The sequence below is a fragment of the Astatotilapia calliptera genome, chromosome 7 (genome assembly GCF_900246225.1).
Source record: "Astatotilapia calliptera chromosome 7, fAstCal1.2, whole genome shotgun sequence".
NCBI classification, from domain to species: Eukaryota; Metazoa; Chordata; class Actinopteri; order Cichliformes; family Cichlidae; genus Astatotilapia; species Astatotilapia calliptera.
The window spans coordinates 41,813,992-41,958,170 of record NC_039308.1 but is presented as its reverse complement, the minus strand read 5'-3'; the positions used below and the strand labels follow the sequence as shown (position 1 = coordinate 41,958,170).

Genomic DNA, 144,179 nt, shown 5'->3' with positions numbered 1-144,179 from the left:
CACAGTGTTACTGGAAGACAAGGTAATGCCACCCAGAGTAAGCATACGTGTATAATGTAAACAGAAGTGGTTCTAGCATGGAACCATGTGGAACTCCATAATTAACCTTAGTGTGAGAAGAAGACTCCACTTACATGACCAAATGGGAGCATATTAGACAGATGATTCAAACCACCGCAGTATAGTACCTTTAATATCTACATCATGCACTAAATGTTGTAATAAAAAATAAAATATATTATGGTCAACAGTATTAAACGATCCACTGAGGTCTTGCAGGACAAGCAGAAATCATTTAATATGTAACAGGAGACTTTAGCTGTCATCTTTACTGTACAGCAAGTAATTATCAAAAAAAAGCCAGACTTACCAAACAGTCAGTTATTAAAAATAGTAAAATGCGTTATAAGATTGGAGTTATGCCCAGTAATACATTTATTGCACTGTTTTACCTGTACAAGCTAAAAACCTTGAACGTGTGAGTATAAATATTATGACTCGAGTCAGGCATTCAGCAGTCACCCTTGGTTTTTGTAACTGGGATGTGATAAGCACGAGGTGGATGTGACTGAGAACCTGAAGGAACTCGTGCATTTTCTCAGAGTGGGCAGAACCAGATTTCTTGGAACCAGTGGAAAAGGCTCCTGCTAACAATTTAAGAAGAGCATCTTTAAGGCACTTTCATGGCTTGGCTTCATTTTGAAAACTTATAACATCATATACAGTCTATAGCAAGGTGCAGATATGCTAAATGTCAATAATAGTTAAACCTTGTGTGGACTCCAGTCAAAACTATAGATAAACAAAGTAAATTAAGAGAGAGTCATCCTTTGGAAATGGCTTAGACATCTTAGTGGCTTTCTTGACCTTTTCCTGCCTGCTTGAGGAGACCTTTGAATCTTTTTTTTTTTTCTTTTTGTACAGGATTGTGAGTCAGTCTTCAACTTTTTTTTGCTTTATGCAATTAATGTTATATTAGGACCAATTAGATGGACCTGTAGGGTCCACAGCTCATTTACTGGTCTGAGCCCCTAGAGCCCTATATAGTGTACAGAGGTTGAAGAAGCTTCTGACCATATCACACCTCATTCCTGTAAAAAAAAATACATTTCTTCCATCTTAATTACTTGTGACATAGTTACTTATATATACACACAGTAAACATAATGACTTGTGTTTTACTTGTAGAGTTTACTGTAAATGCACCTCTCGGATACCAAAATCAACCAAAAAGCTGTCACAATGTGGAAACTTATACATGCACATTTAGTGCAGAAAATTATTTATATTTAATCATAAAGACTGAAAATGTACAAAGACCTGGAAACAATTTTGAATATATACAAATCAGTTCATTGTTACAAAATAACCCTTAAAAACACACTATCATTCAAAGAGCTAAAAGATTAAAAACTTATCACTTTCTGTTGATTTAGCAATCTGATAATCTTCGCCCTCCTCCATCAAGCCTAAAGACAGAACAATCAAGGTGAACAGAGAAGCTCTGAAGACACAGGCTGCATTTTCAGGGCTATGAACTTAACAATCAGCTTTATAACAGCATCTCCACTGTATCCCTGTGTGAAAGATAAGCTGAGAGGAATAGAGGGAGACATATAGGTGCTTCTAACCAACCTGGAAGTATTATTATTAACACACAGGCAGTCAAAAAAAAATGTCAACCAAAAACACCAGAGAGAACCCAAGGAGCAGCAGGACAAAGAATTAAGGAAAGATAGCCCTGAAGATAAACACCACTTTGGAAAGTAGAAAATAGAAATTAAGGCCTCAAGAGAAAAAGCATTAACCTTGCATATAACCATTATCTCCCCATTTTAACAGTACAACAGCCCATCTGCTGTTCTATCTCTATGCAGTCACTCTGGCAGAGAAATGTGCATGCATGCGCACATGCACGCACGCTCTCTCTCTCACACACACACACACACACACGTGTGCGCACAAACGTACACACGCTCTCACACAGCCCCTGAGAGAGGTTAGTGTCATCCTGCTGCTGAACTGCTCTGCTAACTCGAGAACAGCATATTGCTGCTTTCACATTACGTTTGAAAGCGCAGACTCCTAAACTGAGAATTTCAGCTCGACACCTGACTTTAGAAAAAACTTGGGACAATGCTAAGTAACTTTCATTGGATGTAGTATGGGGAGGCCTGGATGTGAATGTAGCAACATGCTGTCCTACAGTCAATATCATACAAATGATTTAACACCTAGAGCATTCAGTGCTGTATAGCGTACACTCCACTAATTTACACATTGCCTTTCTCTTGATAGTTGAGAAAAAAAATCCACCCATAGAAAATGACATCACAACCCAGACTGGACTGTTCTTGCCAGTATTCACCAGAAAGTCCACATCAAACTTAGCACTGCTAAAGGGTTGCAAGTATCCTGAGGAAGGAGATGAGGAGAACACAAAACGACTGCCCGACACCAAACACCAGCGCCTCCAAAGATATCATCGTCTTCCCTGCTGCCTTGTACACACCTGCTATGGCTGCACCTAAAAAAAGAAAAGAAAGAAAGAAAATTATTAAGCGTGTGTTTTCCAATTTGGCTTCTGACTTACTGATAAGCAGAGCTCTGCCGACAAACCACCTTTTGGCCTGCTGACCTCCTGATATAAGCAACAATTAATCAGAACCTCACACTTGGGGTCTGAATGTAAGGCTTGACTACTGCAAAAATCATAATAACCATTAGTTTGGTCAATGTATTCACTACATATCATTATTATTCATTATCTAAAATTTCAAGAAGTTATTGTACTTACAATCATGTTTTCTTTTGGGGTTTTCTGAGCTTTAAATAGAAAGAGTTGTGGGTTGTTGGGTATTCAGGGTTGCCTGGTACAGCTCATGCCCTAATTAGGGGATGTTTGTAACCATAAACGTTGTCCCGTAAGGGCAGCCTGTGTGTGTCTCAGTGTAAGATTCTTGGATGTCATAAAATAGTCCTAGTTTGTTCCATTTCTGCTGTCAGGTGAGCAGACCAGAGAGGGGAAGGTATGGACGACAACACGTTATGTTACTGTCAGATGTGAGAGAAAGTGGGGCATGGATGATTTAGCCTACCATCATCAGGGGAAACAGGTGGATTAATATCAAATTTGCAACTGAATGTAGACTGTGTCACTTCTTAAAGAAAATCTAATTAGATTTTTACTGAATTAATAATAATAATAATAAAAAGAATATCCCTAGTTCTCTTAATCTTTTCACTGTAATAATAATAATAATAATAATGCACTTTTTTTAAGAATATGCATTTACTTTGTTTAAATTTGTTATCACGACTTGTCCAATCAGGATTTTGTGCGTTTGCTTATTGAGACTCGTGAATCACCTGCCTTCAAAATTAAATGAATAAACATTGCAGTAATATCCATTTTGAACTTCAGAATAACATATGGCTATCAGACACCTCCGAAGTCATTAAAATAAGACACTACAAGTAGCACTGAAAATATTGAAGACTTAACAACTAAACATGAACAAAAACTACAGTGAAACAAGCAAATGCACTCTGGAAACTAACTCAAGCTTAAGTGACTGACTTGGGAAACATTAAATAAAAGTTCAGGAGAAAATACAGAACTTATCTATTATGAATCTTAAAAACTGCAAAATTTCCTGATGCTTTGATCCATCTTAAGATTCAGTATTTCATTAAGAACCATTGTGGTGTGCTCACAACCCAATTCAGCTACAGCGATACTAATTTACACATTGAGTCCTATTTGTAAACACTTGAGATTGAGACTAGTAGACCCACACACTGTGGAAGCTTAAATGAACTGGCTGCATACTGAACAGGTTTCCAGCAGCACTGCTCAGTGATGGTCCAATTCATTCGGTTCTTTTACATTGGGGAAAACACAAAGGCATCTGCCTAGCATGCAATACATCCCTCGTATGAGATCAGGCTCAGACGGACACAAGTTCATGTCCTCCTGTGTGGACTAATCTGCTGTGGTGATACTTAGGAAACAAGGAAGCATCTGAAAATACCTTCTATTTTATAATATGCGGGTATACAAATCTTTTTAATAAATGCTGAAATAAATGTAATCACAAATAGTTATATCATTCATTTTAAAAAATTCAAAAATACATACATTAAAAACAACAACAGCACATGCAGGTAAAAGGCTTACTAGTTAGGACTCCCCCAAACACTGGTCCCACAATGCCCATGAGGAGGATCGCAATGGGCATGAACCGGGCAAATTTGTGCTGGCGCAGTGAGGCTAGGGACAGTAAAGCTGCAGGCAGGTGGAACACAAGAGAGGAGACCGCTGCCCACAGAAACACGCCATACCACATCTCTGGGAAAACACAATTATACAGTTATGCATCTCTTCATGCCAATCAGTGAACATATTACATAACCACGAATGTATTTATTTGATTTATTTCCATAGGGGTGACAGTGGTTCACTGAAAAAACATGACAATGATGTTGAATCCTTAATGAGGGCCAGTTTGTGACTTGACTAAACATTAAGGAGAACTCTAGATCTTCATTGTTTAACAACTAGTAACACACCAACGCAAAATGATTGCTGTGTTCAGTGTCACAGAAAAATAACTCTGGCAGAACACCAGCGCACATTTCATTTGTCAAATCTACATAGAGACTGAAGACACTACTCAATGGTCATACCCTAAGAGCCATGACCAGTGGAATTTAACAGTATCATTTACACAGGTCTTCAACATTAGAGACTCTCAAATTACAAAACAATATGCAGACTTCTGACTACCCAACAATCGCTTAGACAAAGTAGAAGTTAGCTAGCTTCACCAACTACTCCAACAACATTGCGTATAAACTAGCCTCTAGCTAATGACCTATAGTGACAGGTTCTGTTCGCAGTACATTTTAAATGGCTTCTTTTTCAGTCAAATACTTTAGCATAGGTAGACAGCAAAGACATAAAGACTAGCTGAAAAGCTACCAAACATTAGCCCACCTGAGAAGTCGCTGAGAGATGTGTCATTGCCTCGGTTTGTACTATTTTTTCTCGGCACCAAATTCAAACCGAGTATTTGCTGGACAAAGCCTATTTCGTTGTACCTATCCTGCATGTCTCATAACAAAATAGACACTGCATACAGCAAAGATGGCCTACAGACGCGAAAAACCATTAAAGTTGGTTGGTGAACCTGACGCACCACTAACTAGCGTCAGGTTAGCTAGCAAGAGCTAACCAAGCTGCTGTTTTGACGTAGGTGGGAGGGTTTTACCCAGAGTGCAGTCTGTCAGGCAACGCACTCCTACCAGTGCAAAGATCGAGCTATTATACAACTAACAATTAAACTAATAATAACCATTTAATGTTCAATCGATATTCGTCTTTATTGATTGGGGGGGGTGTCGTTATAGCAGCTTTTATTCGGACATAGATTCTGTGATGATAGGAATGATAGGAAGGCACATTAAGACCACAATTTTTTATATTCTTTGGCAGCATAGTACATTTTTGAGTAGTTTGTAATAGATGACGTGTAAATCTTATGCTATTTCAATGTTAACATTTCATCTGTTGATTATAAGTTCTTGTGTGTAAGCAGGTTTAGTGTGGTTTCTTCCACGTGTATGTCGCTTGGGGGCAGTGTTCAAATAATGCAGCAGAGAAACAACCATGGAGGCTCCTCTCATCCTCATCGTTTGTGTATATTACGCACACACCACAACTTCCGGAGCGAAATAACCGTTAGGAGGATGGTTTGAAGCCGCGTAGGAAAACTCAGTTTTCGGTTTTAAAACCGGCACAATGACAAAGGCGTGTTTATCATTTACACTGGAAGCACAAGTGTGTCATGTGGTCTGACATGAGCAATTAAACACTGCAACCCCTGATGCGCCAACTCCAAAAATTCTAATGGAGAAACATCTTAAAACCTCTGTTAACTTTAAACACAATGATTTCTCACATTTACCGTAACGCTGCTAATTAGGTCTCGGTGATACTAGAGGTTTTGTGCAAAATGTGGTGCTGGTCTTCAAAGCAAAGCCCAAGAGGACAGGAAAATGGGTGCGATTACCACCATTTAATATACATCAGTATATTAAACCGACTCGAGTTTCCACTGACAGCTTTAATCTAACAGAAAATGGGTTGTGCCTTTGACAGTCTAGAAATATGCACAACTGAACAGAGCAGTGAATGTGAACCATTACCTGTAAACCTCTCATTTCATCTCCAATCCTGGTACAGAAAACCAAGTCACAAAACCATTTTCCTTAGGAACCACGTTTCAACTAATTTGGTGAGAGCAAAGTAAGGGGTTAAAGCAAAGAAGAGAAGGCAAGTTGAAGTCTGTTTTTTTACCATCATATTATCTGCAGCTTCTTATTCTAAGTCAGGTGGTTACACAGCAGTTTAGGTTGTCCAGGTGTCCAAGAGAAAGAACAGAGCTGGAAACTAGCATGGCAAGTCCACTTTAAAATCCTACAAGTATTGGTGATTGGTGCATTTAGTGCTCAATACAAGAGTCAAACCTGTGTGGACACATTCTGCAGTAATAGTGCCAATCAAGATAAGCCAGTGTTTGGTTTTGCCCAGGGCACCAACGGTTGGTCAAATTAAAAAAAACAAAAACCAAACCAAAAAAAAAGAAAGTTAGACACTTATAATGTTAAGAACCCCCCAAACACAACATACACCTCAGGATCCAGCTGCCACCTCTAAAACTGGAGACCAAAATAAATCAAACCATTTTCCAAATAATGCTTTATGAATGTGGTTTTAAAGTGAAGAACGATTCCCAACAAAACATTGATGAACAAGAATGAAGTCAATGAAAATAGAAATAAAACTGTTTCAAACTTGGGTGCTTTACTCAAGCTGGACCTCCTGCTCTGCAGGAATAACTTACACATGAACACATACCAGACGCTAAAACACTACAGAGCGTCTGATGTGATAACTGTAAAAGTAATCCTTATCATTTTATCTTAAAAACTTGCAGGTAAAAAGTAAAATGTCACCATTCATATTACAAAGTAATCTAGCAGGAATGTTTGCTTTCATTGATTAGACTGGCTGACAGAGTACATCATTTGAAGTCACCATTAAACTTTTTTGCCCAAACTTTCTACAGCAGTACCTCCACCTCACCCACTGTACGGTCTAAACAGTGTCACCTGCTGGCACACAGTCATTGGCTGAAACAATTTCACCTGATTGTCACATGTAAGCCCATGAGGGTGGACACAAGGCAATCTTGCAAAAGGTAACGCAGAAAACACACAGCTTCCACATGATGTATGAGGCATGAAAAGTGCTGTCCCTAGCACACATTAGAAATTATGTATTGCATTCAATGGGAAATCACAAACTCAAACCTTTTTATAGAGTATGTGCGCTTGAGCTGAACAGTACAGATATTGACTTAAAAAAAAAAAAAATCATATTTTGAAAACCAACACTTTCTTACCTATAGAGGAAACCTCCAGAGCCAAGCCTTGCCAGTCAATATCTTTCTAATGCCGAGATGGTGGGACTACACACAGTAGCTCCATCTGCTCGCCCTCCACAGCTGACAGAGTTACAGACTGTAGATTGTGTAGCTGTTTGGGCCTACCCCATGTGGCAGCTGTGTGTTTTGGCAAAATGTATTTATTTATTATTAAATAAATTTATCCTCTACTTCTGTGTATAGTTTGGCAATTAAATGCCTTTCAATTTTACTATAGTAGCAGGCTGAATTGACAGTTCTGCACATTGGAGATGAATATTCAACTTGGAACGACATTTTTAAAAAATATAATGCAATCTAAAGGGAGACCCAGCAAACTGAAAACCAGTTATCTGAAGAGCACTTGCGATAAAAACAAAAAACGAACATATTCTTAATGCATTTATAGCTCCTAGTTTAGGTTGTGGTGACAAACATCTCCTCTTTAGCCTTCCAGCTGCGAGGTAAGAACCTAGTTAGCATGAAAGCAGCCAGTAAGAAAGAGACAGTGTTGGTATATCTCTATGGTCATTTTTTTCCCCTTTTTGTTACTACAATCTCAACTCCATAATAAATTAGAAAGAAACATACCAAAACAGCTCAAATGTTATTCAATGCAGAAGATCACAAGAGAAAAATCATTTGCAATTAGCTGCAACAAAAATAAAACTGTTTCAATTGGTCAGAGCAGCTCTGCTCAGAGACAGATCAACGGTGGGGGAGAAATTTTAAATATAGCTCTAACTTGAAGTGTCAGCCTGTTATGCAGCCAATAACAACAACATGGTGATTGGTTGATCATGAATCAGCTATTCCTCTCTGTGGTAATTCAACTTATGCTTCTGTATACATTTTCCTTTTATAAAATATTTTATTCATACAATCATTTCCTTAACCATCGCAACATTACTATTTAATTTTGGGAGTCAGGATATCAGTCACACATCACCTCCTAAGTACAATAGTATATAAACAAATGCAGAAAAAAAATTATTCCGTATCCATTTGAGTGTCTCTCATTTTACTTCTTAGTCCATCTTGTGTCTGTACACCTGTCTGCCCATTTGTCTTTCAGTGATGAGACGATGGGAGTATTGCTGGTCCTGATGGGGCATGTGGTTGGAACAGCTGTGAGCAGCAGCCTCTGCTGGCTGACCAGGAGAAAGGCCCTGCATGGCAGAACAGGCTGGCCATTGGCAGGCATTAAGTGACTCTCATGCTGGCCCGTTTACAGCTGGCTCAGAGGACACAGAACTTCTGTCGAGCCTAGAAAAGAGGAATGAGATATAGATACGGAACCTTTTGAAGACAGAAGGAAATATCACTCCATAAATGAAGACTATGAAGAGACTGATTATATTCTAATGAAATTCAAACTTGAATCACAAAGGCAGTCAGACTTACTTGGCCTCCTCTGTGGGGGACATTTCTTCCAGAGGACCATTGGGTAGCTCCACAATGGGCCGACATTTCTCACTACTTGCCAGGACATGAATAAGGAGAGAAACACAATATATTCAGTTTACAATACCAGAACATGTGAAACGGTTTAGAAAAGGCTGTAATGGAAATCAGCTCAAGATAATTTGTATCTTGCAGCAAAACAGTTTTGTCTTGTCATTTATCAATTCCTACACCTATAATTTCTTAAAAATAAATAAATTCCAGTCAATAGAGCAACTGACCAAGCTCTGATTGGCCAGGAGTTATACTGAACTTATTTTCTGGGTGCGATGCTCAACTCGACTTAAGAGGTTTAGTTACACGAGGAGATCACTCAGTCAGGATTTCTCCCCCAAACCCCAACTATCTCTAACTGTTGGCATAGAGCCCAAAGGAGCTGTCTGCCATGCAGTTTTAATACCTCATTCACTGAGCTGATGTAAAGCAGACTTTGAAGGTAATCTGGAACTATTCATAGACTTTAAATGACCTGCTTTCTGGAAAAGGTCTAATCCAATTGAAAAGGGAAGGAAAGAAGTTGTTTACTTTGTTGTTAGGCTAACTATTTTTTAATCAAAAGCAATTTACTAATTTTTAAATCACATCTTTTATTTTCCAGGCTCATATTTAACCAAAATGGAAAGGCCTGCAATTATTCACAGCTCAGAGAAACGTGGGGCACTGACATAGCTGCTAGATGCATCTGGATGGCGATATAACAGAAATGATGAATGTGATGATTCATTACTATTAATGCACTTGAAGTTATGAAGAAACATAATCTGACTATCAGATTCTGCAAGCACATCTGATAGTAGCAATGAATACTGCAAAGTCCTGCACATTTCAGGGACAAATGTGTGACGGACGACCGCTGAACACTGCAGAGCACGTGCCGACTCTGGCTTTTTATAAGACAAAAACAAACTTAAGTAGTGACTGTGAGACTGTGTGTGCTATATCTGACCCAGTTTTAGGACAGCAGGCTGTGGCTGAGCTGTTGATGCCTGCTCTCTCTGACTCCACATACTCCACTACTGAGTACTTCTCTGAAGAAGCAATCTTCTCTTCCTCACTGGAACACACAAGTACACAGCATATGCATTAATACATTGGTATGAATCCCTTCTAATTAGTCACTTTTTCCACAGAACCACACCAACCATTACAACAGTGAGATGTCAACAGTGAAGCATGCTGAACTGACTGACAGAAAGAACAGTAAAACAAAGGATGGTCATGTCGAAATGGAACACCTCTGATGTCTATGTAGGAAAAGCATCAAAATGTACAGCAAATGGAGAAAGTCAACAGATTGGATTGTTTAGCTATGATAGTCTTTACTTTGTTGCTAGCAAGCAAACAGTAAACAGGCCTAGAGACTGATTAGACCAAAATTGTTTGTACCAGCCGTCAGTCTTGCTTTGTCTCAGAGAACCACCAATCATCTTGATGAGGCCTCAATCAAACTAAAAACACTCACAAACATCCAAATCTATTCAAACATTTAAAAAGGTGCTATATAACGGGTACCCAGAATGTGTAAAATTAGAAAACAAATGTTTATGGTCTCCTGTTAAAAATCTGCAGTCAGTTACATGTTTTAAAAACAGAATTTTACAATTTCACAAAAACATTCAAACTCATATAGTCATGCTTGTGTAAATGTAATTTTAGTCAAGTACCAAAAAAGAGAAAACGTTACTTTCTGGAATTTATAGTACAGAAAAACAAATACATGTTGTTTTGAAATCTGATTCAATTAGCAACACATTAAAGCACAAATCTTTCTATTTGAATCTACCTCAGTTATTGTTATATTTAGAATGGTTGTATTTAGGGCTGTGCAATATGACCAAAATCTCATATACCGATATAATACATTTATCGTCCTGACAATGGTATAAATCACAAAAATGTAACATTTTATGTAAATTCTGGAATCTCGAGCAACTCAACTTGCGTGAAGTGTTTCCAGCTGGGCGTCCTTTACCTGGAGTCCAGTGTTTTAACCGATGCATGAAACTATACATTTTTAGACATAAGTTGTAACGGCCATCGTTTTCTTTCAAAGTTTGAGTCGAAGGTTTATTTTTTAGCACCTGACGGCTCTTTTTTGCTTCTCATCCGTAAACTTTCTGCATACCCTTTCACGTGATTCAGTTTATTTTGAAAAGTCTCAACAGGATCAAACAAGTGGACAGCGGAGCCACTCGATGGTTTTACCGTCGTTGTTGTTGCTAACAACAACAACAACAACAACACATAAAGACAGGCACTTGTCCGTCCGTAGTGTGGTTATATTAAATATAAGAGAAAGAGAGAACTTTAAGAAATTAAGATAGCCACTACAGTGATCATCAAAATGATGAAAAAATATTGCTGTAAACAGTTTATTTTACGACACCACGAAACAAACGATAGCGTAAAATGAAACGATAGACGTTTTTATATTGTCATCCGATATACATCGTTATATCGAACAGCCCTAGTTGTATTACAGCCAATATCAAATTTTGTTTTATTATGTGAAGAGTGAGCTGTGACGTGTACATGTTTTTATTCTGTATTAAAGTAGTTTTTCAGTCAGAATACAATCACCACATTTTGCTTTTGTATTTTGCAAAAGTAGTATTGTTTTTCTCTCTAATAAGTCACAATCGCAGGATGGACACACTGTCTATTTGCTAAAGCCAAAAAAATAAGGCAGCTATGGGAAAAGCACACCAATGAAACAAGCATATGGAGAAATATATTTAGAAAGCTGTATGTAACCAATAAAAATCCAACTGAGGCCACTTCAGAGAACTGGTTTCTACTTTGGGCCAATTTCATCTGGAACATTTCAGCCAAGAATGAGATTGTGTTGCAGTGTTAGAATAAAAGTAATCTGAATAAGATCAAGGCAAAATTAAAAAGGAAAAAAAAAAAACTGCACTAAAAAAAAAAGAAAAGAAAGAAAAGAAGAAAAACACACCTTTGATAAAAACACATGCAGAATGGAGATAATGAAATAAACAAACAAGGAGTTGAAACCAAAGAAGATCAAAATTCCGAAAGAAAAGTTGGTGGTTGACGTGACAACAAGACTACATCACGGCTGCAGGCTGATCTCTGATTGGCTGTACATACCGATAAGATTTCAACACTCTGAAGAAGACCACACCCACAACGCACAGCAAGAGAGAGAGGGGAAGCTCAGATTGTAAGTGTCGCTCAGTTCATTACACTGCTGTTATCAACTCAGGCAGACAGACAATATGATGCAGCATCAACAAAGGGACGGAAGGACAGAGGACAACCAACTTTAAAACCTGACTGTTCAGGAAACAAGGATTTCACCATGAAAGGGACTTTTTATGAGGCACTTTTTAAGCTTGTAGGACAGAAAAGTGGCATTCAAAACTTGGTATCCCCAGTTTGTGTAAGGCAAGACCTCAGTTACTTTGGATTTTTGAACATCAAATGGCTATCAAGGAGTAAAACACAAACAAACTAGTGTTCAAATATCAACCCCAATCCCCCCAAAATCCTATTTTCTGCTGTCCACATTATCATGTCACATTACACTAACCCATGACAGGGCACACAAATTAAATGTCACAGGATCTATAGTGGTTGTATCTAAAGTCTCAAAACACCAATAGTGTAAAGAACTTATGTTAGCTACAGTCACTACAGTCTAGACAGCGGAAGAAAGAATAGTCAGTGTTAAAAACTGAATCAGTTTATAGGCCCCTTTCTTTATGGCAGTGCAATGGACCAGGTCAAGTAGGAATCATTTATCAGATCAGCCTCTAATCCTCATTGAGGCACAGATAACTAAACTGGGATTGTATTCATAAATAAGTAAATTCTTAAAGTGATAACAATTTTTAAGAATTTACACTGACTACAGCCTAGTTAAGATGAGTTATTCACAAAGTAGGACTACCTCAGTAGCTTAAGAGTTTTTCTTCTGGCATGAAGCTACAATGAGCCAGCCCCGCATCCCATAAGACACACCAGTTAAAACCAGCCAACCCATGCCTATAATCACAGAATTCCAACTGGCACTGGCACCACTCTCATCACCATAAGTCTGAAGCGTAATTCTTTTGTGTGCAAGTGATTCTCGAACCTCTTGAAAACGGCGGTCTCAGTCTTGGCATCAACAGTGAGACTGACTGTTTCTTTCATGGAGCCATTGATGACCGTTTCTGTGATGCTGCGGTGCTCAGAGCTAGATGCTTCCTCCTCTGCCTTAGAGCTCCCACAATCACTAGGTGCAGAGGCAGCTGGAGAAGCCACACTCGTGCCCAACCAGCCATCACAGTCTGAGGGATGTTAAGAAATGTGACATTAGGTGTCAGGTCTAATCAATCAATCAACGTCAATTAGACTGATTTAGCATCAACAGCTACCTCAACATGGGTTACATTCACCCCTAATATAAGAAAGATATAAGAAATATAAGAAACATCATCAAGTTCAGGAAATTCTGGATACTTCCCTTGTCAGATGACAAGAATACTCAAGGACATGCATTTGTGCATATCTCACCTTCAGACTGCATGGGTGCGTTAACCCCTAAAGGGTCAATTGTTTCTATACTGGTTTCCATAGCAACAGGAGAGTTGCATCTCAGGGGGTCTTTGGGGCTGAAAAATAAATATAAATTTATAAAGCACTTTCAAGTTTCACGGCTATCTTAAACACAAATTATTTATTCCAGAAACTGCAACACTGCAGACAGAAAAACAGACCCACGGTAAGTCAGGACATCTTACTTGACAGGAGTGAAGTTGGAGAAATCAGCCCAGCCAGTTTCTGAGTTTGAGTTAGCTGCAGGAGAGGAGCTCCATGCTGTATCAGGGGAGGTGGAGGGAGAGGATGGAGCTGGGTTGCTGGGGTTGGAGTTTGAAGCTGTGGATGTACCCGTGTCCATAGGGATATCATCAAAATTTGCCGTCCACACTGGGCCTAAACAAACAAACAAAAACAACAAAAACAACCCCAAATATATACGTTTTAATTCACGCATAAACTGAAAATAACTCCAATTAATTACCATGATTAATTATTCGTGATTACACAATGCAATGCCTACATAGTGAGGGGTTTTAAAAAATAAAATTTAAAAAAAAAAGTAAAATACTGCCATTTTTTTTTTTTTACTGGCTCAGTGTTTGTTTGTTTTTTTATATAAATAAAAAAAACAACATAATTTATTGCTTATTGCGCAATTTATTGTTGATATTATTTAAATATGCTTTAGTATGTGAAAAAATACATACTAAAAACATGCCAGTTGGAAGCGGCCATTGTGGAGAAAATGAAAGCAACTGTTACTGATTCTTCGGGGTTGATCTAAAGGAGTTGATTTGATTATTCAGTCGAACTGGGAGGGGTTAAAACTCAGCTGACAGCAATCTACTGACCAGCAGTGAGATTTTACACTCTATAACTTTAAATTAATCTTAGTTTAATCTTGATCCTAAAATCAAGTTGAGGCAAAACATAAAATAAATAAAAACGCTTGTGACAATTTGTCATTAGGCTACCACTGTGTACTTTAGTCTTACATGTGGTTGTCTCAAAACCACTAACCTGTGTCAACTTCCATTCTGTCATCGTTGCTGGGGTTGGAAGCTTCAAACTGATCCCTCTTCACGTCCTCCTCCTCCGAGTCTGTGCTCTCCTCGCTGTCTGTGCTGCCTGAACTCCTGTGATGGACAGATCAAGTATTAGAATAAAGATCTGAGCTGTCCTCTTTATACTGTGAGTGAGATTAAAAATAAATAGATAAATAACTAAATAAATAACAGAATATACAATTCAGCAGGAATTGATATCAGGATTTTATTGATACAGCTTAAATAAACAGGCTGCTCTGGTGGCGTTTTGTAAAACAATTTATCTGTATATATGCTCCGATATGGAACTTACAGTTCACATAAACACATTTTTTTGTATTTTTGCATAATAAGTATGTAATGCTGGCCTTGTTGACCACTAAAATATGTATTCAGAGCCATACGACCTTCACCTTTCTCATTTCCCTCATCTTTCCATTGTGAATGAATTTGTGTGTGATTTACAACTAACACTGACAAACCTAGAGATGTTTCTTATCCAAGTACTGATGACATTATTCATATTATGTTGATTTTAAATATTATAACGATTATTATTACCATTGTATTAAAAATACTGAACTAACAAGCTGATAATACAAAGGTTTTTTGATGACTACAGCAATGGTGATACAACTACCACTTTTCTAAAGCAATCACACAAAAAGCAAAAAACTCTAAACACAACAAATTATCCTTAAACAAGACTAAAAAGTTTTACAAATAGCTTCTGACGTTGATGTTAATAAAAATGAATCACTATAAGATCAAATACAGTGTCCATATGAATTCATGAGAAAACCTGCTATATCATTCCTACCACTTGAATGTTTTAGTTGTTCAAAATCTGGTGGCACATGGTTCACATCCGTACCAGCTTGCTCTCACAGCACTACAACTATGCCCATGTTTGACTTGATAGTCCTGTTTAATGCTATCAAATGAAGGCAACCCCGCCCCCTTAATGAAAACATTAAGTAACAAATAATTTAAAAACAAGTGGAAAGATAGTATAATGAGGCCATTAAGGTTAATTCAGTAACTCAATTCAGTTCAGTTGCAAAAAAAAAAAATAAGTTCAGTTTCTTGGTGCATGTGTGTCTGACTCACCTGGGGCGTCTCTGTGCCTCTGGTGCAAAGGTGACATCTTTTTCATCCCAGATATCGTCTTCATCTGAACCAGCATCTTCAAACTGCTGGATTTTCTCCTTACAGCGTGCCTCAAACAAAGCGATATTTGCCTGGAGAAAATTTACACACATGTCAAAATTAGAGTGTCATCGGTTGTGCTTAAAGCACATGCACATACAAAGTAAAGTCTTACAGAACAAAACCCTAGGCTGTGAAGCATTCACTTAGAAAGCAGGCCTCAGGCATCTTTCACAGCATTATGCTGTCATTTCTTTTCCTGAAGAATACCTAGAGGCTTGTTTGAAGTACAAAAAAAAATTACTTCAAGGTTTGTATTCTACAGCAGTTTTATTTTCTCACTTTCTTGTCATCTGCTTCCAAATTAATATCAACATCAGGATATGCACATCATGCCTTTAAAAATATTTTAACTAATTCCAGAAGAGTTTTACTCTCAACATTATGAATTTTAGATTAATAATCAAAGTACTTACACTTTCATTTGTATTCAGTGAAAAATTGATGTCTGATATTCTATCAAAGGGAATACTGCAAGGTTAAAGAGAGAGAGTTTTATTGAGTTAGATTTGTTAGGCATCCACATACAGACAAGCAACAAATTAAAGGAAAAACCCCAGATTCCCTCCTACAATGGGGGAATCTTTTGGCCGTTGCTGTGGGAGACATTTTAGTTGTAGAGTGATCTTTTTTTTAAACCAGTGATGAAGCACTCCCAATGATGCAAGTTGTTGCCGAGATGTTAATGCTCCCATCCATAGGGAAAGAATGGCTTTAATAAGTATGACTGATGTGACTCAAACACCATGACCTTTAGTTGCCAGATTCAAAAGCCAGCTGAACTTTTGGCGTCATCAAAACGAGGGAATATCATTTGTGCTGCTTAACCACTGTGTAGAATTTCATAGACTTGGACAAACAATGCCAAGTCACACTGCTGGCACAACACCTTATCAAGACACTTGTTTTTCCTTTAACTCGTCTCCAAATGACCCCACACAGACAAATTCTAGGACACAGCAAAAGTTTGTTTAATATTTCAAGCAGCCAGTACAAAATAAACAACTTTTAATCACCACCTGATTCTTTATGTCCCCGTTCCATGTTTTAAACTGACCAAGCTAAGAAAAGTCTCTACTTTGATATTCTGATGTAGTCACATAAGATTTTGCTGAAAATTTACCGTCCACTAAGCAATCACTTTTTGCCCAAGCATGTTTTTTTTTTTTGTTGTTTTTTTTTTTATTGTTAGCCTAGTTCTAACAAAGATGAAAATACAATAAATATAAAACTCATCATGCATATTGCAGTTGGATATACACTATTGAAACAACTAATAATGAAGGAATTATCTATGTTTTTCACCTGTGTGACCACTTATAATAACTTGCCAACATCTGCCCTGTATACAATGCACTGTTCTTTTACAGCAAAGAAGCAGAGGTTTTATGCTGTGTACATCTCTACAGGAAAGTCAAGTCCTCTCTTTTTTTAGGCTACATCAGATATGTTCCAGGCATCATGATGGCACAGGAGGCACACCACTTTAGACACTTTAGATTAGCTAGAGCAGAAGCATTATCAGGTACATCAGTTAAAGACCTCAGTGAATAACAGCTTTATTTTCTAAAAGAGATCTCGCCAAATTTTCATTACACTAACATTAAATAATATTATGCTTAACAGAATTTGTAGAGGTCATGTCTGTGGTCAATGTGCATTTTCAGCCTTTCTGGGAAACATTCAATCACTGAGGTAGGTTGGTCAATGCTATGGGTCCATTGTATTTATGCATCCCCCATGTATGAGTCTTATGTTTCTAACAAGCATGCTTTTCGACAGGTGTTCATATAGCTACCTACTCAGAGCAGATCTTTTCTTCCTAAGCGCTTTACTGATGCCATTTTTTTTTTTTAAATTAAAGCGGAAGAAAAGAAAGTAAAAAGAAAAGTTATTCTTGTAACTAAAAGTTACAAGAATAACTTAAGGTCACCAGAAGCCTAAGATTATGTAAGAAAGCTGTACTTCACTGATCCACTCCCAGGCATTTTGAAAAACAAGTGACATAAAAGGCAAAACCACAAGCATGCCCATTCCAGCTCACCCTAAGAAAGACAGAAAAGAGGCGGCCCACGACAGCAGAAAAAGGTGGATATGATTTCTTCTTTGAGCCAATTTTTGCCTTTGACGTGATCATTGTACCAGGCTAATGATAAAGCATAAAATGGTGTCGCTGGTGATGACATTTCTTTCTATATAAAAATGAAAATCTAAATTACTCAGAAAAAAAAGCTTTATGCTTTTTAAATTGAGTTTAGGGCTAGAATGGAAATCCTTCACAAGCCAATGAATGACTCAAAATTAAGAAATTAAATTGAAGACCTTTATTTTAAAAGTCATATGCAAATATTCTATAACTGAATGAATTAACAGTGAAAAAAATGACCCACCAGCTTGTAGTGTAGTGTGCTGTACCTTTTGTGTTACATGGTAATACTTAAATAGCAAATGTAGGAAAAGTACTCACTCCACAACATCGTCCTGATCAGCAAACTCTTCGTCATTGAAGCCAAACTGCTCAATAAAATTGGACGTCATTTGTTGCATCTGATAATCAGAAAAGGCCTGGCAAAACCCAGGACCAACGATAATGATATACTCTTGGCTCTACACCAAAAATGTCATTACTTGCAGTACAAAGAACATGTATACACATACTATATTCACACACACATAACATACATTAGGATAGATGTTTAAAGTACATTCATTTTTGAATTTTCTACTGCTACACTGATGATAGAGTTATTGTGCAGGACCCATGGACACAGAGTACCCACTGAAATCAACAGCTGGCCAAGTCAAGGGGGAAGAAGAAAAAAAAACCCAAAACAAACAAAGTAACCTGATGCACTTTGGAGGACTTCAATTTCTCTTGTGAAGCATGAAGTGGACAAAATTTAAAAAGAAGTTGACATGTATGTACTGCACATTTAAATTTCCTAGGGTCTCCCCCCAATCATCAAAAACACTTTTGACAATAACTTTTAATATATAGAAGGTTTTGATTTGGCCCCCTAGGCAGAAAGGCTACCTCTACATGAGCTGGGTTTATGTGCCCATGGGTCTGCTTTGTGTGCCTTCATCCATTTGCATCTGTGTTTAAATCTTACTTGTTGAAGAGACGAGTCTTGGTGAAAACCACTCTCTTTAAAGTCCACCTCATCATCACTGGAAGAATGGATGTGGTGTGTATTTACCTGAGAAAACATGACATTTAATACAAAATGATCTCCTGCTTATGGAGTGCAAAGAGTGCCAAAATTAAATAACATAATCATTAAACTATAATTTCTGCTTACATTAAAATTAGAAGTACACTTTTATTAAAAATATAATTATTTCACCATTTTATCATCTCATGGTTCCTGTGCTACAGTGCGTCATGAAATACTGAAACTGTCACAGCAGGTTGTCAACAGACCCCAACATCTGACCTCACCTTTGACTGGAGGATAAACATTGGATAGAATTTACTTAAGTGCTATATACAGGTGATGCTTAGTTCATGCTTTGTTCCCAGGGAAATCAGTCTGGCTGACATTAAAGTTCAACTTCATAATAACTTACTGACTCTCAATGTCTTGCTGGACAGTATATTTTAAACTGAATCATTGGCTCATCTTTTCCTCATTTGTCCTAGCAGTTTATTTTCAATTAAAATTTACATTAAAAACATTTTAATGCTATGCCAAAACACTTTAGCTGTTAAATGGTTCAGCATGAAAACAAATCTGAAAGCTTTACTATTTTTCATGTTCGTGTTGTTACTCACCAAGTCAACAGTGTTTCTTTTGTTTGTGTCAGCCAGCTGTCCAGAAATAAAAGATTCCCATTTTTCTCGATCCTCTGCAGGGAGCTCTGTCACAGACATGAAATTTATATAGACACAGACACACACACACACACTACATCAACATAAAGAGCACAGCTATCAAAACTACTGGCAGAAGACAGTGCTACCCCCTGAGCCCCTTTACAACAAAGTAGAATAACAATGTTATTCTCAAATTATGGGTAAGCACATCTCTCACTTTATTTTCAGTTATGATTTTAGTGTCCAATAATTATAAAACCCAGATAATAAACAAAACATTCATGCTCCAAATTCTATTCCACAGTTTCTTGTGTTTTAAAGCCAGCTCTTCTCTTTCCCCTCACATGGAAGTGCTTTTTGTCCTTCCTAAAATACGAGTGTAACGAAGGGGAATATGAGCTAGGGTTTAGAAACGTTAGTGTGCTGATGATGATGTGTTCCTGGTCAGTATGAGACCTATCGATGATAAACCTACACTTTACAGGAAAGTAACAACACATGATGGTGCTAGATGAGCACTCAAAGAAATGTAATTCCTCACCAGAGATGAGCTGTTGTATTTGCGGCCCATTAGGGCCTTTGTCGCAGTTATGAACTATAGAGTTGGCTATTCTGGTCAGGTGACCCATGTAGCCTCGTCGCCGCCCACCTTCTGCCCTAAAACAAGGTTCAATAGTAGTATTAGCATATTTAATAGGGTGCTAGCGCCATGACCAATAAAACACAAGTATTATGCTTTTAGTGCAAACAAGAATACTTACTGTTCTTTCTCATTGGAGCTCCAGGCATCAATGATTCTCTGTATAAATTGGCACTTTTGAAACAGCTGGTGGAGAAAAACACAAGATACTAAATACACCAAAGAAATATCTGACAGACAGCTCACGTGACGTATAGTTAACTTCCAAGTCTGTTGCTCGTATAGGCCTGTATAAACAGGTTATGGACACATATACATATGTGTATTTATACACACACACACACACACACACACACACACACACACACACACACACACACTAAAAAAGTGTGGTTTTCCCCTTCTAGTATTTCAATCTTACATGTTTGATGAGGATGCTTTCCTTCACGTGTTCTGCCTCTGTGTCTGGTTGGATGTCTATGGGGGCAGGAGGCATAGCCAGTATCATGGCTGTACAGATTTCCACCTGAATGTGGAGGAAGTTGTTCCAGATGTATTTGAAATACATATCCTGTTGAGTAAAACAAAAACAAGTACAAAAGGAGACGCATTAATAATGGATTGGATTTATATAGCGCTTTTCAAGGCACCCCAAGTGCTTTACAATGCCACTATTCATTCACTCTCGCATTCACACACACTGGTGGAGGCAAGCTACGGTTGTAGCTACAGCTGCAGACTGGGGCAGACTGACAGCAGCGAGGCTGCCATATCGCGCCATTGGCCCCTCTGACCAACACCAGTAGGCAGTAGGGTAAAGTGTCTTGCCCAGGGACACAATGACCAGGACAGAGAGCCCGGGGATCGAACCGGCGACCTTCCGGTTACAGATGCGCTTCCCAACCCCCTGAGCCACGGGTCGCATTAGTAAACCGACGGACAGAATAAAACTAGGGGGAACCACAACCAAAGGTTTTTCAGGTTTTTTTTGCTGACATAGCTGACACAAACTATGAAGGAAAAAATCTGTCATGTCTCCTCACAGGCAGAGATCTTATATCCGGATCATGGTGGACATGTAGGCTCCCTGTGCATTGCCACTATACATGACAAGTGATAACTGGATGGCCAGATTTAAGCTAAGTATTTTTTTTTATTAAAAAAAAAAAAAAAAAAACAAAAAAACCACGAAATACTGAAAAGCGATGTGTTGTGTGTCGTGCATTATGAATGATGCAGGCCGTTTGAAAATTCAGGCCAGCCACATTGCTAAAAAATAAAATCCAAAACAACAAAAAGTTAAATCATCCATTTTCTTCTGCTTATCTGGGGTTGGGCAGCGGGGAAGTCCAGACCACTCTCTTATCAGCCACCTCTTCCAGTTTGCCAACAATGCTCCATCTGGTGGCAGATGGCTGCATAACATCGGGATGCAACAATTTACTGGGATTGGACATTGACTTGAATGGTGTGGAAGTTTGAAGTGTAGGGATAAAACTTTCTGTTAATTGTGCAAGTTAGGATTTTCAGATTTAGACCAAAAACTCTGAACTGGACTTCTATGGAAAATTTATGCCCCAAAAAATTTTCAGAAAACTTTTGAACTTGTCTAAGATCGAAATTCATTGCATTTATTGTAGTCTCCGCCCCCACACCACACACCCTAAAAAGAAGATAGTACTTACTAGTATAACTCCAAGTGTGTTGAGGTTAATTAGTTCTGTATTGATGCTGTGTGTGTTGCTCTGCAACAGACTGGCGACCAGTCTGACCACATTGAGCCTGGTGTTGCCCACTGGAGGGTCCAGAACCCCCCATGTTGTCTTCATCATATTCTTCTGATGGTGGGAAGCAAAGTGTTTATCTTAACTACAAATGTCATTTTCCTTGGGATAAATAAAGTATTATCAATCAATCAATATTTGCAGACTTGGCCTGAAAAATATAACATAGTCCACCTATCTTCAACCTACAATCTGCAAATCTGCAAACAGAGCAATAGTCACAGCTGTAAATAGTCTTTACCTTTGGAGGTTCGAGTAGCAGCTGGTGAAAATCTTTGAGTCTGGGTCTCACAGCCTCGAGGATGCTGTGGTTCACTGAGAATGATGGATGAGACATCCCTGGGGGGCACTCCATATGACCCTCAAACCTACAACACATGTCCAGTCACATGAACTAGTGCAAAAAAGAAAACAAAACAATGTTGCCTTGCCAGTACAGTTTGGACCATGATTCAGACTGGGACTATATGATTTAAGGATCCAAATAGGAGAAGTAAACTTTGTATACTGCAATAAAGACAGAAAGAATGTTTGCGGTATTTAGCTCCCCATTTCAAGCGGTATTGTGTTGCTTAAAAATTGTTTAAAAATTGATTTATTTTAAAATCTCCACCCATGTCAAATTAAAAATATCAACTGGCAGATGAAAGGACAAGACATACGCTGGTCTCCTCGTCTCAAACAATGTGAGCAGGATCTGGATAACGCTGACAATTGCAGACTCGTTCTTTTCCTTGTCGAAGATATTAGAGAGCAGCTGCTCTACTGTCTCCTGCCTGAAGAGGAAGATAACAGACACTTAAATGAGGGAAAGCAGGTTTTTTGCATGGCAGAAAATGACAATGAAATCGAACAAAAACAAAGATAGACACAAGAGAATGATTTAAAGTTTGATCTGGTTGATCGTTATCAAAATTCACACCAATTATCTTATATCTGAGTTCAAAGGTTACGTCACAGTAAAACAAGAGCACTCAGAGCGTAACTCCCCAAAAGGACAAGGGCTATACTAAATGACACTTTTATTACAATACATTCCCTCTTATTGGGTCACTGCAATGCCATAGGGTGTTGTACTGAAAAAAATAAAGTGTGTTGTACAGCTCTCTGCATGCCCTTTCATATGATATGGGGTTTTTTTGTTTTGTTTTTTTACAGCATCAACTTTGACCTTGGGCACTAACAATGAAGATCAAGGTCTAATACTTAGCCAACCCAGGTACTCATGTCCCCCAAGGACTAGGATATTGTTGTGAAGTATCCATAAAAATTACTGGCTCATATAAAGTTTTCACTGATATTTTCACATTTGGTGTGACCCTGACCCAATTTCACCAAAATTAAATCAGCTCGAGCTGTTTTTGGTATCATCGTAACACAACTGAAAATGAGATTTCGGAAACCAGACTGCTAACAAACAGGAAGACAAACAAACAAACTGAACCAACGACGTACTCATAGATAGTTTTATTCTGTACAATACTGACAAGTTCTCGTAAAGAAGCAAATACATACTTTTCAAGTGTGGACAGAAGTGGATCAGGTTCTGAAGAGCCCTGCACCTGGAACATCTGGTCTCTGCTCAGTCTAATGATCTCACAGAGTGACTGTGATGCATTGGAGTGTCTCTGTTTTCAAGAAGAAAAAAAATAAATAAAACACTGCTAACCAGCTTAAAAAAAAAAAAAAAAAAAAAAAAAAAGCCCTCCAGTCTTGTATTTCCCTCCTGCTAGCTGACCAGGAGGCTATTTGTTGCAGCCCTCGATCAGTGAGCCAACTCTCCAATGAGGCTCTCATCCCACAGTCAAATAGAATGACTGAAAGTGCAGGGAAGAAATTCCCATCGGGAGAAACCCCCACCCCAACACCGCCTCTCACCGAGGGCACATAGGTACAGAGCCCAGCACCCCTCCAGGTGACTTTCTGCACTTTATATAGTATTGTTTAATATTGGTAAATATTACATCTGAATGTCTTCAATGATTAAATAAGTACCAGTATACTTCCTGACGAATACCCTGGTGAATACCGGAAGTACAGGGCAAAATATGTAAGAAACTCACATCTTCATCTTGAGAAGGTTGTATCATCTCCACCAGTCTCTGAATCACTTTCTCCTCATTCAGCCACTAATAGAAACAAAGAACTTTGTCAGGAAATCATAAAATTTCATTATTAAATAAAAAGGCTTCACAACGTTTCACCCTTTGCTGTCCACTTCATTCCTTAACATCAACTGAGAACGGTTAATAAACTATACCAGATGGCAATATAATTTAATGTGGACTGTAATATTCTAGTGTAAACTGCCTGAGAGGATATCATTTTTAGCAAAGGAGGGAACCATTTTGTTGTTACCCACATTGAGAACATCTTGTCGTAGCTGCTGTGGTTCGATGCAGGTGAGCATCCTGAGCAGCAAGTCCATGATCGCAGAGGTCCCGATGTGTTTTATCATCAAGTCTACAAAGTCTTCCTGCTTCCTCAAAAAATCAACTATCTTTAAATAAAAACAAGACAAGGTTTTGTCATACCGATTTAAACAGACTTTGTTACACCTATAAGTAGCAAAGCATTTTATCCTCTCAGTATTTTTACATGTTGGCATCATTGGTGAAAAGAAATAAATTAATAAATAAAAATCCTACCTGTTCAGGCTTGCGTCCTATAAGAATAGAAAGAACTTTGGAGAAGAAGCTGGCCAGGAGGGGGTTGAGGGGCGGCTCATTTTGGAGGAAACTGTACAATTTCATCAGCAGTTTTTCATCTTCTCCTAGTCTGTCATTGATCTGGCTCACATCTGATGTAAGCAGCTCACATGATATGTTGGGATACCTGAGGGGTTTAAAAAAAAAAGAAAGAAAAAAAAAAAGGCCCTTTTAGAGTTTTTCCAATAGTTACAGCACTGCTCATTACAAAGCAGATAAATATTTAAATGCAGGAAATTCTAGAGGTATGAGTTCTTCTCAAAGTTATATCCAACCAGAGATCAAGAGTTTAAGTTTAGTTGCTTCATTTCACCAGTTTATTTTGAGAAAACACTAAATTACAGCAGCACTGCCACCATCGGTTCTGTAAGTAGTGTAACAGGAATTTTCTACAAACCTCAGTTATACTGGTACACCAGACAGAATCAAACTTTTTTCTTCAGATTTCCATATTTCAAAAAACAATTTGAACAACAGATCAAAACAAGTGTAGATAATTCTCCTGTGAATTCATATAGCTCAAGTGGGAGCCATATGTCCAAGTAATACCATAGTATTTAAAGCAATGAGTGATTTTAAAGCAGACTACTGGATGTGAAGCTTTCCCAACTGGATTTTCCCACATAATCAGAAGTTTGGGGAAAAGCTCCCAAATCTCAGTTTGACCAATTTCTTCCGGCCTTGTGAACAAACTTGCTAACATTTCAACTTTTGTGGACATGTCAGCAGTTTGCTAGACACTGGAGTTACGCAACTTTGATTTAGCACCACAGATAAGTTTACAGAAAAACTACATCCTGTAGGTTAAATGTTCCTGATGTCAACATACATCTTCGTCAAACTGTGAAATTAATAACCATTTCCTTACTTGTATTTAACCTTTTCCTCAACATCAGTACTGGGTTCCTGTGTGATAAAGGTAACCAGGTCCTCCATACACTGTGGTCTCAGCAGGAAGTCCACAAGTTTGTGATTCTGGGCCTTGCACTCCTGCAGGACATCATCCTCATCCATTACCTCTGTAAGCGTCACATCCTCCTTCTCCAGCAGTGTGTCAATGTGGGATGTGGTGTGGAGGTCAAATTTCCAAAACATGTTGGTTCTTTAATACATACATACATACATATATATGAAAAAAGGACACAAATATGTTAAAACAGATTGTGGGCAAAAGTGAGTCATTAAAATGAGCACAAAAATGAAACATTATCAATCGAGATTCATCTAAGGGGCAATGATTTACTAAGGGATCACTCAATAATCGAGTAACAGTTCTTATTTCAGCTCACCTGTGAGTATGTTGGAGTCCTCACAGCAAAGCTCAGGTTAAAAAGAGGTTTGTTCTAGTCTTTGGGAGTTGTGGCCCATTCCAGGCTGACCAGACGGATGGGCAAGCAGGCAGATAGTGGTAATGGACACACTCACAAAAAGCGCACATACAGCAGTTCAACACGAACACACCTGTGGGAGAAAGACAAAAGCAGATGGGCATATATTAGGGCTGTGCGATATGACCAAAGTCTCATATCCCGATATAAGACACTTATCGTCCCGACACAGATATATATCACAAAAATTTTACATTTTCTGTAAATTCTGTGAATCTCGGGCAACTCGACTTGAGTGAAGTGTTTTCAGCTGGCGTCGTGTACCTGGAGTCCAGTGTTACATAAGTTGAAACAGCCACAGTTTTCTTTGTGAGTATTTATTACACGGCGTGCTGCGGGGGAAAGCCATCAAATCCGACTTTTTTTGACCCCATGCGACGCATATCCGATCATGGTATAACAGTTTGAACAGCACAAATCCAATTTTTTCAAATCCGACCTGGGTCACGTCGTATTTAGGGCTGCCACAAACGATTATTCTGATAGTCGACTAGTCACCAATTAATTTTGCGATTAGTCGACTAATCAGATCATCATCCATTGAACGTAAAACGTACAGCTTATTGCACCAGCAGCATCTGCTCTTATATAACTATCATTTGCTTACAGCTTTAAGTGTGTAAGGTCTGTGCTAACTAACAATAAAGACAAGATGATAGTTTATTAAATTTGCAGATTGTTTCGGTGAAGTTTAATAAACTCCTTGCTATCTAAAATATAACAGGACACCGGAGTATATTCTCGAGCATCTCACACTTCTGATAATCAGCTGTCTGCTTGACGTTTATTCAGCTGTGTAAAAACTTTAATCTCAGCCAAACCGATTTACTCAGGAACAAATAAAACACTGAAAGAAAGCCAAACAATAACATTTTTAAGTTATCTAAGTGACTTATATATCATGTTTAACCTGAGTAGCGAAAGACGGCGGTGGGTTTGAAAACGATTTGCCGGGAGTCCGGTGTTCTCACGGCTCTAGCGAGCCTAGCCCCCGGCTAGCTATAGAGCTAGTGGGTAACAGACGTCTCAGAAAACGTCGGAGCGCTTTTGAAAATATTTGGCGTCTTGATAAACTGAGCAGATATTTGAGGTTTACACAGCTACATTCTCGCCTGAAAATATGTTAAACGTTTATTTTGTGACCCAGAAAGAATAATAAGAGTAATATTAAAACTAACTAGCTGCCGCCATTGTTGGAAACTGAGCTGGGCCGCGCTATGAATTCTGGGACACAGCTTCTTCTTCTTCGGGGTTTAACGGCAGCTGGCATCCTTGTACATGCAGTGCTGCCATCTTCTGTTTCAGTCCGTTATTACACTCTTAAATCCTGCTACTTATTCCTGCGTCTTTTGGGATCTTACAAAGCTTCAAACGACGCGTCGACTATTAAACCAGTCGACGACGATTTTGATAGTCGATGTAATCGTGACTAGTCGACTAATCGTGGCAGCCCTAGTCGCATTAAATCAGTCTTTTATGTCACTGACACAAGACAGACGCCAATTATCAGCGCCGGAGAAGACAATCAAAAAGACATTGTGAACGCTTCCTGGCCATCCAGTGAACAACCGGACCAAAAAAAAAAAAAAAAAATCAGAATTGAGCATTAAGACCTCCAGTGTGAACTTAGCCTTATAGTCAGCAGCATTTAGAAGTGCTTACATAACTTAAAGGCTTTAAGAATGCCCCCACCCAACATTTGGATCAGATATCCATCTCATCCTGACTTAAAAACCTGGACAGGATAGTGGTGACAACCTCCTGATCCATTTTACATTGTTCTGTGTTTACTACACACTGGTTGCTACAGAGAGCTATCATAACGTGGAGAATGCCAACAGGAAAGAACCAGCATTTTGGAGACATTTTACTGCTGCTACACAGATTTTCTTTACATGTTTGGAATAGGTTTTTTTTTTTTTTTTAAATTAAACAGTGGTCAAGTGAGTCAAAGAGACAATGTCAATGATGTATCAGTAGCCCACCTAAGGCCCAAGATGACTACCAGCTGAGGCTAACCAGCTGGCATTAAACACCAATAATAAGAAATCTACAATAACTTACATGCATTTAGAAATCTCACACATACAAAGAGCGACCTTTCTCTAGTTAAAGAACAAAAAGGCACAAATTCTCAATTATTACTATTTTAACCGTTCATTTTATATAAAAATAAATAAACTCCCCAGTCTCTTTCTCATCACCAACTGGGTATGAAGACTTGCATCTAGGCTAACATGATTCTACTACTTCATCTGTGCCTCATAATTAGAACTAGGCAATAAAACCAATTAATTATCGTGCAAAAAACTTTTTAATAGCAATATAAAACATGGTCATTATTAGGGCTGGGCCATATTATACCGTTCACGGTAATACCGGTATAATGTTAGGCAACGATAGGAAAATGAAATACCGCAATAGAATATGAGTAAAACGTGCATGTGCAGAGCCTTTGTTTTCATACGCACATGGCCGATTGTTGAGTGAAACAGATGAACCAGAATTGGTTTGTAAAAATGGTGCAACTTCAGTGATGTGGAACTGGTTTGGTGTTTGTCCGTCAGATGCAAAAGATGCAAGCGGCCGTCGTTATTGTCGTATTTGTCGGACTAAGATGCTCTTAAATCTGGGAGTAATCTGGGTCCTAAACTCCGTATCGTTCAGGTCAAACGAACACTGCAGCATCACTGAGAGTTAAAAACTGTCTAAATTCTTTCATCTTTAATAAAACGATCAGCATTGCTGCTTTACCAGGTGTAACTATGAAGTTTAACTTCCAGGCATCCATGAAAACAAAATTTATTACATTTAACAGAGTTAGAAGTTAGCAGGAAGCTAGCGGAAGTTAGCTCGCTAGTTACCTAAGCATGATATAGCATGTTCTGACTGAGAGATTTCTGAAAAAAATCAAACGTACAGCTCTGCTATCACTTCAAACATAAATGAAGACAGGAAACTAAACAGCAGTGACATTTGTAGGGTTACTGAAGTTGGGCTAGCTGGTATATAATGATGTGCTACGTGATCGCTAGCGACACAGCTATGTTAGCATAACATAAACAGTGAAGCTGGAGGACGAACACTAACACTTTTCCACTTATAAAAGTTAACGTGAAGGTTCCTCATGGTTAGAGACAAATGCAATCGCATGGCAGGATGCTGTAAACGGACCAAACTTCAGTCAGGAGAACAACTGAGATAATCCATCCACAATACGAGGTTAGTCATTAATATACTGCAACAACATGGGAATAGAGCAGCTGCCAGAGAATTCAACATTAATGAATCAATGGTACAGAAGTAGAGGAAGCAAAAGAATGAGTTTAATAAAGTTTGATTTATCTGACTGCTTTGTTTCGCTTAATGTGCCTTATAATCCCGTGCACCTTATGGTCCGAAAAATAAGTACTGCACACTGCAGTTTAATGTTGCAAAGCACCTCTTTTTAACTTCAGTGGATATTATACATGGTTATGCTCAGGATATGTCAGCCCATTTCTACTGGAAATGCCTTTTGGTTAAACTTTCAGCAAGGAATTTGCATTTGCACTGTTACATTTTTATAAAGCTTTAATGTACATAAAAACCAGCTTCTTGTTTAAGTGAAAATAAATGGAAGGTTGTCTTTTTGCGCTAGTAATGTTGTGGAGTTGTATTTTGACTCGCATCAATTATATCGTCAGTTATATCGTTATCGCAAATTTTCAAATATATATCATGATAAATATTTTTGGCCATATCGCCCTGCTCTAGTCATTATAAAAGTGACAGCTCATTCAATCCATGTTTTGACAGACAATATGAAAAGCCAATGACAATGCCTGAAGTGCTGCTATTGGCTGGAATTAAACTAAGCTGCAATGTCCTGGTTTTTCCCATGTTAAGAATGTGTATAATACGAATACTCTGAAGGAAATGCTCTTATTTGTATACGTTTTTCAGTTTTTGTTGTCAAACAACTTCATGAACATGCAATAAAGATATGAAAAAGTGACAAACAATACCCATCAAGACCAATGTAAATACCCTCTATTTTCAAGCCATCTTTCAGTCCACTTTTCTTCAATGATAGAGCCCTGACTTAATGATATGATTATGATGTCTGATTAAATCCCTGTGAAAATTTGTCAAAATCTTAGCTTTTCTCTGATTTCATCTATATTCACGTAAGTTTGAAGTTACATTAAACTAAAGCTTCTTGTTAGCAACTATTCTGAAAATTTGTTGTTGACACTCTTGAGATGTGTGCCAGTTCGGTACATTACTGTAGAGAGGTATTAATCCATTCCCATTTCTTTTTATTTTGCTTTCAAGGAGGTAAACCTTCTTTTAATTTTTAAACTAACTTTGAGCAGTACTTCTCCAGATAAATCGCTTAGCAAAGACCTAATTTAAATTGTATGCATCTTTAAACACTTTGTGACTAGCAGTCTCTCATCATTTGACCTATTCATTGATTCCCCACCTAAAAGGTCTAATTACCCGTTCTGTACCACAGACAACCTATAATCACAAGCTCACCCACTGTACAAAGCACCTTCCTACTTATATTCAGAACAGTGACTTGTTACCAAGAGACTGTAGCAACTGCGTGTAATAAACATAGAGGATACCGGCTGCTGTGACTCCCCAAACTACTTTGACAAATCAAGTGCGGCTAGACATCTGGATGCCGATTATATTTCTGCTATTATGAATTTTGTGTTAACTCAGCAATGCAACTGACACAAAAACTGCACTACACTCACACTATAAAACGCCTATATTTTGATAAAACTATCACTCCCCAAAACAGCTGAACATACGCCATAGAGCGAAAATAATAAAAATACCGTAGGCACATAAACATTACGAGCCCGTAATAAAATCAATCTAAATATCCACTCTACCTACATTTCAGGCCTATGTAGTACAACTATACACATGCAATAAGATATCACATTTTAGCTGGGTGGCAATACTTAGTATTCACCCAGAATCACCTGGTTCATCTGGGCTTGACTATCTGTTCCGAACCAACAGACTGAGCAGTTTAAAAAAAATAATAAGAATTTCCTTAAGTATGTGTAAAGGCAGTCATTTAACGCAATCGTTATTGGCTGTATTTAATTTCAGCTAACCAACCTTCGAAGGCAAAGTTAACGGTTAGCTTTAATTTCGGCTAAACACGAATCAAAACAGCAGCCTTTTTAATTCACGTCATTACCAGTTCGTTTACATCCTAAGGCCCAAACCTATCTACCACTAACGGTGCAGGCGTTAAAGACAACACACCGGTACAAGGAACGTCACTAGCTATTGTTAGCTAACCCCGTGCTATCGAACTCAACCAGTTACCCTAATATATGTCACATATGAGGGTAATATTAACTGGCTGACAGGTTTGACAATAAAATCAAAATATGATCCCGAGGTACCTTAAAACACTAATGTGTCATGTTAACGTTAGCCTCCTCTTAGCTTAAAAAAACCACAGCCTGACAGCGCAGTGATAAGATGGCCAAGTATGCTCTTTGCTAGCCAGCTAACGTTAGCCGGCTATCTAAAGACTGCTGGCTAATCGTCTCTTCAGCACCAAGTGTATGAGCTTGCAGTTGTACCTACCAATAGACAAGGGTAAACACCGACTCTCCAGCATGTAGCTTATCTTAACATTAGCCTCGGACCTTAGCGATACTAAGACAGAGCTAAGATGAAATTTTGGCAAGGAAAATAAAGCGTTTAAAACTGTTTCTAACAGGCGCGAAAATGTAGACCTTCGGAGAGCACTTTTCAAGATGGCGGTTCCGTCAACTTCATCGACCCCTTCCCCCACTCCAGCTGCAATGTTTGTCAATCAAACGATTTCCGCAAAACTATTGGTTGCGAATTCTGTCGCTCAAACAAGGTCGTGAGCTTTTATTGGACAAGGTGCGTGCCTCGTCAAGACGTCATTTACACAGAGTATATGTATACTGTGCCGGAAGAACGGGGTTTATACCGTTTATCAAATTTTAAGCAAAACAGTTAGACTCATGTGGTAACACAACAAATTGAAGGTTTAATGTAGTGTAATTCATCTACTTGATAACTGTATTTTGGTTAACTACGGGTAACATAAAACCTTCACCCCGCACGCGCGTTTGCTTTGAATTTTAAATCGAGCACACTAAGTAGCCTACACGCACGCCCACGTCTCGTTCGAGAAACGCCCAGTTGATGGCGGTAGTGTAAAGAGCGCAGACCCTCGTTACCTAAAGCGAACGTGTTTATCTTTTAGGTATGTGTTAGTGTAATTTTATTTACATGGCGACAGTTAACAACAACAGTAACCTCAAAACGCTTTATGATGTCAGTTTAAATAGTATATCAGAGAATGGCATATGAGCAGCACTTGATAATGTGCTATTATTGTGTATTATTAAATTGAATTATCAGTAAAAAGAAGATTCTGCTCAACTTTCAATTCACTGGACTGGCTACTGCCACATTAGTGAGGACTGTGGAACAGCTCAGAGTCGGTTTGATATGAATTTTTTTTTCTCACATGTTTGCACTGACTTGCTCACTATCGCTCAGGTTACCGATTGGAAAATCTTGCACACAAAGGCCGTTTGTCTTTTTAAAGGATAATCGAAACTTTTGGGCTTTCTAAAATGGCATCAGTGATACATCAATTCAAAATACAATGTATGTGGAATTCATTCTCAGTTGTTTTGTGGCTTCAAAAAGGTCTACATTATTAAAGCACTGCAAATTCTTCAATTTCACTGCTCATGTATAGAATAATAATAAATATCACTATTTTATTTTCACTTCTTTCTTTCTATTCTTTTTATTGAAACGCCACTATGGGGACACCCAACAGTGTCATTGATGGCTTACTTTATGTTGCAATTAATTGCAACAATTTTGAGCCAGCACATTGAGCTTCGATATGATGAAAGGATAGTTACTGAACGATGTTTCAGTCTCACCGACCCGCATTTGTCTAACGTGTGCCGCACTTCACAGTTTCACTTCAAGCTGAATTCTCTGCCTCCAATACTGCTTTTAGAAACTCTGATGAACACCACAAGCAGCCCGCAGTCTGAGAGAGGAGCGTTCTTTTACAGTCGTTTGACTTTGCATATATAGTGATGTCTAATGTTGCTCGTTTCTTGTGGTCCACATCCTCACTTGTCTTTTCCATTTACAAAAAAATAATCACAAATTTTATTTCTCCCGTCTTTTCTTGGGACTCTAAACGCAGCACTTGGCTGGCACAAATCCCCGTTCGCTAATCGCTTCTCATCAGATCGTCGGGATTCAGACGTCATGCTTTCATCCGTCAGAGGTAACGGAGCATAACGTGAATCCGCAGTCCGGGGAACAAACATACAGACATCCTCATCATCATCATCATCAGCAGCAGCAGCAGCTAGCTTAGTGATGATGAACATGGATTTAAGTGCCGTTATAGAGGAGATGGAGACGGGCGACCAAGACTCGGCTCTGACGGCTTTACAGAGCTACAACAAGCAGGTAAACACCAGCCCTCCAACATCGGGAGGAATCAGTGCGTTGTAGAACAGCTGTTTGAGTTTATGAAACGCTTTCCATTCAGAAGATGATCCTGAAATAATTGCCAAATCAGAACTGCCTTCAAAAGTAGAACCTTTACTATATTAAATGGGGTTTAAAGCTGCATTGTACACCTTAATAGCCTATACGATATTGTGTATTGAGCCACCCCTTCTTCTTCTTCATGTTTTGCTTTCACGGAGCCAGATTTCCTCGTAATTTTAAAGGGATATTAAGCAACAGTTCTCAAGGCTTTCTCTGGGTCTTTCAAAGTTCTTCTTTGGAATTCGCTGCTTTTCACTCATTTTCAGCCCAGTCCTTGTACCTGACAGATTTTTGACATGACAGCAATGTGTTTTTGACGGTTAAGCAACTGAGCACTGACCCATGAGTCATTCAAGCTTAAAAAAACATCTAACTTACGGGATGAACCAGTACTGTGTCTGGAATAAACGAGAACTTAAAGATCCAAATATAAATTGTATCACTGGGAACTTTGTTACAAATAGCCTGTTGTAAAAACACATTCCCGTTTCTTTAGCTGATTCTATAAACATGACACATACCTGAGAGATGCATCTGACCCTTGATCCATCTACTGTTTACCAAAGAAATGGTCTCAGTGGAAGGGTGGCTGTCAACAACGCATTCTTACACCAAACTACACAAAAACTGGACTGAAAATAAGTAGCAACAGGTCTTATTGAGTGATGAATCCAAAGTAGATATCTTTGGTTTAAAACATTGCCAGTGTGTATAGAGGATGTCAGGAGAGAGCTGCAACAAAGGTACAGTGAGTGTCTATGGTAAAATATGGAGGAGGCATGTTATGGTTTCGGGCTGATTTTAGCCAGTGGTGCTGGGGATCTTGTCAAAATTCATTTATGAATTCATTTATGAATGCAATAAAATGAGTGCCATCAGATTTGGATCTACAGTGCAACAGCATCTGGAAAGTGTGTGATAGTGGCTTAATTTTTCACTTTTTTAATGATAAAGTGAATATGCTGACAATGCAGTAAAGGCATACCTGGATATAAGACACACTGAAATGCCGTCACAAATTCCACTGGATGTGAATTGGCCTCCCCAGAGCCTGGACCTCAACATTATCCAAGTATTGTGGGATCTGCTGTTGGTGCTGGGAAATTGGTAGAACCACCCATATCATAAATCACCTAAATTACTTAATAAATAATAAATGAATATTAGATAGGATAAAACATGGTTTATTTATCCCAAAGTTGAGACATTCATTGCACCAAAATAATAATTTCAATAATAATAATGATGTGGCATAAGTTGACAGTAAGTGTAATCTATTTAGCTGCCTATTAATTCCCTCTTAACCCTTTGAACTTCTGTGGTAGTTTAGTCCCAAGTTTTATTATGTGATCACCAACGTACAAAGAGTTGAGCCTGACACAGTTTGAATTGCAGGCAAGTCAGTTTCATAATGTGGTAGAAAATCAGAAAGAAATGTAAAAAGAAAAGAGAGAAATATTTGTTGAAAATAATTATTTTTAATTCATGTGAGCCACTGATCGTAAAAATAGAAATGGGAAATGCAAGTTAGTTTTGTCACAAATATCTACATCCATTGCATCCATTTTCTGCCACTAATCCAGGTTTGTGTCACTAGGCCAGCAGTCTAAGAAAAAAAGCCCAGACGTCCCTCTCCTCAGCCAGCCACAGTTTTCCAGGGGGACACCAAAGCCTTCCTTAGCCAGTCAAGGCATATAATCTCTCCAGAATTTCCAGGGTGTTTGTTCTGAGATTAAATCCTAATTTCTTGCAGAATCTGACATGTACGTATGTCGTAACTCAAGCCATCTAGAGAGGTTTCTCTGTGCTCTTTCAGTTTTTCTAACATGTGTGATTTCCTTGTAACTCTGATACACCTTGGAAAGGAGTCAGTGTCAGGACACTGAAGAGTAATGGGAAAGAGCACTGTGGGAGTTTTGAAATTAATGTAATTAATGGATTCATCGCTTAGATACAGAGAAAAAAAGAGGACAGAGAAGCAGAAGCAGTTACTCGAAGATAATGAGATCATGTTTAAGATCAGTGCTGAGGTACATCCAGTAAAATGTCAAAGATTTCAGCTGCAATGTTTAGTGATATTACAGATATTTTATTTCCATTTTAAATTCAAGCTTATCATAACACATTATACTACTTCCCTTAAACCATAAGCTTACTCTAAGACTGATGATATTAATTCATATTTTATCTATAACTCTCAGGATTATCATTACTTTTTAGATTAGTTATTTTAGGTAACTACTTTGTACTCTACGTACATTATTAAGTTAGAGCTCTGGTGTTGGACCAAGGACACTTGGACTCTGGCTCTTGAGGCCTGGAGTTCCCTACCACTGTTCTAAGATATAGTGTTTTGTTAGCCTCTAATTGTATGGAAGCACAAAAAGAGTACAAGCTAAAGGACCTAAAGTACATACAGTCATAGCTCAGTGTGTACTGTTCAGTGTAATTAATTTATAACATAGCTTTTCCAAACATCCTAGTTTTTATTTGACATGCTTACATTATTTTACTTTGCACACTGATCAATCCCAGCCCATTCTTCTTTGGCAAATCTGTCAGGCTCTCCAGATTTGTTTGTTGGCATGGTCTTTGGTCTTCAGGTCACCCCACTGATTTTTCAATGGGATTGGACTGAACAGGTGGACTGATTCATGTGCTTTTCTATTCTCCCAGAGCACTCAATGCTTTACACAACATGCCTTATTCACCCATTCACACCTATCAGTAGATGACCCACTCTACCTCCTGAGCTACAGCCACTCTGATTTACCACTGAGGGCTTGAATTCCTGAGTCAATGTTCACTTTGGTCTTCTGGAGATTGTTCTTCACCAAGAGTGATGCATGTTTGGGGTTGTTGTCATGCTGGAAGATAAAACAATGACCCAGAACCAATTTTGCTGCTGAATACTTCTTTCAAAATCTTCAAATATCCTTCTTTCTTCATGATTCCTCCTGCCTTCGTAACATTCCTAGGTCCAGACGAACTGATGCATCCCCAAAGAATGATACTTCCACCACTGCGTGTTCTTTGGGTTCTGAATTGTGTACAACCTCACCCTTATTTCTCCAAACATAAGCAGCATCTTTATGGCAAAGAGCTCTACTTTAGTCTCATCTGACCAAAAGGCACACCTTCAGATGCATAATCTTTCTCCAGGTTGTCCTTAGCATACATCAGTCTGGCTTGAAGTTGACACTTCTGCAGAAGTGGAGTTTTTCTTAGTTTGCAGTCTCACAGTCCGTGAGATGGTCTCCTTTGATACTACAATTCATGATTTTGGTCAATCACTCACCAGTGCTTTGAAAGTTGTTCTGTGGTTTTTAAAAAACATTTCTCACTAGCTTTGTTTCCAGAGTCTTTGAAATCTTTTGCTTCCTACCTCTGCAAAACTTGCTCTGTACTGTGCAGCTCTCTTTAAATTTCTTTATGATACTTGTCAGTCCAGTTCTTTATCCTTGGAAATACTGTAATAACTTTGTATATCTATCTCCTGCTGTTTCAGTGTCAACAAGTATACACTAATTTCTTTTGTTTTTGGCACAATGGTTGTGAACGTTCAAACCCTAGCTGAAGTTTTTAGATAACCCTCAGTTTTAACTTGATTCTATTAATTTTGAGCATTACAGAGTCAAAGCACATCATGTATATGTTCGTGTGTGTGTGTGTGTGTGTGTGTGTATATATATATATATATGTATATATATATATATAAAAAAAAACACCCAGCACGCCCCTGCGGGCGGTTTATCCTTCAAGCTCGGGTCCTCTACCAGAGGCCTGGGAGCTTGAGGGTCCTGCGCAGTATCTTAGCTGTTCCCAGGACTGCGCTCTTCTGGACAGAGATCTCCGATGTTGTTCCCGGGATCTGCTGGAGCCACCCCCTATGCTAAGCAAGCCTACCGCAGACATGAGCGAGACAGATAAATATGAAGGCATGCCGGCTCGGACGTCGCCCGGATCAACAAGGTCCGCGTCAGGTGTTGAGGAACCAGGGCACCCTGACGAAAAGTGGGCTACTGGAACAAGAAGGCATCGGTGGGCATATATATATATATATATATATATATATATATATATATATATATATATATATATATATATATATATATATACATATATATATGCAGACTACAGTGGCTTCCAGCTTGATGTCAGCTCTCCTGAGCCAGCTGAAGCTAACCACACTGTCACAAACACAAGAGTATCAGTGTTACCATGTAACTGAGCTTGGTGTCTATCCAGGTCAGTTAATGTTAGAAATGATAGTTGGAACTACATGTTATATGTATATGAAGTCACATGAGTTTTGTTACATTCTGCAAACCCCAGGTGCACCATGCTTCATGGCTTCCTCAGCACGGAGACTGTGTAGGAGTTAATCTCAAAGGCAATAGGATTAGATTTTCTTATACACAAATAGATTTAGCTACAGGCCAGTTAAATCCTACTTCACCAAAGAGCTCGTACAGATCAGAAGCTTAGTGGTTGTTACAGGACACTGCCATATTTTGAGTTGTAGACTGGAGTTAGTCTGCTCTAGTTTTCCAGCCTTCTGGGAGTTGTGGGAATTTGCATTAACATAAATATTAGTAGGGGCACATTAATGAAATAATGGGTATAACTTATGTTTATTTTCCTTAATTCAGAACTCGGTATTTGAATTAAGTGAATGATGTGGATTAATTTTTAGTAAATGGTCAGACTACTTCAGCATGTGTGATGGACATGTTTCTTTTGATGTCAGCATCAAAAGACAGCTACAGTGAGGCTCAGCTTATCTGGTACTGAGGCTATTTGTATATAAACGAACAACATCTGAAAGGAAGTTGCTCACGTTCTCATTTGTAATCTGTGATAATTGTGTAAATCCAGACAACAAGTCAATAGAAAGGACCTTTGTAACTTTGTAACTGAAGATGCTTCTTTGATGAGAGGTGTCTTTACCAACTGAAGTCGATCTGCCTATTTTTTTCAAGCATTTAAGACTACCATGACCTGAATGACTGAGGAGCTACACAGAGATATGACACACTGGAGAGATGTCTTTTGGAAGGCTTACGCATGCATTAATGTTCTGCATGCATTGATGGATGGATGATTGCATGCTCTTTTTGTAATTTGAAGCCTATCTTCAATTAAAATATCTAAGAAAAAATATGATTACTAACATTAGAAAACTCTCATACAGAAAACGGTGTTCATTAAGATTCAGATAATGAAACGACCCAGAGGTTCAGTCAGAGTTCCTTTATAATACACCGGGGACTGGCTTTCTCAGGTGTGCTGAAATTGGGTCAGCTCCACCTACTAGATACCTGAAAGCAACAAGAAAACAAGGCCAGCACACTGGCTGTCACATATTTCAAATGATGTGATGTGGATCATTTTTACATTTTTGCTTCTTTATTTTTTCTCTCTACTTTGTATTATGATTATTCGGTTCATTTCTGTTGATATATTGCCAGTTCAAAACAAAAGTTAACTCAAGTCACTTTACATTGCAAGATCAAGATTAAACAATATTAGAAGACCCTAAGACATATCTTCTTAGTTGTAGCTGAGCGATGTACATAGGAGAATGGATGGCTCGATTACTGCAAACACAACGACTTATTGGTACAAATAACATAACACAAACTTGTCTGCTTCTTCTATCCACTGACTCCCTTTTTTGTGCTTTGTACTTCTCTTTTCTTCAGATGAACCAGTGCTTTACATTCAACAGGGATGAGCAGAAGGACAGAGAGGTATTTATAACATTTCCTATTTATACACATAGGGCAAATAATTAATTGATCCCCTGCTGAACTTATCAGTTCAGCAGGGGATCATCTGGATCGAAATACTTCAGCTTGTCCTTTCCAGTCTGTTTACATTTTTTAAATGTTCTGTGTAATTCAGTTTCATCTGAAAAAAAAATTGGCTAAGGATTAATCATTTCTTTGGATGTACCAACATGCTTTATGCTTTCCTTTGTATACTCGCCTGTTTTAGGAAGGAAAGTTACAAAAGGTATGAATAACCAATGAACACCATGTTGTGCTCTTCCATTAGAAACCTAGAACCCACAATTTATCTTCAACTTGTGACTCTTTCTGGATGGGGTCCTGTTAAGAATTCATTATAGGATATAAATAATTCATGAGATGAAAATGACAGTGGGAGTGATTTACTTCTCGGGGATTATCAAATGCTTGTAAGGATCTGTGTGTTTAACCAGAGGAAAAGTAATGATCTGCTCTTAAATGGCAGTGATTGGCCAGCTGTGAATAGATTAAATCCCATAATTGTGAAGTTGATAGGGTCGCTCTTGTTACGTCAGTTGAAGGTTCATAAACACTGGCCTAACAAAATGCTGTCAGATTTGGACAGTATTCACTGCTCTTTGATTTCTCAAGGTAACTGTGACTGAAGTCATTGTGTTTCATCTATGATCTGTACACACTGTTTGCTGGTGTCGGGGAGGCTGAGGGAGTTGCAGCTTGTTTCAGTGTTCAAAAGACAGGGAGAGCTGGAGATTCAGTCAAAGTGGCTTTATAATGCAAGGGGACTGGCCTTCTCAGGTGTGCTGCATCTATAATTGGGTCAGCTCCACCTACCAGATACCGGAAAGAGACAGGCAACAAGAAACCAAAAAAACAAGGCGAGCTCACTGGCTGTCACAGGTACATTACTGAAGGGGCACACACTTTGTGTCCAAACCAGTATGTACATTGTAATAAATATTTCCAGAATTATTTGCCAGACAAGATAAGCTAAAATGCTAAATGTGATTTTCTATAGATTGTTTGCCAAAGTTACAAAGAAACATATTCTTGTTTGTTTGCTGCTGTTCACAATCAAAACATCAGTGCTTCCACCATACTGTTTCAGGAGAGCCAGACCTCATAATATGTACATGTATATACACAGGTATATACACAATTTTAATAAAACTTTTAATTTGAAATGTGGTTTAGTTTATTACAAGTTCTTCAGCTGTTCCTCAGCTGGATCCATGATACCATATACCAATATATAAGGTAAGCAACTTGTTGTAAAACACTTAAAAATGAGTAACATGTCAAAGAAAACCCAACAAACCACCCAAACCCTGATGGTATTACTCCATCATTTAAGCCAGTTTACCTTCCTGTCAAATGAGAGCTGCAGACTAGTCACAGACTGTTAGTGTTTTTTTCCATCTCTGACTCGACTACTTAACACAATAACACCTACAGCACATACAGAAATAAATACAAACAGAATCCAAGTGGAAGGCTCACAGTCTGTTATTTTAGCATAGCAGTCATTTTTAATTTAAGGTACAAACATGCCGGATTCATTTTTCAACCCTGAAGGCTGCTGTTTCCTCAGCTCACACACGTCTGGTGAAAATTTGTTGGAAATTTCTTACACGTACTGAACTATTTATAACAGAATTCTTGGGAATGGGGATTTTTATCTGTCTGCCAAATAAATCTGTCTGGCAATTAATATTAAGATTATTGGCACTAGTGCTCGACAGGGGATGAATCACACGGCCTTTTCCCTGCAGTAAGCTCAGGATAAACAGAATAGGAAATGGAAAACCAGCTCTTATAGGTTGATTCTGTTGTAAAATGAATAGTTAAATGTTTACCTGTTCTAACATTTCCTTAGCGTTATATTAGAATACTCGAGTAAGTGATATATTATATAATGTTGGAGTAAATCCAGGATAAATTGTGGGTTTTTGTCAGTAGATGTAAACACACTTAATCAGTTCAAAGGTTTAAAGAAAACTACAAATAGGTGTGAGATCACAATGGCAATAGTTTAATGGAATCCAATGGGAATTATGAAATGAAGACCTTTGATTTATTCATTTGCTTGAACACTAATCATGCTGGCATATTAGTTTTGATTGTAAGAAGATATTCTGATGATACATAACACAAGAACAAAAACTAATGAGAAAGAAGCAGTTCTGAAGATTAGAAAAAAGAAATCTGGTTTATCATTAAGTATATTGCTGCAAATTCATTCATGGCCTAAACCTCATACAGTTTATTCAGTATTGATGAAAGTCAATCTTTGAACTGATTAAGGTGAATAGCTGAGAAGATAGAACATTAGAACATTAGAACATTTATTGATTAGTTTTATTGTGATTTTGTATCTAATACACCTGCAATTCATTCAGAAAGCAGTAAATATCTAAAAATGTACTTAAACAAACCAATATTTCTGCATTTAGCAGCTTTATCCTTTAAAAAAGCATCTGAAAATGTTTTTAAACAGTATGATTTAGATTCTGTTTGAGAAAATGTATCTGGTTTTGGAAACCACACTGTTTTCCAAAGTGTTTTCCTCTCTGATAAATAGAAGAACAGTTTTATTCCTATAAAAGGAAGCATTTCATCCAGTAGGAAACAGACCCAAACAGAAACTGTAGTTGATTGTTAAGGTGGAAAAGAAAGGTGAGTTTGTTCAGTGCTAAAGGTTTAGGTTTATTTAAGGTGAAGCTAAAGTTCTATTGCATGGCTTCTTTATCCAATAATCATGTGCCCACGCTAAGCATACACCTACTTGAAGGTCTGCTAAGCTGTCCTGCTTGTAGATGTGCATGACAGCTTAGGAAACTTTTTAGCAACCTTTGTAGCTCCTTGCATTCGGTCACTACAATGTGGGGCTTTTTATCAAGGAAACCCCTTGACATTGGACCGTTATCATTAGCACTACAAATACTTTGTCACTATCGGTAAGACTGCTGTTTAGTATGTAGTGTTTTTCATGTTTCAGTTTTCAATGTACAGTTTCATCTGTTGTGTTACCCATCCTCAGTAAGAAACAGCAATCATTTGTTCACCACTGGCTGTAGGTCGAACTCACTGATCTGTTATTTTCTGTAACACATTTCACTTTGTTGGCAGTCTTAAGACGGTCATGATTTCATTACAATTAGTCAGAAAATGATCTTAAAAACAGAAGCGTTATACTGCAAATGGATCAAAAATCAGTTCTAACATTGCCTGACTTAAAATGTGTGATGGACATTCATTCAGACTGAGGTCAGAAGCTGCAGATATAGCTGTCAGATTTGGTGTTTCATTTTTCAACAGTTTAAAATGTAAATCTGCCTATTTAAATAAATGTATGTGTCTATTTGCACAAAAAAGGAAGGTGTACTCTGTTGATGAACATCAATAGCCTACAGTCTAACACAATTTCTGTTCTGTTTCTACTGTTCCTCCATGAATACACACACACACACACACACACACACACACACACACACACACACACACACACACACACACACACATATATATATATATATATATATATATATATATACATATATACATACATACATACATGTATATGTGCAACGCAGCATCTGGGGGAGTTAGTGCTCGGTTTCCTGGACCGGGAGTTGCAGCCTTCCTGTCTGCTGGCCTGTCTGGAAACGGTTCGAATCCTGTCCAGAGATAAAAATTGCCTGGACCCATTCACCAACCAATTCGCCATGTCCACTCTTGCCCGCTATGCTAGCATTGCTGTGGACAGTGCTACCACACCTGCCCACAGCCAGTCAGTGGATGGCCAAGGTAATTAATATTGCTAGGTATCAATCCTTTTTTTTTTTTTGCATCATCTTTCCAGAGCAAGAAAGGATTGTATTTTAGGTTTTGAGAATTCAAAGATGTAATTCCAAATATATTGTTATGAAGACTTGTTTTGATTTTGAAGATCTAACAGTTAAATTCCATTTTCACTCTCAGTTTCATCAGTTCAGAAACATAGACTTTACTTAGGAAACCTACGTAGGTATAACAAATACTGTTCCTGAATTAGCTTTTTGTGACAGTTCTGTCAAGGCTCTCATCCTTGTTGCTTGCATATTCTACCACCTTTTTTGCCATCAACTTTCCATGAATATGCTTCAATACAGACAGTATATGAACAGACAGACCCTCTGTAGCTTAGGGGCCTCAGTCACACAAGAGGACAAATAGATTGGCACCTCTGTGCAACCACAAAAAACTGATGGTTAGTGAGTGAATTTTTTTGCGATTGCACAGGTTACCTGGTGGGAGGCAATGTGTCTCAGTTTGACTCAGACTGACTGCAGTCATTCTCAGACAGATTGGTCCATCATTATTTTCTCCAAGTGAGGAGACAATGTAGAAGCCCCACATTGAGCAGAGCAGGTTCAGCTCTCAGGCACTCACAATCAAATGCAACAGTACAGTTTAACATGGCAGAATTAGATCCCCCAGCCATGTAGCCTTATTTGGTGAGCTGTACCACTTCCAGATTGTGATGTGAAAGAATCTAAAAACTCAGGAGGGTTAAAGACAGAAATAATAGTTAATTAATAGTTAGTTAACTAGTTGTTTAGTACATTCGTAAGAAAACGACATGCAGGATGTGCAGAGTGTTGATGAGGAGACACTAAAATGCAGATACTAAGAGGCAGGATAACAAAAGGTTAGGTGTTTATTAGGCCAGTTATACTGTTTAACTAGTAATTTACTCAACTATTATTCTAAACTGAATGTTTCATGAGCTATCCCAGCTCATGAAAATCAGAGGTCATGGGACCCATCCCAGCTGGCACAGTGCGAGCTTTTTGAATTAAATAATAAAAAAACTTTTTTGAGATGTATTTTATTGAGATGTATTATGCACAAAAGAAATCCAGTTCTTTGTCCCCTAAACGTTGTATACTGTCACGGTTAGCAGGGCAAACCGTGTGGAATTATTAAAGGACCCAAGAGGCAGGCATTACTGAAGTGAGGGAGCTTTATTAATGGAGAGTGAACATACAAAAAGGCGAGGGGGCTGAAAACAGAACTGAGAAAACATAAACTCGGAAAACTAAGCAAAAACAAACCTTGAAACAGAGATGCAGGAAGACACAGAAAATGATGCAGGATGATGCAGGGAAAGAACACAGAATGACGGATGGAAATAATGCAGATGAACCAGCAATGCACACGAGAAACAGGAGGGAGACACGGCTGGGAGTAATTGGACATAACGAGACAAGAGGAAGTGAAACTAGAAACACTGACGAGAGACACAGACCTACAAAATAAAAAAAGAACTCACACATGCAAAGACACAGACTAAGAAACACGGACTTGACACAGGGGCATACACAGGCAGAAATGACTAGACATTAACTGAGGAAGAACAGAACCAAAAACCAAAGAGCTAGAAAACCAGAACCAAAATACATCACAATAATAGAAAACACAAAACGCTGGGTCAAAAGACCCAGGATCATGACATATACTTTATAATCTTTCTCCTCCATCAATAAACATCATGGATTAGCTGAAGGGAGTTCATGTTGTTGGCAGACCAAGCTAAACAAAATTGCAAATCTTTCTTTTCTTAGAAGAGGATGCGGGAGGAGACGAGGAAGAGACGGGACTATGTAGTAAAGTGCTGAAAGAATCTTCCCCTCCTTCAGAAAATCCTGACCAGGAAATGATTGTTGAGGCACTCAAGTCCATCTGCAACATCCTGCTGCACAATGAGACAGGACAGGTCAGTCTGCTGTGCCTTGCATTCCTCAGATTAACACATTTTAATTGGTTGGTGATAATCTATAAAATCTGACTGGATTTCTGTCACTGGGTTGATGTCAGATGGTAGCAGCAGATCTGCAGCTGATTAAAGGTGTGGCAGAGAGATTGAAACAGTGTCATGATCCTACTTGGAACTATGAGGTATGACCATTACTCAGACAGATAGCTCTTTAATGTAGAATTATTTGTTGTGTTCACTGTAGAGTCAAACAAAAATGGCAGCACTGGGAATCAAAGAAAAAACACAGCACCATGAAGACACTATCAGAATAAACAGGAAGTAGCTGACAAGGGCCATGTTACACCAACACAGACTTAATGGGAAATACAGGGAAAGCACAAAAGCACAATAAGTAAAATGAAGCTTGAAGGCAAACTGAGGAAAGACACAGAGAAGCTCTAAAGCAGAGACTTAAAACATCAAGACCAAACCAGAGTAATCATGATGAGTCAAAATTTAGTCTCCAAACACAATCTCTGGGTCAGAGACCAAGCACTATGACAACTGTAATGAAAATGTTTCTTTAATGCATTTTTAAAGGAGTACTATAGCTGGCAGATGTAGTTTTTGAAGCGTATTTGTTACTGAATATTTGCTAGAATGCAACATATGCATTCAAAATAAGGTTTCTCTTCACAGGTACGTTTCTTTGACTTGCGCCTAACCTTCCTGCTGACTGCCCTAAGAGTGGATGTCAGGGCACAGCTGGCTCAGGAGCTTCATGGTGTCAGCCTTCTAGGTGATTTGTTACCTTTTCCAAGGATGTTGTGTGATTGGTTTAGCTTTCTTTGTTTCTTTGTTGGATGAATATGGAAAAACAAATATGAGAGGTGGACCTTAGCCCAAAAGATGGAGTCAGATCTGAAGCTGACTAAAGTTCAAAAACCCATTCATTTTATTTTCATTTCATTAAAAAAAAAAAAAGGTTAAAAAACCCCCAAAACAAACAAACATTATCAGGAAAGCATCCAGATGAAGTAAATTTGGTAAAGACATGGTACAATTAAGCAAACCTAAAGAACCTGTTGATAACTTGTGTCTTGTCTGTAATTCAAGGAAACCACTTGGAAGCCACACTGGGTCTATGCTGCTCAGGGACCCTGGAGACAGCAAGAGCAGGTTTTGAAGGCATCCCGACCGAAGAGCTGCCCCCACTGAGCCGGCAGCAGACAGAACTAGCTATGGAGATACTGAAAATACTATTCAACATCACGTTTGACATAAACAGACGCAAAGTTGATGAGGTAACGAAGCAAATTAGATTAATTAGGAGAGAGTCACAAGATTTAAACATTTTGTTGTAAATTCAAAGAAAGATGAGAGTTCTCTTCATGACTGGTGAACAACTTGTGTCTGATGTATATGTGAAGGAAGAGGCAGCTGTGTACAGACATTTGGGAGCCATACTGAGGCACTGTCTAATGAGCCACGCTGATGGAGAGGAGCGGACTGAAGAGTTTCACAGGTGATTCTCTGTTCTCTGGTTACTTGATTTATATAGTCATTGCTCCCCTGTGACGCCACGCCCTTCATTCCTTTGTCCTTTCTTTTTTCAGCCATACTGTGAATTTACTAGGTAACCTCCCTCTGCCTTGTTTGGATGTATTATTGATGCCCAAGGTGCAGCAAGGTTCCATTGAATATATGGGTGTCAACATGGATGCTGTGAACACGCTGCTAAAATTCATGGAGAAAAGACTTGACCGGGTAAGACGAGCCACAAGTGCATGCTGTTGGTGGTTCATTACCTCTACAGTTAATATGAAATAAAAGCTGAGGTGCACTAAAGTATATCTAACATAAATTCATAACAAATTGCTATGTTGTTGACAAAGGCATGTTTACTACAAACCAGGCTGAGCGTGTCTCATTTGCTGCCCTCAGATCCACATTGTAGATCATTACATTTGAAAAGTCTTAAACCGGTTGTTTAAAATGTGCTCTAATAATCCACATTTTAGCTGCTTTCCTACAACTGACAAGTTTGCATGTCTGTCTGTCTCAAAGGGTCATAAGCTGAAGGAGACCCTTCTTCCATCACTGAACTTGTTGACCGAGAGTGCCCGTATCCACAGAGAGACCAGGAAGTTCCTCAGGTCAAAAGTCAGTTATTCATCTTACAGAGATTATCTCTGAACATTTTAGCTATTTTGATTGTTCTTGTATGTTTATATGTTTATGTGTGGGTTGTGTTTTAGGTGCTGCCACCACTACGTGATGTGAAAAACAGGCCAGAGGTGGGCAACACGCTGAGGAATAAAATAGTCCGCCTTATGACCCTCATTGACACTGACGTCAAGGACTGTGCGGCTGAATTCCTCTTTGTTCTCTGCAAAGAAAGTGGTGAGAGAGAGTGATGCAAAATCACTTTTTTGATGAGAGAGAAGCAATCACTAAGGTACAAAGGTGATGTTAAAGTCACTCCACCTTCTCTCCAGAAAAAAATAAGTTCACACTGAACCTTTAAAACCACAAATTCCTGAGTAGCTCCTCCTGAATACTGGAGTGAGTGTACTGGGTCATTTCATCTAAAATTAGTCAAATATGAGAAAAAAATTCAGTTAACTTTTTGTTGTGCACTAACTTTAGCAAATCTTTGATGATCAACATGTTCTGTCATGATAACCAAGAATGCATCAAAGCAAGTTTTCCCGTGAGCATGTTAAGCTTGTATATTTAATATAAATTAAGATAATTGGAAGAGTCATAGCCCGTCTGTGAGGATATGTGCAACAAGACAACTTTCTGCAGAGATCTGCCATGGCAAAGTATATACATGTAACTGTAATGATTAAACACCTTGCAGCAAGAACTAGCTTGCAACAAACATAATGTGATCACATCCTGACTACACAGAAACTCTTTGAAAGGTCCAGCTGAGCCGGCAACATTACTGACAACAGAGAAGGTTTATGGAACTTTTTAAACTAGCAAGACCGTCCCTGGAAACAGCTGTTTCAGTTCATCAAATCAAGCTGAAACCCACCAGGTTGTCTGCAAAGAAAATAAAACTACCTTTAAGATCGTGAATACGTTAAGAACTACGAGTTAATGCTAGTCAGTACCCAACACTGTTGGCATCTTATAATATTTCTAGATGTTAAGAACAAAGTCTTTGTTAAACAGTATTTTTTTTGCTACATTTTCAACAATAGAAGGGACAGTTGCATGCCATCTGATGGAAACAGTGGAAACAGACAGAACGAGTACCCGACACTAACTAAATTTAAAAGATTCTCAAACAAAGGACTGAAGGCTCCAAATAGCTGTACATAAAAATGTTATATTGGAAGATTCTTTTAATACAGAGTAATCACAATTCAAGGATTCAAGAAGCTTTATTGTCATTCGCATCACATGTTTACATGAGGTGGAACGACATGATGTACACACGGTCCCAGAGCGAATAGAAACAGAATAACGAAGAAACTGAATTTTTAAAAAAGTAATAAATAAATAGTTGTTGTTTTTTAAACAAAACAGAATAACAAGTAATAGAATAACACGATAAATAATATGATAAATAGAGTGCAACAACCTGACTACCAGTATGGAGTATGGATATAGAATGTAGGTATAAATACTTTAGCAGCAAAAGGGCATGATGACCCGCATTGATAAAATGACAGTGTCAGTAAGTGTCAGTAGTGATTAAGGTGCTACAATATCAGTTCTTGTCCATTTATGCACTGAGAAGTCTCACAGCATCTGGAATGAAGCTGTTTCTCAGTCTGGTGGTTTTGCATTTAATGCTCCTCAGCCTCCTGCCTGAGGGGAGCTTGACGAAGAGTGTGTGTGCTGGGTGAGTGGGGTCCTTCATGATACAGGTGGCCCTCTTCCTGCATCTGGAGGTGTATACGTCTGTGATGGTTGGGAGGCTGCCTCCGACAACTCTCTGTGCAGCCTTCACCACCCTCTGTAGCACCCTACGTTTCTCAAGTAAAAGAAATGTAGGTAAAGGAAGACCTTCCATATTGCATAGTGTGTTTCACCCAATAAGATTATAAATCGTCTGAGGTATGAGACTGAGGCAGAACCCAAGTGCACTTCAGCTTGAGGTGGTGAACAGCTAGCCAGACATCCTCTTTCAGGATTCACTTTTTCACTCAGGGCCAAGTGGGTCTGGATTTTTTTTCACCCTTAATTATGAACACCTTCATTTAGAAACTGCATTTTGTGTTTCCTTGTCTTGTCTTTGTCTGCTATTTAAATTTGTTTGCTGATCTGAAACATTTAAATGTAACAAACATACGGGAAAACAGGAAGGGGGCGAACATTTTTCGCACTGTTGTAAATATATAAAAAGTTTTGTTTCTAAAGACATTTTTAGGTGTAAAATTGATTTGGTTGCGTTTTTTAGTAGAAACTAAAGTTCATCCATAAAAATGTCACGTAGCTATTTCCTGTACTTATGAAGTTACGAGAATTCATAAATGCTGGAAAAATTAAGGTGACTTAAAAAGAGCCAACTTTGAACCTGCTCTGATAGACTTTGAAGGCCAGTTTTTATAGTATGAAGCATCTCTTCACTGGACATGCTTAGACAAAAAATATCAGCTTATTTTGAGGTCGTCAGGTGCATAAATGATCCTAATTTCATTGCTCTTTTTATTGTGCTAGAATGCTGCCATTTTAACAGTAATATGCTCTCTTTCAAGTTTCAAGGTTCATTAAGTATACTGGATATGGCAATGCTGCAGGCCTGCTGGCTGCCAGAGGACTGCTTAGAGGAGGTAAAGACCCTGGAATCTACTCCGAGGATGAGGACTCTGAGACAGAAGAGTACAGAGAGGCCAAAGCCCAGTCAGTACCAACAGAACACTATGTCAGCTCCTTATCAAAATTTCTACTTTGCATTTTTAACAACTTAAGGAGGATCATAAGTTGTAGCTGGAAATCGAAGGGGTGGGGGGGTGTATTGAATGTTGTCAGTGTGTGTGCATCACGGGGTGTATGCACACAGGGAATTCTGGAGGAAGTTGGATGAAGTGGTAGAGAGTGTCCCACGGGAGGGAGAGAGCGGTGATTAGAGCAGAATTCATTAGACATGCAGGTGAAGGGAACAGAATGTAGCTAGGCAACACCAGATTGTGGTCTGTAGTCTGTAGGATGACTATGAAATCAAGAAGAGGAAGTATGTGAAGAGAGAGGCGAGGATTAAATGATGGAAGCTGAATAAGGAAGAATATTACATAGAGTTCAGTGAAGAGTTGAAGCAGGCTCTGGGTGGTAGGGAAGAGTTATCAAATGACTGGGAAAGGACTGCTGAAGTGATGAGAGAAAGTGCCAACGATGTATTTGGTGTATCCTATGGACACAGAAAAGAGGACAATGAGACTTTGTGTTGTAATGAGGAAGTACAGGAAAGTATTCAAAGGAAGAGGTTGGCAAAGAAAAAGCAGGATAGTCAGGGAAGTGAAGAAAGTAAACAGGACATAAGATGAAATATATTTACAACTAAGTGATGACTATGAGTGGTGACTAGTGTTTGATGTGGCTGAGGATGTATAGGGATGTATGTATGTATCATTTATAATATGTTATAATATGGTGTTTGGTAAAGGTATAATACAAAACAAATGAAGAATAGAATAGGACAGAATAGCTTTTTAGTGATATTGTACATCCATCCATCCATCTATCTTCTTCCGCTTTATCCGGGGCTGGGTCGCGGGGGCAGCAGCCTAAGCAGAGAAGCCCAGACCTCCCTCTCCCCAGCCACCTCCTCTATCTTGTCCGGGGGAGCACCAAGGCTGGATCGTCTTTGGCTGCTGGTTAAGTCAATATTGTTTGGAGAGAGATAAAACCTGCAGCTTCAGAATCGAGCGCAAAAAGGACGTAAACACAAAGCGCCCACCGACGCTTCAAAATCAGTGAGCTGTCGGCTTTCAGCCCCGACGGCGTGTCCGTGTCCGCGTACGTGCCGTCGTGTGAGAAAGGCGACATCTCACTGATTCGGATGCGTTGTGTCCGCGTTTTTGTGTTTACGTCTTTGTGCAGAATCCGTGTACCTGCTCTGGTTGTAGAAATCTTGTGAGGTTTAACCTGAGATTCTGGCGTTCTGGGCAAAATAAATTGATGTTTTAATGAATCGATATCATGTTATCCAAGCCAAAATCGATTTTAATCAATAAATCAATAATCAAAACCCACCCCTACCTCAGCTGAATTCTTTTTACATCTTTGTTTGTTTGTTATGCACATTTAGCTTTTTTAAAGAAAATATATTTCTGTTTCCCTGCAGAATCAACCCAATAACAGGAGTTGTAGAAGAGGAGCAGCCCAATCCCATGGAAGGAATGACAGAAGAGCAAAAGGAATATGAAGCCATGAAGTTGGTCCACATGTTTGACAAACTGTCAAGGTCACTAAAAGCACACACAGTCACACAAGTAACCTGCACTGGTCAAGTTGTTGTCTTCAACAGAAGCCTTTAATGCTATGGTGTAATATGTAAAAGTTCAGCCCTGAAATGCCTAAAAAGTACCAGGTTAATGTAATATATTTGGTTGAGATGAACACTTATATCTAAAATATGATTGTTGAGAATATTTTGCAGTAATCATTAATACCATCACAGTGAAATAAGTGTGAACATGTCACCGATTTTCTAAGTAAATATTTTACTAAAGGTGCTATTGACGTGAAATTTGCACCAGATGTTGGTAAAAACTCATCCAGTTCACACATGCAGAGAAACCAAACCATAGATGTCCATCAATTAAATTATGTGTGATAATGAGAAATGACACACGGAAAAAGTATTAAACACGTGAAGAAAAAGACGTGCAAAAAGGCATAGGAAGTCATGACACCAGCTGAAATTATCAGTAACTTGAAAGCAGTCCTGCCACTTAGTTCAAATTAGTCTCAACTGATGACTTATAAAAATGCCTCACTGGTTTATCATGATGGATAAACCAGTGAGCTCTCTCAAGACCTTTGCAACCTTATTGTTGTGAAACATACTGATGTCACTGGATACAGAAGAATTTTGAAACTACTGAAGGTTCCAGTGAGCGCTGCTGGTGCCAACATCGGGAAGTGGAAAGAACATAATTTTACCATAATCAGCCAGGTGTTCCCCACAGGATTTCAGACAGAGGCATGAAAACAATTATCAGAAGAGTTGTTCAAGAGCCATGGAGCATTTGTGGAGAGCTACAGAAAGACTTGGAATCAGCAGGTACAATTGTTTCAGAGAAAACAATAAGTAATGCAATCAGCTGCCATGGCCTGTATGCATGCTCACCATGTAAGACTCCGCAGCTGAAGAGAAAGCATGTTGAAGTGCAGAAGAACATTTAGACAAGGCTGTTTAATACTGGGAGAAATTTGAGCTCTTTGGATGCCATAATACACACCATATCTGGAGGGCATAAAGCACTGCAGATATACTAACAGTGAAGTTTGAAGGTGGGAACAACATTGTGTAGCACTGGCACGCTTCACATAATTGAATCAAGGATAAATGGGAAAATGTACCAAGACATTCTTGATTTAAAAAAAACATCTTCCAGGATGATGAAGATGATGAAGGGCAGATGTTTCAGCAAGACAAAGATCCCAAACACTCAGCCAAGGAAACTTTCAATTTGCTTCAGAGAAAGGGAGAAAAAAGCTGCTAGAAATGCCCGAATCCAATTGAAGATCTATGGAAAGAACTAAGGCTCAGAGTTTATAGAAGGGGCCCACAGACTGTTTGTGTGGAAGAATGGGCCAAAATCACACCTGAGCAATACAGATGACTAGTTGCTCCACACTTGAAGATGTTATCATCATCAAAGGCTTTTGAACAGATTAAATAAATGTTAGGAAACGCGTTGAATACTTTTTCCATGTCCATAGCACCTTTAGAAATATATTTACTTAGAAAATAGAATTTTTTTTCTTAGTGCTTAGTTTACCCACTGTATATATTTATTTCTGTTGTAATACTTATCCTGCAGAAACCATTTAATACAGCCCATGCAGCTCGGTATGGATGGGACAATGACAGAGATGACTACAGAGGATCTCCATAAACTGACCAACAAGCCATTGCTCCAGTCAGAAGACCCTCCTAATTTAGACAGTGAGGATGAAAACTGAAGAAGGAAACGAATTCCATCCATGACAATCCTAAAAAAATCTGTGTCACTATTTAAGCGATTCATATATCATAAGTATAATTTTGTCGCATTTTGCCCAATTTAATTGGCGAGGAAAGAAAATGTTAATTTGTTTAGTAAATATCAGAAACCGGTACACAAGAAGCCACTTAAATGATCATAAACTCGAATACAGAATTCAGGTAATTTTACAAGGATGATTATTTTAATAGGAATAGTTTTTTCATCCGAGATATTTATGTTCAATAAAATATAAAAATGTAATTACTAGGTTGTGTTATGAAGCACTTAACTGACAACAAGTGGAAGAGAAAATTCCTTAAACACTTTATATAAGGGAAAGATGTCAGGGGACAATGTAGCTAGCAAGCATCAGATGGTCGTTTGTATGGCTGTGGGCATGATCAAGAGGAAGTGAGTGAAGTCAGGGGAGAGGTTTAGGTGGTGGAAGCTGAAGAAGGAAGAATGATGTGCAGTGTTCAAGGCTGAGTTGATACAGGTGGTAGGAAGTGTTGCTACTTGACTGAGAAAGTACAGCTGTAGTGGTGAGGGAAACTGGCAGAAGGGTATTTGGAGAGATTGAGTTAGAAAAGATATGAAGCAGGTTTGGGTGAGTAAAGATAGTGATGGAAATGTAATGAAGAGAATGTGTTCAGGAAGGAGAAGCTCATCAATGAAGAAAACGAGAAAGGACAGAAGTCAGTTGGTGAATCAGGAAGTGTAAAGGATTAGAAAGGAGGAAGGAAAGGGCAGCTATGAAGAGGATGAAGCAACGTGCCTGTGGAGGTTTGGAGATGTCAGGGAGAGAGGGCAGTAGACTGTTTAACACGATCCTGGATAGTGGTAGGATGCCTGAGGGATGGACAAGTAGCATACAAGTCCTGATTTCAATAACAAGAGTAATGTGCAGAGCTGTCCTAAGTACAGATTGGTAAAGTTGATGCCACCATACCATGAAAATATGGAAAAGAGTTGTTGAAGCTAGGCTGAGAGGAGATGTGGCAGCAAGGACCAGTACAGCTTCATACAGAGAGCACTACAGATGCAATATTTTTTTCTTTAGAGTTTTGATGGAGAAGTATGGAGCAGGTAAGATGGAGCTGCACTGTGTGTTTGTGGCTCTGAAGAAAGCATAAGACGCAGTGTGAAGAGGCACACAGGAGTGGTAGGGAAGGTGTGCAGTATTAGTGTAAGATGGGTTCAAGGTGGGGATTGCATTAGGGATCTACAGTCCACAGAGGCCAGGCAGCAGTCTCTGTGGACTATGACATTATGAGAGAACGGAGAGCAGATGGAAGGTAACCTGAGATGTGGAGGTATGCTCTGGAGAGAGAGAGAGAGAGAGAGATTGCGAGGGAGACAAGTGATCCTGCAAGGAGCAGAGGTACTGTAGGTAAATGAGTTTAAATAATTGGGATAAACACCCCACAGAGTATGAGAGGTGAAGAAGAGAGTCAAGGCAGGGTGGAGTGAGTGGAAATGAGTGTCAGGGGTGATTTGTGAGAGACACATGGCAGCAAGAGAGCAAGGTTTAGATGGTAAGGAGACCTCTTATGATATATGACTTGTAGAGGGTGGCACCTACTAAAAAAAGCAGGAGGTGCAGCTGTTTTCATTATCAGTGACCAGAACGGACAAGGTCAGAAAAGAATACATCAGAGGGACAGCTTAGGTTGAGCTTTTGGAAACAAAGTAGGCTGAGATGGTGTGAGAGATGTTAAGGAGGAGAGTAGATATATTGGACAAAGGATGTATAATATGCTGCTGCCAGGCAGGAGGAAAAGACAGAGAGGAGAATCATGGATGTAGTGAAGGAGGACATGCAGAGGGTTGGTGTGCCAGAGGAGGATACTAAGTGAGAAGGAGGCAGATGGCGACTGTGATGATGTCAAAGTAGAGGAGCAGAGAAAAAGAAGGAATATGTGGGAAGCATATGAAATGAGGAATGATTGGATTCAAGTTATATGTAGGTTTTGCTGTTTTTTTAGGGATCAATTTTTTAGGATACTGTATTTATCTTAGTCGGCTCCTAAATATCAAAGAATTATCTTCCTTCCTCTCAGAGATCTTCCTTCTTATTTGCACCAGGACCCATCTGAACCCATCACAATCAGTAGACTTTTGTATATGAAAAAAAGTGATGAAAAAAAATGTTCAAATTATAAGTCTTCAAAATACATATAGATGGTTGGATGTTTTACTTCATTATTTTCCAGCTTTTTTGAGCCCTCATAAATACAAGATGCAGCCATAAATATATTTCTGAACGCTCATAAGTACAATAACTAGCCACATGAAACCTTCAGGGTTGAAAAACACAGATATCAGCTATACAGTCATTACAAGTTTGTTTCAACCAAACTGAAAACCTGCAGATTTCAGGCAAAGAAAATGTAACCATTGTCCAAATCAGAAATATTACTGTCATGACAACGCATGGTTCCCTGTAATAGTTCTGAATGTTTAGAATGAAGATGTCTATTTAGATTTCATAAAGCTGAAATTGTTTTGTTTTTTTCCTGACAAATACTGGGTTCCACATTGTGACTGTTGTTTACAGGGCACAGGGTAATTTTTTTCGAGTAGAGACATACTATCTGCAGTCTCGTCAAAGGCGCTTGCATGCGAATTCGCATGATAAGGTGGGGCCTGGTTTCACAATGAACACACCCGAAACTCTGGCTGATTGAGACCCACGCCCAGTTTCCCACCTTGGCTCAGGCGACTAGAGGATCATCAGGGGGCCCTTTTGTCCCTCTGTGGGGGGATACTCCCACTAGGTTTATATCTGGGACTCTCCACCATTTGACCTTAGAACTGAAGAAGCTTCTCGGATGAGAGGTGAAACGTCTTCAAGCAACTTAAAGAAGTCCAGACGCTTTTCTTTGCAAGCTCCTTTGACTACGATGACCTGGATGACTGAGAACCTTCACAGACATATCTGCAGTCTCATTCCCATCCACTGCTGACTTTCCCTGAGCCTGGCTCTGCTAGAACCTCTACATGTACAAAGGGTCCGTGATTTGTTGTAATTGATTTGTTGACGTTGTGAGGTCTCTTACAAGTGCAAAGAATTTGATATAAACTCAAAAGTATCACATATTTTCCAGAACCTCCATCCCAGTTAGTGCTACTCATGACAATCAAGAGACCTGTTGCAGAAAAACTGTCTTCATAATTAAAACTAGTCTCTCTTATTTGAAGTTGAACATTGTAGGAGATTTTTACAGAACGCTCTTGCTCTTTGTGAGGACACGATGTATCGTTTTTTTCTTTAGAGCAGTAGAATAGCAAAGTATGAAAGTAAAAGAGCAGCTGTTCAATTTTTGATGGTGGACTCAGCTATATTTTTGAAAAAATCTGAATGACTTTTAGATGCCCATTCTTTTTAATAATGTCCTCCAGATATTTTATTTTTAGACTTGAAATGAACTGCAGACATCATCCTATCAATTAAAGGTGAAATATTCTAATGCAGAGTGTAGTCTGAAACACTATATGTGTACTCCTTTCTATTGTTCTTGTATAGCTGATAATTTTATCGTGGACTGCAAACTACATTAAATGTGTTTAAATGCCCAAAAGTTCTCACATCTTCATTCTCTTGTGGTTATTGTAATAATTTCAAGTAAAAAGAGAGAGGAGATAATTGAATTGACCGCTCAAGAAGATGGTGGAAGGGCTGCAAAGAGAGGGTGCAGATGATGCTGGGTGCCAACCTGGATGCATGTCTTCATGTGTCAGGCTCAAGCAGGGAGAGGCTCTGTGTGCTATACACAGTATAAAACTATGATTTCATCCAGGGTTCATCGTAACAAACAACACAACCAGTCTTTGTTCACTGTCAAGCAAACACTGATGTGCTGCTGATGTTTTTCTTTTATTTCTTCAGATGTTTTTGTTTCCTCGTTTGTCTTCTGCTTTTGTTCCAACAACTACAGATGAGGACAAAATTATTAGTTGCACTATGAAAATTTCAAAAGTATTTCCCAAGAGCTGTTAAACAGAGCATGGTATTTGTAACACAGCTTTTTCAAAAGTCTTATTATGGATGCTTACATTAGTCTAGAAACAAAACTGCCAGGGTCAAAATTATTAGCCCTCCTGATGCTAATAGTCAGTTTTGTATTGTTTTTGCTGGATAACAGTCTGCAGTCATTTGTTGTAGTTCTCAGCAAGTCTCACATGTCACCTGATCATTCTTCTTTGACAAATCGCCTCCAGGTTTGATGGTCTCCTGGCATGAACCTTGGTCTTCACTTCCCCCGACAGATTTTTCAATAGGGTTCAAATCAGGGCTTTGAGCAAGCCAGTCAATAATTCCCTTTGGTCTTCTGGAGATCGTTCTTCATCAGGAGGGATGCATGTTTTCATCATGCTGGCCAGAACCAGTTTTGTTGCTGACTGCTTGAGGTGTTTTTTCAAATCTTCACATATCCTTCTTTCTTCATTAGCCCTTCTGCCTTCATAAGATTCCCAGTTCCAGATGAACTGATGCAGCCAAACGAATAATACCTCCACCACTGTGCTTCGCTGTGGGGACAATGTTCTTTGGGTTGTACCCCTCACCCTTCTTTCTCTGAACATAAGCAGCATCTTTATGGCCAATGAACTCTAGTTTAATCTCAAAAGAAAAAGAAACGCCTCCAGTCTGCATAATCTTTCTCCAGGTTGTCCTTAGCTTATCATCTTCTTTGAGACTACAATCAATCACCAGCTAAGTCATTCACTAGCATTACTGCATTTATTCTGTGGTCTTTAGACACATCTCTCTTTGAATCTTGGTACTGCTTTCTCAATTGAGAACTGAAACCTTTGGTGAAGTTTTTATACGATGCATAAATTAGAAGATAGCCCTCAGTTTTAAGTTAAAACTGATAACTTGATGTTACAAGTTTTGTTATGGTTGATGGGCAGTGGACACAGTGTTAAGAATTTTGTAGGTTCATGATTTATTTTTAGGTTTTGGATGTGATTTGTAGGTTCTAGTTCTCTGTTATTTATGTGTCTGGTTATTAGTTCCTTGGTTTGATGCTGTTAGTTCCCTTTCGTGTCCAGTCAGTCTTAGGCTTGTCTCTGTGTTTTGTCCCTAGCTTCCCTTGTATTGTCAAGACAGCAGATAATCAGATCCATGGGTGTTAGAATATAATTTGACGAGTTTATTATCCAAAGAAAACATAGGAAAACTTGGAACAATGAGCATGGGGAAACAGGCAGGCTGGCAACTGAGCAAAAGACACAAGATTAAATTAGAAGGTGGTGCAATGGGGTCCAGTGACCAGGCAGGCAGATCAGAGAAGATGGAGAGTTTAATTCATGGAGTGAGACAATCTTTACGAGGAACAACAGAAGATTTAGTCGCAGGAATATTCACCATGGCCGAATAGTGGCCTGACAATACATTAGTAGCTAACCTCTTGTGTTATTATCTAAACAGTTAACAGTCATCTTGTGCAGCTCTGAGCAGCTTCTGTACTCCTGCTATTTTTCTTTTGCTCAGTTGCTCTTTGTTCTAGATCTCTACTTATCTTTCATCTAAAAGTAAGATAATATCCATATATCTGGCAAATTATTTTATTCAAGCAGCTGAAATTTAATAAAAGTAACTAACTGTAAAGATTGACCCGACACACTGGTATGTTGTTCACGTTTGAGAGTGTTAATTGCAATATCACACGTGTGACGTCTTTATGGTTCGGCATCCGGTCCGCCAACTTTCGATATAAGAGAAGAACAATGCTCCTGAACTGCCTTTAGGTTTGGACATGAGACTCACTGATGTTGGCTGGTCTGCTCTGGTCTGCACTGAACAAGTGCAAGTGTTTAGAACACAAGAAGACTACACTGAAGGGAGATTGTCCAGTTTTAAATCAGGTAAGATTATTGCTGGTGAGATAACAATTACTGTAAACTGTGAACCATGCAAACCTTCTCTAGCAGAATCCAAGAAAGAAAGTCGGGGAGATGAATATGAACACATTTGGCATCTTTTTAAATTATTATTTAACAATTCTTGCAGGAGTGTGATTGCTCCTTTATTTGAAGACATTTTTCTCCCATGGGAAACCTTAACTTTTATTCTATAGTGTAGTTGAATCTTTAAAGACATTGGGACACCATTAAATGTCCCAAAACTTTACTTCCTGAGATTGTGATGCAGTTTTTTGTTCTCTTTGCCTGTTAAACCTTTTAATGGGCAACTCAGCCTTTTCTAAGCTTTTTCCTAATTCACTGTTAATCAGTTTTTTTTATATAGTGCCAGTTTGCTTCAACAGCTGTTTTAAGGCATTTTATATTGTAAGGCAAAGACCTTAGAATATTAAGAGGGAGAACCTCAACAATCCGATGAGGCTGTATGAGCAACAGTGTAGAGGAAAAACTCCCTTTTAACAGGAAGAGAAAGGTTTGAAAGAGAAAAGACAAAAAATGAGCACAAAGTCTTCACAGGGACCGATGACAACAAACAACTGAGTCAAAGTTTTACAAAGTACAAAATTATCACACAACTCAGTTAACTTTTTAATAATCTTAACAAGTATAGGTTCACACTCTGTTTATAACTTTGTGTTATGTAGTTTTGTACATATTCTGTGCGTGCAAGGCAAAAATAACAATGAAGGTAGAAAATAAACTCTCCTCCAGGATAAGAGGAAGGCTCGGGTCAGACATCACAGGGAGGTGAACTGAGGTCTGCTCTTATAAAACACACACACCATTCACAACAACCACCCTGAGAGAAACACAACATTTTCCTCTGATTATATAGTTTTGTTTTTAATCTAGTGACTCTGGAGAAAATTATTTAGCTGACTAAAGGAGTGATTGGATGGATATACGAATATAATATATTCATGTGATCCCACAAAAATGAGTGAGCGGAGCTTTAGTGTCCCATGTATTCAGCTGGAGATTATAAAAAGGCTTAATGTGAAAACAAGGCAAAAAGAAAAATTTAAAATACGAGACTAAAATAAATACTTGTAATAATTTTCAGTGCATATAAATGTGAATGCTTTTTTCCACCTGTTTGGAGATACTTGTACAACCAAAATTTCTTTTAAAAAAATCAATGCAATTCAACGTATGATGCCAAACTCTGAACAGCTCAGGTCAGCTCACCAGTAAACCTCATAGGGTCAGCGTTAGGTGGTATTTTAGCCAAATGCAACACAAACATAGTTTCAGAAACGAGAAGATACTAACGTTCAAATCTTTTGCAAACGTATAAACTTACTGTTGTTCTATTCCATTTGGGTACAAACAGTGAACTTAATCCTAAGTTCTAAATATAGTAGCACCAACCACCTGATGGATCTCAAGAGGTTAATTTTTAATTTTACTTGTACTTGACTAAAAGGTCTTGTGCTGTACTCCTGATTGAATGTTGTTAAAGAAGAATTTCAGCTATCCTTACGTGTCCAAACTAAAGATAAGGCTGAACCGACATATGACAAATGAAAAGAAACTGGGCATGACAGTTGTATGTGAACACTGCAAAAGTAAAGTATTTCTGTTTTATGCATTTGATTTTGAACAACCCTGAACACTTTTAGTTTATGAGGAAATCCAACTCGTATCGTTCTTGACTTTTGGAGGACGAAATCAAAGAATTAAAGTTTGGAGTTCATAGCAACATTGCACAATGCCAAGCAGTTTTCACTGGGCACTACTGTGGTCCTGCAGAGATGTTACATGCTGTGTTGTGCACTGCATGGAAAGGGGAAAAGCAATAGGAATAGACGAGGCCATTTTCACCTCCAGACCATCTATTTCAGTAGTAAAGGATTCACTTCTTGTGCTTACTTAGAAATTAAATCTAATAAAATACACAAACATACAAAACAATTTAGACATACCCAAAGTACCTTTTCCTTGTAGTTGGTCTTAAGCCTGAGTCAGACTAGAATAAAAACAGGATGGCCTATTTGCGAGCAGAAAAACACAGTTGCTGAGAGACAGCACTGTTTTTTGTTTTTGCTGTCAGCAACCATGTGAAAGTAGTTGCTGTGAAGTTGAACATACAGCACCCTTCTCTTAGTCACAAGGCACAGGTCGCCTGTTGGGAGTCAACCTGTCTCCAGACTTGCAATGACTGCCGTCACACTCAAATAGGAAAAAGGTTTCCAAATAACCCTGATCTAGTTTCTAAATACAGACAAACTGACTACAGGTTACAGTCAGTCGGATGATGATGAACACAACTTATCTGCTTCACCAAGTGGAAATATAATCCAACGAATCACACAAACCTGATTTAGTCAGGTTCATGGCTCGCATTTTACTGCAACTTGTGTTGAATTTAATGCCAGATCAACATGCCTGATTTTTGTGTGATAGCTGCTGCTATGAGTGCTCATTTGTTTGGGGAGATGTTAGCAGAACAAGTACACAATCAGCACAGGACCAGCTTAAAGCTGCGAGCCAAGAGCCAGAACGTTGGCTCTGTCCTGTAGATCCTTACTGAGTTGTCATTCTGAGCGTCGAGAGCCAAGCCCCACATGTTCCTGCATTCCAGTGCTTTAGTCACATTTTTACACAGAGACCAGTATACAATGAAAACATTTTGTTTCTCTGCAGCGTGCACACTTTGCTTGACAGGTGCTATTACATAGATTCATGTTTAAATGTTACAATACATAATACTGACTTTAATAAGAACCTAGAATTTAACAGAGTCTGCAGAAAAACCCAGAGAGTGACACAGAAACAGTATCTTCATTAACACAGATGGATCGGGATCTGACAGTAAAATATGTCTTGTGCTCTTTACATCACACATTTGCGCTGCTATGCATAGATTTCAGGTTTAAATAGTTTGTAATAAACCAGCTTTTCTAGCTAAACCCTGCACGCCCCTGAGTGTTGGTCCTCAGGGCCCACACACACAGTTGTATCAGAAGAGCTCACTTTTAAAACAATCCTATTGGTTCTTCTATAGTCCCCCTTTATTTCTGTTTCTTTCTCTGTTTTCAGAGAGAAACACAAGAGCCAAACCTGCTTTTACACTGTGTTATATTTGTTAATACATTACTTGCTGCCTCACTTTTGAGCAGCAAATTTGCACCGCTCTTACTAAAATTCTGATCATTGCTGAAATGAAATAGCTGCATCTTTGTTTGTTCCTAAATGTATAAATTGTAAATTTGCCACATTTATTTACTCTGATTGAGTCAGACCTGCTGTGTAGGGATTCTGCACAATCCATGAACTGCTTATCAAGCTGACTGTTTAAGGTGGGCCGCACCTCACGTCATCATGTATTATGCCTGTGCTGCAAGTGGCTAGTCCATCCTTGCATTTGGTATTCCACTGCTTCACTGAAATTTGCAACACTTAGCAAACAGATTTGCAATTTTTCCCAGTTTATAACAGGTAATTGACATATTATTACAAACGAACTGCATGTAAATGCTAACTTGACCCCAGCTGATTATAGTCTGACTTTTATCTTATTGCCCTTTTATCACTGTCTTAATGGACCAAAGCCACTTTGAAGATGTAACTCACTACACGTGGTTACAGGCCTGGTGCCCATCTTCAAAGACACCATTTGAAAGGCTTGACCACAAGCTGATTGCACACAGATCCAATCACTTTGGTGGCTCCGAGGCCTCCAACCCTAGCGTGACTGTAACTGAAACTAAGCTTAACAATAATGATCACATTAAGTATTGTCATATAGATCAACTCAGCAAATGAACCCTATTCACGTGTTTATAGCAAAAGTGGTGTTTGCACTGATGACCAAAAATCAACAACCGTATATAGAGTTGCATACGTATGTCAAGCAAACTACAACCAGAAAAAAAAAAGAGGATTTTGAAAATATAATGCAAACTAAAAAACTGCTTCTGAAGGGAAACTGACTTAATATGCTGCCTTCGTCATGAGTATCACTGCCTCTTCATTAAGGCACGTGTAGATCTGCCTATACAATTGCTTTTTATGTAAACATGCTGCTAAAATTTATTCTTATGCTGCATGAGACAGTTGTAGCCTTACTCTTTCTGTGGTCGTCAGGAAAATAAGCAAAGAACAAATATGAAAACAATGTTTTATAGTCTTGATATCTTTTCTTGAACATAATGAACTCAGAGCATGTTAGGCTTGCAGAAGTTAACATGCTGATGTACCCCAGTGAGGAAGGGACCACTATGGCACAATGCAAACCCACAGATTAAACCTACCTCACTAACCCCAAATCCTGCTTCATGGTGGAGGCCTCTAATGAGGCATCTCCCTCAACTTCCAAAAAAAGGATATGCAATATGAGATCTTAATCAGCAGGAGTTCAGTGGTATTAGTGACTAATTACTTATCCCCTTGGCATAATCCAAAAGAGGTTGCCTGGACTCAGAATTCACAGTGTGACCAAGTAATATGATGTAAATAATGTCTCTAAATAACCTTAGTCACAATTAGATTTGAAGTACAAATGTAGTTTCCAGAAACCGAGTCATTTTGTAGAAGGTGACAAAAAGGCAAAGTAAAAAGACATCTGCTATCAGCATGGAGTTTGTAATTCACTTTGAAATCATAACAATTTTAAGTAGTTGTTATTAATGTGCCTGACATGGTGTAATCAAACCAAGTGTGATGTTGTGGTACGCTCAGAAATGTCTTGTTAACAAATTGAATGTTTTTGTGGAAAGTGCATGAAAAAGATTTCAGTCCCGTAGCTGATGAAGCTCATTTCAGACTCTTAACGATGTGTGCAGGTTGATGGAAATGAATTTTATAGGTGACACATATTGTTCAATGCAAAGATGGATGTGATTCAAAAATAATGAGTCTGCAGCAAAATAACAGGATGAAATGCATGATCATTTCTGACATCAGATGAGAGGATGAGCTGTCAACACACTGATACACTCAGCAGACACATGGTTGGTGAACATGTGCCCAGCTAGCTACAGCTAACGATCAGTACATTTAATCTTTGGGGTAAATTTGCACAGACTGCAATAACAAGCCAGCAATGTAATTCATGTGCTTCCACTGTATATATAACTAATATAAATCAAAAATTCACCCCACAGAATAAATGCACCAACTATACAGAAGCTAGCACGCAGGAAGTCGGTACCATCTGGGTGTATCATACCTGTGGTTCTCACACGTTTAACGAGAACACTCCGGACATGAGAGCGATTCTACAGGAGAGTACAATAGTGCAAGTAAAATCATTCATAATTGGATACAAATACCAAAATGTGCAGATATACTCATTTATGATTACTCTTGAGGAATCCCATTAGCCATTTGAAATGTCAAAATGCTGACTCTGGTGGGAAACGTAACATTTAGAGACGAGGACAACTCATTATCAAACCACGCATGTTTGACCATGTAAAAGTTCATCTTTGAAGTTTGAAGTCGTTCTCTTTGTAACTTATGTAAAGATACTTTTAGCTGTTTCCTTTTTTTGAGCTGCTTTATTAAGTGGTTGGCACAACAGATGGATTCATATGTTTGATATGGCACCAGGTTCATGCCAGATGCCCCTGCTGATGCAACCAGCACTGGGAGTACTCCCAGAAGCTGGGTTTGGGGATCTTTCACGTGTAAACCACTTGCTGGCTTATAGTGACTTTTACAGAAAGGCAAGCGAACTGTAGCCCTACCACCCCTCCAAAAAAAAATCAAAATGAAAAAGTAATAATAAATAAATAAATAAATAAAGCCTACTTTTAAGAAAACAAACAGAATTAGATTAAAACAGCTTCTTGCTGTTGCTTGACTTCTTCACCTCTGCTCTCCTTCCTGGCAGTAAATTTGTAGCATTTTTTTTATCTAATGATTTTTCAGAAAAATGTTCCCCATCAGTGTGACATGGAGCAGTATTACCGCCGCACATGTTTAGGGTTGAGCAGGTTTTTTTTAAAGACTATATTGCTTAATCTACAGTGATGCATCATATTCTACAAAATCACAGGTTTACAGTCTGGCCTGTGAGGTCCACATAAGCTTTTAGTTCATTCAGAGATACAGGCTGACATCTTGATTTATTTACAAAAAATACTTTATTTATAAAAACAATTAGAGCTGGATTAAAAGGCCTGATCGCTGTGTGACATGGTTAACTGCCAATATCTAGAGCAAGATTATATATTATTCTAAGAAGAAAGTGCTGCATTAACAAAACGGCTGGTTATACTTGATCTGATATGATAAAAGATGGCAGGTTATTGCCAATAAACAAGCTTAAACAGCTTATGTTAATGTGTCCGCCGGCCGGGGTGACATTTATTATCAATATTATCTGTTTAATACTTCGATTGTGTAGAAATTGCAGCTTTACTGCCCTCTTGAAATTTCCCACAAAGTGCTGTTCAGTGTTTTAAATGTCAAAATAAAAATTCTGAAATTTACCAGTGGGCAGCCACGTTGGGACCAATTTTAAAATTCAAGTGGTTAATGGGATTTTTCAAATCAATGGCTCCACAAGAACAAACAAACAAAGGTCTAGTGACTGTGATTTTCTACTTATCTGCTGCACTAAAACACTCACACTACTCTCAGATACGCCCTCAGTTCCAGATCGCAGTGATGTCTCAGACCTCTCCCTCCTAAATGTGTTTTCTGCTTAGGTAAGTCAGTCTGTGGATGCTATTCAGACAGAGGGGGCTCAGTTCTTTGGTCTGCTGCCTCTGCCTTCACTGTGTGATGTTTAGAGATGGTCTCTTTCTCTGGTGTGCTGTTTCTCAGATCCACCGGGCTGGGGACCTTCTTCTTGTGGGATGTAGGACTTACTTGGGGGACGTCTGAATATCCAGACGTGACTGGGATTGTGCTGAGGGTCTTTCCTCGAGGTGCTGGGGAGACTAGTAATTTATCTAGAGTTTGGGGCAATGCTGGGGCTGTGCTAGTGGTATTTTTGGGTGGGGGCATCACTGGAGACTTTTCCAGTGTTCGGGTTTGTGGTGGAAGCCTCTCTTGGGTGGGTAAAGCTTTGTCAAATGCATGGCTGGAAAACTGGGTTGCATCTGCTTCATGTAGAGCTTGAGCTGTAAAGGAGGGACACCCTGAGCCTGGGCTTTCACCCTTTCCTTGATGGGGGTGCTTGGTTTCGGCTGCTGTGCTTCCACATCCCATTCTTCCTCGTCTTTCCTGCAGCTCGTCCTTCTGGGGAATGCCCTTCTTATCTTTATCAGTCTCCCTTCCCATGTCACTGGCTGTGAAGATGAATGATATAGATTAATAAGTAATAATAATAAATAATAAAACAAAGAAGGAAAAGGATCGACCAAAAAGGCTAAATTATGAGCATGACTTATGAAGACCTCTCTGTCCTTCTCCACTGGATGGATCTTCAGTGCAGGATGGCAGATCACTTCTGTTGCCTCGGAAACGGATGGGTGACCTCTGTAACACTGCCTTCAGCTCTGAAAAAGAAGGGTATGAGGTTTAATAAAGAGTCAATCATCAATTATCCCTTTCTGGGAGAATACCACACTTAACCTCACGGTGACGAATGGATGAAACATTTTACTCAAAGCCTCACGCAAACCATCACACATTGATACACGGACTCTTTTCTAAGCCTGTCTGACAATCACACACACACTCTGGATACATCGGGGCAACTCACGGTTCAGTATCTCTGACATGCGGACTGGAGGAGCCGGACACTGAAACTCTAAATGTCAGGCCCACATCAAACAAGACGCACAAAGTAACATCAGCCTGAGAGGTTACGATGAATTGTGTCTCTGGCCATGAACACTCACTGGGGGTGATAAACTGAAAGTTGTTGACTTTCTCTAATAATCTTTATTTTAATCACACTTTTCTGAATATTTTTCATTTAACCAGTTGTGGGATTTGCTGTTGCTAGCATTATTTTTCACAGTTTCATCAAACACTGGTGCAAAGCCTCACCTTGTGTCATGGCAAAGGCATCCTCATGGACAGACACAGCTCTACGCTGCGGAGGAGGCTTCATGTGTTGACGTGGCTTAGGAAGACTCTCTGAAAATACACACAATCATTTATTTACACTGACTTGGATTCCAGAGCTGATTTCTCTTTAAAACGCATTGAAAGTTGTATCAGAACCACCACAATTTTGGTTAAATTTCTTTTAATAAGACAGGTAAGACAAACCCTCTGTCACTGATTGTGCTTTTTCAGCGCGATCCTGTGTACCGGGACTTCTCCAGAGAGGTGGGACTGAAGGAAGCTCCTTTCTAGACGACACGTTCGATGTTCCACCCTGGAAACCGTCCTCGCTTCCATTCTAGGAACGTAATCACCAGATGTTCATTGACACAATTTTGTCTCTGTACGCCACCATTGATTTGAAATCAGCGAATCAGTCAAGAAGGTTTAATTCAAGGGTTTAACAAAAGCACTGCATCAACAGCTATTTTTAAATGCAGTCCTTCATTTTCAGAATGTCAAATATGATCAGACAAAAAGGTGTTTTTCCTCTTAACAGAACAACATGAATGTGAATCATCACCTAGACGCGGCTATCAAAGTGAAAACTCCTGTACTGGTTCTAAACGGGCTAGTTCCTTACAAAATGAAAGAAAGCATAGTTCAGTTAGTTCTGAAAGCACAAAATATTGTTTAAACGTTCTTTTTCAAATTTCAGTTTTCCTTTCTTTTTCTATTGACTAAAGTGTTTTTAGTTATAGGGGTGAGCGACATTTTGAATATACTCGATGTATTGTGAGTTTTCCACACACTATGATTAAAATGGCTACCAGAAAATATGGCAACTGTGGGAGTTTCAGATAAGTGAGAGAATGACACTTGCTGTAGTTTGGATTTCACAAGGAGGATGTCGAACAAAACGCAGTAATTTGCAAAACCTGCCATAAAACTTTGGTAAAAGCAGTACCACGACTTTATTTCACCAGCTGAAAAGTCATCCACTGCATAAAGAAGAGTGTTTTAAACTCTGCATGTCAGCCTCTCCCCACACACCAAAGAAAACCTTAAATGAACCAGCTGTGACACCTGCGACTGTTCTTGGTCACTCGTTTTTAGAGTCACTGTCTAGGCTTATGTTTCTGTAATTTGAGGTCATCACATTAATGACCCCCTGACTGAATTGTCAGTTTGAATGAGTATACCAGTTCAACCATATACCACTATATGGTTGACAATAACATTTGTTTTGGGGGGTTATTTAAACATCGTGATGTCTATAGTGATATTTTCTCATATCGCCCAGCCCTACTTAGTTACCTAATATATAATCAAACAATAATAGCTTTGTATACAGTCTCACCTTCTGAATGATCTTATTGCCAACAATAAAATGAAATATACTACCTGTCTTGTAGTCTCCTCTGGCCTGCCATCATGTTTTCCTCCTTCCAGCCGCTCCACTGGGCTGCTGGAAGGAGGAGCAGAAGAGGGACGAGCTCCTCCTGCAGCAGCCAGGGTGGAGAGAGGAGGTCTGGCTGAGATGGCAGGTTTGGGTGGCAGGGGGCCAATAGGACGCTCTGGGAGGGCGGGCTTTGGAGGAAGGAGAGGATCTGGTTGAACGGGGTGCAGAGATCTGATCGGATGCCTGGGATCAGCTGGGAAGCAGGGTGAAAGGGACATTGCAAGTGTTCCCAGTTAGTGCCCATAGTTTGGACAGATGTTTAAAAGGATGTAGATTATACACAGAAAGCATGGCATACTAGTACAGAACTTCCTGTGTTCTCATATCACAGGCCTAGATACATCAGACTGGTTACACTACAGAAACAAGTTTATGATGTCACTCACTGTCCAGTGTCCCATGTCCACCAAAACTAAAACCTCCAAAGACTAAACTTTGCTGTTTACATATAGTACATTACAACGTGATATCCAGACTATGTTCAACTTTATTATAAAGCATTATAAAGTTGTTCTTTTAATACATATGATGCTGAGGCTGGGTGTGGTCTGTGGCTCCGCAGACAGAGCTGACAATGATTGTTTAATCCTGCCTCTATTATTTCAGTAGCACGCCGGCACCTTGGAGGGGAGGTACGAGCTGACGCTGGGATGGGTAGCGGGACAGCTGGAACCACATGACAGTCTGAAAAAACAAACTGTGTAAACAAGTTCACTCTGTAAATAAGGACACTTGAGCCACATCGTTTGTGCACATCCCTAACCCTAACCCTAGCACGTGCTGGGTCCCTGTAACAGCTGAAGAGTGTTACAGTGGCACCCAACATCCCAACACATGATGTTAGACCCATAGCCCGTGCAGCAGATGCACGTCCTGGCTCAAATGCACCAGGAGCAGGCAGCCGCACAGCGTGAGCAGCTGACTCATGTACAGAGTTCTGGTAAGATGCCAAGGGGGTACACGGCAGGCTATGGTGGACTCGGGCTACACGCAGACCTCAGTCCACCAAAACCTGGCTCGGCCGGGAGTGTTGTTGGAGGCAATATTCATAGAGGTCAGATGTGTGCATGGGGACATAGACCGCTAGAAATGAGAAACAGTGGCAAATGCATAAAGTTACGGCTGCAGTTATCTTCCACCCAACACATCCCTTAATTCTGGGACAGAATTCCCTGTGCAAGCGGATATTGCTTCCAGTGGATTATGCAGCTCAACATCCTGAAGCAGTGCTGCTGCACACCTTTTCTGCAAAGGGTGTGGCACAGGCACAAATTCACCTCATTGGTTGTGCATGTCTGACTGTGCTGGGGTCCTGTAACAGCTGACAAGTGTTACAGATCCATATTTCAATTTTTTACAAAATACGTGAAAACTGGTCGATCATCACTGACTTCTTCATGCTGGTGCATTGTCCCACACAGCAATACCGTGGGGTTTTTGTTTTTTTTTGCTGAACTGGCTCTTCCAAGCTATAGATTGAGATTATAATTTATATGTAGACATGAGCAAGGAAATATTGATACCTGATGAAGTGGACATAGTCCTGGGCTTCATGTATGTGGGAGGTGGTTCAGGTTTGTCAAGAATAGCACCTGAGGGACAGTGACAGGACAGTAGAAGACAGTGAATATTACGAATAATATGTGAATCCTACAGCTTATCACACAGCTCTAGATGGCAGATCTTAAAACAAGGATTAGTAGTGATGACTCAAACAAAATAAGAAGAGTGATGGAAAAAAAACAATATTTATAAAACTATATGAAACACATAGACTCAAATGTTCTGTTAAAGAATTAAACTAAATTTGATTTATAACCATGGTTGGAAGACAGTGTGTTACTTAATCAGAATAGTTCAATTTGAGTTCAATTCAATTTTATTTATATAGCGCCAAATCACACCAACAGTTGTTTCAAGGCGCTTTGTATTGTAAGGTAGACCTTACAATAATACATACAGAGAAAAACCCAACAATTATATGACCCCCTGTGAGCAAGCACTTTGGCGACAGTGGGAGGGAAAGTGGATGGTAAGTTATAAATGACAAATGGATTGGCCTTTACGTAGTGAACTTAAAGGGCATTACACTGCACACAACACTGAGTTGCACACTGACAACCACACACACAAACACACTTATACACAACATATATTTTTTATGATAGAGATATTTATGCAAAAACACTTACCATCAGAGTTGGCCTTTCTCAGCTCTTCATCTTTATTCTGTAAAAGAGGAATTAGTCTTATTTTTGTCTTATGTATTTTCGTGTAGCCAGATCTTGCTTAAAAAGGAGATTTGAATTTCAAGGCCCTCCTGGTTAAATGAAGGTTAAATAAATAAATAAAAAAGATAAATATGAGGTAGTTGGGATTTTACTATTCACCTTTGTTTTCTCTTCCAACCATTTTTGTCTATTTTGCTGGTTTGGGTCATTCCAATAAAAGCAGTGAAAACTTGAAAAAGTTGAAACCTGTTTTTCATTGTAGTAACTTTCTTGTACTCTTTAAAACAAAGTTATAATTTAACGTCATACTATGAAAACTGACCAAGTTACTGGTTTTCAAAGTGCACAGGTATGGGCTGCAATTTGGTGCTTTTTGCTCTATATTTTCCAGCATTTTTGAACCAGATTATCCACATAAACATATTAGGGCAGAAGAACACAGGTCACCTACTAATCAGAAGGTCCCCATCTGCTCCAGTCTACATGCCAAATATCCTTGGGCAAGATACTAACCCCGGTTGCTCTCTGATGCATCCATCAGAGTGTAAGTGTGTGCGAATGTTAGAAAGTGCACAGGAAAAAGTGCTTGTGGTGTAAATGAGACAAACTGTGTAAAGCACTTTGGGTGTTCAGATAGAGTAGGAAAGCATTTTCTCAGTGTCAGTGTGAAAACTGCCATTACTGCTGCTTTCTATTCCCATTAATAGCACTAGCCTACTACAGAGGAGTGGAAATGTCTGTTAAGTTAAAGGTAATTTTAGATCTACATATTTCTTTGAATCATAAAACTATGATGATATACTATTTAATTACAAAACTACTGGGACACTGCCTGGCTGCCTGGTAGGATGATGACAATACTCAGTCAGCCTGTTATGGCTCAGGGGTAAAAACTGTGAAGTTTCCACACTCATCTGTAATGTACGTTTAATGAGAGTAGACTCAATGAATATGGAAAAATTGAGATATGTGGTTTTTCTTAAGACATTCCAACCTATCATCCATTTTCTTAATCAATCACTCATTAAATGGGAAAAATAATTGAATGAGACTGAATCACTTTTGTTTTCTGGCAAACTTTCAAAATGGGATGTGGGAGAATGTGTGAGGAGTGTTTCTCACAATTTAAAAAGATAAAAAATAAAAGAGGTGCGATAGTCCTGCATATAAAATATTTAAGGCAAACAATGTTCAGATTAATATGTTTACACACACATGCGCACTCCCCCATTTACCTGGCTCATCTTGGTTTCAGCAGGTGGAGTTTTGGCCACGCCCATTCTGTGCAACATCACCTGAAGCTTCTGCTCAAAACTAGATGTGCTCTCCGAAGCATGTTTCTGAAAGACAGTACAGAAACACTTAGAACAATAACTGTTCCCTCACACACACACAGGCACTGGCTTGGCTTGGTTCCGTTGGTATTATTTGAAAACTGTCAATATAAAGATTGAGAGTAGAGTAGATGTTTTATGAGAATGGGCATGAAGCCCTACTAGAATTTTACTAATAGTATCACTGTGTTAACACACGAGCACAGCAAAGACGCGACTGTGTTGTTGTACTGGTCATATCCAGGCGACGAAAGTGATAACGTGGTAAATTTATCATAGCAACAGGTAGACCTTTGAGGAAGCATTTACTCTGTATCAACAACAAATAGCATCATTTACAATATAAAATGGGAGCAGGTCAAAGAACAGGGAAAGGTTCTACCTTAATATGCTAAGATTAGACTTAAAACAAGAGAAATTCAAAATAAAGGCTTGTCTCTGACATTAGCTTTTTTAGAAACCTTGGTTCCCATCGAGATTCATCTCATAATTTACTGTTATTATGATGTTACAGGTATCACAAGACTGACCTTAGTGGGTGTATCCTTGTCATCAGTCTCTAATCCCGTCAACAGTATGAGACTTTGGCTCTTTCCCTCTCTCAGTGCCCTCTTGGTCACTTTTAGTCTCCTCTCTCCATATGGAGTCCCTACCAGCTGCTTGTCCTGCTCAGTCAGAGTGCGAGTGACCACAGGACTGGGCATGCGAGCTGGCAAGACAGGAGCTGCCTCTTCCTCCAGATTGGAAAGTACAGTAGTCGTGAGATCAGGGCTTGTTGTGATGGTGGGATACAAGGGAGTGGTCTCACTGGGTGGCATCATCATGGTTAACGTCTGGGCAGGCGATCTCTTTTCCCGCACATCGCCTGCAAGATGTTGGCTGGTGGCGGAGATTCCTTCTGTGGTGGTGGCATCATTAGAAATGTTAGCATCCTCCACTGACCTTGCCCCTCTCTCCTTCTCTCTCTCCTTGTCCCTCTCCCTCTCCCTCTCCCTTTCTTTGGCCTCACGGAGGGGTCGAATGAGGTCTGCAATGGAGGTCCTTTTGACCTTCACCCCTTCTCCTCCTCCTCCCTCTCCCCCACTTGCCTTGGTGGCTCGGGCAACTCGAGCCCTCTTGAAGGCGAAGAAGTCACCAAACTTTTTCTTGATATTTTTGGTGGGAAGTGTGGTGGTGGTGGTGGTGGTGACGGAAGAAAAGGTGGATGGAATGGAGGTAGAGAGGGGTGGAACATCAGTGGATGTGAAGGACATGTCAGTGGATGCATAGGGTGAAGTGAGAGTGGTGGTAGAGGAGGTGATAATGTCAGACGTAGAGGACAAGGGGGTTGAGACTGAGGGGGTGGAGCTTGACTCTGGGGGAGTGGCTTGGGCAGGGTTTGACTCCTCCCACTGGCCTTTTCTGCAGCAGGAAAACAGCAGAAAGAGCAACAGACAAGAAGAGACATTCAGTACTACAACTACTGGTACAGGACCAAAGACATGCTGAGCTCAGGCACACAGCTAACATGCATGCAAACATCACACAGGGCAAAAACAGCTCCAACAGATTGACAAAAAACCTGGAAGCTACGTCTGGACTTCCATGTAATATGCTTAAAATTTGCTTCACCCGTTGGTTAAATAAATACATATATTAGTCCAATCATGGCTCTGGTCCTGAGTGGATATGAGCCCGGTCAGGTCTATGTAGTTTTGTCTTTACTTCGGGAGAGTTAGCTTAGTATAGAGAAAATGAAGGACGCTAACACCAAAGGGAAAGACATTTGTTTGAAGTTCACACCTGCTACACCAACATAACATGTTGTTGTCAACACAGCAACAGAGCTGTTCTGACCTGGTGCTGCTAATGCTCAACGAAAGGGTTGCAGAAGCCTGGGTTTGAGTCCATCCCAGATCATGCCCTCCACATTATTCCACGTTGCTCTCTTCCTACTTTCCTGTCTGCTGTGTAAAAGCTAAAAATGCTACAAACTGCTGTTCTGACATGGCAATTCTGGTGTAATGGCTCTTATATGGTCTTAATTCAACCAGCTGATTCTTACATTTACTGGAAGAGTCGATTTTTTTCAATCACGGATGTTTACATTAAGCCTGAGTAATAATTAACATGTAAATCGCACACACGGAGTGGTCAGGAATCAGGCTGGGTCAATCTGATTTACTGGTGTTCAAAATGCTCTAGTGAGAGTACTGACAGAGATTTGCATAGGTGTGAATGTGAGTGCGAATGGTTGTCTGTCTCTATGTGTTAGGCCTGCGACAGACTGGCGACCTGTCCAGCGTGTGCCCTGCCTTTCGCCCTATGGTAGCGGGGATAGGCTCCAGCCCCCCTGTTACCCTGATAAGGATAAGCAAAAGAATGTGGATGGATATAATATATTGTATTATTACATTTAATTGAGTCTGTTTCTGTAACCACATAATTTCCTTAGGGATTAATAAAGTATTCTGATCCTAATGTGACACAAAATAAAATCTTGCATGTGTACAAGTTGATTCAGCTGCCAGAGCTTTAACAGCATGTCACAGTCTCCTTCAGTGAATAGAGCTGCCTCAGGTGTTACCATGTTTAAGAGGCAAGTTTGGATTTGAGGATATTTAGAGAATTGCATCCTGACTTAAGACCAGAATGGGCTCTAGTTACTACAGGAACATATCGGTAGACCCCATATACATTGAGGTCCAAAACACTTGTAGGCAGTCTGTGATGGTATACCCTAAAGACATATCTCCATTTGAAGGGAAGACTGGAGTGGGGGGTGAGATCATCATTGTCCCCGCTTTCATAAGGATTCCCACGGTACAAAATTAGTAAGATAAGGCTGACTTGCACAGCAGAGTACAGTACAGAAATGATTATGTTTTGTTTTAATTGGCTTTGTTTAGCCAGTTTTATTTCACTCAATTAAGTGTGGATGAGTTGCTGTCCAACATTTAGTCCATATTCTCATCTCCACACTTTCTCGCTGCCTCCTCTCCTCTTCGTTATAGCCAACATTAGCAAAGTTTCCACTGACACCCTGTTGGCCAACAGCATTAGAGGCAGTCGGTGTTAACCTGGGGCCCAACTGATCCACACTGGTGCAGTGGTAAGCACCATTGTTTCAGCAAGAAGGTCCCTTGTCTGAATCTCCTGATCTCTGGAGCTTTTCTGTGTGGCACTAACCAGTAAATCTAAATTGTCTGTGGGTAGATAAAGTGTAGCACCATATGGCTATGATTAAATATACCTGGGCACCTTGAATAGTCCGTATATTACCAAAGCACAAACCTGTAGTCATGACATCACATTTAACAGCTGTGAAGAACACAGCCTCATTACAACCACTTCAGCAAATGGACGCTGAAAGAAATGTCAGCTGTCTGTGAACAGTAATTAAAAACACTAACACTAAAAAAAGAATCTGGTATGAAGAATTTAAAGGTTATTGACCAGCAGTCTGTGGATGGCTGAAGAAAGAGCGCCACCATCCCTGTATACGGATGGGGGACTCGCCCTTTACATAACCTGTCATGCCATTGCCCCACACCAGTTATATTAAAAAAGAAAAACAGTGAAATACAGTTGAAAGCCCCGGATGTCATGATCTGAGTTGATTGTGTTGTTTTCTTTCCAAAACTCCATCTCCTTAGAGACTGTGTCTGCTCCCAGACCACCAAAAACAAACCAAAAATTAGCAAAAAACATTAAAATATCACAAAGGAAGAACAATATTATCAACAACTGCACCAAAAAGTAAAACAGTGAAATGTGGATTATTAAACATTATGTCTCTGTTTTGAATAAATAATGGATCAACACACCGATTTACTCTGCCTTACAGAAACCTGGTTAAAGCAGGATGATTATGTTAATTTAAATGAATCCACACCCCCGGGTCATTCTAACCATCAGAAACCTCGAAGCACAGGCCGAGGGGGCGGTGAGAAACTCTCTGAATATAACAGAGTTTCCTTCACTCCATCTTATTAACCAACCAAAGACCCAGAAAGTTTTATTTCATTTAAAAGACCGACGCTTAGCCTTATCAACCCTAGCTGGATAACCTAAAACTGGAAAACTTATTTGCTGTTAACTATCGTCCACCTGGTCCTTACTCAGAGTCAGTGGGTCTATCTGATCTCTTAGACTTTTTATTTCATTTAGTGCTCATCTATAAAATAATTATTGTGGGGGATTTTAATACCATGTAGATGTAAAAATGACAGCCTCAACACAACATTTAATCTATTATTAGACTTAATTTGATTCTCTCAAAATGTAAAATAAACCCACCCACCACTTTAATCACAGTCTAGATCTTGTTCTGACATATGGTATTGAAACAGAACATTTAACAATATTCCCTGAAAACCATCTTTTGAGCTTTTGAGCCAAGCATACCCTTAAACCTAACCTTATCTGGTAATGCCGGATGGTTGCCCTCCCTGAGCCTGGGTCTGCTGGAGGTTCCTTCCTGTTGAGAGAGAGTTTTTCCTTCCCGCAAGTACTTGCTCTTAGGGGGTCGTCCGATTGCTGGGGTTTCTCTTTATTATTCTAGGGTCTTTACTTTACAATACAAAGCGCCTTGAGGCCACTGTTATTAGGATTTGGTGCTTTAGGAATCAAAGTGAACTGAACTGATTTGTTTTCCTTGCCTTCTTAGTGTTCCTTTGTGTCAAGTTTCTGAGAATATGTTTAGAAAGTTACTTCCTGTTTTACTTTGTTAGGTCACATATTTCTCTTTGCACCTGCCAGTTACACGAGTTTCATTTCACAAAAATATATCTGAATAAGATCTGATACAATCCTCATGACTGGGTTAAGACAATGTCATCAAAAGTATGGATGTTGGATGAAATGTGCTCGACTAGGGATCAAAATGGTCCAAGGGAGAGATGCCTGTCATTGTATTCTAATCACGTGTGCTTACACTATGACTTCGTCATTACTGCCCATAGTGTTCGTATGGGAGTCAGATGAATATTTTCTGTGTTACAACATTGTAATTATATGTCATCTCTGTAGTAGAACAAAATCTCTACTGAGTCAGGTTTGAGATTATCAACGGATGAAAAATAAACAGCCATAGTTCCCTGTCTTGGGATTCAAAGGGAGTTTTTTCCTCTTTTCTCTTTTCTGACAGGTTGTCCTCACACTTAGTGTTTCTAGAATTTAAATACCAATGATCTAATCAAAACAATTGCAAAAGACATCGTTTGATGATATTGTGAAGTGGAGGGGATCATGGAAGGTATAGTCCTGAAAACAGCTTTAAAAACATTTAACTTTGTGATGTTATGACAATACTGTGTGCAGTGGGTGCCTAGTGTGAGTAATAGGGAAAAAAAACAACGTTGGCAGCATTAGTCCAAGCTCAAGGAGCACCACTTCATGCAGACTAAAGAGCTGTTAGGGTGCAGCTTATAACATTTATAGGGTCACTGATCATCTGTACCTGTAAGCCAGCTATATGACTTAGGAATATATTACCTAGAATGTCAATATAGAGAATTTAAAGATTTGGAGAATTTACATTTTTGAAATTCAGTTTACAGTCTGTTTAATACTAATTTTCTTGTTGAAATTTGCTGACTGAAAAAACAACACAATAAGGAAAACTGTCATAAATCTAATAACCTCAGGTTGTCATAATAACCTTTATTTAATCTCCTCCTTATCCTTTCATTCAGCTCGAGAAAACTGTGTGTACACCTCAGTCATCACATGTGGTGTCTGGTATTCATGTACAAATATTGTGTGTGTGAAATGTTGTGTGTGTATATGCATGGTTGTATGTTTGTATCTGACTCAGGTCAATGTATTTATTTGTGTATTTAATTATATATAAGGAAGCCCATAGGCTTCCACAGTAGTGGTTGCTAGTCTTCCTGGGGTCCAAGTCATCAAGTATAATCTAATAAAACATTACACAATAAAGCAGATGTAAAGATGTCCACATGATTTGGCTCTTACATCCACAGTAAGGTTTTACAATTGTAAAAATATCAGCATGCAAATATCAATAACATTGAGGCACAATACAGACGAATCAAAAACAGGTCACAGCATTGCCCTCTTACAATATTTACAATAATTCAAAACTGTGTAAATGGACTTTTAATTTTTTTTATTATGAATAGTAGCTAGTTCTCTAATTGCATAAAGCAGTTTGTTACACTTAAAAGATGATCTAAATTTGAAACAGAGAGTTTCAAAAAATTAGTTTTGGCTCGAGGAATAACTACATTTTTTCTTAAAAATCTTGTAGCATAATTGTGTATTTCATCTGGTTGACTTTCTTTGATCTCTACTCATTTATCCTGATCATCATCATCATAACTCCAGTTAAGCACTGCATTTTGGTAATAGCCAAATTAACTATATTAATTTTTCAGCAATAGTAAATTTCAACTACTTGACAGTATACGATATACTGCGATATACTGCTGAAAATTAAGTAGTTCAATTTTAAATTCAAGTTAATAATTGGTGAAGAGTAATGCATTCCTTGTGCATGTGTGTGTGTGTGTGTGTGTGTGTGTGTGTGTGTGTGTGTGTGTGTGTGTGTGTGTGTGTGTGTGTTAGGTCAACTCACAGTGCATAGTCAGGGATGATTTTTTTGGTGAAGAACTCCTCCACTCCTTCATCCACTCTGCCCATCTCCTCACTAGCTTCATTCTCCACCTTTGACACCGCCTCCTGTAAGCAATACAATATAATGTACAGTATGCAAACCATGCATTGTGTGTAGCTGTGCTTGCATTTTCATTCTCCTCACTGTCAGACAGACACCAGGGATTTGAAGCCTTGTAAAAAAAAGGATCATTTTTGTTGCCACCTAGGGGCACACCGATAATGTGTTGGCTAAAAAACAAACAAACACATTTTCTGTTAGAAATGAAGTAAGCTAACAAATACTAGGAATGTCAAGCCGTATCTTTCATGTGGACTTTCCACAGACTGGTTGTTGCACATAATCTGTACACTGCCTCCATCTGACCACTAAATGCAGACACACAGAGCCTGGGGTGGAGCGGACAGCGAGCGGGCTTAGCATAGTTGCCTCTTCGTTCAAACCTTCACGTTCTAAGTTTCTCTTACAGTCCAGTGACATGCAGGACAGGCCTGCGTATCACTGGACTGTGGGTCACTGGGTCGTGATTCTAAATTGAACATTAGTATTGATGTGAGTGTGTGTGGGAGAGCTTCACAAGTAGTGGACTAAGGCTGCTGTCAGAGCATCAAGAGCATCTATGCACAGATGTCTTTAGGAAAGTTGTTACAACTGTTACAATCCAAGTATCAGGCCACTCCTGAACCACAGGCAACATGAGAAGCATCTTTACCTGGGGTTGACTTAGAAATCATGCTGCTAGAGTGTGGAATAAGAGTGGAGAGGCACCGAATCCAAGAGGTTTTAAGTTCAGTGTAATGTTGTCTGCTGGTGTTGGTGGTGGTTGGTCAATACTGTTTTTATATCCAAAATCAACACAACTATCTACCAGGATATTTAGACCACTTCATGCTCCCATCTGCTGACAAGCTTTATGGACATACTGACTTCCAGCAGGGCTTGCCATCTGTCAACGGTGCTGACTTTCTGTGGAATTACTATAGACTATATAAAAGCTTACATTTTGAATTAAATGACAAAAAGAACCCCAAAAAAACAAACACTGGAAACAATGAACATCGAATGTATCTCTTTTTGTATACTTTTGCAGCTTTTATCAGTTGTCAGCCTTTTGGCTAAGATCAAGTGTTCTTATCACTGTAATATCTGATAGGCGCCAGTTCGAGGGCAGCGTATTAAACACTTCTTCCGTTCGCTCCACGCATCAAGCCCGGTATTGTCGCGCTTCTGGAAACACTGCCCAATTTCCACAATTTCACTGTACATGCAGTTTGACAATCAAGGGTTATTCTGCTCTTTAAATTATTTTTTAAAATCTTCAGTTTTCCCATAAACCAATCAGATCATCACCTGTTTGTTTCAAAGTCTAGCTAAAGGGTGAAGTGAATTTATCTGGAGTATGATGAAGCCAGACTGAGAAATGCTGTTCATTGTGAGCCACATGTAAGAGATTTGTTCATTGTGCATTGTCATGTAGGTGACCATGTACTGTATTTACCACACTGTCATATTCAATCAAAGGTTTTCTTCTCTCTGATAGAAGTCGTATCAAAACATCGCCTCAAAATTGAGTTAAATTAAACTCCATATCAACCGAACTCCTTTGTCATTGCTATTAGTCACTAAATTTCATTGCCATTCCATGTCAATTATAGGTCCCATATTGCTACTTTTCTTTTCCTGTGTGTAGGTCCCTGAATTCGTATCATGTCCTAGTCCCTTCTTTCTCTTTTTATTCACCTTTTAACTCTGCATTAATTTCTTACCTGGTCATTCAAAGTAAAAGAGTATAATTTTGCAAAGAGCTTCTGTTCCTCCTACTTTGATATTGTTACTGTAATTATAAGGATTATAAAGGGAAATCCTACCATGTTGTATGAAATGAAAGTACTGTGTCTTAAAGAAACATTCAGTTAATTAGCACACTGCTGTAAGTTCCTCATCCTATTCAACAGTCTTGAAATGCATTCTTTTAATTTCCCATATATTCTAACTTTATTACAGTTCATGTAGTCTTGATTAAAATACAACTATGGAATCACTGTGCATTCCTATTGTAATCTAACATGACTATTCACTCCACACATTTCAGCTATTCTGTTGAGTTTTGAAATAGACTGTTCATACATTTGCTGTGAACTGTGCAATAACAAGCTGCACTTCAGGACAGCTCAAATTCTAACTAGGTCAAGCCCACTCTGCACAAAAAAATACTTACAATAGTAGGATTGCAGCAGTGTTAAAACAAAGTATTTTTCTAATCCCTTCCATGTTGAAAATTTAATTTAACATTGTTCTTTCTGTACATTGTACATGTGGCAGCACATAACAAAGGATTACCTTATAAAAAATACACTCCCGTTAGTTGTGCTGCACGAGTACAACAGAAAAGCAGCTGGATTTCAATGAAAATTTTTTAGACCTATAAGCTACACTGTTACAATCGAAGCATAATTCACTGCCTAACAACAAAGCTGAAAAGTAGCATTTTGGCTAATAGTAGCTTAATGTAGTGCTGGGGTGTGTCCAGAGGGAGGACGTGGGGTGGCACACCCTCACCCAAAAAGAACATGGACATGTAATGGTAAACCAGTTTCTGCTCATTTGTCTTTGCCCCCTCCCCTCCAGCTTTGCATGCCTCCACCCCCTCCCACAAAACAGCTTGAGAAATCTATCCCAACAGCTAAAATCCAGTGAGTTGGATAAATACTAGGGCTGCACGATTAATCGTTAGAAAATCGCGATCTCGATTCATACTTATGTGCGATCTCATTTCCAAATGACAACGATTAAAAAAAAAAAAAAAAAAAAAAAAAAAAGACGACGACGATTGTACCGCATTTTGATCCGGGACGTAATCTGCATGAAAACAAGCGCTCACTCTTCCTGCTCAACAAATGACAAGGGCGGAGCCTTATACCACGTGATACAGAAGCTGTGCCGTGTGATGCTAAAATTAGCAGGGAAAAAACAACGGAGAGCACGTCAGGGATGACGAGAAAGTGACAGGAGAAAATCCGTCCCTGTCAACCACCCAAACATCAATAACGGGAACCTTATACAGCGCTTCATTTAGGAAAATGATCAACACCCTAGACACACGCTACACAGTGCCGTCCCACAACTATTTTTCTATTGTTGCACTACCTGCTCTATGCACGCAGTGTCGAGCAACGGTGGAGACGGAATTTCAAGCAGTACAACATTTTGCGGCAACAACAAAACTGAGACATTTGTTGTTTTTATGTTTATTTATTGTTTTTATGTTCAGTCTCAACTGTTACGAAGTTGATGTGCAGTTAATAAGTGCAATAAATATTTATACTGGAAAAGAAAATCGTGAGAGAATCGTGATCTCAATTCTAAGCCAAAAAATCGTGATTCTCATTTTATGCAAAATCGTGCAGCCCTAATAAATACTATCAAATTCCCTGCCAGAAGTGGCTTCCTGGAAGTGACTGAATGAGACACAATAACCTGGTGGCTGAGGTGACAGCTGATCAATCTCCCCCTAGACTGTGGATTCCTGTATGCCTAATCCTCTCCAGCAATCACATGGAGTATGTATGTTTGGATATTTTTGATGCTTTTGAGACTCTGTTGGTTCTTGGCTAAAACACAATCTCCTAATTCACTGGGCATCTCAAAAAGTAATCAAGTCTCCACTCCCATGACATGTGTCTACAATCTCCTTCTCCCACAGGTGAAGTGTCTCCTAGGGTCAAGTTTCAGACTCTTGACCTATTCACTGTTCCATCCATTTACCTTGGGTAGGTCTTCTAAAATGACCTAGCACTTAACTTTACCTACTAGTCGCGTCTACAGCCTCTCAAAGGCCGAATGAAAGGAAATGGAGAATTACATTTATGACTCCTTGGCAGCAGGAATAATCCATCTATTGTCTTTCCCTTGAAGCTGGACTCTTCTTTGTGGAGAACAAGGCCGAGACCCTCCGTCACTATACAGATTTCAGAGATTTGAATCAGATAACCATAAAGCAGCTACCCTTTGACATTTTTTTCTTCTGCTTTTGAGCTGCAACAAGAGCCACCATCTTTACAGGCTGGATCTCCATAGCACATAGTGGTCCACTTCAAAGAGAGAGATGAATGGAAGACATTCTCATCCCCCAAAAAAATGGTTGCAAAGATTCCTGGAAATTGCAAATTTTAATCGTTGTTTCATCAGGGACTTTGGTAAGGGTCTCCAACAGTCCTGTTCCAATGAAATCTGGAAGCAGAGGGCGCTTTAAGCCTCTTTTCCATTAGTACCTACTAGGGCTGCCACGATTAGTCGACTAGTCACGATTACGTCGACTATCAAAATCGTCGAAAACTAATTTAATAGTCGACGTGTTGTTTGAAGCTTTGTAAGATCCCAAAAGATGCAGGATTAGTAGGATTTAAGAGTGTAATAACGGACTGAAACAGAAGATGGCAGCACTGCATGTACAAGGATGCCAGCTGCCGTTAAACCCCGAAGAAGAAGAAGCTGTGTCCGGTATCGTAGCTGTGTCCAAATTCAGGAACCGCATCGTCCTGTGATCGCATTTGTAGGCCAATTACGTTACAGCGACACGACGAAGACTGTCCAAATTCGAAGATTCCGACAAATGCGTCCTTCATTTCCCCAGATTTGAAGGATGGGTCGGGTGTATACTTCGTGGCCCAACCTATCCCAGAATTCATAGCACGGCCCAGCTCCGTTTCCAACAATGGCAGCAGCTAGTTAGCTTTAATATTACTCTTATTATTCTTTATGGGTCACAAAATAAACGTTTAACATATTTTCAGGCAAGAATGTAGCTGTGTAAACTTCAAATATCTGCTCAGCTTATCAAGACACCACATATTTTTAAAAGCGCTCCGACATTTTCGGAGACGTCTGTTACCCACCAGCTCGATAGCTAGCTAGGGTTCAAGGCACACTAGAGCCCGTGAGAACACCGGACTCCCGGCAAATCATTTTCAAACCCACCACCGTCTTTCGCTATTCAGGTTAAACATAAACATTCTTTGTTTTGAAAATAAGGGATTTTCATTAGTTTTCTGTATTAGTTAATCTTGAGCTCTGTTTTTCCCAGCACCGCTGAGTTTTCATTATTTCTATTTCTAATTTAGATTTCTTGATGTTATTATGTGAGTGCCCTCATGTTGTATTATCCTTTCTGTCTCCAGTCATATCCCCATATCTGTCATGTCTCTCTGTGTTCTGTCTCTGTCTATGTTCCCTGTCTGGTCTAATTAATACCTCTGTAGTCCTGTCCCTGTGTTCATCCCTCTGTTCTGCCCAGTCTGTCACGTCTCCATGTCTCAGTCTCAAGTTCATGTCTTAAACTGAGTCTCAGTGTGTGTTACTTCTTGTTTTCTTTTGATAGTCTCTTGTCTCATGTGTGTGATGTTCAGTTTTTCTAATTATAATTCTGTTCAGCTGTGTTCCCCCGGTGTGTCCATTATCCTTAAATAAACTTCTGTGTATATACAGTCTGGATCTCGCTTTGTTCGTTGCCGTGTACTCCCTAATTGTAGGTGAAGTTGAATGTGTGATTTTTGTCAGACTTTATGGCATTATTGTGATGTCATAGGGAGTCGCATTGAAAAAATAAAAAGTGTGTAATACAGCTCTCGCCATGCCCTTTCATATGATATATTACTCAATATGGTTTTTCAAGGACAACTTTGACTTTGGGCATTAACAATGAAGATGAAAGTCAAATGATTAACCAACCTGGGTCCTCGTGTCCCCCAAAGTGCATTGTTGTGAAGTTTGAAGACCATCTATAAAAATGTGTGGTTTTTTACTGATTTTGGCATTTGGTGTGACCTTGACCCTATTTACAGGGAGAATAAAGAAAGAGTGGAAATAAAAACTGTTGTTGTTTTTAAAGCTGAGTTTGCTAACTTCCCTTCCTCTACACAGCTGTTAGGCTCAAACAGATAATGTCCACTTTCCTATTGCAATGAGGAACAGTTAACTAGGAACAGCTAGGATCATCTGACCTAAGAAGTGATTGGTTTTTTTTCACTTTTGCAACACCTTGGGCTAGTTTTTAGCTGTAATCCTATCACCGGAGGTCAGCTTTCCACGTGAAGATGCAAGTAGTAGGAGTGATGAAGGTAGTGAAGGTGAATGAGTTTAAACAAGTGGACAAGCAATGGACAGGGGACAGGAGAAGTGAAGAAGAGAGTGCAGGCAGGGTAGCATGAGTGGAGACAAGTGTCAGGGGCGATTTGTGAGAGAAAGATAGCAGCAAGAGTGAAAGGTAATGTTCACATGCTATGATATATTGCTTGAAGACAGTGGCACTAACAAAAACACAGCACGCATATCTGGAGGTGGCAGAGGTGAAGACGCTTAAGTATTCATTGGGAGTGACCAGGAGACAGGATTACAAATGAGTACATCAGAAAGACAGCTCAGGCTGAGCATTTTGGAGACAAAGGCACAGCTGAGATGGTTTGGACTTGTGTAGAAGAGGGATCGTGGCTATACTGGACTAAGGATACTGAATATGGAGCTATTGTCAGGAGCAAAAAAAAGAGCACCTGTGTGTTAACTAAGAGCAATATCAGACAAGAACTATGTCCTTGATAACACAGCATTCAAGGTCGTTTATAAGGGCCCTTACTTTAAAAGTGCCCTTTAAAGTAAGGGCACTTTTAAAGTGAGTGCCCTTACAGCCCCTATGCTTCCCAACACTGCACCTACATAATAACAACATTCATCGTAAACAACAGCAAAGCTATTTTCGTGCCATACTCTCTAGAGCAAAACTGTTCCTTGGAATCTCTTAGTGATAATTATGTGTGGAAATGTAGATTATGGAGAAGTCTGTGCATAAATAAACAAACTTGTACTTATATTTCATGCTTCTAATCTTACTGAACACTCAAAGTGCGTTTCCAACTACATCCCATTAACCTATTCTCACATACATTCACACAGCAACTCTCACCCGCACTCAACAATGGACACATTATTAAAAGGAAAATCTTTTATGGACTGAATTTCAAAAATGCTTAAGATCAAGTAGAAAAAAGACTGAGCTGTCAACGTGGTAGCTGTATTCACCAAACGATGCCCAAACTGCAAACTAAATCGAAATTGCGAGCCTACAATTATGCCTGGAATAATATATAAGCGTTCCAAAGCCATTACAAAGGAAGGTTTTCCTGGGCAAAAGTATCATTTATCTCTATCCATTTTTTCTTATCAGCCAGAGAAAAATAATGATCCTTTCTTTCATTTGTTGCCACTTCTTTTAAGCCACCTGTCTCATTGTACTCCCTGCTAGCGCGGTACTATAATGGTACACTGCCACAAAAGCTCTCTCTCTCTCTTTTTTATACACAGTTTATTCCAAACCTCTTGAGTGGGCTCGTTTTTACCTCCAAATTCCCTCCTTGCTTTATTTGATAGGTGCATTTCAGTGGATAATATGCACCTGACAATAATAATATGATAATACAGATTTTCCAAAGGTACCACTCTTGTCCTAAATCACTTTGCCACCTTCCTTGTCATGATCTGGGGGAATGGCTGGAAAATTCCATGAGGCTTCTGAGTTTCCTTGGTCTCCACCCCTGGACGGAGCCATCATCTCTCCTGTAGTCCCACACACCTGGAGCTGGTACTCAGGTTGAGGATTTAGATTTAGACACAGACTCTCCTTCACTGCCACTTCGTCAACTTTGGTAATCTGCTCCAAGTTCCATGCTCTTGTCTCTTGTTTTTTGTTTACCTTGTTTTCCTGTGCCACAGTTCACCTGGACCTTCCATGCCAGTTTCCTTCAGCTCCAGTTCTTCTTGGAAAACCTCTCCATTCTGGAACGTTCTCTGAACCTCACATGCCTGCCCTCCAGCCATCTCTCACCATCTCAAATGCAGTGGAACTCAGGTCAGCCTTTACCATTACTCACCTGGATTCTCGCCGCCTTTTCCTCAAAGCCAAACTCCACCCTGGCTACAAGTAAGCTATACCACTAATACTCACCTTCTCCAAGCATCCTTCACTCCACCATCATCCTAACCCCCTTCCCCTCTTTTCTCAGATGTGCCTGCTTTGCTTCAGTTGATCCTGTAAATTCCCAGTTTTCCCTTATTGACCCACGGCCACGCTACTACGCCACCCACGCCACGCTCCTGTCTAATCCATGTCTCACTTTGCCACGTACTAGTCTCTGCTTTTTCAATAAACACTGTAAACTATTCTTGCCATCTCTGCTGTGGTTCTCTGCATTTGAGTCCAGTTTTGCTATCGGCCTACAGCCGTGTTGTGACATTTCTGGATCAACTGACATGCTTCTACCTCTCTGCTACCAATATACAGTACAGTGGGAGGTCTTCCATGTGCCAGATCCTTCTATGCCTTGTGTCCTAGCCATCTGTTATCATACTTACTTAACAATTATCTTCATAAAAATAACTTAATAACTCCCATTGTTATGGAGACAGTACTTGCATTGATGCAATTTGTCTCCAAGACAAACAAACTAGTAGGACATTGGTAGTAAAAACTGGTAGGACCTGGTTTTAACCCCCAGATATTTGCCTTCAAGGACTGACCTTAGGACCATCATGGATGATGGGGATCTAGGGTGTAAGCAGCAATAATGCTGTCAATAATGGTTATAGTACACAGGACCTCATTTTGGCTCCTGAATAGACTTTGGAACTGTGTCACTTCTTCATGGTTTAATAAGTGTTTTATGCTGAATCACTTGAGCATGATGATATTGAGAACCTGTGTAAGACAGATGCTTCTAGCTGCACAAAGAGATTTTGTTATGCAACAAAAATACCTTTTCTTTTACTAACAGCATCAGTCCATTATTCTGAGGCAGATGGTGTATCAAAATCATAATCCTAAAATAAAAATACTTTACTATACGTGCTGCCACAAATATAAAATTTGTCAAAGGCAAGAAAGACAATATAATATCAAATGCATGTCCTGTATCTGTAAATAGCTAAGCCTATCCCCACAGGCTCAAGATGAGCTAGAAAAGCTGTCTGACAGAATACAGAAAACAAATTCCTGTAAGAAAACAGTCAAACCGAATAGCAGCACATCGTTTCCCATTAAAATTATACTGATATTACAGTAAACAGTGTGTACTGGGCAATATTTACTCTTTTCTATAAAATACCATAATATACTGATGTTGATAATGATGTTAGCAGCAGAGAGGCGCCTCAAATACAAAACCTTAGGCCTCAGTTCCACAGGCCTAGAGACTGGTTGGTGACTCCCTGGCAACCTATGGTCACTAGGGAAAAATGCTTGTTCCCTAATTGATTAACAAATGGCTTCTCAAGCTTGCTGACAGTCACTGGGTAAAATCAATTCCAAAGAGATAGAGATTGTAAAGAGCCCATTTTGAAAGACAAAATATTTTGACTGACTTAGAATAGAATAACTTACAAAATGCACTTAACTGCTAGTTTTGGGTCATAATGAATGGAGCATCAAGCTTATCAAGAAAGTGTTCACTGTGGTTACAACATAAGGGAGTCAATTACCATTTTCCCACAGGTTTTGGGCACTTCCACTTTTTGTCTTTGCTTTTCAAACGTTAGGTCCACCTGTTATAGTTGTTATGGTCCACAAACATATTGCAGGTATGTGAGGAGAAGGAAGTTAAAAGTCTTCTCCTAACACTTCACTCTGAGAATACAGGCTTGTGGTTCCTACACTTTCCAGAACAAGAATGGGAGGCAGAGCTATCAGAACCTATTCTGTTGAACCAGCTCCTGGTTGGGAATCAAGACACAGACACGCTCTCTACTTTAAAGATTAGGCTTAAAACGTTTGGTAAAGGTTATAGTTATAGGATATAACTATAACCTTTAGGCTTGGCTGGACCAGGATGTTTCAGGTAATCTTAAACATCGTCAGGTATGCAGCTTCACACACACACACATACACGCATATATATAGATAGAAAGATAGATTTTTATGTTTTTTATTTTTGCTAACTTTTCAGATGTTATTTATACTAGCCTACATTTTTGCCACCTCTTAGCAAACTGGCATATGGTACACTACATAGCAGGAGAGCTTTTCACTTCATATAGCTGGAAGAAGACTCTTTTTGTTATCCAAAAAGTCTTTTTCTATTTAATCTCAGACTGTAAATTTCAGGCAATTCACTGGAATCAGTTGAAATTCATCTGAATGAATTAATTAAATAGCATGTGCTACATTTTCAAAATAAATACTAGCTAACTGATTTATTTTTTATTATTGTGTTAATGTGTGCAAATTTAAAAAATAGAAATAAATTACTAAACATACAGACAACAGGATTCATTATCCAGGTGTAAAATATCTGGGAAAAACCAGATCTTCTACTAACACAAAACAAACAACTGACAAAACAGTTTAAGTACAATGTCAGTAAAAGTTACTTTGGAGAGTGAAGGCAAATTAGTGATTAATTATGTTACTATTAAAAAATTACTTTAAAAACCTGACTAATAAACAAAAGAAATGGGGAGAGTTATATGGACAGTGAACAACAACAAAACAAAAAACTCTCAGATCTGGACATAATGTTTTTGACACACTTGCTGCCCTAACTGTTCTCATTGTGACTGGATTGAAATGAAAAATCAAGGCTTACTTTGTAGCATTACTGTAGTTTTGTTTTCACAGTGCCAGATTAAATCGGTTCAGCCTGGTTGGAGGGAAAAGTTTAAAAACTTTCAGCTTTAACATCATTTTGAGCTATCTGATCACAACATTTTGGTGACCTTTAATTTTTGATGTGTGAATTAAGACAAAAACAAAAAAAAAATGGCTCAAATGGGGCCACAATAAGAATATATTTTATTTTATATGGCATCACCTGGGCATCCAGCACTGCTCTGGGGAAGTATACAGTTTCTGGGGGGTTTTCACTTACTCGGACAGAAAGGACGGCCTCCAGGACTACCATCTGTCAACAGCAATATTGTCAAAATAAGAAGTATTCTGTCACAGAATGATGCTAAAAATACTTGTGTTTTTAGGCTAAATTATTTCATTTTTATAACTAGGATGCGCTATATGTCTCTGAACAGAGACCATCCAAAATGCTGCAGTGAGAGTACTAACAGAACACGTCACAGTCTACATTAGCTTCCTGTAAAAATAAGAATTCAAAATCCTTCTCCTCACATACTAAGCTCTTAATGACTAAGCTCCATCATACATTAAAGAGCTCATAGTACCACATTATCCCAATAGAGCACTTTGCTCTCAGAGTGCAGCCTTCCTTGTTGTTTCTAGCTTTGCAAAAGTAGAAAAGGAGATAGGGCCTTCAGATTTCCTCCTTCCTTTCCTTTCCTTTCCTTTCCTTTCCTTCCTTTCCACTGTTTGTTTCCCAAAGCCTCCGTTTGGTTTGGGAGACAGACAACCTCGGTTTGGAAATTTTTGATATAAAAACAGGGATACCTCCAGTAACCCCTCAGTTAGACCTAAAGCTCTCCCAAGATGCACTGCGCATCTCTCCCCTACTCTTTTATCATCCACTCCTCATGCATGTGTACACTGTAGTTTGTGCTTCATCCTCTCTGTAGCTGCCCTCTCTCGAGTTGCCACCTGCTTCCTCACAGAGCATCATTGGATTTCTCTGTTTAATGCTGTTGTCTTGACCGTACTATGTTAAATTTTCTGTGATGTGAATTGGTTCTAAATAAATAACAGATTAATTATTGAAAATGCATAAAATGCAGTTCTGTTGTTTATTCTTAAGATAATACAAGAGCAATCCCATTTTGAAAAACTAGAAGACATTCGAGTGATTAAAAACAGATCCAGTGAATTTGTGATGTTTGCTATATCATTTTCCTGCAAATGACTAACTACTATAAATTACTGACTCATCAAGTGTTAGGGAAAATATTCTAAAACACTTCTTCAGTAAAGACTCAGAGAAGAGAAACACACAGAACTTCTTGCTAGCAAGGGCAGCCTCCAGACTGAGACTCGCACTAAGAAACTGCCCCAATCTTTATTTATACTTCAGTAGGTGTGTGTGTGTGTGTGTGTGTGTGTGTGTGTGTGTGTGTGTGTGTGTGTGTGTGTGTGTGTGTGTGTCCTGCTGATCAAAGGGTCATGAGAGCACAAAAGGTACATCCTTGGTCAGGAAAGGGGGTAGTCTCCCCCACCCTACATAACATGGTGAGGAAGTCCAGCAGTTCATCTATATGTAAAGAAGCACTTAAACTAAAACAGACATAGCTACGTTAATCCTGCCGTAAAACAATAAAACAAGGTATGAGCTCTCATGCTCCCAGACGTGGGGGTGCATTCCTGGGATGCACCCCAAGCCTGCAGCCTGTTAGAGATCACACACAATTAATTATATGCCTCTAAGTATACATGGTTGAATATTTCCTAATACAAATAACTACATGCAGTATTCTACCATATGCAAACTTATATCACTAAAAGATTATACTGACTACTAAATACAATTTTCCATTGACATCAAGAGTCCAAGCTACCAAAATAACTGGCAAACATGGCATCCACATGATTGAAAACAGTGCCCAGTAACCACATAATGGACGATAACTACAGAAATTCTTTATTCTTGCTTTTCAGTTAGAAAATATCGCATCGTGTTCAAGCCACTTAAGTAGTTTTAGAATTACTAAAGCTGGTAAGCTGATACCAGTAATGACTAGTAGTTCTGCCAGCATCTGCTGAAATAAGCTGTCAATTAATCAGCCTTTTAACTAGCTATCACACTGACTTGTACTCTGGGACCTGGCACACTAAATTGCTGGAGATTTCCAATCCACACGTGTTGGACCAGTTGCATTTTTTTCTCCTTGGAATAATCTCTAACATTGTTCAGAGCTGCAATGCATGAGTGAAAATAGCTTTACAAAACCAATAATATTGTAAAAAAAACAAAACAAAAAAACCCACCATTTTCCAATGATATCTACAAAACAGCCCATGTGCAGCTTCGTATAAAGTTAAAAAAAAAAAAGGAACAAAAGAAGACACAATTCATACAAATAAGGTCACATCAGATGAAGAGAATCCCCCTTTTCTTTGCACTTAGTAACAGAGAAAGACCCCCACTAATGTGAAAACATGAATAATTGACTTAGTGAAAGCATTCCCAAGACACACACACACACACACACACACACACACACACACACACCGAGTGACAGAGAGAGAGAGAGAGAGAGAGAGAGAGAGAGAGAGAGAGCAAGCATTGGGAACAACCCAGGGAACACCACTCCCAAAACCTATGGGCCTGTTCTCCCACACACACTGTGCACAACTACGTGGGGGGAGAGAATGCAAAGATAAAGATGGCTACCATTATTACTACAAGAAACAGAAATTACAAGCATAAGCGCTAGACAGACAGACAGACAGACAGACAGACAGATAGCTAGCTACACAGATAGACAGATTCCCCCTCCTTCTCCCTATCCTCCTTCTTTCCTGCTAATTCTCACCTTTCTGCTCCTGCATCCTGTTACGGTTATTTTCTACTGTGGCTGTAATTTATGACCATACATTCCAGGCCCTCATAAAGCCCATGCACTGTACGCAGCCTATGTGTAAATAAAAAAGGGTCCGTTCTGCATTGAAATTCTTCTATATGTATGGCTCTGTATGCATCCTCACAGTATGTGTGTGCGTGCGTGCTTGTCTGCGCTGTCTTTGGCATGTGTGTTCTTACCTGAGGCCTGGAGGAAGGGGGTTGCGTATGTGTGCGTCGTGGCCTTGGTCGGGAGGCAGTGTAGTGCCTTAGAGTCTGTCCCTGGGTGGGTAGAGGCTCCATGGGAGAAACAGTGTATCCAGATCTGGGGAAGGGGCCCGGGCTGGGGCAGCAGCCAGGGAAGGGAGCCTCTCGCCTGTGTAAGCCTCCGCAGCCAGCTGCCTCCTCCGTTGGAGCTTGAGCGGAGGAGTAAAAGAGGGGGAGACTGGGAAGAGGAATGAACGATGCTCCTCTCGCTCCTGATACTGCTTCTGCAGCATCCGCTGCTACCACCTCCCCCTCCCTCCGCCTACTCCCCCTCTGTCCTGGGGGGGAGGGGGACGGGGAAGTAGAAGGGGAAAGGGTGGGGCTTGAGGCTGTGAGTGACAGGGATGTTGCTGTTGGTAACCAAGGCAGGCCACACCTTCCTCCTCCGTCTTTCTCTCCAGCAGCTCCTCCCCACTCTCTCTCTGCTCCTCTGTCCCTGATCTGCTGCTCCCAGTCCGCATCCAGGAGACCTGAGAATGAAATAAAGCAAGTGATGAAAAACGACATTCAAAATGAGATGATGAAAGAGAAAAGGCTAAAAAGACTGAGTCTCCAGACCACGGGATAAACAAGCATTTGCTGGAATGTACTGTGTGTGCATGGGAATATCTAGGCAGCATTGAGAAAAACAAACAAAAAAACACTCAAAAGTTTTATTCAGTCGAAAAAGTGATTTGAAACTGAAATTCTAACTTTTGCTACTTAAAAAAATGAAAAAAAAAAGTTTAAAAAAATGAATTAATTGAATTGAATGGGTTGCTTTCATGCATTTTTTTTTTTTTTTTTTTGCAGTTTTAATTTTTCACCTGCTTCAAATTAATTTTTTCAGTTTCAGTTTCAACCCTTTTTTCATTTGCAGTTCATTTTTTTTTCACTTTTAGACTTTTTACCCTGATTTTGTGTTGTGTGCGTGTATCAAGGGGGAGGGGCGGGCGGAGACTAATGATTGACAGGACGTGTTTCTTAAAAATTAAAAACAAGCATTTTGGTTGAAGATGGTCACCGCTCCTCCACGGGATGATTCTGACACCAGCCAACAGGTAGGAAATACGGTTGATGATTATCCTATGATGGACTATATTGACAGGCGAATGCTTCTAACATACTGACATACAGTAAGGTGGGGGAAAAAATTAATACAGCAACAAGGAATACTGTTATCTGATTGGCTGGTAGGTCACTAACCCGCAAGAGTTATGAACTCCAGAGAAAAATCTAAGAATTCCGCGTTCATTTCTGTATATTACAGTAAAATCAGAATCCCACACCTTAATACAGCTTTAACCCTATTATATATATGGAGTTCATAGCTTTTGCTAAGAACAAAAACAAATAATTTATTCACAAAATCACACAGACAGTGGACGTCTGGATGTTCTCTTATCTTTGTGTGTGTCAGATTTTATTACTTTCAAAACTATCAAGCTACAGGACAATGGATTGTGTCATTGTGAGCTGAAATATCCTAACTCACCCCACTGTTTTCTACTTTCTTCCCTCATCATTTAGTTTCCAACAAGAGTAACTGATAATGGTAATTATAAAACACCTAAATGTAAAGAAAATATTTGGTTGGGCCTCTTTTACAGATAAAGGTCCACAGATTTGAAGCATTCTACCACCAGAAATGAAAACATTGACTGATTTTATAGTTTTTAATCCAAAGGCAAAATTATGACTTAAACAAAGGGAAATCTGTGACCACTGAAATGAGTCTACTGTCCTTCTTAACTGTTGTTCTTTGAAGTTTGCATCTGTATTGGTTGATGTTGTTCTATAATTTTTGTGTTAGTTACTCTACTGGTTTCTGTATTTGTATTGTTAGGTTGTGTCTTAAAAATCTAACCAGGGACAAGGTCTGCAAATTAGTGGTTATTAATATTCTATGGTATCAGTCGTGTTTTATTTAAACGCAGCAATGTTAATATATGTTGTCCCTGCTGCATAGATAAATAAATTCAAGAATGCAAATCGTCCTCTCCTCCATCTTCTCTCCATCTGATCTCTCCTGTGGTAAGAGTCACTGGTGTGAAAGTAAACAGGCTATGCTCCAATTAACCAAACAGTGCTGCATGTCTGCCACAGAATAGTTCAGCATGGCACAGCATATATGAAGAATACAGGATGATACATGTACATGAGCTCAGATGTAATACTGGGCAGTTTGTCACCAGATTACCTTTATACAGAATATGGCTGTGATACCATTAGAATAGCATAGAATAGAATAGAATAGAATAGAATAGAATAGAATAGCCCTTTATTGTCATTGTACATGTACAATGAAAGTGTGGATGCTCCAGACCAGTTGTGCAGGAATTAGATATAAATAGTAAAACAGCAGGAATAAATAAGAAACAAGTGAAAAGGCACACAATAGAGAACAGGTTGCAAAGTGCTTGGAAGGAGTCATCACATAAATTAGATGCACCTCCATGGAGGGGGTGCTGGAGGTGTCGGTGGCCGGGACACTGAGAGTGCCCACTGATGGTGGTGCAAAAAGTGTTCCACATTACCAGGCCCTTCCTTAGTCCAGGAGAGACTTACAGTGTGTCAGTGCACGCCCAGCTATGGTGTACTCTGGCCCACCAAACCCTGGTTCACCCGGGGGCATTGCAGTAATCGGAGTGTGTGGAGATTAGGTGTTTAATTGGGGACACTCATAAATATCCTATAGTCCCTGTGGAAATTAATTAATACAGGGGCAAAACATATAGACTGCAGGCTGTGGATGCACCTCTTAATTTTGGGAACAGATTAATGGGGAAGCGTGCAGGGGTGCATTCATAACCAGTAAAGAATTGCGATGTCTGTGCTGGGCTTAGTGGTGATGCAAGGTGGTCTGACACTGACTCTGGGCAAACCACGGGGCATCCTGAACCAGCCAGTCATTCCGAAAGTGCCCGTTACCATTAATGGTCAGTCTGAAGTACTGCCCATTAAATCTGTTCGGAACAGCGTCTACCACCCTCAGACTGGCAGGTTGGTGGAGCGCTGAATAAAGTCTCTGATTTGTAAGTCCATTCACAAGAACGGATGCAACTGGGATCGCTGTTTAGACCCTCTGTTGTTTGCAGTTCAGGAAGTGCCCTAGGCCTTAAGGATTTTCTCCCTTTGAGTAGTTTTTCAGCAGGAAGCTGCAGGGGGTTTGAATAGAAATAAAGAAAACTGGGAGGACCCGAAAGCAAAGCCACACACATTGGGGAGCTTATCCACAGGCACTGTATATATAGTACTCTGCTAATGGTTTTATATTTTGCTTGTGGTTTGAACACAGGTCGTCCAGGCTTTCTGAAAGTTTGGACATTGGCTGTGTGTTTTTTTCCACTCAATTTCAGTCCAGTCTTTGTACCTAACCATTTTCAGAGGAAGGAAGAACTGCAATGAAAATCAGTGGCAACAGGTCTTATGGAGTGATGAATCCAAATGGAAAGTTTTATCTCAAATGGTCATCAGCATGTTTGGAGGAGGTCAGGGTTTAGGGCTACGTTTGAGCCTCAAACTCTGGTGTTGGGAATCTTGAAAAGTAGATAATACTATCTGTAAAGCATCAGATTGGGATGCGACTTCTGCAAAACAATGATTCCAAACAGACTGTCACTGCAATAAACCCATACTTAGATAGAAAAAGGCCACAGTGGAACAGCATCAGTCATAGATGGGCCTCCCCAGAGCCCCGCCCTCAGCGTTATTGAAGCAATGTGCGTTCATCTTGATAGAGAATGGAACAAAAGGAAGCCTCCATCCAGTGAAGAGCTTTGTAATGTCCTTCAAGGTGCTTAGAGAACTATTCCTGAAGACTACTTAAGAAATTACAAGAAAGCTGCTGCAGAGTTCAGGCTGGGTTGAAGAATATAGGTGATACCAGTAATTCATACTGGTAACTATCATACCAGTAACTGACTTTCAAGCTTGTTGTCTCTCCCCCCCCATAAATTGTATTTCCATGTAGGCTTCAATAAATCACTGCACCTATATCCCTTTTTTCTAATGAAATGTTATAAAATGAGTGGGTAGTCAAGACTTTTGCACAGTGCTCTCTATATATGATAATAATTGATAGTAGACATTCTGATTATACTGAAACAGAATATAAGAAGACTGCATGAGATTACAGAAAGTAGACTATGATTTGAGCAAAACCAGATCATGTAAAGACACTAATTATTTTTTTATCTATATTTAATATGATTTTTTACACTGTAAAAAATGTATTTTATTTTGATTGTGGTTAGAATAACTGTTTTTGCTCTACCTGTTTGGAAACAGCAGTGAGTGACTGGACAAATATAGAAGTTAAGTACAAATGACTCTAAATTAGATTTGGATTCTTTTGATGGTTCTTGCAGTTACCTCCACATGTACACTGAATGAGTTGAAGTGAGCAGAATCCAGATTCAGAGACTGGATTACACAATAATTTTCACTTACTTTTAATTGAACAGGCGGGTCTCAGGCTCTTAGAGTAAAAACTATTTCTCCAAATTGCTGGACTGTACTGTGATGGAGAGAATAGAATAAAATATTAGGAAAAATCAGAAAATTAAACAATTAGATTAAAAAAAAAGAGTGGATGGATAGATAGGTGTGTGTTACTAACGTCATCAGTTGGGAAGTCACTCTCAACCACTTTGAGTTCTGGGATGTTGAGTCTCTGGGTATTGCATGTATTTTCTTTTATAAGACAATCCTGAATAATACAAGAAAACAATTATCCCCATGATTGCGTATACCAAAGATATTTGCATACAGTGCAGTACAATGCTTAAGAAGGTTTTCTCATTCTATTGAAGGCAAGGCATGGCAAGGCAAGGCAAGGCAAGTTTATTTGTATAGCACAATTCAACAACAAGGTGATTCAAAGTGCTTTACAGAGACATTAGAAACAAAAACAAATAAAAAGCATGATTTAAAATTGATTAAAACAAGCAAACAAACAAACTAATTAACAAACAAACAAAACAGTATATAAAATCAAAACAGATAAAATCAGAACAGTAGATAAAATCAGTAGTTAAATGTAAGTTTTGAAATTTAAGCTTAAAAGTGTGGATTTGGTGCTTTATTCAAATGCAGCTGAGAACAGGTGAGTCTTCAACCTGGATTTAAATAAACCGAGTGTTTCAGCTGATCTGAGGCTTTCTGGGAGTTTGTTCCAGATATAAGGAGTATAAAAGCTGAATGCAGCTTCTCCGTGTCTGGTTCTGACTCTGGGAACTGATAAAAGACCAGATCCAGATGACCTGAGGGATCTGGAAGGTTCATACTGGGTCAGGGGGTCACTGATGTATTTTGGTCCTAAACCATTCAGAGCTTTATAGGCCAGCATCAGAACTTTAAAGTCTATCCTCTGACGGACAGGCAGCCAGTGTAAAGACCTCAGAGCTGGACTGATGTGGTCCACTTTTTTGGTCTTAGTGAGGACTCGAGCAGCAGAGTTCTGAATGAGCTGTAGTTGTCTGACTGATTTTTTAGGTAGACCTGTAAAGATGCTGTTACAGTAATCAAGCCTACTAAAGATGAATGCATGGACTAGTTTTTCCAGGGCCTGTTGAGACATCAGATCTTTTATCCTTGAAATATTCTTGAGGTGATAGTAAGCTGACTTTGTTATTGTCTTAATGTGTTTTTCTAAGTTTAGGTCTGCATCCATCACTACACCCAAATTTCTCGCCTGGTTTGTGGTTTTTAGGTGTATAGATTGAAGTTCTCTGGTGACCTGTAATCGTTTTTCTTTGGCGCCAAAGACTATTACCTCAGTTTTGTTTTTGTTTAGCTGAAGAAAATTGTGGCACAACCAGTCATTAATTTCCTCAATGCATTTACCAAGAGCCTGTACAGGGCCTCGGTCTCCTGGTGACATTGTGATATATATTTGTGTGTCATCTGCATAGCTGTGGTAGTTTATTTTGTTGTTCTTTATAATCTGTGCCAGTGGGAGCATGTAAATGTTAAACAGAAAGGGTCCCAAGATGGAACCTTGGGGAACTCCACATGTGATACTTGTCTGCTCAGATGTGAAGTTACCTATTGATACAAAGTATTTCCTGTTTTCTAAGTATGTTTTGAACCAGTTTAGATAAAGGTAACCTGAAGATAAAATTAATTATATTGCTATTTCTTATGTGATATAGACTGCTATTAGGATTAAGCACTGAATTAGATGCATTGTGTGAAATGTCACCATACTTCCAGAACAGACTTCTAAACTCTCAGAGCAAATGAAGTAGTAGGACAAGTAAAATCACAGAGTGGGGTCCGTGGATGTCGAGGCTTATAGAGCTCAGAGGGGGCGCAGTATGGATATAAAAAAAAGAATGCTTGGACGCTGCTAGCATGATGGACAGGTTTTTGATGGGGCTCCAACACAAACGCATAGCAGGAGATGAAGCATCGCCAAATATGCTTCCAAACCAACTTCCTTCCAAGCCAAAGACTAGAAAATATGATGACGCATATCTTGCCTTTGACTTCACCTGCACGACGGTGGTGCCAAGGTAGGTATCCCCGGCAGAATTTGGACAGCCCTGCATCAGGAGCTCGTGCTGTACTGTCCACAAAGATTTTCTTGTAAAACAAAGGGGGGCCTAGCAAAAAAAGTTTGGGAACCACTGTGTTAAAGCAACATCTTTATGAGTAAAGGTACTCTAGGTTTCCCAGCAGAACATGTACTGTAACAAGATGACCTTCATTATTATACCTGGTTTCAATGGTTTGGCTGATTGTGAGTGTGTAGTATTCACACACACACACACACACACACACACACACACACACACACACACACACACACACACACACACACACACACACACACATGCACTTACTATTTTGTCCTGTGCCACTTTTAGATCCTGTAGCACCTGCTGCACAATGCTTTCAGCCAGAGTGACAGTCAGTGTTTTCTTCAGTTCACTTTAATAACACAACAGAGGAAATAAGGAACAACTTCATTTATGAGGACATGGTATAAAAGAGGCAATGACTGTGCCAGAGATTTACAGTCACAAATGTCTGCAACTCTACCTAACCAGACTGTGTCTTTTACAGTTTATGTTATTTGTTCTGTCTAAACAGAGATACTAAAACAAAGATGCTTTCACAGTGTATTGTAGATTAGTTTCCTATTGTTAATACAAGTTCTAAAACTAAGGGTTCATACCTATCAGGCATTTATTTATTTAACTTTGAAAAAAGACAAAGACGTGTACATTTCAGTCTATAATGTTTAGAATGTATACACTGAGCATGGAACCATCACACTAAATAATCTTTATTTAACTCATCAAATAGGGCCCTCCTACAATATCTCTGATCCTGATATGATGTGCATTGACTTTACTGATATGTCATAGGTACTGATAGGTACTAACTCATAAGGGATCTCATTAAAAACATTTACTAAATGTTAACCACTGCTCTGTGGAAATGTCCTTACTGCAGTCTGTTGTTGATGATGTGCCCTGTGCTCTCCACCAGAGTGCTTCTTATGAATATGTGTGTCTGTGTGCTTCTTTTGGAGACACACTCTGAAAGACACTCACACACACTAGACCGCTGGACCACCCGTGGGTACAAAGCATCAGCGTGTCTCATCAGGCCTTGAGACAGCTCCTGGAACACAGAGACTAGGACTTCAGTAAGGACAAGACTGGGCATCTGAAGATGAAACAGCATTAAACAATCTTCCCTCAAGACCAAGCTTGACCTGGCAAGCACCCATGACATCATTTCCAAAATGGCAGCACACCTAGGCAGCTAACTAATTTTAAAACCCCAGCTCTCTCTTACCAAAGGTAAATTTAAACTCATTCAACAATTCTAATCGTTAAATAACATGTCACATATAACCTAGTCTGGCAACGTTTCTAAAACAGTTTGATATAGATGACATTTGTCAAATATCGTTGTCACATACATGTCACATCCGGAATTAAACTCAAAACTGTAACGCTTGGTGTTGTCAATGCATTTAACACCCTGACTGTAAACTACTTGGTGTCCAAAAGCCACTGAAACAAAAGAGCTTCCAGACAGACGTTAGCCTGATCCTTTGAATTCACAAAGGGGGGCGCCCATCACTGCGCATCACATCTTCACCACCGTCACCCAAGAGTGCTCCTGTTGTTGATGACGTTCACACTAACAAGGTTGCATGTTGTGACAAGTGGGGTCATTGCAAATCTTGCAAAGTCAATTAACCACCATCATCTGAGAGAAATGTGAGGTGTGATGAGAAATTGCTTCAAATGCTACCGTTTGGCTTCAGACTAAACTCCCAAATAGCCTTAAGAACTTACAGTAATAGTTCGAACATGGTATTATGTTACATAATTTTCATTTCTGATCACTTTTTGCACACTTTTTTGTCTATTTTTTTTTATTTTCTTTTTAAAATATATATGCACATAAATACATGTATGAGTTTTTTTTTTAATTAAAGACAGAATTTTCAAACGTCATTAACACCCTTAACTTAATTGGAAATAATATAGACAACTTTAAGAAAAGGGTTAAAACAGCTATTATTTTTGCTTTTTTTTTTAAACTTTAGCAGACAAATTATGTAGCTAGCTGAAAAAACAGCGTCCATTCCAAAATAAATTCATTTTTTGATTGCTCAGACTATGGCTCTACTCTATTTTGCCTCAGTCTATATTAACTAAGCTTTCTGGGGATTCTCAGATACTTTGAACTACACTGTGTTCTGTAGATGAAGACACTCCCAAGTTATTTGCAAGCCAAGCCTTTTTTCAAGAATTTATTCATGTTTGATTTGGGCTACCTGTGTGTGCTCGTTGTTGTTGCTGAAGTTGAAGTTGGACATGGATTCTCATATTTCTTGAACGTGTGTGTGTACGCGTGTGCACACAGTGAGTGCTTTCTAAACGTTTACCTGTATGCTCCTAGTGAACTCATTGGTCAGTGCAGTAGCCGTGTCAGTAAGAATGCTGTTCACAAAGTCTCCATCGGAGGCGCACTTCCTGCCTACCTCATATAGCGACGGCAGCAGCTACACAAATAATACCAAAAGAAATATTAGGTGGCATACAGCATCATTTACAATCCCTGGTCACTTCAGTGAGGATATTGTTATAGGCTAATGCTTGACTTCATTCAAAAAGCATTCACTTCATTTAAAAGAGGTTTTTTGTATCTTCTGTCCCCCTGTATTTGCAAAGGTAAGGGGAAAACAATCAAAACATACATAAATATGCTTAAATATCCAAAATTAAATTTGAAGCATGTACCTTTAAAGAGTCCCTGGCATGTTGCAGCACCTCGTGCGCTTTGAGGACATCAGCTTGGTCCTCTTGAATGCTACAGTGGCTTAAACGTTGAAGGCTGCTCTCTAACTGGCGACACATTCCATGGACGAGCTAAAACGGTGGACAACATACACATAAGATTTATATGACCTGGTACAAAGAGTAAGGTAATTTTCATTTGGTCAATTATTTCTTTGTTGTAACAATGTTTCTTGGTAATTAAGCTGTGAAGCCTGTTTAATTCCCCTTAAAATGAGCCACATTTGTAAGGAAAATCATTTGTGGTTGAGCAGCAACTATTACTAGTTATATAAATTTACTAGTTGAATAAATGATGTTGCATTTTTACTGGCTTACCTTTTCAGACTGTTGAGTTCTAAAGACTTGTCGAAGTTCTATGCTGTCAGACTGTCTCTGGTTGTTTCTGTCTAAATGCTGCTGAATCTGAACACACACACACAAACAAAGACACGCAGCTGACGTCCGGAAAAAGAAGAAGCCTTTCCAAACAACAATTAATATATATTACTATATACACGGGCAGTCTGAGGTACACCTGTGCACTACTCATGATGTCAGATCAGCATCCTGATGTGGCACACCTGTGAGGTGGGATGGATTATCTCAATATAGCAGATGTGCCCACTACCACACATTTGGACTGATTTGTGACCACTGTTTGGGAGGGATGGTTATATTGCGTATCTGGAATGAATTTTAGGTCTCTACGTCCATCCCATGGGGAATGGGAGCAAAAACAAAAGTGTTGCGTTTATATTTTTGTTCAGTGTATAATATAAATTTGGACTGTATCGCTACATAGACTACAATGAATCTGTTAGATGTGTATGCTGGCTGCATTTGCTGTCTCAGTTCTCTGATGTCCAAAAAAACACAGCAATAGAAAACAAGAGAAAACATGAACTTCAACTGTGATGTAAAAATTAATTGACCCTTGCCCTAAACGCATAAAACGCATACAATCTTAAATAACAACCTGCTAAACACACTGACCTTGTGCAGGGCCTCTTTTGTTCTGTCAGGGTTGCTACGGTAACTCGGTGTGATATCGGCAAGGGGAAGAGACATGTGCTGCAGAGTGAAGTTCCTGCATAACAAAGAAACCTAACATCAAATTATGGATCTGTTTAACGGTGCACAGGGAGAACATGCAAACTCCACACAGAGCATCAGACTGGATTCAAACCCAGGTCCTTCTTGCTATGCAGTACCAGAGCTGACTACTGCACCGTCACCCATATTGAGTCTGTCTTTCTTTTAAAAATATTTAATAGGAAAATGGGAACTAGGTGCAGCAATTTATTGGGACTTGCCTTTCTATGATATGACCACCTTTATTCTTCAACACAGCCTACATTCTCTCATATAATTTTTCTAAATAGTCCTCAGGAATAGTTCTCAAAGCATCTTGAAAGACATTACAAAGCTCTTTTGCGGATATCGGCTGCTTTTTGTTCTGTTGCATAAATATATGATTTAAATGGTTCTTTGATAAGTTGTCTATTATATGTAGACATGTTACTGGTTCATTCCTTGGGTTAGGTGCCATTTTTATGTTTGAAAGATCCATAGATCAGTCTTAAGCAGCTTAGGAATCAAATAAACAAGTGAACACACAAAACATTCCTTTGAAATTTGTCAGCTATAAGGACTGGACTAAACACGAGTGAAAAAGCAGCCGGTGTTTCAAAGGAATTGTATATTTTAAAAAACATTTTTTCTGGTAAAAGCCAGCAAAGCGTTTTTTGACATTTACCTGGACGCTGTCATTTAACAAGTGTGTGTGTGTGTGTGTGTGTGTGTGTGTGTGTGTGTGTGTGTGTGTGTGTGTGTGTGTGTGTGTGTGTGTGTGTGTCCATGACCTCTCCAAGGCATCTGCTACATCCTGGAAACCTCTAGCAGTCACACTGTTTCTGTCCCATGTTAAAGTCCTTAAAAAAAGAGAGATCAGTCAGTTTGAGGAAATACAGCTCTGCCTTCCACTGATATTTCATACTTTCTCTGCCTCTGAAAGGATGATCTTTAATTCACTAATTAGCTCTTTGGATTAGAACATTTATTAATTACAAACATTCTTAAAAGAGAGAGAGAGAGAGAGAGAGAGAGAGAGAGAGAGAGTGTGTGTGTTTACATGTGCACCTCAGGCTGGTATTACTCATCAGGGCTTTGGACAGCATTTTAGCTCCTGTATCTCCGATAAAGTTTCCACTAATGTCAAGTTCAACCAGAGCTGCATGACCACCCAAAGCACTCAGCAGAATGTGCATCCCAGTCTTCAGCTTGGAGTCAGACACTGATAAAGACTGCAAGGGCTGCAAACACAGATTTCAATTTCAGGGTCACAGGCAGGGTAACACATCTGACAGGCTGGACATCCAGTGCAGGGATACTGAATTACATTAAAGTACACTGAAGGTTTCACTCACACACTCTTCATCCTGGATTAGCTGAGCTATACGTTGAAGAACGTCAGTGAGCGCTCTGGTCGATAGCAAAGTAGGCAGACATGAAATGAAGGGAGAAAGAAGAGAAAAAACTTAAGAACGAGGAGAAAATACATTTACTGATTTACATTCTTTAAACTACAGGCTGACTAGTTTACAAATAGCACCGACTTTGAAATAAATATTGTGATCTGAAAGATTTAATTAGCAGTGGCACGTTGTTGAGCCAAACGGGTGGCAGAAAGTGATAGTTCTTTGTGTACCTTGTAACAACACCTGGTGTCTATGGAAAAGAGAAACTCAGCTTATGAATCTAGGACCAATATAGCTAGAGACAGGAACATAAATGCCGATAAATGCTTGGATTATGATAAATAGGTCAAATGTGTGTTTGACCTGGAAATATTCTGACCTATGTCTATGTTCTACCACAGAAATGATGTTACCATATTGTCCAAATCATGCATCAGTTTGCTGCATTAATACTGAGCGATGATGTTACAGATTCTGAAAGTGCAGCTTTACAGTTACTGATGTTGCAGTTTCTGTTTTTTTTTACATTACTATTACTATACTTTGTGTGCAATACAAATTTTATATCATGCAAAGGTTGTTTAATTGAATTCAGTTACTCAGTTTAAAAACATATAACCAGAGGTGCACATAAATGGTCCGCAGGTGCGCATTCGCTGTCAAAATAAAAGACGCGCACCAGATAAGAAGTTGCAACGCGTGTTTGCGTACATAAGATTTTCTGGAGGAGGACAGACATTTGTTTAGAACTCTTAAAGATGTCGAAGAAGCTCCTTTAAGCAATTACTGTGATGTTCCTCCACCTCCAAAGAAATGTCAGAAGGAGTCCGAACCACAAAAGAAGCGCGTATTCTCGGAAAAGTAGTTGCAGGAGGTGAGCTGGCTTCAAACAGATGATGAACGCACAGAGATGTGGTGCAGAATGTGCCGTGAAAATCCCACTCTAGTGGACAAAAACAGTGCCTTTTATATGGATGCAAACGCGCGTTGCAACGTCCTATCTTGTGCGCATCTTTTATTTTGACAGTGAATGTGGACCACTGATGTGCACAACTACATATAACTGTGAACATCTGCATTTCAGTTGGCGTCTTTGACAATCTTATTCTATAAAAGTGATGGCCACCATTTTTATGTTTCTATTCTGATGACCCGCTGCACACAGCGGACTCTACTATTATGTATAACCACTTACTTTTAATGAACATTCAAATGAGATAATCAGTTGTATTTGCTATATGGAAGCATTTTAAACATTGTGAAGGGTCAGTGTGATAAACTGATGTCAGTAGACAATGTGGTGGTAGAGTAAGGCGACCTCTTAATCTTTTTCATCATACCTGGATTTCATGGCAAAGTTTCTCCCCAGAGCAAGATGTCGAAGAGACTGACATCGACCGACTGACAGAACCAGGGTCACCATGTCATTCTCAAAACCTACAGTCAGAGAGCAAGGGAAAAGTGGTGGAAGCATTCATTCTTCCTGGTGTAAATGGGTTTACTGTATTTTAATAATTCTCTTATTATTCATCTAGTGAAAAAAAGCTAACTGTCAAATTGTTGTTGATCATATTAGGGTTATAGTTATGAGGGTGCTATCAATCTTCTCACTCTGGAGAGGAAAAATAATTTGACTTTGAAAATAAGCACTTGACAAAATAAGGCAAAGAACTCAGAGATACACTGTCACACACAGAAGTCACCAACTTTGGGTTGAGTCAGTCACAACAGACTTTATGTGGCATTCAGATTAGCTGCATCCAAGCCTGTCAAAGTGCTGCTAGTGGACTCAGCAGTGGACGTGTTCTCTGGAGTCAAAGGAATTCTTAATGCTTCAGCATACCAAGACATTTTGGATTTCATCCTCCCAACTTTGTGGGAACAGTTTGGGGATGGCCCCTTCCTGTTGCACTACGACTGCACAGCAGTGCACAAAGCAAAGTTCATAAAGACATGGATGAGACAGTTTGGTGCGGAAGAACTTGACTGAGTTAGAACTCCTTTGGGATGAGTTAGAGCGGGGACTGTGAGCCTGAACTTCAATGTACTGAAATGAGTTTTGCAGGTTTTATATGGCATAATTGGATTTGTGTGTAAGAAAGTTGTTTTGCATACTGTTGTCAGAGATATCCAGACTTCTGATGGCTGTGGCTTCAGAGATGTGTTCCTGTATCACCTGGGCTCCTGCTGAACGTAGCTACACATAAACAAACACATATTTATTGGTCTAAAACATGTTCCTACTGTGGATGCTACCATTCATCATAAATGAAAAAAGCTATTCTTTCTGCATGAGGGTATGTGAGTGTGTACCTCGCAGCTGCTTAGGTCTAACTCCAGCCCAAACAGTCGTTTGTTGGTTGCCAGACCCTGCAGTAATAACCTGGTTGCAAAACATATCAATAGATTCATTAACCACAGACTACTAGTTCGTCAGTATTTGTAATTGTGTTTTAGAAAGTACAATATGTGCTGGCAGTGTGGACAGTAGTACTCTGAAGGTAAGCAATGGTTGCTTTTTTAACCTAGTATTTCCTAACAAGATATAGTTTGACAAAAACTTTCACACATATGAACCTAAAGCGCTTCAAAACATCTCTTACTGATACATGGGATGCTTCACGGTTAGTACGTACAATAGTAATTGTGATAAGAGAGGTGGAAAAACTATATTTTTATTCATCTTTATTCTAACCAAGTCAAAAATGCTGTCATATTAAATACAACTAAGGTTGCCAGCGCTGACTAACATCAACCGTCACGTTTTTTCCCCTGCTGTCTGACGTCATTAAGCACAGCTAACAAACAGGTTTTTATTGAGTTACGTAATGATTCACAAAAATGAAAGGTCAATGGCAAAGCACTGATAAAATACACCGATGAAAATAAAACCCACAAAGAAATTTTGTGGTCATTAGCATTACTCTGAGATGCAGTGTGAAAAGTGCCTACGGTGTAGCGGTGGCGAAATATGGCTGTGCAAAAAAATGTCTCAACTAACTGCGTGTGACTGATTTAGAATATAAAAGTACAAAAACATGCATTTTAATTCCCATTTCAGGGCTTCATTCATTAATTAACTACATTTTTAGCCAGACTTTTTCAGCCACTTCACAGTTCCCACGGCCAACAGTGAGCTTTCGTGTCATATGTGACAGTGTGTGGACACACCTGAGAGCTTGTGGAGGTAGTTTGGTTGCAGACAGCCCAACATATTTCAGCTCACAGCTCTGACTAAAGAACTCTTGAATGCTCCTCGTGACCTCCTGCACCTTTCTATACACGTGCACACACGTGCACACACACACACACAGAGGGAGAGAGAGAGAAAGAAAAGAGATTTCTTGTCGTAGTCACATAAACATTCATGAAGACAGCAGGGTGTCTGGATCAGGTTCACATATTCAACCTTTCAATTAATAGATAACTTAGTAGATACCTCTCGATCTCTGAATCTATCAGTGAATTAATCTATGAATTTATCAGCTGATGACAGTTTAACATGACATCTTTTTAATGGCTTAATATATTGTGTATATGGAAAATATTAAATATCATTTTTCAAGTTCCTAAGAATTTGTAACAAGATTGTGTCAAACACAGCACCGAGCATATTGTTATAAAAACACACGTTGGATGAAAGAAATTATGGGACATCTTTTTTTTACTGATTTATTTATTTATGTTGACACCTAAATTATCTACTAATTCTGGAACTGCTCTTTTTTTCTATGGTGAAAGGCGTTTCACATTTAACAACTTTAACAACTCTCAACAACATCAGGTGATATGTTGTAAAAGCCACTTGTTTATGGTAAAAGCCAGTTTGTGCACATGCTGTCAAAGCTCCTTCTGAACACTTCATGCTACTATGTTCTCAGACTGTAACCTGAGGTACTGCAGTACTGTGGTGAATATTCATATTTAATTTGTTCATTAATGTTGTTTAGTAAACTTGTGGACTGGTTGCTCCTATAAATTGTCGCAGTATGACTCCATAGGCTTGGAATGCCCTCTTCTGGTTTTCAAAAGCTGCTGCATTTCAAACCAACTAAGAAACTGAAGTCCAATGAGTTTACAGATATGGACAGTGGAGCTGACCTGTGGCTGAAAGGATTCCTGGCCAGGTTAAGGTGCACCAGTTTGTAACAACATCCAGCAGACAGCGACACAAATAACTGCATGAAAAGAAAGGTTAAAGTGAGCGAAAGTTATCTACAGAAAGTAAGTAAAATACAAGCAATTGTTTCAAACCACTGTTTTGATACTGTGCATACAAGAACAATGACAATAATAATAATAATAATAATAATAATAATAATAATAATAATAATAATAATAATAATAATAATAATAATAATAATAATAATAATAATAATAATAATAATAATAATAATAATAATAATAATAATAATAATAATAATAATAATAATAATTGTCTCTATGTGTTGGCCCTGCATCAGACTGGCGACCTGGGGAAGCTATCAAACTGGATATATGAGTGGATAAAACATAAATATTAACATAGATGTAATGTAGTACAGATTGGTCTTGGGCACAAGCTATGAGGTCCCTGATTTTGGTTTGTTTTATTGTTTTATCCATTTTGTTGAGATCCAACCATGGCCTCTGATTCTTCCAAATATCAATCAATGAGAAATCAATGAGATGATGGAAAGAAGTCCACAGTTATAAAAACAGTATGTCACTGACTGTGTCCAGAGGGCAGCTGGTATCACTGAGGTCCAGATAAGACAGAGAGTTTGTACTGGATAAGAACTTGAAGAGAAACTGCAAGAGACACACAGATGCATCATAAAGTCTGAGTTATGTAGACATGGTTTCTTTCAGAGACTAGGCAGCTGAAATGATGACAAGGAGAGACACAATCACCATCCTAACAGGCCAGCATTAACTTAGGAAGAAGAAGATAATAATAAGATAATAAAGAAAATAATTTCCAGAATATTTCTAGGATATTTTGATAAACATAAGACTTGCTTGACTGAAATCAGAATCCATTATTTGGACTCTACTGGAGAAAACGTTTAGGCTCTGTACATGTCTACATTCTTATCCAGGATGGAAAACCATCAGCGTATGTCTTGAAACAGAGTTGCTGTTTCTGGCAAACCTTCACTTACTTTCACGGTGCTTGGACAACACGTTACAAGTCCAGCAACCTTTGTTGTACATAGAAATACTTTGTTGCATGAGCAACGTATTGGACCTTGTGGCCTTCGGTGATGATTACCCTTGTGAAGACCACAAGCTGAAATGTTTCAACAAACCAGTGAAGCTGGTTGCAAGCAAGGTCAGGATAATAGTCGGCACCACTTCTGGATGTTAAAGGTACGTGTACTGCAAGTACTGTAAGAGTATTCGTTGCATCATTTGTCTTCAATCCATATCATGTGAAAACACATAAAGCAGAGTGTTACCGTGGCTTCCTCAGTAACCAGGCTACTGGTGTTACCAGACAGATCGAGGTGGGTCAGAGATGTTGAGAACCTTTGACTGGAGGACAACACCTGACTCAGACAGCCGAGACCTGGAAAAAAAACAATCAAACCACAAATAATGATTATTTTGAATGGGGTAAGGATGTGACAGCAAAGATGGTGTGAAACACATTTATGGCGGCAGGCAAAATATCCGAAGGAATCCTCCTTTTATTCATTTCATATTCATTCAAAGACGAGCAAAAGAGGAATCTGCAAAACTGATATACCTGGATGTATTGTACAAAAATATGATCATACTATACTCAGCATTTGTTCGAATTTGTATCTAAGAGGTGTGTTTTAACACACTAATTATAATTATTTAGTGGTACAATGCAAAGTGTTGACAGGAAGTGCTTTTATTTTGAAGTGCAAGGTCATCAGGAACAACATTACCTTTTGGTCGAGTGACTTTTAAGCAGCACATTCAGCAACTAAAATGTTCTACTGAATGGTTTCTTTCTGGCATTCAATATATGCTTTCAGACTGTAAAAGTCCTGAGTGTTCACCTCCTCTTCATATTTACTCGATTCTGTCTTCATTCTGCTCCTTATCTTATTAAACTAATGAAAACAGCACATTATTTCTACAGTTTATAGTGTTTGTACCTCTGGCAGTCATCGACACCCTGGACAGGGAGAGGCGCTTGAGTCCTTTCTCCAGATTCTCCAAATTCTGACTTAGCGCTATTACACCTTGCAGTGAAAACACAAAACATTAACACAACTGTGAGTCAAAATAGTGTCTTTCAAAGGGACATATTTTGCAGAAAAGCACAGGTAGAGGCAATGACATTAATAATAATTCAACTCTGCTGCGATTTGTATATTCTCATTCACTGACTTGACACTTTTTAGAACAAAAATATTCTTATTTTTAGTCATTTTATTCGGTATCTATGATTACTACCTGCATTTTATGATGTGTCTGTGCTGGTGACGCTTGCCTTTTCTCAGGAAGGCTTTTATGTTCTACTAGAATCAAATTTGTTTGCCAATCACTTCATACCTTTAATAAAAGTTTTCACTATATACATATTACTGTCTGAGTCTGCACAGATATGAATCTAAACTGCAGCTGTTTGGTGAAGGCATACAACTACAAACCAGTTATTATGATTTGCAGCAGTAGACGCTTTCCCCCTATTCACATCTTAGTCACAACCACATACATGAATCAGGTGTCAAATCTAAAAAGCTCACCTTTGTCTTCAATTGGATTGCCAGAGAGGTTGATAGATTGCAGGTTAGACGAGGCATGCTCTTTGAGGGCAGCAGCCATTTTGACTGCAAAGTCCCTGTAAAGAAGATTATTGTCAGTCTCAATACCTGTAAGCTACACTGTAAATCAAAGTAATTTAAAGTCTGCCTAGTTTAACAAGTGAAAATATTTCTTCCTGAGTACATATATTTTCCTGAAATACATGATATTGTGCAAATGTTTTATACAATTAAGATGTTTGGATCTTGAGTCACCGCAGTAACATAAAGGAGGCATCTGCTTGGCCTGTGACGAGTGCAAACACTCAGCCAGAGTAACAAAGGTCTATGTTGTCACAAGAAGGAGGGGTCCTGAGACAAGAGTCCCAGATTTTGTTAAAGTCATGGTTAAAAGCTCAAACGTGCAGTGAGGAGCTCTGTTGAGCTGTGGGGAGCATTCTGCTGGTTTGAAACTAATGGTCCTCTCAGTGTTCTCTCCTGCTGTTAGTGGTTTCTTCTGCATGATAATAATGCATTCATCAATAGAGCACCTGGGCTCCATAATGACCCCACATCTTTCTGAGACACTTTCTGTTTTTTCATTGATTTTTGACCCGTCTGTATGTGGACACAGAAACTCACAGCTTCAGTCCACTGGCCTCCAGCGAGAGCTCCTCCAGACTGGGAGACCTCGACAGCAGGTATGTCAGCTGCTGCTGGATATCCACTGACTGAAAGAACAAAACAAGAAACGTGCAGAGTGGTGTTTCCAACTTTCTTTTTTGCATTAGCAGTGGCCCATAAACACATGCACAATAAGCCTGCCGTGAATCCAGGAGCTGGGAGAGGTTTTTATAAAGTCCTGGTGGGGATTTTTTTTTTAACCCAAGTTATTTTGTCATTGTGTATTTGGTCTTAGAAATAATTTGGTCTGGAGTGATATCAAGAATGGAAAAGAGCAAAATTTCAGTTCGATTCAATTTCATTCATGTTGCACCAAATCACGACAAGTTTCCTCAAGTTACAGACCCCAGCTCTGTACTCTTTACCAGCCTCAATAAATCAGCTCGCTTCTTGTTTAAACCCACTCGTGTCTTCGAGTGTCTCCATTTAGATCCACGCCACACACCCGAACATAACAACTTATGAATGATTGTGATCCAAAACCCTCAAGAGAAATCAATCTTTTATGTTTTTTTATATGCTTTTCTAATAGTTTTTAAATATTATTCATAATAAATGAATTTACACTTAAGAATGTCACCTGAAATGAGAGCTAAGGAGAAGAAGATTATCATCTGATCAGCTTATTAACTGTTGGGGTCACAAGCAAATAACAGTCAAAACAATAAAGCAAATAATTATTTCCATATAGATTCCACAGTCTGATAACATCTCCAGCACCGCAGTCTTGCTCTGTGACAGTTGTGTTGGATCTAACATATATTTTGTTCCTATTATTAAATGACCACTTAGTTTATTCATGAGAATAATAGTTGTCATTTTGAGAAAAAGCTGGATTCAAGTGTGCAAACCTTTAGGTAACTCTTTCAAACACTCAAACATAAATAAATAAAAATCATAGTGTACCAGTTTGAGATCTTTGCAGTAAATCTTTGTAAACCACTGGTTAAAGGACAAAGCCGCTACTGCCAATGCCAGGTCCCTGTGAGGAAAGGAGACAAAGAAGGTATGTAACAGCGGTAAAGTATGACTGGATTAGCCATCATAATGCTGTATCTCACCTGCTGTCTAAGTGGCTGAAGTCCTGCAGGTTGAATTGTCTCCAGTTGTGGATGTAGTAGATGTTGTCAACATCCTGCATAAACAGTTTGACATTAATTATAATATTTGTATAAAAAGTGCTAAAATTGATTTAAAATTTTAGAATTTATTTCAAATGTGAGTCATCTAAAGTTTGGTGCAGATGGCATTACTAGATTTTATGTTGATGCCACATTAACATACCCACTGAATCTCTTCTCTAAACGGCATCTCATTGAAATCACACAAAGCAGCATAGGTATCAGAGAATCCTCCTGGGAACGATACTCAGATACATTAGTTCTAGTTTTAAATTCATTTGTTTTTCTGAAATGCAAAACTGTCGGTGATCATGTAGTTAGTGTTGCTAATGTTTGAATCATACGGTGTTTATGATCAACTGAAATGGTCTTTAGCTTTATCACAGTATGTACAACACATTTATAAATGTTTACATGTTAGTACAGTAAGTGATATCCCAACTACATTATCTGAAACTGGGAAATGAAACACACCACAGTAGCCAGGCTGACTGTTCATCTGCTCCTCTATCGCACCAATCAGTGTGAGGAGTCGGTCCTTGAGATCGGGTGGAATTGTCTTCAACAGCTTTCTGAGGATTAAAGGAAAATATGAAATGTACCCCATGAAACTGCAATACTCTGCAGACAGACCAAGAGTCTATTGACTGGGAGCTCGGAAATTCAGGTCTTGACTCACTTGATCTATTCCCTCATTAAACACCTCAAAGTATTTTGGCCTTAAGGTCTTACTAAATATATATAATTGTGTTGCTTTTAGAATTTCTAGTCATGTTTATTGTCCTGAAAGCCTAGTAAAGTTGGACAGATCTACCATGTGTGAGATCTGATTTCAAAAAGCTAAGGTCCCAAAGGTGAACAAGCTCACTTTGACTGTGCAACAACAGGCCTTTGGAAACCAGCTGATGACATTGTAGTGGCTACGTCTTTTATATATAGTCTATGATTGTTTCCTATATTCATCAAACTGTATGTAAACTTGGGGAGTATCTTTAAAAACACACACTGTATATAATAAACATATAATGTTTTCTGTGATTTGAGAAGCCATTGGCTTTGAGACTGGTACGAGCCCACTGCAAGACGGACCCACCCTGGTGAAGAATCAGGAAAGATCCTCTTCAATGAGGCGGTCATGTGACTGATCATGGCTTCAAGATCTTCAGTGTGTAACACACTGAAATACAGAGTCTGTCTGTCTGTCTCCAACACAATCTGCAACACATCCATACGTGTGTTACTCTCCGCATATAAAAACTAGTCTTTTTTATAGAATCAAATATTGTCTTAATGTGTGTTTTATATATGCATAAGTGCATATAAAAATTTAATGTAAAAACAGGTTATATATTGACACTGATAAATGGTGTACCTTCATGTGACTATGAATATTAATGGCGCAAATCTCCAGGTAGCTAAAGGTGCTCTCCACCTGTGCATGAGAGAAAGGCATGAGTGTGAATACACACACACACACACACACACACACACACACACACACACACACACACACACACACAAAGACAAAGTGATAACAAATTCCATTTAAAAATGTGATTGTTTTTTGGTAACTGTGGTGCGGCCGAATCCATCCTTTCACTGCAGTGTTAAATGGCCTGATACTGATGCAGTGCTTTTACACTGCAAGCCATATCCGCCCAGTCCTACACTGCTTTATTCTATGCACAGTGAGAATGAATCTGTGCACACCGATGCATCGGGGCATTTATGCACATACATATAAAAAGAAAATGTTTGGCACGTTCAGCTCTATCTCTCTCCAGAAACAGTGTCCTAGTCAGAAAGGATAATCCATAAGGCTCATAACTCACAATGGTCATTTATCAAGTAAGAACCAGTAAGGAAAAAAATAACCCCTCTTATTTCAAACCTCATCACACAATGTTTAAGTTAAGCTGGTTTGGTTTAAAAGAGACGTTGTAATTTACCCTGATAGGTTGCTTGTTTATAACCACGTAGCCTCTCCATAGACTCAGTACCTAAGAGAAACAGACATCATAAAAACAAAGAGAAAAGCTATTAGATATCAAACTGACAGACCAATGCCTGCAGCTTCAGAGGAACAGTGTCATTTTATGCAATTTTGGTCCTTTACATTGACCTCCAAACTACAGTAGCACTGAGGTCCACAAGTGGCATGCTGCTCCTGCAACCGTCCCATATGTCAGTGTTGCAGCAGCCGAATGCAATTCTCAGATGGACAGTTAGTGCTCGTAGAGCGTCATCCTCATTATTACCACTCTGCTTACACAGGAAACAAGTTACCATATGAAATTTGGTCACATGTCAGGATGACCTAAAGTTTAGCTTCTTGTGCAATAGGTACAAATTAATGTTGCCCAAATTACTTTTACAACAGTTTATTTACTCTGATTTTGCGTCAATCATTAATCATTAATTAATCATGCCATAAATATATGTTCTTAAAAATCTGTATTTTATTCCTTTCTACCTTTGACAGAGTAGTGTAAATTTCTTTACTTCGTAAAAATTAACATTAAACTTGAAGTTGTTCAGTGACCTGCTTTAAGAACCTTCATACATGTTTATACATACATTGTTAGCTTTTTAAACAACGGGTTATAGTAAACAAGTCAAAATATAGTAAACAAGTTACAGTAAAAAAGTCAAAATGCACTTTAACAAACACATAATCAATTTATAATATGTAATTTATTTTTTTTTACCATTTTTTTATTCAATCAATAATGGACAATAAAATTTATTTGAATACATTGATCCACCTTAAATAAATGAACAAAATATAAAAGTAGTTTAACAACATTATTTATTTATTTATTTTTACTTTAATCCACAAGAAAGTAAACTTTAAGTGATCCTGACTCTTGATAAAAAATATTTGTCTAACCCTAAATCACACGCACTGTAAAAACAGATCTTTTAGTGCCCCCTCCTGGCAGATTTGTGTACATGCCGATGCCAGAGCGGCCCTGGTGCCCACATAAACGTGTTTTCTGTGTGCAAACAAACTGTTAGCAGACAAGTAGTAATGAGGCTGATCCTGTAAGAGCACCAGCTGATTCAGATTTAGTTAGAGTAGTCATAGTGAAATAGCCATTAGACCAAAGGTATTGGCTTTTACCAATGATACTCACCATAAACCTGTTGGTTGACCTTCCAGTTGTCAGACTGGAGTTGTTCAAAATAACAGGCGTCACCAGACAGACTCTGTGAGGCTTCAGCAGCTCTGATATCTGATCTGCTCACAGGATTACACACAAAAACAGACCATCACTATTGCTATCATACTTTTAAGGACATCTTCAGCAGAGGCTTCAGTTACTGTTTGTTTCTGGACCTTTCGGTCCAAAGTTTAGCCTTCAACAAGTGAAATGCTCAGTTGGGTTAAGATCAGGTGACTGGATACCTGGTGACATTCAAGGATATTCCACTTCTTTGCTTTAAAAAATTCCTGGGTTGCTTTGGCTGCATATTTTAGGTCATTGTCAATTTGTATTATGAAATGATGCCCATCAGTTCGACTCCATGTTGCTGGATTTGAGCAGACAGCTTGTCTCAGAACACCTCAGAATTCATTCGGCTGCTTCTGTCCTGTGTCACATCATCAATAAACACTAGTGTCCTAGTGGGACTGGCAGCCATACACCCCAAACCATCACATTGCCTCCGCTGTGTTTATGATGTGGTTTGCTTTGGATCATGAGCTGTTCTTTGTCAGATGTTTTCTTTTCTGTTTTCACAGCTTAAGGGTGACTTGTTTCACATGCATGGAGAGCTCCTGTGACTGCATGTTGTCTGTTCACAGTAAAATCTTCCATATGCAAGTACCACACCTCAGATCAACTCCAGGCTTTTATATGCTTAATTAATAATGACATAATGATGGAATTGCCCACACCTGCCCACGAAATAGCCTTTGAATCAATTGTCCAATTACCTTGGTCCCTCCTAAACCCTTCATCCAATTTTAATGCAGATACCCTCAAATGAAAGCTGAGAGACTACACATGACATCCATTGTATAACCATTATTTAATTACGTTTCAATAACCAGGTAAAAAAAAAAAAAAACTAAACTTGTGTCCAAATATATATGGACCTAACTATAAACTTGAGTCGCATCCCATTCTTTAATCCATAGGGTTTAATATGATGTCGGCCCACCTTTTGCAGCTATAACAGCTTCCACTCTTCTGGGAAGGCTTTCCATAGTTTAGGAGTGTTTATTTATAACCATTCTTTAAGGAGCACATTTGTGAGGACAGACCAGTAGGTTTCCTCCACACCAAACTCTCATCCATGTCTTTATGGACCTTGCATTGTGCACTGGTGTGCAGTCATGTTGGAAGAGGAACGGATCATCCCCAAACTGTTCCCACAAATTTGGAAGCCTGAAATTGTCCAAAGTGTCTTGGTATGCTGAAGCATTAAGAGTTCCCAACACTGAAACTAAGGGACTGCTCTGTGATCTTACGTGGCCGACCACTACATGACTAAGTTGCTGTCGTTCCAGTTGCTTCCACTTTGTTATAATACCACTAACAGCTGACTGTGGAATATTTAGTACAGAGGTCGGAAGTAACAACATACAAATACTTTGTTACTGTACTTAAGTAGAATTTTCAGGTATCTGTACTTGAGTAGTTTTCTTTCTGACTACTTTTTACTTTCACTCACTACATTTTGAACAAGTATATGTACTTTCTTCTTACATTTTCAAAACAGGTTTATTACTTAATTTAAAAAAAAATATATATTATTAATTTTAACATATTTAAGGTGAGTTATTATTTCACTTCACTGTGAGCGTCCAAACATCAAACCAATTTGAGCCTAAACAGCAACACAAGAAAACCAGTCCTGTTCATGTATTATTCACCAGGACATGTCACATAGAAAGAGATAGAAGAGGCAAAAAGTCAGCGGTTAAAGTACGATGGGTATTTTTGTTTTTGTTGATATTTAAATTGTGGTAGCAGTACTTCAGCGTCTAGTTAGTGCTACAAAAGAGGAGCGAGGAGCATAAAGGAGTCTTATTTTAAAGGTGCAGGTAATTTCAAATGCACATTTTATCAGTTCAACAAACATCAGCAAACACACAAACTGTTTGTGTGCAGTTATTTGCACAGTGTGTTGCTAGCTAAAGGTCCAGCTGCTATATTTGACAGGCAGAGAAAAGAAAGAGAGCCAACTTCACTCAGAGATGGAGAAAGATAAGAAAATCAGGACAGGAGAGGAAGAAGAGAGGTTCGATTTAAAGGGAAGGACTACTCAGTGTAGAAACATCTTCCAAAGAGCTACTTTTTACTTTCTTACTTTGTGTACATGTAAGAGCCTGTACTTTTTTCACTTTTACTTGAGTAAAGAAGTTGAATCAGTACTTCAACTTTTACTGGAGTATTTTTTTAACACTCGTATCTGTACTTCGACTTAAGTACATAATGTCTGTACTTTTGCCACCTCTGATTCAGTAGCAAGGAAATTTAATCACTGGACTTGTTGCACAGGTAACATCCTATCACGGTCCCACGCTGGAATTCACGGAGCTCCTGAGAGCGAGCGGTGCATGCCTAGGTGCTCGATTTTATACACCTGTGGCCACGAAAGTGATCGGAAGACCTGAATTCAGTGATTTGGGTGGGTGAGTGAATACTTTTGGCAATATAGTGTGGATGACACTAGGCAAACAAGACCATTTCTGCAAAAACCTGAACTGAGATCCACAGATCCTCCACACTGTACACCACCAGCATCTTCACTGCACCTAGAAATTTTGTAGGAGTTACAACTGGCCGACAAAGGGCCAAATTCCAAAGCATCCTCAGTGTTGGACTGAAGGGTAAGTGACAACACGTGCAATGGAAGGTTTAAGAATGGTAAATGGACTGGTTCTTATATAGCGCTTTTCTACTCTGAGCACTCAAAGCGCTTTATACAACTAATTCGTTCACCTAACCACACAAGCACTAAACTGCGTGAATGGGTGTTAAGTGCTCAGTCACACGCTGATGGATGCATCAGAGAGCAACCTGGGGTTAGTATCTTGCCCAAAGATATTTGACAAGGAGCCTGGGATCGAACTGCCAACCTTCCGGTTAGTAGCTGACCTGCTCTACCACCTGAGCTACAGCACATTGTTGTCATCGTGTTAAACAGTCGTATTACCAGGCTTTAAACACCACCTATAAACACCACCTACTTTGTGAGGCATGAAGACATCCATCCTTTGTAAACTCTGTTTATTTACCCACGTGGTTCTTATTTCCAGCCCATTTTAAGAACGAACAGGCAGGAGTTCTGAGTTTAGTGTAGGGAATTACATAGTGATAATATAGTGATTTGTGAAATGCTAAGACTTGTGAAAACTTGTGTGTGTAAACTTGTGAAATTGAGTTTTCAAAGAAACAAAAGTAGTGCAAGATCTGAAACTGCCCAGCAACCTCTTTTCTGCGGTTTGAGGCAAACTGAAATAATGGAAACTTGCCCTGTAACTTTAGTACAGAAAGGAAATGTATTTGTAACGACTTTCAATGTGAATGACTTTCAGTTAAACTCAATATAGTAGATATATTTGAGGGGGTTTTGTCGCTTTAGATACCTTACTTTTACAAATTCCCCTATAAATCAGAGTTAAAATCAGCAGTTACAATAACATCTGGTTTGTGTATGTACCCGTATAAGAAGGAAAATACTTTTACAAGAGTCCACTCACTCATTCTTTTCATATACAAAATTACAGATTTATATTATAAAACTCACACATGGTGTGTATGACACAAAAACTCTTGATTCTTGATCCACAGGAGACCTCAGAGACCAACAGTACACTGCTCTGTAGGTGAGGCTGACAAGTTTGAAAATAGGTGATGTGGGCAACGGTAAGCTACTGAAAGGAGATGGACACATTGATCAGGTGTTAAGTGGCCAAATAGTAGCCTGAATTTCCCACAAGTAATCAGATACAGAGCGAAGACAATGATGAATAACAAAAGCTGATAAAGGATGGTCTGGATGAACGTGAGAATAAAAAAAGCTTTGTGGGGGAAAATCAGCACAAAGAAAACTCCTTTATGTGGGTGCAAAAACACTGGGACTGGTCAAAGATGAAATTATTTGTATTTGATAAAATTAGCAGAGGACAGGACGCCTACAGTGTTACTGATCATGTAAGCCACGCTTTCTGAGGATTAGAACGTCTGTCTTATTGGGAATGACCTGTACAAAAAAACTTAAATGAACTGATCAAATTAATGTTGTCCATTCATTTATAAATAACATTAGCTTATTTGGTTGGGGCAAAAAACATACCTGAACGGTATCTACAAATAAATAGCATGTGATATTAGTTTTTAATAATCTATCTAAAGGGCAGCAGATATGAAATGAACCTGAGGCTCAGAAGTTGCTGAAGGACAGAAATTAGGTACGTCCCCCACAAAGACAGTAAAACATCTGTGAGAGAACATTCAAACTGTTATTATGCAATAGCTGTATAATCAGGGTTTGATGTTTTACAGAAGTGAGCCCTAGTAGTTCCAACCTTAACCCTGATTATACATGACTAGGTGATCATTTCTAATGAAGTTCAGGTAGTTTAGAGTTTTAAGATGGCACAGAAATTTCTCGGAGTCACCTCACCAAACAAGTGCCAGATTCACTGTTATTCAGAGGCTTTTTTGGCACCGGCAAGGTCTATGGCATGGAAATACTGACAGTCAGAGTGCAACTGACTGCTGTGCTGAATTCAGGGACATGTTACATACAATACCGATCATGTGCTCAGATTACACTGAATTTCTGCAGAATGCTGCATGATGAAGGTCAGCTGTGCACCCACCCTTCTTTAGAAATTAATCGGAGCACTAACAGAGTAATAATTTCAGAGTCCTGGTATCGGACTGTCTTTATTCAGTTCATAACACTGCTAACAAACCACACACTGAGTCACGTTTCCTTCTTTTTGTCAGTTGGTGTCACTGACTGTTAAAGTGGAAACACAGACGGTAACTAAGTAGGAGAAGCTGACCTTTAGGCATAAACAGTTTGTTTCAATGAAAAAGAAAAGCCTAACTTAACTGTGCAGACCAGATGTTTTTTATGAAGTCAGGATTTAGTCCAGTAAAAAGTTGTATGGCTAGTATCACTGAAGCACAGATTATTTACATCTTTATAAATAATCTTACATCATTAAAACTGTATGTTTGAAGTTTTAGACAAAAATAAATACATGTAAGATGATCTCTGTGACAGAAAGTCTCACATTTTGTTGCTAAGCACCCGTTTTTACCCAGTATGGCAACATTTGGAGCCCCTGAATTAGATTGCATTTGCTTTAACTAGGTCAGCTTAAACAGACTGAGTTGAAATACATGTAAAAACCTTTAAGGTGTTTCAATGCTATCATCCTATGTTCAAAGAATCAGAAATATCAAAGCGCATTAACTTTGCTGCTGAAAATGGCTCAGCTTACCTTGCAGGTTCTGGGAAACAGCCTCCATTCTGTGGACTTCAATAAAACGATGAAATTAATATGAAGATGCACAAAAAGTTAATCTGTGATCTTGTACTGCTCCTTAGAGAAATAACGAAAGGAAAGATGCATGTCCATACCGCCAAATTTACAAAAAGAAGACAGATTTTAATCTAATAAAACAGTGTGTACAAATCCAACTGCACTGAGTCAGGAGCAGGGAGCAGAGGAGATAGTAAAACAAGAAAATGTAGCGTGGAGATACTAAAGGTGTGAAGGTACACACATGAAACCACCATAAGATTTCTTTTTCAGAGCACATCTGCATATAACCCTCTTTCTCTTTCCACCCTGCATGCATGCACACACGTCACCTTTCTTGCTCTGCTTGCATGCACCCTCTGCTTGTGAACGTAGATACTCACATCCTGTTCCATGTTGTGAGTCAATAACACTGTGAACACAGAGAAGACTAAGCAGGAAGGAACTGAAGCTAACCCCCACACTGCAGGAAACCTGCAGTTTTACAAAGTTGTGCATCGTGTTTAGAAGTTTAGGAACTAATCAAATGTTGAACGTCAGAGGATAAATAAAAGAAATAGTATTTATGAAAGCATAATAAGGGTTTAATGACTTTTACTTTTATTATGATGGAATCAATTATATTTTTCATTAGTAGTTATCTCTAACCACCAGGGGGAACCAAAGTGCACATTCAAACTGTTTTATCTACATTTAGTTAAGGCAGAACTGCTTTGATCCGTTTACAGTTTTGTACATCGCCTTAAGGCAACTGTTACTTTGATTTGGCGCTGTATAAATAAATAGAATTAAACTGAATTTTTCTCCCATCCTGTTGTAGAAAGTGCTCCAGGAGGATTAGCACGTTTGCCTCACAGCAAGAAGGTCAATTCCAGCACCTGGCCAGGGTCTTTCTGTGTGGAGTTTACATGTTCTCCCCATGCTTGTGTAGGTTCTCTCTGGGTACTCCGGCTTCCTCCCACAGTCCAAAGACATGCAGTTAGTGGGGTTAGTTACCGTCATAGGTATGAATTGTTGTCTGTCTCTATGTGTCACCCTGGACAGGTCCCTTTTAACTGGTGACGTGTGCAGGGTGTACCCTGCCTCGTGCCTTATAGTAGCTGGGACAGGCTGACAATATTAAATAATTAATAGCAGTCAGACAGATGTTGTCATGCTTGACTCTGGAATACTTTGGCATATAGAGGAGGTCAACTGAATGACTGCAAGCTGTGTAAGCCAGGTGGCCAGGTGTTGAGAAGATGGAAGTACTTTGAGAAGCTGATGAATAAATAAAAGCGAGAGGACGACAGTGTTGATGGATAAATAAAAAGGTGGCCGGAAAGAGACGCACTGTGTATTTCTGGATCTAGAGAAAGCTTTGTGAGGAAGTCAGGTGTGGCAGAGAAGTATGTGAGGGTGGCGCAGAACAGGTACAGTGTGAGGACAGAAAGGCAGTGTTGAGGTAGAAGGGACAGATGGGTTGAGGTTACATCAGGGATCTACTTTGAGCTCCTTCATGGAGTGATGATGGACAGGTTGACAGATGACATTTGGCAGTTTCTGTCTGCCAAGATGTTCACAGGTGACATTGTGATCTATAGTTTGGAAAACAAAAAAAAACAAACGACAGGCTGGACTTGAGGTGCTGAGTGTGTGACCACAATGGACAGGATATACAAGTATATCGGATGGAAAGCTAACGTTGAGTGCTTTGGAGACAAAGTAAGAGCTTCAAGGCTGAGACAATTTTGACATGAGCAGTGAAGACACTGGCTGTAGAGTAGGAAGGAAAAAAAAGCAAGAGCACAGATAAGGTTCATGGGTGTAGTGAAGGAGGACACGCACAGGGCTGGTGTGACAGAGCAAAGATGTTAGGGATAGTGTGAGATGGAGGCACAAGAGCTGCTGTGGTGACCGCTAAAGGAAGCAGCCGAAAGAAGATGATGTGCAGATTTTGACCATGTACAGATAAAATACTAAATAATTATTCACTTGTGCACCTAATTCTCATTTTCTGAAGTCATTATCGATGTATGATATGTAATCATTCTACCTTGTAAAAAACAAAAAGCAAACCAAAAAGTTCAAAGAAATCAATAAAAGCCCCAAATTACTATGGCAATCATGCCCATTGGTGTTTGTAAACTGATCACAAATGTATTTTATAATCCCACCTTTTTGAATAACTACACGTTTAAGTTAAAGAACAGAATTATGCAGCAGTCATAAGCCCATTAAGATGATTTTAATTTTCATCATCTGTACAATTTCTCATTTTCAAAAATGACATCACAAACATTTGTTTTCTTGGTCTTAAAATGGGGACACTTAATCTTAAAACTATTTTCTCAATTTTTCTGCAAAAACAAACAATATGGAATTTAAAAAACAAAACAACCCCAAAACAAACAAATAACAACAAGAAAAAAAAACAAAACAAAACCCCGCACTGATTTCAGAACAGTCATATAACCTCAAATCATTCCATCAGGACATGAATATGACAGATCAGGTAACTGAACATTGTCTTGTTACACAGGAAGATGCCTGACCACAACTGTACAGTGCAAATCTGATTCATTTTTTTACACAACTGGGCATTTACATTACAGAAGAGCTAAAGTCACCTTATGGCTGTAATAATCCATAATTCAACTGTCTTCAGAGAAATCAAATCATATTATCTGTTGACACTTGGATCTTGAGGAATCCTGGAAACTGAGTGGAAGTGAGAACGACAACATGGAAATACAAAAGTAGCAATTTGCCAAACAGCTCTATCAATGGGGCTTTTCCATTACCTCAAGTTGGTTCAGTCTTAGTGTAAAGCAGTTTAGCTAAAACCTAAAATATGATATGCACACTGCACTACCAGCTGGAAAACTTGATGGTGGAGGATGGTGCAGCAATGGCAGAAAACAGCTTACATTAGCAGTTACTTTTCAGTGTTCATATAGCTGAAAGCCACTGATGTACTGCAAAAATAAGGCTAATGTGTGAGTGTGCAGACACGAAGAAACTGAAATGTATGAAGAACTGAACACAGAGGCTTAAATGCAGCTTTCTCTCAGAGATGACGAAGGCAGGGGACCAACTTGGCCAGATAAGATCCAGTATGTTGAACAGTGCATTTGCACAAGGGTCATTCTGTCCCTACAAACGAGTTCCAAGTCACTTCTGTTTTTAGATACAAACCCGTCTTCAAGCAACAACTTACAGTCCACTAGAAGTCAAACTGGCCCCACTACGCATTGAACTCAACCAACTGCAGAGAAACAGTGACAACTACAGAAAGATCAAAAATTAAACTGTAATGCATCACAGCAGACACAAGCTAACCAAGAGACAGTCGGGGGTGGCAGAAATCAATTCAGTTGATTTGGGTATATATGCTAATCTGTAGAATGAAAGCATGATGGTGAGGGCCCTTCGCTCAGGACACTCAGGTTTAGAAAAATACATGCAAGCCTTGCTGTCTCTTTCCCAACACATGTTCAGATAATAAAAACATTCAAAGGTGTTAAAATGTGTATGTACATGCACTCCATCCGCCACAGCTAGTTTTCACTGATTATTGTAGATGAAGAACGTGTTTGAGCGACTGATTTACAAAATGCATAATGACTGTTACAGTAAGAACTGGGATTAGCTGAAGTGCTTGGGGTGTTCAAAAACCACTGCTATAATACGATATTGTATAAGTAGGATTATCCACATTTTCTCCAACCAGCGGGGTTTCATGAGACGTGTACGACCCTTTCCTTCAAAAATGTGGACAGGAGGAGAAACATTGAGTGACATATGAATGACAAATATCTCCCATGTGTGAAACAGTTGAAGTTTCGGCTGCGTGTGTGATATGGCCAAACTCATTTATGAGCCGTCTCATCGTTTTAGTTTACATAAGTTGACTGGGGGCTAGTTTCAGTTCACAACAAGGTTTAACAAGAAGGCTGAAAAACTATCATCACTCACTTCTATTGATGTCAACACTTACCCCATGCCTACTCACAGGAAGACTCATTCTGCTAACTCAGTGTACAAACAGCTGACTAATAACACCACTATGGTGACCATGTGGCTTTAGGAAAAAAAAAAAATTAAAAATCACAAAACTAAGCAAAAATGGCATCTGAAAGTACCAATAATGTCATTGTTAGGAAAAGCTACATTCTCTCTCTCACACACACACACTCTCACACACACTCTCTCACACATGGAATTTGCAAAATCAGCATAGTTGTAAAGAACTGCAAGCAGGACATCTCACAGTTCTTCTTCTAAAAAAAAAACAAAAAAAATACTTGAATGTAAAGTTCCATCAAATAATGTTCTCATATTAAAGACATGGAGAGGGTGTGTGGGTAGAGACTGGCACAGGATGTGGCTTTGGGTAGGAATAATTAGCTAAATCCACTTAGAGCCATTGAAAAGACATTCAAACTGGAAAAAAGCATTTAACAGCAGAGAGCAGTTTTAGCTTTGACATTATCTGTGTACAGTAAGGGTCACGGAAGGATGTGTGACAGAGTCCTGAAACATGGGCATACAGGCTGACACACGGGGATGTGAAGACATTGTGTTTAAACACATACATGCAGCTTCTACTCTTAGTGCACGACTGCTCCTGCTGTCGCATTCGGAAGCCATTTTAGCAGAACGGCTGCCATTGGATGAAGCACGAAATGAAGGCCATGGGGAAGTATGCAGTAATTTTAGTCATAGTCCGGCTACATGTGCGTTTCTGTGTTACGTTCACCGGTCCATCATGCTAAGGATCATCTCTGGTGTCAAATCTCCGTTGGCTGAAGCTGCCGCTGTTTCTTCGTTCACAGGAAGCTCAACAGTCTCTACCCCTTCATCAAGCCCCACCCCCTCCACAGTGAGGGCCACTCCCTGCTCCAGAGGAGTCGCTGCAGAGGCATCACCTTCCTCCTTCTTCACTATGATGTTCTCCACTGCCCCAGTGCTCTCATCCTCCACTTGAATGATGGCAGCAGCTAAAAAGCACAACAGACATATTTCTTACTATCCATAGCACTATCAAAAACGACAGGTTCGTTTACTAGAGTACTCGTCTTCTACGGTTATTAATCACTAACATATATGGCATACATTCATTTCTAATTTGTCACAGACACTACAGTTAAAAAAATAAAGCCCGTTAATGCTGGAGCAGGACACTTTACTATTCATAGAGGTTACTCTTCTTAGATTACTTCTTTTTTAAATTTGTATTTTAATGCTCACCAGAAGCAGTTGTTTTGGTAGCAACTCTAACGGACTTGCTGGGTGTTGGAGGCTTGGGGGCATTTTTGGGGGGGCGGCCTCGTTTCCTCTTGACTGGTGGCTCATCGGGGGCTGGTACAGGAATGGCGGCTGGAGCCTGGTCCAGCTCCATGCTTTCTGGGTCCTCCTCTTCCTGTAGAAGTGATGACTCTTCCTCACCCTCACCCTCTTCCTCATCATCATCCTGCTCAGCATGATCCTCATCTGAATGAACACACACAAAACAATCTAGTTGAACATAGTTACAGAAAAACACAGCCCTGTATAAACCCCAAAACGGCGTCCACGTCTCACCACTGTCATCATCATCATCCCTCCTGCTCCTCATCTTCCTCTTTCTTCCTCTTCTTCCTTTCTTTGGGATTGTAGCTCCATTCTCAGCATCCTCCACCTCACCGCTGCAGTTCTCCGCGTGGCGAGCCATGGTGTTCTAAAAGAAACACACCCGTAAACAGTCTGTGTTGTGACTTGCAGGTAACTAGCTGGCCTAGGAGTTGACCCTTAGCTTTCACTTCATGTGTGACAGCTAAAAACACATGTAATCTTACCCTTCGGGTGAAGGTCTTGTTACACTTGGGACAAACAAAGGTGGCAGGGATAAAGTTGGGGTCATGGTAGCGTTTGAAGTGCATGTCCAGGAGCTGCTTCTGTCTGAAGGTCTTTTCACACTGGCTGCAGGCATATGGTTTCTCTCCGGTGTGGGTTCGGCGATGCATGACCATGTGGCGCTCCTGGACACAGCAACATGAAAACACAGTTTTCACTGTTAGCAGCAAATATTATTTCATATATCATGCATGCAATAACGGCCAGCAGTTAGATAGTTGACAGACTGCTGAATGTATGGTCATATGGTCTCATTTACACTGTGTAGTGTTGTGCTGATGACGTCAGGAATCGATAATGGTCAAGTTAATAGCGATACAGTGATCAAGGTAATTCATATCCTAATTGATGTATTAAATTAGTATTGTCATTGTGCTAAGACTCTTAGCTTTGTCCACCATGACTGGAGAAGTCAAGAATACTGGTGGCTGCTGGTGCTAGATCCCTCAGCCTCCTTGTACATGCACCTATGGTATGAATTGAGGGGGAAAAAAAATCCTATAATGAAATTCCTGAAAACGAAATCCTACATCATCTCATTCTCGGTGTCCATACATGCTGACCTGTTGGGGTAACGCCTCAAAAACAGTTTTAGTGGTTATCCATCATAACACCATACTGTCCCAGTACAGTTTGCTACTATCAAACTGCAGAGCCTTCAGCTTCCAGACTCACTCTCAGACTTTTAAACACGAGTAGATGATTCACACTTGAGACTAAACTGAAACAATAATATTACTACAAATATGAAAAACCTGGTTGTCACACAATATCAGTTGTATTACAGACCTGGCGACAGCAGTAGTCACACATGTCACATTTGAACCTCTTCTCATTCTTATGTGACTTCTGGTGCTGGATCAGAGCGTAGCGCTCATGGAAAACTGCGTCACAGTAACGACATTTCTTTCCGGTCTCAATGAATGAGTGTTGCTTACGAAGATGGACACCTAAGATAGCACACAGATGACAGGAGAGTAAATTAGGTGGCAGAAACAGCAAGTTAAAGTAAAGTACCATGTGTGTTTGTGTGTTTACACAGTGTGTTTTACCCAAGTCACTTTTGCGCGCAATGACAGTGTCACAGTGTGGACAGTGGAATTTGGCCACATTTTCAGTGTGCTTCTGCAGAATGTGCATCTTCATGGTTCCACTCTGGGTGAATCGGGCATGGCAGATGTAGCACTCATAGGGTTTCTCTCCTAAGAATGATGATTGAGCACATACAATGTTTTACAGTTTCATGTTTTTCATTTCTTTCTCATTTCTCAAAGAGGCCCATATGCCAATATTGGAGTAACTGGGTACTAGCAGTCCGTACCATTTCTAACTTGAGTAATTTAGTCTGGGAAGCAATTTATTATTCTTTCGCATGAAAACAATCAATAAAGCTGTGCACCAAAGAAAACACTTCATTGCCCTTCAGTTCTTTAAACACACAGGAGAGGAGCAGTTAAGGTGTCGGCTTTACCTGAGTGTGTCCTCATGTGTCTCTTCAGCTTGTAAGTGTCTCTGCTAGCGTAACTGCAAAGACTGCACTGGAATGGACGCTCGCCGGTGTGGGAACGAATGTGACGCTTTAATTTGCTCACCTACACAACAGTCACACACAAAGTTACATTTTGGTAAACACTTAAACACCAAGAACACAAAGCAGACAATAGATAAACTTGCCTCCACACTGGCATAGTCACACATGGAGCATTTGAAGGGTTTCTCGTGTGTGTGCTTGTAGCGACGATGGCGAACCAGCTCTCCACTAGTCACGAAAGCCATATCACAGTCTGTACACTTGTGTGGACGAGTTCCTGCATAAATAAAATGTAAGCAATCCTTGCATACTTGTGTGAAAAAAAAATATTGAACTATCAGGCACAGTACAACGTTGTACATTTTAATGACACCACAGATTCATGTTTACCGGTGTGAGTGTTGAGATGGTTTCTTAGCAAAGTGACTGTCCTAAAAGCTCTTCCACACAAATGACATTTGTGAGGTCTCTCATCTGTGTGGCTCTTCATGTGCCTGTCCAAGTTGGAGCGTCGAGGGCATGTGTAGCTACACAGCTCACACTGAAATGTCTTCTTCACTCCTAACAAACAACAAAGACATCGAAAGATTTCATATTCAGTAACAGTGTTTGTATAGCAAAACAATGCAATGCATTTGGGGCTAGCTGCATCTACGGGACACGCGTCTTTAACTAAAACAGTGTTAACTTACAATATTAAGTTTCAACAGTTAAATACAGCTGCTGAACCATTAAGTTAGGACTGATTGTACATCTCTATTCATATTCTTGTTGTGTGATCACTTTTGTTTTGATCGTTCAGAGCTGATTTATATCAGAGAAGACAAATAAACAAGACTCATTAAGTCAATGTGCATAATCTGGACTAGGTTTAAGTTTGTTTGGCATAACAAAGATGGATCCTTGCAACCAACTTACTATATCAATTCCCTAGAGTACCAGGATTATGAACCCATGTACATATATAGATTTTGGGAATCATTTTTAAAGAACTTATATAAATCACTGCAGCACAAAACAAACAAACAAATAAAAAAAAAAACACATGGCTGTAGGGTAGGTTTGCTAAGTAAAGCTAGTTTTGATTTAATAATTGTTTTCTGTCACATGTTCCTGTATATTACTGTAAGGTACAGGAACCTAGATATTAATGGGTTTTTTTTTAGCCTTAGGCTGTATCTGCTGGCTTGTTATGTTTGGTAACATTGCCACTCGAGTTTTCATTAATGGTTTCTGTTGTCATTTTATCTTATCTCATTCACACACTAACATAGTGGTGTGTATGGCTGCAGTAGCCTAAACAGCCAGCTGATCCTCCTATGCTGTGTATTTCAACTTTCTGTGGTTATAAGTATGCAGCTATGCTGGGTTGGTGCAGTGCTATTCTCCAAACCCATTTAAATGTATTTATAAAGCACATGAAACAAAGGTTTAAACAATAAATTAAGAGATACACCACACATACAAATCATACAAACCACAGAATAAATTTGAGATTTAAGGCATAACATGGGGAAGTAATTCATTCCACAATTTAGGAGCTATGACACACTAATGTACAACTGAAGCAGAGTTGTACTGCCTCAAGTGGTGTCAAATCAATCTGAGTAGGTGCTAATGGAAAAAGCCCTTTACTTACCCTTCTTCTTTATCTTGGTAGGTTTAGGTGGTTTCATGTTGCCGACCACTTTCTCAGCATTGACCTCAGACAGAAGGCCCTCCTGCTGTTCTTCCTCAAAGTCATAGACACTGACATCCATATCCTTGTCTCCCTCAGCATAACGCAGACGACTCTTTTTACCCTGGACAAACAGCAAGTTCAGTTTCAGTACAGCAAAGTCTCTTAAATCTGCATTTACAAAAATAACAATCCCACCACCTTTCTTACCTTTTTGATCTTCTTAACAACTCCAGATGGTGGCTGATAGTCTGGGTCCTTAGCCCAGGTTGGGTCGTCATTTGGAGGCTGAACAGGCTCCTCTTCCCCCTCTTCCAGAAGCTGGTTACCCACCTCTTCATCTTCCTCCTCGTCAGGTTGCGTTTCTGCTCCTTCCTCCTCCTGTTCCACAGTCTCCACCTCACCATTAGCACCAACCTTAACTACCTAAACATGAAAAGGCACAAACTGCTCAGTCAGGGGGTGTTATTCAAGTTTTTATTCAGAACATACAGGCACTACAATTGAGTTAAATGCACTTTTGGTGCAAAATTATTACCAAGAGTAACAAAACAGAGAATGAAAGCAAAAAAACCCCACCAAAACTTAAGTACTAATGAACCAGTAGAGAAAGGTGAGCAGCATCTTAGTTAAAAGGGGAAACTATAGTTAACCACTTTTTAGTGAGTGCTTTCTTACTGGCTTACCAGCAGAACGTTCAACAACTACCTCTTTACATCACCCTCCAGAATTTGAAGATTGGAACCAAAGTATAAGGTTTCAAATGATAACAGAATTGCTACGTTAAATGTTTTTTCCTAATTTCTTGCTAATGTATGTCCAGTACCGGAGGATCAGTGGGAAAGCCAAGAAAATATGTAAGTGGTTTGCATTTTGTTTCACCACAGGATCTTCAGCAAGTTAATTCTCTGTGGAGAAAGTTACTCTCTCAAGGACAGAGAGGAAGTCCACTGGTACTGATATGTCTTCCTAAGTTTCCAGTTCAATTTTAAAATTTCCCTCCTTTTCACATTTTCCATTATAGCTCTTATGATTTTACACTTTCAATTTGTGTAATCCTTGGTATATTTTAGAAATGTATCGAATTCCTTGAATTGATTTATATGCCATTAAGAGAACCTTTAAAAACAACTGACACATCTGCTTCAACATCTTTCTTTTTAAACGCATTTCCCATATAATGTCGATTTTTGTGAAAATCTATAGAAGTCTTGATTTGTCAATCCTTGTTCTTTCAAATCTTCAAAGCATTTTAAAAGTGGTCCCACTAAGTAAATGTTTTATTTAACCAAACCTATGTCTTTTATCCTATAACCTATATCTATATCATTCTTAAATCAACTATCAGTTTTATTTGGGCTGAATTCAGGGTCGTATATTATCTAGTGTATCGGTCTATAGAGTTCCTTGGGTTGCTTCTCTCTCACCACACTGAACTAAGTCCTAAGAGATGTTTATATCCAGGGGTTGGATTCATTAAGGTGGAGCAGGTTCTGTAATGGAATATGACTTTATATTTCCATCTCCTTCCACTGTGCTGTGCAGACTGAGTTACACATGTTCGTCAAGGTTGTGATCTGTACTGCCCTAAACTAATCTCTAGTACCGTATTTCCCGGACTACAAAGCGCACCTAAATATTAGCCGCACAAGCTAAAATCAGGGGAAAATCCTGTTTTGTACATACATTAGCCGCACCTGACCAAAAGCCGCAGGTGTTTCAATGTTGACATATCATATGTAAGAGAATATGCACAAAGGGAATTGTCAGGAAAGAGATGGCTGTTTGGAGACATCACTTTTATTAATATTTTGAAAAACAAGTTATGGGTACATATTTGCACATGTAGTACATAACAATAACCTACAGCACACCAGAACAATAGATTCGGCCTACCTTTTAGGCTCAGGTGCAGTGACACAGCTTTAACAAGAAGAAAAGTCAGTCATTCACCATCTTTCTCTTCTTCCTACGCACTAAAACCACCAAAGTCCTCTTCTCCAGTGTCGGATACAAACAGGCTCATGATGGCTTCGTCATCCACTCTTCTTCTCTCCTTCGTTGTCACTTTCAAAACCAAGTCGAACACCCTCAGAAGGGCCGTGGCGGTGTCCTCCTCTCCATCATGCAGCAGTCCAGCCCTTCAAAATCCGTTGGTGATCGTGGATGTTTTCACACTATTCCACGCTGTCAGAATCCACCGGTGGAGTTGGGCATAACTTGCTTTTTGGGCATAACTTGCAAGTTTATCGCCGCTCATCATCCACGACTCCCGCTGAACGCGTAGCGCTACTTTGAAGTTTGTTTTTCGCGCTACTTCGTACGGCACTACGTTGCCTGGCGGACGGACATGTGACTAACATACCACTCTTGAACCCCGATCCTTCCGCCAGGCAACGTAGTGCCGTACAACAGCGGAACACACAAAACAAATCGTCTTACGATATGACAAAAATCACGGACAAGCCATAGAAAAGCCGCACCTGACTAAAAGCCGCAGGGTTCAAAGCTTGTGCAAAAAGTAGCGGCTTATAGCCCGACATTTACGGTATTTGGCAGGAAAAGACGTTCTTTGTCTTTAGCCACTTGCAGGGTCTTAAGTTTAATCTTGGGTCCTTTGCCCTGCCAAATAAAACAGCAAAACCACCTGTCAAGCTCTTGAAAGACTTCTCTTTCTTCTCTCTAAGCACTTCTGGTGCATGATCATGTTCCAAGAAAACCTTCCTGTCTTGAAAAACAAACCCCTTTTTTCTGCCAGACAATTTTGAAACTTCTTCCTTTACCTTGAAGCTGCCAAACTTGGCCACTATGGATCACTGAGGGGCAGCACATGGCAGCTTCAGAGCGACAGAGTGGTGAGCGCTCTCCATTCCCAGCTCCATAGCATGTGAAATAGCCAACTTCTCCCTCAATGCATTTTCTACAAAAGCAGCTACATTGGGCAAGTTTTCTTCTATTCTGTGAATTCTTTCACAACTCGACCTTCCTTCTTGGTCATTAACCTGGCTTCCAGCCAGCTAGCATGGGTATCAATATTCTTTCTTCTGCTTCTGTAATTCTTTTTTCAGTGTGGTCCATTCCCTTGCTCATTTTTACAATTTTACCTTTAATTTCACAGAGTTCAGTACTGTTTTCATGGCAGAAGTCTCTTAACTCTTTGAGGATGGTTTGAACATTAGTTGAGTTGCTAGTATCCTGTTCCTCCATCCCCAAGTGGCTCTCATCAGGGTCTTCTTCCCACACAAATAGGGCCTTTATCTTGAAGTGGGACACTCTTGTATGCCTTCCTTTCAGCATAGTGATACCATCTCTTGAGTTCAGTGGTCAACTAGTTGTGTGGATGCTTTAAGCATCCACACTATTGAGTTCCTGTTTCTCTTTATTCTTTATTATTGTGTGGATGCTTTAAGCATAAACTATTCTGCTATTTCTGCTAATGATCGCTATGACTTTTGCTATTTTTTGCTATTATACTTTTTAAAATATTAAGCTTTTTTCCTTTAATTTGTCCCATTGAAATGAATGGGAAACTTCCAAAATTCTGCTGAATTTTGCTTGTTTTTGAAACTTAACTACTTCCTCATACTTTCACCTAGAACAACCATTCAAACTTTAAAATGTTCACAAAATATTGGGCTATTCAGGTATGATTCAGCTTTTTCAAATCTTTTACTGTTTTACTTTTATGCCTCTTAAAGTTTTGAGTTGCAAAATTGTGATTTTTCACAAAATACATGCGTTGTTATCGTTGCTATGCTCTTGGCTTCCAGTGTGTCACTGAAGGTTTTGCAGTCTTCTCTTCATGTCCGAACAACTGTTTGCTACTTGCTCAATTTTCACTCAACTTCCACAAATTATGCATCAAAATGTAGGTATTTTTGCTGGCTTTCAGAAAATGTCACTATCATTGTTGTGGGATTTATAGAATTTTGGCAAATCTCCTCAGACCAACACAATGTCAGAAAACCTCTCCATATAAAGTGAATGGACAGCTTGTTCAAAATCACCGTTGGATTTCTGTAATGAGAGGCATATTCGAATCGTCATATCTCCTTAACGAAGCAAAGTTAAGACATGAGGCTTGTCCCGGTATATCTTCAGACACTCCTGATGCTCACAATTCAAGAATTGTTTTCTCACCTATTACCATTTGGCCATGAATTACGTTTGTTTGAGGGTAGGAAATTTGTCCCTCGCTCAGATTTCTTCAGCTTTGAAACTGTGGAAATGAACCACTTTTTTCTCTCGTCATAACTTTTTGTTGGATTTCCACAGAGACCTGAAAATTTCCATGATTGTTCACCAAAGCCTGCTGTCTCTTACGGTGAAAGAATGATATCGATACTCCAAATAGATTTAGAGTTAGAAAGCGTTGTTTGAGGGCAAGTCAAGGCAGTTTTTGCTTCGCTCTACTCAGTTATGGTGCATTAGAAGTAAAATATCTTTAATAATTCATATTTTAATGATAAATTGTTAACACTGGAAGATTCCCCCATCTCTTCTGAACAAAACAGTGTAAGAATGACCGCTCTAGCCCCTACGGTTAGGAAATTATGGTCATTTGTTTGAGGGGAGTCCTCACTATGAGAAATAGGCTGCAATAATCCTGTGCCTCTCTGTGCTGCGTGTGTAAAAAGATGCACCTGTTTTGGCGGGAAAACGTAAACAGCCACTCTGATTGGTGGATTTAAATTCGGCAGCTCTCTCCCTCTGTGTCTGTCTGTGTGTGTGTGTGTGTGTGTGTGTGTGTGTGTGTTTAGTGGGAGAGAGAGGACCCTGCCCTTATTTGGCAGCATGTCATTGTAGGATTTAAATTGAATATAGTTAGACTGGTTGACTGGATTAGAGCCTGTGTTTGTGTGTCCCTCTGTGCATTTCTGTTTCAATATGCCTCCATATTTGTAATTTTGTAAGTTATTACTATTCTGCTAAATCATAGTATTTCTGGTACTTTTCGGTACTTGTGCTAAATACAGTATTTCTGCTAAATCATACTATTTCTGCTTTTCATAAGATTTGTGACTAATATAGTATTTCTGCTAAATTATAGTATTTATTCTTTTTATAGGATTTGTGCCTAACATAGTATTTCTGCTAAATTATAGTATTTCTGCTTTTTATACTATTTGTGCCTAATATAGTATTTCTGCTTTTTATAGGATTTGTGCCTAATATAGTATTTCTGCTTTTTATAGTATTTGTGCTTAATATAGTATTTCTGCTTTTTATAGTATTTGTGCTAAAACATAGTATTTCTACTAAATGTAGTATTTATGCTTAATCATAGTATTTCTATATATTTCTGCCAGGTCCCCAGGCAGCCAATCCTCTGTGAGGACTGAGACATTAGAATTTTCAAATCAGGGCCTGCACGGCTTCCCAGCCAATCATTTATGTGTCCTGAGGCATTCAAATTTGCATATTGGGGCCTTCATGGCTTCTAAGCCAGCCAATCATATCAGGGCTGAGGAATTCAAATCCACAAATCAGGGCCTGCACGGCTTCCCAGCCAGCCAATCATATATGTGGCCTCAGCCATTCAAATTTGCATATTGGGGAATTCGTGGCTTCTAAGTCAATAAGTCATCCATGTCATATATCTCTAAAAATTCATATGTTAATGATAAATTGTAAACACTGGAAGATTCCCCCATCTCTTCTGAACAAAACGGTGTAAGAATGACCGCTCTAGCCCCTACGGTTAGGAAATTATGGTCATTTGTTTGAGGGGAGTCGTCACTATGAGAAATAGACTGCAATAATCCTGTGCCTCTCTGTGCTGCGTGTGTAAAAAGATGCACCTGTTTTGGCGGGAAAACGTAAACAGCCACTCGGATTGGTGGATTTAAATTCGGCAGCTCTCTCCCTCTGTGTCTGTCTGTGTGTGTTTGTGTGTGCGTGTGTGTGTGTTTGTGTGTGTGACAGAGAGAGAGAGAGAAAGCCTTTTAATGGGATGATCTCATTGTAAGATTCAAATTCAATATATTTAGACTGTTTGACTGAATTGGATCTTGTGTGTGTGTCTCTCTGTGCATGTGTGTTTCCTCATGTGTGCATATTTGTAATTGTGTGGCTGTCATAAATTTTTTTGCAGATTTTTGTCACAAAGGCTTCTGAGCCTGACCTAAAGAATATACACTAATCATTTTTAACATTAAACGACTAAAAAAATTAAACCTTTGACTATAGTACATATATAATTTTCAAATGTCATGCATGAGTTTACAGCTGTACATCTGTGTACCTGAAAGCCTTCAGGCAGTGGAAGGGTGTGACAGATAACTGGGTCTCCATCTTTAGGCATTGCAGTAGTGTCTACAAAATTGCCCTGTTGAAGCGCCTCTACAGTAGTGGCTGAAACAGGCACCTGAACCAGCTGTAGCTCCCCCAAGCCCAACGCGGCTTGCTCCTCCATGTTCACCACCTGAGGACAGGACAACAGAAATCATGCCTTCTGATTCAACAGAGTAGTGAGATTTTACACACACACACACACACACACACACACACACACACACACACACACACACCAATCTGGGGGGGTGGGTTTGCCTTATTTGATAGAACAGTGGAGAGAGGCGGGAATGTTGAGAGAAGTGCTAAGAGTAAATGGCCTTGGGATAGACAGGCCTGCATTAGTTTTAGGAATATGTGTCGCCTGCTCAACTGTGTAACCAGCACTCTACTGAAACTAATAGACAACATTAACTAATAGAAAACATAAACTTCATTAAAACTATATTAAAAGTCTACTGGCTTTGTTGACACCACAAATGGATAAAAGTAAAAAAAAAAACCCCAAAAAAACCAAACAAAAACAAACAAGAAAAACAAAAAACAAATATGAAATGGAAAAAAAGTACCTGTAGGGTGATTATCTGCGTTTGATCCACAGTTGTCACAGTAGCTTGGTGAGCACCACCTGGTACACCTCCGACCACACCCACCGCAGCTGATGATCCTCCCACTGCAGCATCTATTACCTACAATTATGTATAATAATGAGCACTGTGGTAAAGATGCATATTCTGGAAGGCATGCTTGGTACTCTAAATTCAATAAATGTCATATCTAAAACTAAAGTGACATCAAAACATAATATTTTCATTTTTCTTCTAAGTTTAAATAACTATTAAATCAAAATAATGTAACTGTAACTCACCTCAGTTTTCATCTGCAACAGGGTGGGATCCAATGAGTCCATAACCATCATTTCAACACCTGTGCCACCTTCCACACCAACTCCTTCCATTAGCTGTTGCTGGGATTGAGTGGCTGCTGCCATTCCGTCCCCGTGACCTGTTGGATAAAACAGACCTGTTGGATAAAACCTTTGACTGTTTTAATGTCAAAATGTCCCCGTTTACATTACAAATGAATACTTTTTAAAAAATTTTTAACAGCTAAACGGTAAAATTACATATGAAATGAGTAAGAACCTTGTTCTACGACAACTCCAGCTTGTCCCTCCACCACACCCCCAGCCTCAGCTGCTTGCTGAAGGAGATCCGCCACCATGGCATCCTGGCTGTGAACAGCTTGGATGGACGGAAACTCTTTGGTGGGGACATCCACAACCCCTACACCATCTGTTGGCCTCCCGTCCATGCTGGGTAGGAACTGAAATATTGTGTTGTGGAAACAAACATTTTCTAGCAGTGTGGGGCCATATTTTGTCTAGGACAGCAGTATACAGTCTTACAACTGAACACAAGAAGTTGACTAAACTATGACCATATAAAAACCAAAGGAGAAGAAACTAATCAGTAGCCGGTTACAGTTTGATCATGTATCTGTTCACCAGCATGTTAAACTTCCATCTCAAAACATGACATTTTTCTGATTTAACGTTCTCCCATTTCTATTGATACTGAGGATTATTGCACATAAAAACATGATTTCTGTATGCATAGCATCTACTTTCAGAACTTATGAAAATATGAAAAACAGATTATTCAAATATTTCATATCATTAACTAGTGAACCGGATATGTACAATATTAAGATTCTGGATAATATTAAAATGTAAAACAAACACCATGCTGCCACTATCAAGCTGTACTCTCAGAATGGGAACAAAGTGAAACTTATAAGGCTCAACTTTTTCTTAACACTACAGCTGTTACCTGGAATAGAAAGGATAATGACTTAAACATGACTTTGCCGACTAGGCTGCAGTCTGCAGGGTTCTTGTATCAGAGATCTCCTTTTTTTGCTGCTGAAAGCCCTGAGCTGTGCTCGATCAAATGCCTGCTACCTGACTGTCCCTGCCAACCTGAAGGACAGGAGAGGGATATATTACACAGCAGCACTATATGCTTATGTATTCCGTGCACATTCACAAGCAGTGACTTAAACTGCATCATAACGCAGGGAAAAGGGTTGTGGACCTGAAGGAGTACTATGAATGGAAAAAAAAAAAAAAGAAGTTTCGCACTAAAAGTGTCTACATTCAGCATGTATTTTTCTCTCTGCCGCTGCAAGATCACACTACAACATTAAAAACTATGTAGTGTTACACATCATGGTGAAATCCGATATAAAGAGGTTTAAAAAATATCTTAGAATAAAGGATCAGCGATATATGATTACTGCCATTTGCTGGTTTCCCCCCCTTGAAATCTTTTATTTACCAGTACTAGCCTGAATAAATCAGTATGTTTCAGGGTAGGCTGAATTTGTACTAACAGACTCATTAAATCTGCACTAACCCCCCCTCCCCCATTCTTCTATAAGACTAGACTTTATTAACAATGAAGAAAAACAAAACTGACACCATCACTGCTAATTGTTTAACTTGAGCAAAACCCTTAACTGTACACAAAGGGTGAGATCTAACAATCAGCTTTGAAATATGCTGACATTTTACACACCACACAGTCCAGAGAAAATTGCATTAGTAGCTCAAGAAATGATATGTGCCTAGATCTGAATACTGTGCTAAAAATTCACCCTTTTCACCCTTAAAACACCACACATTTAGAGATGTGTATGCATTTATATACACACTTGAGATGAAGTAGTGGCTGTGTAACTACTCTTACACACACCATAACCCCAATGTGATTTTAGAATACTGGCAATCCCTGAAATGTGTTTGTGAGATTCGACACATTTGTCTTTATTTGCTAAATGTGGGAAACTGGAGAGGCTCTGGCAAAGGCCTTCATACATCCTTCTATTTACAGCAGAACAAATTTACCACAAAACAGCAATCACTCGGAGCGGAGCAGTCAGTTGTCGTCCCCTTTCAATGCATTTATATAGCTGTATTTTTGTAGCTCTCCAAGCCGAGTCGTAGAGGGAGCTCTCTGCTGTAATATATATCTGTGGCTATGAGGCTCTAGGTGGGCTTAGAATAAGCGACGAACTGGCAACGGGTGTAACAACACCCGACAATTCAGAGCACGTCGTGATGGGCTAAAAAGGAGAGAGGTGCAACATTCAATAATGGAAGACGGCTGGGAGAACGCTAAATGCTCATCTGATCTTCGAGAACGCCAAAGATCGTTCTGCTGTGAATGCTTCGTCACTCTCCCGCACTTGCCTCGGAGTTGGCGTTTCCGTGTGTGTACTTTGCAACGAGGGGCCACAATAATCAGTTTGGTTCCAGTATTTCAGATGCGTCAGGAAAGTGCTGAGTAAAACCTTGGTTAGGGTCACGTTTCGAGACTCCGTTGCTTCGAAACATTCAGACGTATTAAGGGCGTTGGGTACAGAGGGCCTCAAGCCTGTCAGGTCGACGTGATCCTGTTAGCTTTGCTAACGGTGACTGCTAACCAACGCTAGTAGCTATCTCGCTTCTTTTTCCCCAAATATAGATTTGATTAAACGTTATGCAACACGCTAAAGCTCAAAGTAACGTGAACAGGATCACCCAAAACGACGCCAATGTCGCAACAATTATTTCGTGCTTGTAAGATTGTCTGGGTTACACTTTATATTAATGCAAACAAGCTAACGTTAACTAACTTAAACCCGCCAGTTCGATGTCGTCAAGGTAGCAAAAATGGGAAACAAAGAAGCGAGAAAATGGACGCCTTGGCCTAAACTCTCCAACCAAATCGACGGAGTATTCACAACATGTCTTCGACTATATTCTAACAAATACGTACGAAATACAACTGGATGTATACATATTTATTGTAACTTGTGTTTTTAAGCATATTTTGACAGGGTTTTCAATAACGATAGAGGGAGACAAACACTCTCCGACGAGCTGCCCGGACCCAGAGCCCCATCGTGACACCTAGAGGCCGATTAAAGATCCTGCAAACTCCCCCCTTATGTGAAAAGTAGTGATACTTTACCTCTTTTAGTCTGTTTCTCCTTCTGCTTAACTCGGCGGAAAGCACAGAGTCTGTGCTACAAAGTTTAGCCGACTAGGGAAAAATGCGGGCTTCTTCGCAGTTTGTTTTAATCCTTCTCCTGCTTTAGCAGAGTAGCTTCTGCCACAAAATGGCAGTTGGAAGCTCAGTGCGCCTGTGCGGCCGCTGGGGGGTGGTGTCGAAGCTGCTGCAGACACACTGATTGGCCAGGAGGGGCGCCCCGTTGGAATACAGTGAAGCCTATTTATCACAACGTTAGGAAAACGGACGCTTTCACAACCCTCGGAAATGCGACATTCACAAGAGAATAAACCCGAGGCGTTAACGTTTTCAATAAAACATACAAATGAAAACATGCTCATTTAGAACCAAAGAAAAAGTTATGTAACTGAAATGTTTTTAGTCTGTTTAATATTATGGGAAATATTAACTTTTTTTATTTGTGTCTGACACTAAAATAAAGATATGCAAAGCTTTTAGCTTTCCATTTATTACATGAAATGACTTGAATGATTATCCTGAAGATATACACCCACATCCGAGCTGTAACTGTGTCCTGCTTTTTTAAATCTCTCTACACACACACACACACACACACACACACACACACACACACACACACACACACACACACACACAGCAGGATCAAAAGGTCCTTTTGCCATTCAGGAAGAAAACAATTAGGACAATTTAGCAGGTAACATTTTTTACAGAAGAAAAACCCCCCCCAAAAAAACCCCAGTGAAAATCTTTCTCTCTCTCTCACACACACACACACACACACACACACACACACACACACACACACACACACACACACACACACACACCTTCCAAAATTTAGTGTTCTATGGCTAAAATTCTACTCTGTGTGTGTGTTTGTGGGGTGGTGGTGGGTGGGTTAACACTCAGATACACAGAGCTCTTCATCTAAAGATGATCAATCGCACAGGAAGCTATCTTACAATGTTTTAATAGTTTTTTTCAATATACTTGACACAAGAATGTTTGAAAATACATCTCAGAACACTAGAAATAAAACATTTGTTTACAATGTTTCACAATTCCCCAAGCTTGATAAAAAACAATTGCATACATGTGTGTCCTGCAATGGGATTTCATCACTTCACATTCTCTTCATTCTTAAAGTATCTCATTTCTGTCTTATTGCATATCTTTTATAAAAAAAAAATCAAGGCACTTAAAAACTGAGATGCCTTGATTGCAAAAGGAACACCTGTAGATTTCTGTTGTCCTATAGAAGTCAGTGTAGTAAGAACATTAAATACAGTGGTAGCATTGATATATACAGTGATTCCCTGCATGACATCAACTCTATAACAGGATTCCAGTGACAGTGCATTCTGGTGATCTTCTTAAATTGTATAATCAAACCAAAGATCATTATGGATGCTTTGAAGGAAATTCCAAGTTGTTTCATTTTTTTCTCCTTTTTTCCTCCCTTCAGCATTTGTGATGTGCATACGATAACTACAGCTGTAAAACACTCTCTTTTCTGAATCTATAAGTACTAAAATGTGACATCCAGCTCATATTTCATGAAGTAAAATAGACCAAAGTCCCACAGTTTAAATCTTTTTTTTGTTGTTTTAAATCTGTTTGCCCAAATCCCTACCATTTAAATACATTTTTAGTTGGCTTTTCCTCACAACTCATCTCAGATGGGTGACAAATCAAAGGAAAACAATAGTAACATGCATGATCAATACATCTAACTAGAACAGCTTCAATACTCCATCAAATTGATTTGAGCATCTGGATCTCTACATTTTGGTTCAATATCTCTAACAGCCGTTCAGTTGGGTTAAGATCTGGCACTTGTGTCTAATTTTGGAAGGGACCACTCCCATCAGGAGAGAAAAGCTCGCTGAATGCATTGCGATGACTCACAACTTTGGATTAATTTGATTAAATGGACTTAATCCATTAGGTAGTGCATTAGGAACCTAGAAACACATAAGGAAAAAAATATTCTTGTTAAAAACTGCCATCAAGCATCAGTGAGACTAAAACTGCTGAGTTTGATATAACAATGAAAAATCAGACATTGTCATGAAAGTTCACAAAGCAATAAAAGTAAAATACCAGGCCTGCAGACACTATAGCCAAGTTAGTGCCTCACTGAACCACTACAAAAGTCACAGCAGCATTCTGAGGTAAATGCAACTGCTAACAAAAACTTTCACAATTACAAAGTCAACATTTTGATTCTGTATAATGTTAACAGAATTAGTTTAGTTTAACGGTATGCTACACTTTGCTTAATATAGAGTACAGCTGAGGCTGATGGGAATCAAATTTTGCAAAACCAGGTAGACATACTCAAGTATGACCCCATGATGGCAGTAGAGGGACAGTCCTCTTCCTTGCACCATTCTGATCAAAGATAGTCTAATTCAAGACCTTCCATCTGATAGCACAGCTATAACTGCTCATCTGTCAATGTTAATCCAACTGGTCTTTATCACAGTACTAGTGTCATACAGTATGAGATTGGGATATACAGCTGTAGGCCCCAAGTTAAATTCCAGTAATGGTACTTAGCAAATGAGAAAAGGCAGTATAGTGACATTAGCATCAGCAGTGTCACTGTAAAACTATTATAAGAATGCATTAAAGTGAGGAACTGAAGTCACTTGGACACTTTGGCATTTTCAGTCATATGTGTCATCTGTACATTACACAACATGTTTGTTTGGACTCTGTGTCCTGGTACAGTGTCCGAATCATGCTGTATCTAAACAAAGATTATTATTACCTGCATGATCCACAAGTACAAAACACTTTTCCCCCTTGTTGTTTGTTGAAAAACTAATGCGCTTTAAAAATAAAGGTCATTTTTTAAAACTCAATTTTTATATATATATCTATCTCCATCAGCCAGAATTACAGTGGTCTGCATAATATTGTGTAGCATTTTCTCAAGCTGCCAAAACAGCTCCAACTAATTTAGGTGCGGACAGAGACTCTGTAGGGATCCCATGACACCCTGCAGATCTGATTGCGATCTAGGGGAGTGTACGGATCGGGTTCAAAGGTGGGATCTTTGTTTTCTATTCCTGAGCAGTTGTTTGGGTGGTAGAGCTCAGTTTCTTGCTAAGTCTGCCAATGTTAAGGAATCACTGCTACAAGTTGGTGTATTTGGTTTCCAGTAATGTTTAGGTGAGGCGTGCATGTCAAAAATAAATAGCAGGATCCACACTTTCTACAGGCACAGTGGACGTTTAGATGTCACTTCATTTTTGTAATAGTCTGTTTCTGATTTCACTGCACTAACCGAGATTGCCCCTCTCTACA

General features: G+C 39.3%; 5 protein-coding genes across 17 annotated transcripts in view; 1 reads left to right on the top strand and 4 right to left on the bottom strand.

The window, feature by feature from the left end:
• The window catches only part of tmem170a (transmembrane protein 170A), a 7,302-nt gene extending 624 nt beyond the window's left edge, over window positions 1-6,678 (bottom strand). The window contains exons 1-3 of one of the 2 annotated variants that reach the window (XM_026174837.1): window positions 6,362-6,678; window positions 4,181-4,351; window positions 1-2,527 (exon numbers count right to left, since the gene is read on the bottom strand). The exon at window positions 1-2,527 is cut by the window's left edge and continues 624 nt beyond it. In XM_026174837.1, the coding sequence (XP_026030622.1) occupies window positions 2,397-2,527; window positions 4,181-4,349 (300 nt within the window). In that variant the 5' untranslated portion in view covers window positions 4,350-4,351; window positions 6,362-6,678 and the 3' untranslated portion in view covers window positions 1-2,396. Of the gene's footprint in view, window positions 2,528-4,180; window positions 4,352-4,999; window positions 5,310-6,361 lie in introns of those variants that run through there. The other variant, XM_026174836.1, reaches the window with a different exon arrangement.
• Window positions 6,679-6,847: 169 nt separating this feature from the next.
• Window positions 6,848-31,882, bottom strand: ppp6r3 (protein phosphatase 6, regulatory subunit 3). Of its 7 annotated transcripts, none has more exons than XM_026174825.1 (26): window positions 31,702-31,882; window positions 25,996-26,167; window positions 25,575-25,808; window positions 24,647-24,833; window positions 24,361-24,498; window positions 24,062-24,127; window positions 23,514-23,626; window positions 22,661-22,774; window positions 22,240-22,366; window positions 21,900-22,052; window positions 20,636-20,785; window positions 20,336-20,400; window positions 20,116-20,231; window positions 19,533-19,618; window positions 18,871-18,957; window positions 18,225-18,322; window positions 16,174-16,228; window positions 15,659-15,789; window positions 14,523-14,638; window positions 13,703-13,895; window positions 13,476-13,573; window positions 13,054-13,249; window positions 12,066-12,083; window positions 9,901-10,008; window positions 8,895-8,969; window positions 6,848-8,756 (listed from the first exon to the last, which is right to left on the bottom strand). In XM_026174825.1, exons 3-26 carry the CDS (start codon window positions 25,799-25,801, stop codon window positions 8,705-8,707), a joined length of 2,769 nt encoding a protein of 922 aa, XP_026030610.1. In that variant the 5' UTR covers window positions 25,802-25,808; window positions 25,996-26,167; window positions 31,702-31,882; the 3' UTR covers window positions 6,848-8,704. The 7 variants fall into 7 exon arrangements, with proteins under 7 accessions (XP_026030610.1, XP_026030611.1, XP_026030613.1 ...); XM_026174826.1 differs by having other exon boundaries at window positions 8,895-8,966; XM_026174828.1 differs by having other exon boundaries at window positions 18,225-18,304.
• A 63-nt stretch (window positions 31,883-31,945) lies between these two features.
• On the top strand, window positions 31,946-55,150 carry ric8a (RIC8 guanine nucleotide exchange factor A). 3 transcript variants are annotated; one of them, XM_026174834.1, is made up of 16 exons: window positions 31,946-32,007; window positions 33,329-33,600; window positions 39,390-39,437; window positions 39,685-39,702; window positions 43,049-43,262; window positions 45,062-45,213; window positions 45,315-45,395; window positions 45,895-45,994; window positions 46,312-46,499; window positions 46,626-46,720; window positions 46,812-46,962; window positions 47,263-47,358; window positions 47,454-47,598; window positions 49,914-50,058; window positions 51,500-51,619; window positions 53,205-55,150. In XM_026174834.1, the coding sequence occupies exons 2-16, from the start codon at window positions 33,508-33,510 to the stop codon at window positions 53,344-53,346; spliced, it is 1,788 nt and encodes a 595-aa protein (XP_026030619.1). In that variant the 5' UTR covers window positions 31,946-32,007; window positions 33,329-33,507; the 3' UTR covers window positions 53,347-55,150. The 3 variants fall into 3 exon arrangements, with proteins under 3 accessions (XP_026030619.1, XP_026030618.1, XP_026030620.1); XM_026174833.1 differs by lacking the exon at window positions 31,946-32,007 and adding an exon at window positions 32,300-32,356; XM_026174835.1 differs by lacking the exons at window positions 31,946-32,007; window positions 39,685-39,702 and adding an exon at window positions 32,300-32,356.
• Window positions 55,151-58,512: 3,362 nt separating this feature from the next.
• carmil2 (capping protein regulator and myosin 1 linker 2) lies at window positions 58,513-121,448 on the bottom strand. The gene is made up of 41 exons (XM_026174824.1): window positions 121,406-121,448; window positions 116,070-116,173; window positions 114,882-114,932; window positions 114,305-114,364; window positions 114,026-114,147; window positions 113,407-113,504; window positions 113,096-113,166; window positions 112,873-112,946; window positions 112,718-112,793; window positions 111,770-111,858; window positions 111,131-111,225; window positions 110,537-110,623; window positions 109,865-109,974; window positions 109,137-109,214; window positions 108,525-108,601; window positions 107,595-107,699; window positions 106,737-106,806; window positions 106,539-106,620; window positions 105,764-105,860; window positions 104,373-104,427; window positions 104,086-104,258; window positions 103,809-103,877; window positions 102,940-103,033; window positions 102,283-102,369; window positions 101,908-102,036; window positions 101,553-101,669; window positions 100,095-100,270; window positions 99,484-99,571; window positions 97,257-97,346; window positions 97,088-97,154; window positions 92,591-93,126; window positions 78,855-78,958; window positions 72,805-73,675; window positions 72,176-72,280; window positions 70,902-70,938; window positions 70,233-70,301; window positions 68,652-68,902; window positions 67,473-67,605; window positions 67,248-67,337; window positions 66,650-66,751; window positions 58,513-66,541 (listed from the first exon to the last, which is right to left on the bottom strand). The coding sequence occupies exons 1-41, from the start codon at window positions 121,431-121,433 to the stop codon at window positions 65,976-65,978; spliced, it is 5,583 nt and encodes a 1,860-aa protein (XP_026030609.1). The 5' UTR covers window positions 121,434-121,448; the 3' UTR covers window positions 58,513-65,975.
• A 4,422-nt stretch (window positions 121,449-125,870) lies between these two features.
• On the bottom strand, window positions 125,871-141,045 carry ctcf (CCCTC-binding factor (zinc finger protein)). 4 transcript variants are annotated; one of them, XM_026174820.1, is made up of 17 exons: window positions 140,844-140,980; window positions 138,660-138,808; window positions 137,973-138,153; window positions 137,696-137,850; window positions 137,397-137,516; window positions 136,778-136,957; window positions 130,744-130,959; window positions 130,495-130,657; window positions 129,246-129,416; window positions 128,999-129,132; window positions 128,796-128,916; window positions 128,377-128,526; window positions 128,114-128,274; window positions 127,267-127,449; window positions 127,013-127,148; window positions 126,680-126,922; window positions 125,871-126,429 (listed from the first exon to the last, which is right to left on the bottom strand). In XM_026174820.1, exons 2-17 carry the CDS (start codon window positions 138,687-138,689, stop codon window positions 126,185-126,187), a joined length of 2,589 nt encoding a protein of 862 aa, XP_026030605.1. In that variant the 5' UTR covers window positions 138,690-138,808; window positions 140,844-140,980; the 3' UTR covers window positions 125,871-126,184. The 4 variants fall into 4 exon arrangements, with proteins under 4 accessions (XP_026030605.1, XP_026030606.1, XP_026030608.1 ...); XM_026174821.1 differs by having other exon boundaries at window positions 137,696-137,832; XM_026174823.1 differs by lacking the exon at window positions 138,660-138,808 and having other exon boundaries at window positions 137,696-137,832; window positions 140,844-141,045.
• Between the last annotated feature and the right edge of the window lie 3,134 nt (window positions 141,046-144,179).

Bases quoted from the DNA above. Each gene is read 5' to 3' on its own strand.
- ppp6r3 (XM_026174825.1), bottom strand. From the start codon at position 25,801: ATGTTTTGGAAATTTGACCTCCACACCACATCCCACATTGACACACTG. The intron at 22,053-22,239 runs GTAAAGACTATT...TCCCACCATCAG, and splicing joins TGCTACTCGAACCTCCAAAG to AAGAATATGATGAAGACAAC. The intron at 15,790-16,173 runs GTAAGTACTTTG...AATTTTCTCCAG, and splicing joins CACTGAATACAAATGAAAGT to GCAAATATCGCTTTGTTTGA.
- ric8a (XM_026174834.1), top strand. From the start codon at position 33,508: ATGATGAACATGGATTTAAGTGCCGTTATAGAGGAGATGGAGACGGGC. The intron at 33,601-39,389 runs GTAAACACCAGC...TCTTTTCTTCAG, and splicing joins TACAGAGCTACAACAAGCAG to ATGAACCAGTGCTTTACATT. The intron at 46,963-47,262 runs GTAAGACGAGCC...TCTGTCTCAAAG, and splicing joins TGGAGAAAAGACTTGACCGG to GGTCATAAGCTGAAGGAGAC.
- carmil2 (XM_026174824.1), bottom strand. From the start codon at position 121,433: ATGGAGGCTGTTTCCCAGAACCTGCAAG. The intron at 111,226-111,769 runs GTGAGTTTCTGT...TCTTCTTTACAG, and splicing joins GAGGCCAGTGGACTGAAGCT to GGACTTTGCAGTCAAAATGG. The intron at 109,975-110,536 runs GTACAAACACTA...TTTTTTTTCCAG, and splicing joins GGTGTCGATGACTGCCAGAG to GTCTCGGCTGTCTGAGTCAG.
- ctcf (XM_026174820.1), bottom strand. From the start codon at position 138,689: ATGTTTAAGTCATTATCCTTTCTATTCCAG. The intron at 138,154-138,659 runs GTAACAGCTGTA...ACAATATTTCAG, and splicing joins CATTATCCTTTCTATTCCAG to TTCCTACCCAGCATGGACGG. The intron at 137,517-137,695 runs GTGAGTTACAGT...ACATAATTGTAG, and splicing joins TGTTGCAGATGAAAACTGAG to GTAATAGATGCTGCAGTGGG.